The 143,290-nt window shown below is 47.6% G+C and overlaps 2 protein-coding genes and 1 non-coding gene across 4 annotated transcripts; 2 read left to right on the plus strand and 1 right to left on the minus strand.

Annotated features, from left to right (window-relative positions):
- Positions 1-47,164: 47,164 nt before the first annotated feature.
- Positions 47,165-83,525, minus strand: SRD5A1 (steroid 5 alpha-reductase 1). Of its 2 annotated transcripts, XR_008201183.1 has the most exons (6): positions 83,245-83,525; positions 62,219-62,385; positions 57,787-57,888; positions 54,551-54,701; positions 49,260-49,544; positions 47,165-47,545 (listed from the first exon to the last, which is right to left on the minus strand). XR_008201183.1 is itself a non-coding variant. In XM_052659185.1 (5 exons), exons 1-5 carry the CDS (start codon positions 83,523-83,525, stop codon positions 49,478-49,480), a joined length of 768 nt encoding a protein of 255 aa, XP_052515145.1. In that variant the 3' UTR covers positions 47,165-49,477. The 2 variants fall into 2 exon arrangements, 1 of the variants encoding a protein (XP_052515145.1); XM_052659185.1 differs by having other exon boundaries at positions 47,165-49,544.
- A 690-nt stretch (positions 83,526-84,215) lies between these two features.
- On the plus strand, positions 84,216-116,660 carry NSUN2 (NOP2/Sun RNA methyltransferase 2). The gene is made up of 19 exons (XM_052658982.1): positions 84,216-84,341; positions 84,437-84,594; positions 85,888-85,992; positions 91,328-91,433; positions 94,712-94,783; positions 95,551-95,635; positions 97,609-97,801; positions 99,666-99,740; positions 102,665-102,795; positions 105,739-105,812; positions 106,405-106,535; positions 106,865-106,961; positions 110,070-110,254; positions 110,601-110,693; positions 111,393-111,528; positions 112,485-112,565; positions 112,786-112,924; positions 114,038-114,077; positions 115,779-116,660. The coding sequence occupies exons 1-19, from the start codon at positions 84,255-84,257 to the stop codon at positions 116,050-116,052; spliced, it is 2,262 nt and encodes a 753-aa protein (XP_052514942.1). The 5' UTR covers positions 84,216-84,254; the 3' UTR covers positions 116,053-116,660.
- LOC128066308 (small nucleolar RNA SNORA70) lies at positions 100,838-100,972 on the plus strand. Its single transcript, XR_008201209.1, has one exon. It is a non-coding gene; the product is annotated as a small nucleolar RNA SNORA70 (small nucleolar RNA).
- Positions 116,661-143,290: the final 26,630 nt, after the last annotated feature.

Genomic DNA, 143,290 nt, shown 5'->3' on the forward strand with positions numbered 1-143,290 from the left:
ATTGACAAGAGCATAAAAATAAAATATCTAGCTTTACAAATAGCTGAGAAAAGAAGAGAAGCTAAAGGCAAAGGGGAAAAGGAAAAATACACTCTTCTGAATGCAGAGTTCCAAAGAATAGCAAGGAGAGATAAGAAAGCTTTCTTAAGTGAACAATGCAAAGAAATAAAGGAAAACAACAGAATGGGAAAGACTAGAAATCTCTTCAGGAAAATTAGAGATACCAAAGGAATATTTCATGCAAAGGTGGGTACCATAAAGGACAGAAATGGTATGGACCTAACAGAAGCAAAAGATATTAAGAAGAAATGGCAAGACTACACAGAAGAACTATACAAAAAAGATCTTCATGACCCAGAAAACCATGATGATGCGATCACTCACCTAGAGCCAGACACCCTGCAATTTGAAGTCAGGTGGGCCTTAGGAAGCATCACTACGAACAAAGCTAGTGGAGGTAAAGGAATTCCAGTTGAGCTATTTCAAATCCTAAAAGATGATGCTGTTAAAGTGCTGCAGTAAATATGCCAGCAAATTGGAAAACTCAGCAGTGGCCACAGGACTGGAAAAGGTCAGTTTACATTCCAGTCCCAAAGAATGTTCAAACTACCACACGTTTGCACTCATTTGACATGCTACCAAGGTAATGCTCAAAATTCTCCAAGCTAGACTTCAATAGTATTTGAGCCAAAAACTTCAGATATTCAAGCTGGATTTAGAAAAGGCAGAGAAACCAGAGATCAAATTGCAACATTAGTTGGATCATACAAAAAACAAGACAATTCCAGAAGAAAATCTACCTCTGCTTTATTGACTATGCTAAAGCCTTCGACTGTGTTAAGTTCTGTTCAGTTCAGTTGCTCAGTTGTGTCTGACTCTTTGCGATCCCATGGACTGCAGCACGCCAGGCCTCCCTGTCCATCACCAACTCCTGGAGTTTACCCAAACTCATGTCCATTGAGTCAGTGATGCCATCCAACCATCTCATCCTCTGTTGTCTCCTTCTCCTCCCATCTTCAATCTTTCCCAGTATCAGGGTCTTGCAAATGAGTCAGTTCTTCGCGTCAGGTGGCCAAAGCATTGGAGTTTCAGCTTTCGCATCAGTCCTTCCAAGGAATATTCATGACTGATTTCCTTTAGAATGGACTGGTTGGATCTCCTTGCAGTCCAAGGGACTCTCAAGAGTCTTCTCCAACACCACAGTTCAAAAGCATCCTTTCTTCGGCGCTCAGCTTTCTTTATAGTCCAACTCTCACATCCATACATGACTACTGGAAAAACCATAGCTTTGACTAGATGGATCTTTTTTGGCAAAGTAATGTCTATGCTTTTTAATATGCTGTCTAGGGTGGTCATAACTTTTCTTCCAAGGAGCAAGCATCCTTTAATTTCAAGGCTGCACTCACCATCTGCAGTGATTTTGGAGCCCAGAAAAATAAAGTCATCCACTGTTTCCCCATCTATTTGCCATGAAGTGATGGGACCAGATGCCATGATCTTAGTTTTCTGAATGCTGAGTTTTAAGCCGACTTTTTCATTCTCCTCTTTCACTTTCATCAAGAGGCTCTTTAGACCTTTGCTTTCTGCCATAAGAGTGGTGTCATCTGCATATCTGAGGTTATTGATATTTCTCCCAGCAATCTTGATTCCAGCTTGTGCTTCTTCCAGCCCAGCGTTTCTCATGATGTACTCTGCATAGAATTTAAATAAGCAGGGTGACAGTATACACCCTCGACGTACTCCTTTTCCTATTTGGAACCAGTCTGTTGTTCCATGTCCAGTTCTAACTGTTGCTTCCTGACCTGCATATAGGTTTCTCAAGAGACAGGTCAGGTGATCTGGTATTCCCATTTCTTGAAGAATTTTCCACAGTTTATTGTGATCCACACAAAGGCTTTCGCATAGTCAACAAAGCAGAAGTAGATGTTTTTATGGAACTCTCTTGCTTATTCAATGATCCAGTGATTTTCAAAAACCAGCTTGAACATCTGGAAGTTCACGGTTCACATACTGTTGAAGCCTGGCTTGGACTGTGTGGATCACAACACATTGTGGAAAATTCTTCAAGAGATGGGAATACCAGACCACCTTACCTGCCTCCTGAGTAATCTGTATGCAGGTCAAGAAGCAACAATTGTTCCGGACATGGAACAGTGGGCTGGTTCCAAATGGGGGAAGGAGAACATCAAAGCTGTATACTGTCACCCTGCTTATTTAACCTCTATGCAGAGTACATCTTGCTAAATGTCAGGCTGGATGAAGCACAATCTGGAATGAAGATTGCCGGGGGAAATATCAATAACTTCAGATATGCAGATGACACCACCCTAATGGAAGAAAATGAAGAGGAACTAAAGAGCCTCTTGATGAAGGTGAAAGAAGAGAGTGAACAAGCTGACCTAAAACTCAACATTCAGAAATCTAAGATCACGGCATCCGTCCCATCACTTCATGGCAAATAGATGGAGAGTCAATGGAAACAGTGACAAACTTTATTTTCTTAGGCTCCAAAATCACTGCAGATGGTGACTGCAGCCATGAAATAAAAAGACACTTGCTCCTTGTAAGGAAAGCTATGACCAACCTAGACAGCATGATAAAAAGCAGAGACATTACTTTGCCAACAAAGGTCCATATAGTCAAAGCTATGGTTTTTCCAATAGTCAGGTATGGATGTGAGAGTTGGATCATAAAGAAGGCTGAGCCTGAAGAATTGGTGCTTTCAAACTGTGGTGCTGGAGAAGACTCTTGAGAATCTCTTGGACTGCAAGGAGATCAAACCAGTCAATCCTAAAGGAAATCAGTCCTGAATATTCATTGGAAGGACTGATGCTAAAGCTGAAGCTTCCATACTTTGGCCAGCCCTGATGCTGGGAAAGATTGAGGGCAGGAGGAGAAGGGGTAGACAGAGGAAGAGAGTGTTGGATGGTGTCACTGACTCAATGGACATGAGTTTGAGCAAACTCCGGGAGACAGTGAAGTTGAGGGAAGCCTGGTGTGCTGCAGTCCCTGAACATAGAGTTGGACACAATTGAGCAACCGAACAACAAAGTACCCAGAAGCAGACATATCAAAATATGTGCAAGACTTTCACACTGAAAACAGTGAAACATTTTTTAATTCACTTATTTTTATTGGAAGGTTAATTACTTTCAGTCTTGTATTGGTTTCTGCTAGACATCAATATGAATGGATGAAAGGTACCCATATGTCCCCTCCCTCTCAAACCTCCCTTCCACCTCCCACCCTTTCCCACCCCTCTCTTTCGTTACAGAGCCCTGGTTTGAGTTTCCTGAGTCATACAGCAAATGCCCGCTTGCTTACTGTTTTACATATGGTAGTGTATATGTCCATGTTACCCTAGCTGCTAATTCCGCCCTCTCCTTCCTCCCACAACCCCCGTGTCCACCCCGATGTCCCTGTGTTTTATGTCTGCACCTCCACTGCCACCCTGAAAATAGGTTCATCAGTACTGTCTTCAGAGATCCCATATACGTGCTTTAATATGCAATATTTGTGTTTCTCTTTCTGACTTACTTCACTCTGTATAACAGACTCTAGGTTCATCCACCTCATTAGAACTGACTCATATATGTTCCTTTTTATGGCTGAGTAATATTCCATTGTGTCTATGTACCACAGCTTCTTCATTGACTTCACTGATGGACAGCTAGGTTGCTTCCAGGTCCTAGCTATTGTATATAGTGCTGCAATGAACTATACACAGGGTACATGTGTCTTTTTCAGCTTTGGTTTGCAATCACCATCTGCAGTCATTTTGGAGCCCAAAAAAATAAAGTCTGACACTGTTTCCACTGTTTCCCCATCTATTTCCCATGAAGTGATGGGACCGAATGCCATGATCTTCATTTTCTGAATTTTGAACTTTAGGCCAACTTTCTCACTCTCCTCTTTCACTTTCATCAAGAGGCTTTTTAGTTCCTCTTCACTTTCTGCAATAAGGGTGGTGTCATCTGCATATCTGAGGTTATTGATATTTCTCCCGGCAATCTTGATTCCAGCTTGTGTTTCTTCCAGTCCAGCGTTTCTCATGATGTACTCTGCATAGAAGTTAAATAAGCAGGGTGACAATATACAGCCTTGATGTACTCCTTCTCCTATTTGGAACCAGTCTGTTGTTCCATGTCCAGTTCTAACTGTTGCTTCCTGACCTTCATACAGATTTCTCAGGTTACTGAGGTTAAATGAGGTCATATAGATGGGGTTCTAATTATATATAACTGGTGTCCTTATAAAAGGAAGAGATATTAGTGCTCACACTCTCCGCGTGCACAAAGGAAAGGCTGGGTGAGGATACAGGGCAAAGGCAGCTATCTGCAAACCAGAAAAAGAGATCTTGCCAGAAACTAACCCTGCTGGCCCCTTGATCTTAGACTTGAATCTTGTGGAAGTGAGACAATAAATTTCTGTTGTTTAAACTGCCCAGGTGTGGTGTTTTGTTATGGCAGACTAAGATATCACTGAAGGTACTTGTTACTTCTTGATCAGATGTAATCTGTGTAATTCCAGAAATGTACAGGGTCAATGTGACATCCTGCAAGTTATCCACATATCCATTCCACAGACTAGATTATGGCAGAGAAGATGAGTGAATACAACTCTGAGGCAAGATTGCAAAGGTATATTGGTGGCTCTGCCAAGTAAAAGCAAACTTCTCCTGGTTCTTGCAAGTTGGAAAATAATAAATGAAAGCATCTGCCGGATCATAGCTACATACTGAATGCCAGGAGCTGTTTTGATATTTTCCAGTAAAGGTACCATGTCTTAAAGAACAGCTGCTAGTGGAGTCACTGTATAATTAAGTTTATAGTGATCCATAGTCCAGTACCTTCTGTGAAGATTGAAGCTTTCACTGAAGGTACTAGATGTATCAAATCGATGTAGTCAAGCTTGTGCATCCGTCATCCAGCTCAACAAGATCAGCTCCTAAATGTTCAGAATACTGAATCTCGTCCACTTCTCAATCGTTTTCTTGGCTATTTACCTAGCCTCTCCATGTTTGCCCATGTCTCAGCTTCAAGGATAGATCTTGGCTGGACACAATAAGGATTAAAGAAGCACCAGCCCAATCTCTGAGATTCCATTTGAGTCTGGCTTCATGCGCCACGCATGTTCATGGCCATCTCGTCTAAGATCTGAGGTCCTGACTTAATAACCTGATGACGGTTTTATGGCTAGGATTCTACTTACCTCTCACCCTTGTCAGGGACGTTTGTGACAGAACTCACTAACACCCATTTAGATGTTCAACCTGATATTAGGTCCTGAGATGTATTTCCTAATTCTTCTATTTTGCAATAAAATTAGATGATTATAAGATAGTTGCAAAATAGTAGAGCATTCCCGTATATCCTTTGTGCAATTATCAAACCAGGAGATAAACACTGGTTGAGCACTCTTAACTAAACCATATATAGATCTTGTTAGAATGTCACCAGTTTGCCTATGGATTTTTAAAAACTGCTCCAGGATGGAAGTCCAGGCCCCACATCTTGTTTCATTGTGTTGCCTCCTTGGTCCCCTCCTCTCTAGAACAGCTCCTCAGTCATTCTTGCCCTTCATAACCTTGACATATTTGAAGAGAATGTTAGGCATTTCAGAGAGGCTCTCAATTTGTGTCCTGTGGTGTATTTTAAAAGCTGATATTACATCACATTATTTCTGACTTAAAATTTCTGTTTCTACGACGCTTGCAGAATAATACCTTAAACTTCCCTTTTGCCCATGTAGACTCTATCTTTTGATTTTGCTGTCATCCATTGTCTTTCCCATATGACTGAGCTGTGCATCCATCTGGACCTCCTCTGATGAACATGCTCCAGCACCTGGGTCCTCACTGCACTGGAAATACATTTTTTCCTTCCTCTTTATTTACCATGTGAACTCCTAATCATTATTCAAGGCAATATTTCTCAGGCAAGTAATTCTAGAAGCTACAACAACCCCCAAGTCTTAGTGACTTAACACAATAACCAGTCAGTTCTTACTCTCTCAAGTTCTCATGTGGCTGTCCCCGGTTAGATGGCTCTTCTGGGAAGTTCTCCTCCCGTTGGTGGGGAACTGCCATCCTCAAAAAATTAGCCTCTAAGAGCACCATGAAAGGGAAGAAAAAGTACAAGTGATGGAAGGTTTTGGTTGTGATTCATCTAACAGCACAAGCTGCTTCATGCTCTCAACATTCTGACTCAAACTGTTATCAGCTGAAACTAATTGTAAGATAACACCTATTTGCAAAAAGAATAAGGAAATGCCTCCTGGATTCCAGGAGGAAAGTAAAGCCGTGTAATACAGTTTTAGCATCATTTCTGCTGCTGGCCACCCTTCTGGTCACTGAATTGCTTTAAGTTCCAGGTAATACAACTTGCTCTCCTTCCCAAGAACTCAGACACCCACCCAGTTTCAGCATCCAATTCAGAGCTCAGCATCTCGGAATGGTTCCAGCCACTCCCTGAAGAGCAGGGGAAGCTCCTTTAGGTGTGGCCCCTGTGATCTGAGGATTATTTTGCACCCACTTCCCTGATTTGAATCTATAGTGCTGAATCAGAACAGAATTGCATGAAACCCTCCCATTTGTGAAAAGAAGAAAGGAAGGGTCATAGCCATTGCTGACTCGAAGCTGTTGCTTCAGCCCTGCAGGACAGGCATGGCGGTCATGCCTCCCTGCACTCTGGACTCCGGGAAGCTCTGGCCACAACTGCTGGCGACGGAATGAAACACCAACACTGCAGAGTGGTTTAAATCTTTATATTTTAACACTTGCTTCTTACAGCTACTTTATTTTATATCCCTTGCACAACAACCTACAGGGCAAGCTGCCAAGCACTATGATTCAGAGACTATACAGTGTGCGGGCGCAGGGCGAGATAACCTTTACCTGGACTTATTTACTGCAGCTAAGACTTTGTTTTGGGAAACTTCTTTATCAGCTTAGAATCCGTTTTGTCCCAGGGTCTGCTCCTTTTGAGGAATCAGAGAAACATCCTTGTGTGCAAGAAATGTTCTTTTCCCATGGGAACAAACAGGATTCTTAGCTGAACATCTCGTTTGCAAGAATGTTCAGCTCAGGTTGAGAGTCTCGTTTGCAAGCACTTCTCAACCTTCCTTAAACCTAGTTCCCTACACTGGGCAGAACATCTTGTTTGCAAGAATGTTCAGCCCTGGTTGAGAGTCTCGTTTGCAAGCACTTCTCAACCTTCTTTATACCTTGTTCCCTACACACAACTGGCTTTTGGTCTCCAGGACTCCTGGGTTACAGCCCCAGACATCACCCACTCTCTGGGGGTTCCTCTTTCCTCCTACTTCTTTGGCCACATGAGTGGATTTCAGGTGTGTTCTCCTTGGGACAGTACATCTTCAGGAACTGACTTCCTGTTTAGGAAAGATTGGGGGCTCAAAGTTTTCTAAGCCCGCCAATAATCAAAAGATTCTTTGTTCCAGACTCATGGTATTCCTGGGCTTCCCAGGTGGTGCTGGGTGAGGTTAGAAACACACCTGCCGATATAGGAGGCTTAAGAGACACAGGTTCAATCCCTGGGTCAGAAAGATCCCTTGGAGGAGTATATGGCAACCCGCTCCAGTATTCTTGCCTGGAGAACCCGATGGACAGAGGAGCCTGGTGGGCTGCGCTCCACGGGGACATGACTGTAGCGACTTAGCACGCATACACACACAGTATTCCTGGCAGACCAATCATCTCAGAAATTTAGTGATGCTGCTGTACCTGTATCAGTCAATTCCATGTACCTGTAACTGCACCATAAGATCTTTCCTAAACACTGTTCTTGAATCTCCTCTGTTTCCCGGCCTCCTCCCTGTTGTGGCTTTCTCTCCTGCAGCAGCCTCTTAGAGGACATTGGGTTTGAGGGGCAGGCTATACACTTACTCACACCCTGGCCTTGGGTCATGTTATTTCATTCAGAAAGTGTACCAGAACTTGATCAGCTCAAACTATACGTTCCTCCAAATATTTTATTGTTTGGGGACCAGAAACAGTTACCTTTTCAGTTCTTGAATTTCTAGACTCTCTAGTGTTGTTGTTTAGTCGCTAAGTTGTGTTTGACTCTTTGCAACCCCATGGCCTTTAGCCCACCAGGCTCCTCTGTCCATGGGATTCTCCAGGCAAGAATACAAGGGCAGGTTGCCATTTCCTCCTCCAGGGGATCTTCTTGACTCAGGGATTGAACCTGTGTCTCCCACATTGACAGGTGGATTTTTCACCCCTGAGCCACCAGAGAAACTCAATATTACCTTTCAGTTTCTGCTTACAAAACACCCAACTACTTCCTGAGTTCATCTCTTTCTTGGATCACCTTCACAAACAGAGCCAATTCCAGTGAAAGCACATTTCTAACTTTTCATTTTCCAGTGATGCCTGTAGAGCCAACCATGATGGAGTCTGCTCCCCAAGTTTCTGCGGGTGACCCATTTGTCAAATGTTTTGCCATGTAGATGGCCAGCCACCCAGCATGCTGTTTCCTCACCCTCTATTGCCCAACTGTTTGACAAGTTAAAATTTCTCATGCACTTGATACTTGATGCAGGTGTTCCCATCAGGGCACCTCTCTCAGGCAGTGACTCACCATTCCAGGCTTCTTGCATCTCGAGGCGGCTCCAGATTTGGCACAGGAGGAGAGGAGAATGAATCCAGTGTACAAAATATCTTGCAGACCAGCCTGGAAATGTCATCCACCAGAGCTGCCTACCTTCCACCAGCTGGAACGAGTTTCAGGGTCCCCCTCGCATGCATGGAGCTGGTAAATGTTATCCTCCTGGGTGCACAAGAAGAGAAGTAACTGGATGATGAGAATGAGAACTATTTCTGCTGAAGACCAATCTGAAAAGTCACCTGATGTCTTTTGCAGAATCAAGCATGTTCCCCTCCACTTACACGTGTCTTGAACACAATTTGCACCACCTTGCGTTAAACATTGCTTTACTGACTCAATAGGTATTGAGTGTCTCAAGGTTAGGAACTGTCCTGTATTCATCCCTGCAGCACCTGCCTGGCACTCAGAAAGGCTGAATGAATACTTCTCAAGAAGATGTTGAGATGGGAGGAAGGCTAAGCTAAAAGGGGACATTTAGTCATCCTCGTGGCCGGGGAAGATGGGATTTCTCTACTATGTGAACTAAATATGCCATTCCTGGTGGCTCAGATGGTAAAGAAGCTGCCTGCAATGCAGGAGACCTGGCTTTGATCCCTGGGTCAGGAAGATGCCTTGGAGGAGGGCATGGCAACCCACTCCAGTGTTCTTGCCTGGAGAATTCCGTGGACAGAAGAGCCTGGTGGGCTACAGCCCATGAGGTCAGAAAGAACTGGACATGACTGAGTGACTTTCACTAACGTACCAGTAAACAAAGGATGTTGTGGACATCAATCACTGCAGCCACCCTGACAGTGCACCCAAGGAGACTCAGGATGAGGAAACATAGGACACTGGCCTCAGGCAGCTGAGGTGCACACGAACGGAATGATTTCAGTGAGCCCAGACTCCTGCATATTCCCATAGATAGAAAAACACTAAATTCCTTGAGACATCTGCTTTTCTTTAATTAACAGGAATCACTTGATGTTCCCACTCCGTGGTCTTTGTTGCAAAAGTTCGTATATTTGCTGGCTCTCCACCTTGCATTTTCAGGACAGTCTTTCAGTGTGATCTGAGATGCTGCGTCCCGGGCTTGAGTCCTCAGTTTTGTCTACTGAATAAAGCATAACTCTCAGGTTGTGCATTTTTTTCTTCAATCAATAGTTTGAAAGAGAAACATGGGGAGATATTCACCACATGGTCAACACCGAAATCAGATTGATTATATCCATTGCAGCCAAAGATGGAGAAGCTCTATACAGTCAGCAAAAACAAGACTGGAAGCTGACTGTGGCTCAGATCATGTACGCCTTATTGCCAAATTCAGACTTTAAGTGAAGAAAGTAGGGAAAACCGCTAGACCATTCAGGTATGACCTAATGCAAATCCCTTATGATTATACAGTGGAAGTGAGAACTAGATTTAAGGAACTAGATCTGATAGACAGAGTGCCTGATGAACTGTGGATGGAGGTTCATGATGTTGTAAAGGAGACAGGGATCAAGACCATCCCCAAGAAAAAGAAATGCAAAAAAGCAAAATGGCTGGCTGAGGAAGCCTTACAAATAGCTGTGAAAAGAGAAATGAAAAGCAAAGGAGAAAAGGAAAGATATACTCATTTGAATGCAGAGTTCCAAAGAATAGCAAGGAGAGATAAGAAAGCCTTCCTCAGTAATCAATGGAAAGAAATAGAAGACAACAATAGAATGGGAAACACTAGAGACCTCTTCAAGAAAATTACAGATACCAAGGGAACATTTCATGCAAAGATGGGCTCGATAAAGGACAGAAATGGTACGCAGCAAAAGATATTAAGAAGAGGTGGCAAGAATACAGAGAAAAACTGTACAAAAAAGATCTTCATAACCCAAATAATCACGATGGTGTGATCACTCAACTAGAGCCAGACATCCTGGAATGTGAAGTCAAGTGGGCCTTAGGAAGCATCACTACAAACAAAGCTAGTGGAGGTGATGGAATTCCAGTTGAGCTGTTACAAATCCTGAAAGATGATGCTGTGAAAGTGCTGCACTCAATATGTCAGCAAATTTGGAAAACTCAGCAGTGGCCACAGGACTGGAAAAGGTCAGTTTTCATTCCAATCCCAAAGAAAGGCAATGCCAAAGAATGTTCAAACTACCACACAATTGCACTCATCTCACATGCTAGTAAAGTAATGCTCAAAATTCTCCTAGCCAGGCTTCAGCAATACATGAACCATGAACTTCCAGATGTTCAAGCTGGATTTAGAAAAAGCAGAGGAACCAGAGATCAAATTGCCAACATCTGCTGGATCATCAAAAGAGCAAGAGAGTTCCAGAAAAACATCTATTTCTGCTTTATTGACTATGCCAAAGCCTTTGACTGTGTGGATCACAGTAAACTGTGGAAAATCCTGAAAGAGATGGGAATGCCAGACCACCTGACCTGCCTCTGGAGAAACCTGTATGCACGTCAGGAAGCAACAGTTAGAACTGGACATGGAACAACAGACTGGTTTCAAATAGGAAAAGGAGTACGTCAAGGCTGTATACTGTCACCCTGCTTATTTAACTTATATGCAGCGTACATCAAGAGAAATGCTGGGCTGGATGAAGCACAAGCTGGAATCAAGATTGCCAGAAGAAATATCAATATCCTCAGATATGCAGATGACACCACCCTTATGGCAGAAAGTGAAGAGGAGCTAAAAAGCCTCTTGATGAAAGTGAAAGAGGAGAGTGAAAAAGTTGGCTTAAAGCTCAACATTCAGAAAACGAAGATCATGGCATCTGGTCCCATCACTTCATGGGAAATAGATGGGGAAACAGTGGAAACAGTGTCAGACGTTATTTTTGGGGGCTCCCAAAATCATGTGGTAGATGGTGACCACAGCCATGAAATTAAAAGACGCTTACTCCTAGAAGGAATGTTATGATCAACCTAGACAGCATATTAAAAAGCAGAGACATTACTTTGCCAACAAAGGTCCAACTAGTCAAGGTAATAGTTTTTCCAGTTAGTCATGTATGGATGTGAGAGTTGGACTATAAAGAAAGCTGCGCACCAAAGAACTGATGCTTTTGAGCTGTGGTGTTGGAGAGCACTCTTGAGAGTTCCTTGGACTGCAAGGAGATCCAATCAGTCCATCCCAAGGGAGATCAGTCCTGAGTGTTCATTGGAAGGACTGATGTTGAAGCTGAAACTCCAATACTTTGGCCACCTGATGTGAAGAGCAGACTCATTTGCAAAGATCCTGATGCTGGGAAAGATTGAAGGCGGGAAGAGAAGGGGATGACAGAGGATGAGATAGTTGGATGGCATCACCAACTCAATGGACATTAATTTGGGTAAACTCTGTGAGTTGGTGATGGACAGGGAGGCCTGGCGTGCTGCAGTCCATGGGGTCACAAACAGTTCGACACGACTGAGCGTCTGAACTGTACTGATAAGGCATATTTTCTAAGAAAAATGAAAGTAATAGTATGTTCTTTTTCACTGATTCAAGAGGGAAAATTGTCCCCCACCCCCACCATTCTTGGCATTTACTTAGCAAATTTTGCATCTCCCAATGAATTATTTTCAACCCAATGAAAATTCCTAGTAGACACTACTATTTATACATCTCTTGCCCTGAATTAAATTGTTACTTATAATGGGGAAAAAAAGCCTATAAACTATGGGCATTGGATATTCTCTGGGCCCACACTGCACTCAATGCTGTAAGGGTGACGAAAGGGGAGTCTGTTCCTGAAGTTTAGGACGGTGCCCCAAGGCTTCTCTTCTCCAGGAGCCCAAGATAGACAGAAAACCTTCCTATTCAAGTAGAACCGAGTCCAGTTCACTGATGGAAATACACGGAAATGTGGAACAATAGTCCATTTGTGTGCTATTAACCCAGGAAACAAAGGGCTGCTGATGAAGCTGCATACAGGGATTCTGGGTGTCATCTGTGATGTCTCCTGTTCCCCAAGCAGGGGCAACTGAGTGTGGAGGAGGACACTACCCTGGGGTCAGAGGGGGTCAGCCACCAGGAGCTGTTAGGTAGTTAGTGGGACACCATGTCTACGGGGCATCGTCAGAGGTATGGACAGTGCAGGTTTGTATTTATATCGACAGCATTCCAGCAGATGGAACTGTCTTCTAAAATAATCAGGGACTTCCCTAGTAGTTCAGTGGTTTAGACTGCATGCTTTCACTGCAGAGGGTGTGTGAGTTCCATCCCTAATCAGGGAACCAAGATTCTGCATGCTGCAAGGTGTGATCAATACATAAATAAATGTATTAGTAGATAGACTACACTTTAAAAGATAGGTGTCTATGTTTGTGTGTGTTTGTGTGTGTGTGTTCCCTGTCCAGTTGTGGCTGACTCTTTGTAATCCCATGGAATGTAGCCTGCCAGGCTCCTCTGTCCATGGAATTCTCCAGGCAAGGATACTGGAGTGAGTACCCATTTCTTCCTCCAGGGGATCCTCCTGACCCAGGGGTTGAATATGGATCTCCCACATTCCAGATGGACTCTACCGTCTGATCAGTCAGAGCCTTGTGACAATTTTCAGACAGGTAGACCTGAAGCATCTTGAGGAAGCACACCTATTTATAACTTGACCAGCCCTGACCGTGTGGGGCAAGATCCACCCTGCCAGCCCTTAGCCCTCCCTCCCCAGGGCCTGGCATGGAGAGCCTATGTGAACTGTGGGGCAGGGGGTGGGCATATGTGTACAGCTCTGGGGAAGGTGGTCCCTGGAGGTGGTGGCTGGAGGTAGGCGTCTGCCTTTGAGAAATCCCTCCAGCAGGATGGCTCCATGAAGCAGTGCCTGAGTCACCTGTTTCCCCTGGTACCTTCCACAGGAGGGCAGTGGAGCCCAGCCCTGGGAAAATCAGAGCATCGGACATTCAGGTGCCAGCACCTCTCTTACCTTCCGCAGGCTCCACCCCAGCAGATGCCCATCGCACCGGATGAACAGTCTGTTGAAAGAGTTTATTGCCCTCTTTCCACATAGCTATTTTCTTTAAGTAACTGACTTGACCTCTTAGTTTTAGGCTTATCGAGAAATGGAGCAGAAAATCGAGTCCCAGTGTCCCTTTCCCTCGGAGAAGGCAGTGGCCCCCACTCCAGTGCTCCTGCCTGGGAAATCCCAGGGACGGAGGAGCCTGGTGGGCTGCAGTCCACGGGGTCGCTAAGACTCGGACACGACTGAGCGATTCACTTTCACTTTTCACTTTCATGCATTGGAGAAGGCAGTGGCCCCCACTTCAGTGCTCTTGCCTGGAGAATCCCAGGGACGGCAGAGCCTGGCGGGCTGCCGTCTACGGGGTCGCACAGGGTCGGACCCGACTGAAGCGACTTAGCAGCAGCAGCAGAAGTCCCTTTCCCTCTCCACGTAGTCTCCCGTGTTATTAACATCTTGCATTAGTGAGGTGCGGTTGTTACAGTTAATTATGTTAATAATACACTAATGACTTACATAAAGCAAAAACTAGATAGCATTTGAAAGTTAAAGTCACTCAGTCCTGTCTGACTTTGCAACCCTGCTCCTCTGACCATGGGATTCTACAGGCAAAAATACTGGGGTGCATTGCCATTCCCTTCGCCAGGGGATCTTCCTGATCCAGGGATCAAACCCAGGTCTCCTGTATTACAGGAAGATTCTTTACCATCTGAGCCATCATGGAAGCCCTTGATAGCATTTACATTTAACATTTAAATTATTATTCAAATAATAAAATAATAATACTTTACTATTAACTAAAGTCCATAGTTTACACTAGGGTTCACTTGATGTTGTACCTTTCATGGGCTTGAACACGTATAATGACAAGTATCCATTATTATAGTGTCACTCAGAACAGACCCGATTCTATGTTCTGTGCTCTGCCTACTCAAGACTCCCCTGAATCCCAAACCTTGGCAACCACTGATCTTTTTACTGTCTCCATAGTTTGCCTTCTTCAAAATATCACCTAGTTGGAACTTTTCAGGTTGGCTTCACTTAGCAATATGCATTTAAGTTTCCTCCATGTCTTTTTATGGTTGCAGTTCAGTTCAGTCGCTCAGTCGTGTCCGACTCTTTGCGACCCCATGAATTGCAGCACACCAGGCCTGTTCATCACCTTGTTCCGGAGTTCACTCATACTCACGTCCATCGAGTCTGTGATGCCATCCAGCCATCTCATTCTCGGTCGTCCCCTTCTCCTCCTCCCCACAATCCCTCCCAGCATCAGAGTTTTTTCCAATGAGTCAACTCTTCTCATGAGGTGGCCAAATACTGGAGTTTCAGCTTTAGCATCATTCTTTCCAAAGAAATCCCAGGGTTGATCTCCTTCAGAATGGACTGGTTGGATCTCCTTGCAGTCCAAGGGACTCTCAAGAGTCTTCTCCAACACCACAGTTCAAAAGCATCAATTCTTCGGCGCTCAGCCTTCTTCACAGTCCAACTCTCACATCCATGCATGACCACAGGAAAAACCATAGCCTTAACTAGATGGACCTTAGTCGGCAAAGTAATGTCTCTGCTTTTGAATATGCTATCTAGGTTGGTCATAACTTTTCTTCCAAGGAGTAAGCGTCTTTTAATTTCATGGCTGCAGTCACCATCTGCAGTGATTCTGGAGCCCCCAAAAATAAAGGCTGATACTGTTTCCACTATTTCCCCATCAATTTCCCATGAAGTGATGGGACCGGATGCCATGATCTTCGTTTTCTGAATGTTGAGCTTTAAGCCAACTTTTTTGCTCTCCTCTTTCACTTTCATCAAGAGGCTTTTTAGCTCCTCTTCACTTTCTGCAATAAGGGTGGTATCATCTGCATATCTGAGGTTATTGATATTTCTCCCGGCAATCTTGATTCCAGCTTGTGTTTCTTCCAGTCCAGCATTTCTCATGATGTACTCTGCATAGAAGTTAAATAAGCAGGGTGACAATATACAGCCTTGACGTACTCCTTTTCCTATTTGGAACTAGTCTGTTGTTCCATGTCCAGTTCTAACTGTTGCTTCCTGACGTGCATACAGATTTCTCCAGAGGCAGGTCAGGTGGTCTGGGATTCCCATCTCTTTCAGAATTTTCCACAGTTTCCTGTGATCCACACAGTCAAAGGCTTTGGCATAGTCAATAAAGCAGAAATAGATGTTTTTCTGGAACTCTCTTGCTTTTTTGATGATCCAGCTGATGTTGGCAATTTGATCTCTGGTTCCTCTGCCTTTTCTAAAACCAGCTTGAACATCAGGGAGTTCACAGTTCATGTATTGCTGAAGCCTGGCTAGGAGAATTTTGAGCATTACTTTACTAGCATGTGAGATGAGTGCAATTGTGCGGTAGTTTGAACATTCTTTGGCATTGCCTTTCTTTGGGATTGGAATGAAAACTGACCTTTTCCAGTCCTGTGGCCACTGCTGAGTTTTCCAAATTTGCTGACATATTGAGTGCAGCACTTTCACAGCATCATCTTTCAGGATTTGTAACAGCTCAACTGGAATTCCATCACCTCCACTAGCTTTGTTCGTAGTGATGCTTTCTAAGGCCCACTTGACTTCACTTTCCAAGATGTCTGGCTCTAGATGAGTGATCACATCATCATGACTATCTGGGTCATGAAGATCTTTTTTGTACAGTTCTTCTGTGTATTCTTGCCACCTCTTCTTAATATCTTCTGCTTCTGTTAGGTCCATACCATTTCTGTCCTTTATCGAGCCCATCTTTCCATGAAATGTTCCCTTGGTATCTCTAATTTTCTTGAAGAGATCTCTAGTCTTTCCCATTCTGTTGTTTTCCTCTATTTCTTTGCATTGATCACTGAAGAAGGCTTTCTTATCTCTTCTTGCTATTCTTTGGAACTCTGCATTCAGATGCCTATATCTTTCCTTTTCTCCTTTGCTTTTCGCCTCTCTTCTTTTCACAGCTATTTGTAAGGCCTCCCCAGACAGCCATTTTGCTTTTTTGCATTTCTTTTCCATGGGGATGGTCTTGATCCCTGTCTCCTGTACAATGTCACGAACCTCTGTCCATAGTTCATCAGACACCCTATCTATCAGATCTAGACCCTTAAATCTATTTCTCACTTCCACTGTATAATCATAAGGGATTTGATTTAGGTCATACCTGAATGGTCTAGCAGTTTTCCCTACTTTCTTCAATTTAAGTCTGAATTTGGTAATAAAGAGTTCATGATCTGAGCCACAGTCAGCTCCCGGTCTTGTTTTTGTTGACTGTATAGAGCTTCTCCATCTTTGGCTGCATAGAATATAATCAATCTGATTTCGGTGTTGACCATCTGGTGATGTCCAAGTGTAGAGTCTTCTCTTGTGTTGTTGGAAGAGGGTGTTTGCTATGACCAGTCCATTTTCTTGGCAAAACTCTATTAGTCTTTGCCCTGCTTCATTCTGCATTCCAAGGCCAAATTTGCCCATTACTCCGGTGTTTCTTGACTTCCTACTTTTGCATTCCAGTCCCCTATAATGAAAAGGACATCTTTTTTGGGTGTTAGTTCTAGAAGGTCTTGTAGGTCTTCATAGAACCGTTCAACTTCAGCTTCTTCAGCATTACTGGTTGGGGCATAGACTTGGATTACCATGATATTGAATGGTTTGCCTTGGAGATGAACAGAGATCATTCTGTCATTTTTGAGATTGCATCCAAGTACTGCATTTCAGACTCTTTTGTTGACCATGATGGCTACTCCATTTTTTCTGAGGGATTCCTGCCTGCAGTAGTAGATATAATGGTTATCTGAGTTAAATTCACCCATTCCAGTCCATTTTAGTTCACTGATCCCTAGAATGTCGATGTTCACTCTTGCCATCTCTTGTTTGACCACTTCCAATTTGCCTTGATTCATGGACCTGACATTCCAGGTTCCTATGCAATATTGCTCTTTACAGCATCAGATCTTGCTTCTCTCACCAGTCACATCCACAACTGGGTATTGCTTTTGCTTTGGCTCCATCCCTTCGTTCTTTCTGTAGTTATTTCTCCACTGATCTCCAGTAGCATATTGGGCACCTACTGACCTGGGGAGTTCCTCTTTTGGTATCCTATCATATTGCCTTTTCATACTGTTCATGGGGTTTTCAAGGCAAGAATACTGAAGTGGCTTGCCATTCCCTTCTCCAGTGGACCACGCTCTGTCAGACCTCTCCACCATGACCCGCCCATCTTGGGTTGCCCCGCAGGCATGGCTTGGTTTCATTGAGTTAGACAAGGCTGTGATCCTAGTGTGACTAGATTGACTAGTTTTCTGTGAGTATGGTTTCAATCTGTCTGCCCTCTGATGCCCCTCTTACAACACCTACCATCTTACTTGGGTTTCTCTTACCTTGGACGTGGCGGTATCTCTTCACGGCTGCTCCAGCAAAGCACAACCGCTGCTCCTTACCTTGGATGAGGGGTATCTCCTTACTGCCGCCGTTCCTGACCTTCAACGTGGGATAGCTCCTCTAGGCCCTCCTGTGCCTGTGCAGCTACCGCTCCTCCGGTTGCTCCTCCCGGCCCCCGGCTCTGGCCTCGGGCTTGGGGTGGCTTCTCAGGGTCACCACCCCTGGCCTCGGGCGCGAGGTGGCTTCTCCCGGCCACCCCTGACCTCGGACACAGGGTGTCTCCTCCCGGCTGCCCCTGTCCTCGGACACGGGGTGTCTCCTCCCGGTCGCCCTTACTTCAGACGCGGGGTAGCTCCTCTCGGCCGTTCCTGCGCCCTCACAACCTGGCAATCTAGGCTGCTGCCCCTGACCTCAGACGTGGGGTAGCTCCTCTCGGCCACACTCGCAGCCGGCCGTGCTCAGTGCGCTGGCTCTCACAGCCGCCTGCTCTTGGTAGCTTTTAATCTCTGAATAATATTCCATTGTATGGATGTACCACAATTTCTTTATTCATTCCCCTTTTGAAAAGCATCTTGGTTGCTTCCAAGTTTAGATAATCATAAGTAAAGCTGTTATAAGCATTCATGTTCAGAGTTTTGTGGGGACATAAATATTATTTTTAAAAATTTCTGTTATTGGAGTATAGTTGCTCTATAATACTGTTAATTTCCACTGTACAGCAGTGAATCAGCAGTATGTATACATATATATCCTCATTTTGGGGTTTCCTTCCCATTTAGGTTGCACTTCCCAGGTGACATGAGTGATAAAGAACTCCCCTGACAAGGCAGGAGACATAAGAGATACAGGTTCTATCCTTGGGTTGAGAAGATCCCCTGGAAAAGGGAATGGCAACCCACTCCAGTATTCTTGCCTGAAGAATCCCATGGACAGAAGAGCCTGGCAGGCTACAATCCATAGGGTCACAAAGAATCAGACAACTGAGTGAAGCAACTGAGCGTGCCTGTACCCATGTAGGCCACCACAGAGCACTGAGCAGAGTTCCCTGTGCTATACTGTCAGGGAATGTTTAACAGTAGGATTCCTGTGTGCTGTTGTATCGCTTGAGCCCTCTGTTCCTTATCAGTTCCTCATATGAGCTAGCAGAGTGGCAAGCCACTCCCAGGACTGAGAACAGAGAGATGGGATTCTTGCATAGGATTTCCTTCATTAGCTTTTCCATATGGTGAAAGGGATTATTTACGACCCTCTTTTGCTGTGGATTGCCTTTTGGCCTTATGGGCTCTAACGCTCCTTGTTTCCTTGGTAACTTGTAAAGTCTGGTCTTTTGATCTTTATCTGAAGAAGCTACCTTGTAATACTCACACAGAATTCAATAAAGCACCATTGTTCCACCAGAGACTTGGGTCCCCATGTCCTTCTTTCTCTCTCTCTTTTTCTGGCTGATTCCATGGAGTGCAGAGGCCTGCCAAGCTCGTTTTCCTGCCCGGGCTTCCAAAACCTCTCAGGACTTCTTGAGACGGGGCCCTGCACCTATGTGAGCGGTACGAGCTCTGCCCAAGGGCTTTATTGGTTTTCTGCGTAACCCACGGAATATTAGCCTCTTTTTTTCTTTCACTTTCTTATCGTTGACTCCAGACCACCAGGTTCTGGTCCATTAAAGGACCCCAACAAGTGGCCCCCCAGAACAGGGGCCTGGTATATGAGGCACGTAGGACGGAGTGACTCAGGACCTATTGAGGTCAGTAAGTACAAGGACATACGTCAAATGGCTGGAAAGCCCCATCACTTTTCTACTTTATTTCATCATTTTTTTTAAAGTTCAGGGACTTTTTGGTTTTGTGCCAGCAAATAGAGGCTTGCTTTCAAACAATAGTTGAACGTAATCCCTGGTTCCCTGATGAAGGCAGTTTTGATTTAGAAATTTGGCACTGGGTCAAAGAGAATGTTGAACAAGCCACCTGACGGGGAAAAATATTCCAATTGATTTCTGGCCCCTGTGGGCTCTCATTAAAGCTGTAATTCTGCCATTTCAAGGCAATTCTAGCCCTCCCAATATTTGACAACAGACAGAACACTTATTACATGAATATAAATTAGATGATGAAACTTTACAAAAGGCCCAATTAGAACAATGTAAAATATTTCAGAATTTTCCTACAAGCCCTTCCCCAGCTGCTCCAAACGCGCCTCCACTGCCAACAGGCATGAATCCAAAAGTCTCTCCTTTGCTAGAACCTAATGATTCTGACATCTTTTTTGGATGTTAGTTCTAAAAGGTCTTGTAGGTCTTCATAGAACCATTCAACTTCAGCTTCTTCAGCATTACTGGTTGGGGCATAGACTTGGATTACCGTGATATTGAATGGTTTGCCTTGGAGACGAACAGAGATCATTCTGTCGTTTTTGAGATTGCATCCAAGTAATGTATTTTGGACTCTTTTGTTGACCATGATGGCTACTCCATTTTTTCTGAGGGATTCCTGCCCGCAGTAGTAGATATAATGGTCATCTGAGATAAATTCACCCATTCCAGTCGATTTTAGTTCGCTGATTCCTAGAATGTCGACGTTCACTCTTGCCATCTCTCGTTTGACCACTTCCAATTTGCCTGATTCATGGGCCTGACATTCCAGGTTCCTATGCAATATTGCTCTTTACAGCATCGGACCTTGCTTCTATCACCAGTCACATCCACAATTGGGTATTGCTTTTGCTTTTGCTCCATTCCTTCATTCTTTCTGGAGTTATTTCTCCACTGATCTCCAGTAGCATATTGGGCACCTACCGACCTGGGGAGTTCCCCTTTCAGTATCCTGTCATTTTGCACCATGAACTTCCAGATGTTCAAGTTGGTTTTAGAAAAGGCAGAGGAACCAGAGATCAAATTGCCAACATCCACTGGATCATGGAAAAAGCAAGAGTTCCAGAAAAACATCTACTTCTGCTTTATTGACTGTGCCAAAGCCTTTGACTGTGTGGATCACAGTAAACTGTGGAAAATTCTGAAAGAGATGGGAATCCCAGACCACCTGACCTGCCTCTTGAGAAATCTGTATGCAGGTTAGGAAGCAACAGTTAGAACTGGACATGAACAACAGACTGGTTCCAAATAGGAAAAGGAGTACATCAAGGCTGTATATTGTCACCCTGCTTATTTAACTTTTATGCAGAGTACATCATGAGAAACGCTGGGTTGGAAGAAGCACAAACTGGAATTAAGATTGCCAGGAGAAATATCAATAACCTCAGGTATGCAGATGATACCACCCTTATGGCAGAAAGTGAAGAGGAGCTAAAAAGCCTCTTGATGAAAGTGAAAGAGGAGAGTGAAAAAGTTGTCTTACAGCTCAACATTCAGAAAATGAAGATCATGGCATCCGGTCCCATCACTTCATGGCCAAATAGATGGGAAAACAGTGGAAACAGTGTCAGACTTTATTTTGGGGGGCTCCAAAATGACTGCAGATGGTGATTGCAGCCATGAAGTTAAAAGATGCTTACTCCTTGGAAGAAAAGTTATGACCAACTTAGCATATTAAAAAGCAGAGATATTATTTTGTCAACAAAGGTCTGTCTAGTCAAGGCTACAGTTTTTCCAGTAGCCTTTCATGTATGGATGTGAGAGTTGGACTGTGAAGAAGGCTGAGCGCTGAAGAATTGATGCTTTTAAACTGTGGCATTGGAGAAGAGTCTTGAGAGTCTCTTGGACTGCAAGGAGATCCAACCAGTCAATCTAAAGGAAATCAGACCTGGGTGTTCTGTGGAAGGAATGATGCTAAAGCTGAAACTCCAGTACTTTGGCCACCTCACGCGAAGAGTTGACTCATTGGAAAAGACTGATGCTGGGAGGGACTGGGGGCAGGAGGAGAAGGGGACAACAGAGGATGAGATGGCTGGATGGCATCACTGACTCGATGGACATGAGTTTGAGTGATCTCTGGGAGTTGGTGATGGACAGGGAGGCCTGACGTGCTGCAATTCTTGGGGTTGCAAAGAATCGGACACAACTGAGCAACTGAACTGAACTGAATGACATTTATGCTGATTTTTAAACTAGATTAGAAACTGCTATTTCCCATACTGTAATCGGAAAAGAAGCTAAAAGGCAACTAGAGAAATTACTTGCTTATGAAAATGCATATCAGGAGTGTCAAAAGGCTACAGCCCCAATTCGTGAGACAGGGACTATTACTGATTATTTGAAGGCTTGTCGAGATCTAGGATTAGAAACTCAAAAAATGCAAATGCTAGCTGAGACAATGGCTGCTTGCTTTAAAAAAGGAAATGAGGGATGTTTTACATGCCAGGATAAGAACCATTTAAAAAGGGATTGCCCTAAAAAAGCTAATTAAAAAAACCCTCCAAAAATCTGCCCCAGCTGTCATAGGGGAATGCATTGGGCCAGAGTATAAATCTAAATTTGATATTGAAGGAAAACCAATTTCGGGAAACTCCAAGCAGGGGACCCTCCAGGTCCCCTTCAACAAAAACCAGGGGTAAAATTCATCTTTTCCCTCAAACCCTCAACATCTGGCAGTGCTGCCGTTGATATACCAGCCCTAAATGATTTTCTCCTTTACCCTCAAACAGTCCCTTCTAGGATACCTACCGGACTTTTTGGGCCCCTGCCCCCACAAACTTTTGGTCTTTTACTTGGCTGATCTAGTTTGACTTCTAAAGGAATTACTGTTCACCCTGGAATAATTGATTCAGACTATAAAAGAAAAATTCAAATTATGATGTCATCTAAGATTTTATAGCAATTCAAAAGGGGGGACAAAATTGCTCAATTACTTCTTTTACCTGACATTTCTATTAACTCCTCTAATGATATATTGACAGGCAGATTCGGCAGTACAGATGAAAAACAATCTTTATGGACATCATTGGTATCTGAATATGCCTGACCAAATATAAATATCAAAATTAATGGTAAACGATTTTCTGGCCTCCTCGATACTGGATCTGATATTACTATTAAAACTAAACATTCATGGCCCAAATCCTGGCCTATACAAAAAATCTCTTGTCAAATTGCAGGAATTTCTCAAACCAAAGTACAAGAAGTTTACCCAAGTGTTCAAATCTACCATGTGAAGGACCAGAAGGCCAACCTACAACATTAAAACCTTATGTGATAGATACAACCCTTAATTTAATAGGAAGGGATTTACTTATGCAATGGCAAACTCAGATATACATTCCACATTTTTCCTAGGGGCCACTGCTCATTTAACAAATATTGCAATTATTAAAATAATTTGGAAGAATAACAAGCCTATTTGGAACAGCAGTGGCCCCTTACAAAAGGAGAAACTACAGGGTGCTAAAAACTTATAGATACACAATTAGAATGGAAACATATCGAGAAATCTTACTCTCCTTGGAACCCTCTTATTTTTGTTATAAAAAAGAAATCTAACAAATGGCATCTCTTAACAGACCTTAGAAAAGTTAATGCATCTATGAAACCTATGGGTGCATTACAACCAGGAATCCTATTGCCTACCACTATTCTGCAAAATTGGCACATCATTATTGATTTGCAAGACTGCTTTTTAAATATACTTCTACACTCTTTAGACTGAGAGAGATTTGCTTTCTCTCTCTCTTATCCTAATCATATCGGGCCTCATAAATGATACCAATGGACTGTATTGCCTCAAGTAATGATGAATTCTCCCACCATGTGTCAGTACTACCTAGCTGAAGCCCTTGAGCCTGTGAGAAAACAATTTCCTGACTTTCTTGTCATCCATTATATGGATGATATATATTTTTTTGGCTCCATCTGTCTTAGAAACTTAACAGATGTTTGATATAGCTCAACAATGCTTAAAAAACTGGATTAATCATTAGCCCTGAAAAAATTCAAACCTCTACACCTTATCATTACTTAGGATTTGTTGTTAATAGACAATGTATTACTCATTGTATTACTCATTACCAACTAACTCAGATTCGTACTGATAAATTATCAACCTTAAATGATTTTCAGAAACTCTTCAGTTCAATTCAGTTCAGTCACTCAGTTGTGTCCGACGCTTTGCGACCCCATGAATCACAGCACGCCAGGCCTCCCTGTCCATCACCAGCTCCTGGAGTTCACTCAGACTCACGTCCATCCAGTCAGTGATGCCATCCAGCCATCTCATCCTCTGTCGTCCCCTTCTCCTCCTAAATTGGATTAGACCTTCTTTAAGTGAAAGTGAGTGAGTGAAGTCGCTCAGTCGTGTCCAGCTCTTTGCGACTCCATGAACTGTAGCCTACCAGGCTTCTCTGTCCATGGGATTTTCCAGGCAACAGTACTGGAGTGGATTGCCATTTCCTTCTCCAGCGGATCTTCCTGACCCAGGGATAGAACCTGGGTCTCCCGCATTGTAGACAGACGCTTTTACCGTCTGAGCCACACAGGAAGTCCAGACCCTCTTTCAGTTCAGTTCAGTTCAGTTCAGTTCAGTCGCTCAGTCATGTCTGAACGTTTGCGACCCCATGAATCGCAGCACGCCAGGCCTCCCTGTCCATCACCAACTCCCAGAGTTCGCTCAGACTCACATCCATCGAGTCAGTGATGCCATCCAGCCATCTCATCCTCTGTTGTCCCCTTCTCCTCCTGCCCCCAATCCCTCCCAGCATCAAAGTCTTTTCCAATGAGTCAACTCTTCACATGAGGTGGCCAAAGTACTGGAGTTTTAGCTTTAGCATCATTCCTTCCAAAGAAATCCCAGGTCTGATTTCCTTTAGAATGGACTGGTTGGACCTCCTTGCAGTCCAAGGGACTCTCAAGAGTCTTCTCCAACACCACAGCTCAAAAGCATCAATTCTTCGGCACTCAGCCTTCTTCACAGTCCAACTCTCACATCCATACATGACTACTGGAAAAACCAGAGCCTTGACTAGACAGACCTTAATTGGCAAAGTAATGTCTCTGCTTTTGAATATGCTATCTAGGTTGGTCATAACTTTTCTTCCAAGGAGTAAGCACCTTTTAATTTCGTGGCTGCAATCACCATCTGCAGTGATTTTGGAGCCCCCAAAAATAAAGTCTGACACCGTTTCTACTGTTTCCCCATCTATTTGCCATGAAGTGATGGGACCGGATGCCATGATCTTCGTTTTCTGAATGGTGAGCTTTAAGTCAAGTTTTTCACTCTCTTCTTTCACTTTCATCAAGAGGCTTTTTAGTTCCTCTTCACTTTCTGCCATAAGGGTGGTGTCATCTGCATATCTGAGGTTATTGATATTTCTCCCAGCAATCTTGATTCCAGCTTGTGTTTCTTCCAGTCCAATGTTTCTCATGATGTACCTTGATTTAATTGCTCTAATCATTATCAATGAAAGAAATAGGACTAAAATTCTAATTGGCTCCAATCCCCATAAAATTGTGATACCTGTCAATAAATCTCAATTTGAGAATGCCTTACAAACTTCTACTGATTTCCAAATAGCTTTTCTGGAATATTTTGGAGAAATTTCATTTCATTATCCTTCTAACAAGCTATGGAGTTTCTTCAAAAATACTGAATTTATTATTTCCCGCATCGTCAGCTCACAGCCTATACCTCAAGCTAAAGTTTTCTATATAGATGGGACTAAGAACGCTAACTCCAGGAGACGGTAAAGGACAGGGAGGCCTGGCGTTCTGTGATTAATGAGGTCTCAAAGAGTAGGACACCACTCAGCGACTGAACTGAACTGAAGAACGCTAAAGCCTCCTCTGGTCTCTGAAAGAATATAAAGTTTTTTACATTAAATTCTATTCTGCCTCCACCATAAACTTCAATCAACCTATTATTCAACAACTCTTTTTTGAATTACTGTATTGACACAAATTCTTCTTTTATCTGGGCCCCACCTCTTTGCGGTGAAGCTACACAACACGTTATAACTCACCTATTAGCTTGTTTTGCCATAATGGGAACGCCTAGCTCTATTAAAACAGACAATGGCCCTGCCTGTATTTCTAGATACTTTAAACAATTTTTACAATCATTTTCTATTAAACACATCACAGGTATTCCTTACAATCCACAGGCACAAGGCATAATCAAGCGAGCACATCACACACTAAAATTGCAAATAAAAAAGTTTAAAAGGGGGGAATACACTGGAACATTGCTATCTTCCCTTTCTAAAGCAGACTCTACTAGATTCCTACATAAGATATTCTCTAAACCTATAACTATTGTTAATACAGCTTCATATGTTTTAAATTTTTTAAATTTACCACAAGGGGACATCTTGACAAGAGCAGAAAAACATTGTGAGGAATGGAAGGACACTTCTCTTCCTCTGCCTATTTGGTATCAAGATGGGTTCAATAAACAATGGAAATCTGGGAAATTAATCTTACAGGGAAAAAGGTATGCTTGTATTTCCCCAGATGGATCCAACGAACTCACATGGCTTCCTCTTCAAAAGATTCGACCCAAGGGGGCCCCCCACATTCAAAATGGAGACGAAACAACAAAAATCCCAGGAGGAAGAAATTCCAATATGGGTCATGTCGTCTCTAAAGATTTCCAGGAAGCACCGCCCTCGGTGACATCAATCTTATGACCTCCCCTCTTGGGGACAAATAAAAACCCTTACTAAGCAAGCTGAAAATCTGGTTTCTTAACAGGGAATGCCTCAGAGTCCTGAAAACCTTCTTATCGCTATGTTGGCCTGTGGATCCCCTGCTTGAGCCAGATTAACTAACCATACTTACTGGGCTTAGTTACTCAACCCCCTTTATTGCAGGTCTTAGAATGGGTCGGAGAAAGGACCAATCTTATCAACGAATGACCCCACCCTTATGCCCCCTCCCTGGAACATGAAGGGACCCTCACACCCTGGGGAAACTAATTAACATTCTCCTGACTCCAAAAGAAGACTTTCAGACATTGCTTGGATTATTTACTGCCCTATCTTTGTCTGTGAACCATGTTTGTACTACTGAAACTTTAGGGAAAGAGTTAGGGAAAGAACAAAGGAAATTATATAAAGGGTTTACTTATAAGAACTTTAAATATACTCCTGTTCATTGGGACAAATGTCAAGCCAAATCAGAAAAACTAATATTTGTGGCTAGCCACACCATTGTCGACTGGGGACCCCATGGTGTGTGGCTGTCTAACTGCTCAGATGATATTAATAGCATTGTGTGTGATTATGCTGCCCAAGTGGCCTGGAAAGTTACGAACACTGTGATGGAACATCACCATGACAAAGGACTTCTTGGCTGGCTTGATGGTGGAATGGCACCCCCTCGTCCTCGATAAACAAATTGGGCCTGAGCAATGGGACATATGGAAACTCTTTTCGAGCACCGAAGAACTTGGAACTTAGACCAGACATTTCACAGGAACCAGCTGTAGCCATAGTAATTATTTCTTTCGCTATAATCAATCATATTTTATACAAGCCTGTATTCCCTTTCCTTTTGTTTTAGCCATAGGAAACTTATAATTCAATAAGACTTTACGTTCTGTAACTTGTATAAATTGCAAATTATACACCTGTCTTAACTCTTATATTTCCTTAAGAAATGAATCCCTTTTAATTCTTCAATCTCGATGTAATTTGTGGTTACCAGTAAATCTCCACCAGCCCTGGGAAGAAGGTCCCATGGCCTGGCTTACTTCCCAGTTACTTACTAAATTACTCCGATGATCTAAACGATTCATTGTATGGCTGATTCTTGGCATTTTGGGATTAATAGCTATTTGCACTACTGTTGCCGTCGCTGGAGTTGCTTTACAAACCTCAATTCAAACACATAATTTTATCCAAAATTGGACTAGTGAGTGAAGTGAAGTCACTCAGCCATGTCCGACTCTTTGCGATCCCATGTCCCTAGGCTTCTCTGTCCATAGGATTTTCCAGGCAAGAGTACTGGAGTGGGTTGCCATTTCCTTCTCCAGGGGATCTTCCTGACTCAGGGACTGAACCCAGGTCTCCTGCTTTGCAGGCAGACGCTTTACCCTCTGAGCCACCAGGGAGGAAAATTGGACTAAAGATGTTCATACTATGTGGGCCACTCAGGCTCGGATAGATGAGGACATTCAAAATGAAATACAGGAACTAAAAACAGCCATCAAATGGGTTGGAGATCAATTAATAGGTGTACAAAAACAAGTGATACTAAGATGTGATTGAAATTCTACTCAATTTTGAGTTGAAAGTGAAAGTGAATTTGCTCAGTCGTGTCCGACTCTTTGTGACCCCATGGACTGTAGCCCACCAGGCTCCTCTGTCCATGGGATTTTCCAGGCAAGAATACTGGAGTGGGCTGCCATTTCCTTCTCCAGGGGATCTTCCCAACCCAGGGATTGAACCCAGGTCTCCCGCATCACAGGCAGATGCTTTAACCTTGTGTTACTCTTGTTCAATTCAATCCTAGTACCTATAACTGGGAGCAAATCAAATTTCATTTACAAAATATACATGATAATGCCTCTCTGAATGTACAATTATTGCAAAAAGAAATCTCTGAAACCTTCTCCAAAAGTCTGCCCTCATCCGCCAATCTGGAAATTTTAGCTGAACAACTAGCTGATCAATTATCTGGGCTAGACCCAAAAGGACCACAGCGTTGGGTCTGAAACTGTAACTCTGGCTATTGTCTTGGCAATTATATTTGTTGTTTACTGTTGCCTTTCTGCAAAAATTATTAAAACTAAACAAAGTCAAATGGTCAAGACCTTTTTTACAACTATAATAAAATAGGGGGAATTGTCAGGGAATGTTTAACAGTAGGATTCCTGTATGCTGTTTCCTATCTCTCTTGAGCCCTCTGTTCCTTATCAGTTCCTGATAGGAGCCAGCAGAGTGGTAAGCCACTCCCAGGACTGAGAACAAAGAGATGGGATTCTTGCATAGGATTTCCTTCATTCAGTTCAGTTCAATTCAGTGGCTCAGTCGTGTCCAACTCTTTGCAACCCCATGAATCGCAGCACGCCAGGCCTCCCTGTCCATCACCATCTCCCAGAGTTCACTCAGACTCATGTCCATCGAGTCCGTGATGCCATCCAGCCATCTCATCCTCGGTCATCCCCTTCTCCTCCTGCCCCCAATCCCTCCCAGCATCAGAGTCTTTTCCAATGAGTCAACTCTTCGCATGAGGTGGCCAAAGTACTAGAGCTTCAGCTTTAGCATCATTCTTTCCAAAGAAATCCCAGGGTTGATCATTAGCTTTTCCATATGGTGAAAGGGATTACTTACGACCCTCTTTCGCTGTGGATTGCCTTTTGGCCTTATGGGCTCTAACGCTCCTTGTTTCCTTGGTAACTTGTAAAGTCTGGTCTTTTGATCTTTATCTGAAGAAGCTACCTTGTAATATGGTATATAGTACTCACACAGAATTCAATAAAGCACCCTTGTTCCACCAGAGACTTGGGTCCTCGTGCCCTTCTTTCTCTCTCTCTCTTTCTGGCTGATTCCATGGAGCGCAGAGGCCTGCCGAGCTCATTTTCCTGCCCAGGCTTCCAAGACCTCTGAAGACTTCTTGAGAGGGCGCCCTGTGCCTACGTGAGCAGTACAAGCTCTGTCCAAGGCTTTATTGGTTTTCTGTGTAACTCAGGGAATATTAGCCTCTTTTTTTCTTTCTTTCACTTTCTTATCGTCGACTCCAGGTTCTGGTCCATTAAAGGACCCCAACACTATACAGTAAGTTTTCATTAGCTATCTATTTTGTACACACCAGTATATATATATCTGGAGAAGGCAATGGCACCCCACTCCAGTACTCTTGCCTGGAAAATCCCATGGATGGAGGAGACTTGTGGGCTGCAGTCCATGAGGTCATGACTGAGCGACTTCACTTTTACTTTTCCCTTTCATGCACTGGAGAAGGAAATAGCAACCCATTCCAGTGTTCTTGCCTGGAGAATCTCAGGGATGGCGGAGCCTGGTGGGCTGCCGTCTATGGGGCCACACAGAGTCGGACACGACTGAAGTGACTTAGCAGCAGTAGCAGCAGCAGCAGCAGTATATATATGTCAATTTCAATCTCTTAATTCATCCTCCCGACCTTGGTAACCATACATTTGTTCTCTACGCCTGTGTCTCTATTTCCGCTTTGCAAATAAGTTCATCTAAATCATTCTTCTAGATCCCACAGATAAATGATATTATCCAATGTTTGTCTTCCTCCTTCTGACTCACTTCAGCCTTATGACAGTCACTGGTCCATTCATGTCTGTGCAAATGGCAAAATCTCACTCCTGAGATTTTGTCTGAGAATTCCACTGTACAGACATACTGCGCTGTCTTTATCCACTCCTCTGCTGATGGGCCTTCAAGTTGCTTCGATGTCCTGGCTATTATAAATAGTGCTGCAACGCACACTGGAGTGCATGCATCTTTTGCAGTTATGGGTTTCCCTGAGTATATGCCCAGGAATAAGATCGCTGGGTCTATGGTAGTTCTATTTTCAGTTTTTAAAGGAACCTTCATACTGTTCTCAATAGTGGTGAAATCAATTTACATTCTTACCAATAGTGCAGTAGGATTCTCTTTTCTTCACATCCTTTTCAACATTTATTGTTTGTAGGTTTTTTGATGATGGCCATTGTGCCTAGTGTTAGATAATACCTCATCATACTTTTGATTTGCATTTCTGTAATAATTAGTGATACTGAGCAGTTTTTCATGCGTTTGTTGGCCATCTGTATGTCTTCTTTGGAGAAATGTTTATTTAGGTCTTCTGCCCATTTTGGGGGGGGGTTGTTTGTTTTTTGATTTTGAACTGCACAAGCTGTTTCTTTATTTTGGCTATTAATCACTTCTCACTTGTTTTGCTTGCAAATATTTCTTCCCATCCTGAGGGTTGTCTTTTCATCCCGTTTATGATTTCCTTTGCTGTGTAAATTGAAAATGTGGAGGGAATCAACAGCAGAATAGCCAAGGCAGAAGAACTGGGCAAAAATTTTCAGTTGATTTCAGCTAGGTTAGCAGAACTCTAGGCGTGTGATTGCTGGCTGGTATGTAGGTTAGCAACCATCTAGGAGTAAAAATGTTGGCTGGTTTGGTAAGAGTACGTTCAGTTTTGTAAGCAACCACCAAGCTGTCCTCCACAACAGCTGTGTCGTTTTGCGTTCCCATAAGCAATGAATGAGAGCTTTTTGGTGCGACATCCTCTCCAGCGTTTAGCACTATTAGTGTTTTGGATTCCAGGCATTTGAATAGATGTGCAGTGACATGTCATTGTTGTTTTAATTTGCAATTCCCTAATGACATATGTTATCAAGCATTTTTTCATATGCTTGTCCCTCACTTTTTCCCTATGGGCCTAAGGGAGCTATTTCTTATTCAAAGCAGAAATATTTAGCTTGCCATTATGGGAGAAATATTTTTTTTAGACTGATTGGGCCACATATTCCCTTAACACATCTTTCAAAAGTGATGGGGAATGATACTCATGTCAAGTAACATTTTCTGTTTTATGTGCTTTCAAGACAGATAGCACTATCAGTTAGATCAAGATAGACAGCACCATGGAGAAGGAAATGGCAGCCCACTCCAGTGTTCTTGCCTGGAGAATCCCAGGGAAGGGGGAGCCTGGTGGGCTGCCGTCTATGGGGTCGCACAGAGTCGGACACGACTGAAGCGACTTAGCAGCAGACAGCACTATCAGTGTTAGATCAATAGGGAATAATCGAGGGCCTCCAGGGGATCCCCGTTGGGAATGGAGTTTTCTCAGACACGTGGAGCCTTTGAGACCAAATCTTGCTGCTTTGCAATTGTGGGAAGCAACCAATCCAGACTTGAAAACTCTCCAAAGAGCTAGACACTAACTAATTTGTGAACTTCCTACAATACTGCTTCTCACATGCATATTTTTAGGTCAGGCAAGTCAGACTTTTTTTTTTTTTTTAGAGAAAAGCACTCATCTCATTGAGAGAATTGACTGTTTTTTTAAATATATATATATTTATCTTGCTGTGCCGGGCCTTAGCTGCGGCATGTGGTTCCTTGACGAGGGATTGAACCCAGGCCGCCTGCATTAGGAGTTCAGAGTCTTAGCCACTGGACCACCAGGGAAGTCTCTGGCTTGTTTTTAATTCTGTCAAACTGAAGAATTTAATTTAGTTTCTGTGCTTGCTCCAGCAGGTTCTCTATAAGCCAATATTTATTGAGTCCTTGACATCATCTAAGGACAACCTGTCAGCCGCAGTGAGAGATGCAAAGAGTGAAGGGCAGTGGCTCACTCCTCACCTTGATGGGAAGATGGGATTAACATATAGGCAACAGCAGGGACAGCAAACAGCTAAAACAGGAATGCAACCGCCAGGAGTTTCAGCCTCCAGCTTGACCATGACTCTTGAGTTCCTTCTATCTCTAGTTTGACATTGATGATTCGAGCTGTCTGCTCTGAGGCATGTCACCCTGAAGAAGGAACTCTCTCAGTGGGGCCGCGTGACAGTGCCCAGCGGCTGGCTGTCCAGGATCCTCAACAGGTCCTAGCAATGGTCAGTATGTGGGCACCATGGTTCCTAGATGACCCTCTCTCTTCACAGCTTGTTTTTTTCCTCCTGAAGCTTTGGCAAATAATGAACCATCAGTTCTCTGCAATGTCTGAGTCAATATTTCTAGGAATCTGGGTGAGACTCTTCCCAAATGCATCCAAGCTTGGGGAGCTTGTCTGTGAGCTTCCTTCCTCCTCAGCCTCATCCCAGCCGAGCTCTGATGAGCATTACTCTGTGAAACACGATGGCAAGTGAGATGTCCTTAACATCCATGGACTTTGTCTTTAGCCCAAGGACCCTTCAGGTTCGATCCCTGGGTCAGGAAGATCCCCTGGAGAAGGGAATGGCTACCTACTCCAGTATTCTTGTTTGGAGAATCCCATGGTCAGGGGAGCCTGACGGGCTCTAGTCCATGGGGTCGAAAAGAGTCAGACACAATTGAGCAACTAACATACACTTTCACTTTCATTTCTGGGTATTACATAAAACTTTTGCAAATATTCCCTCCAAAAGACAGAGTTTTGACCATCTCATTCATTCTTCCTCAACCAGCTAATTCATAGATATTTTTAAAAAATCTATTCTTCCAATGGGATCTATAAAGCAGCCGGGTTTCCAGCATCTTCCCAGAGGAAATGCAAAGTGAGGGAGATACTCTGGCAAAGGGCGGGTCTCTTTGACCAGGAGGACTGCATATAGAGAATCTTCAGGAGTTCCCACCTCCCCTTTCCCATCTGGAGCAGAAGCAGTGGTCACCACGGGACTTACCACATGGGTGATGCAAACCCGTAATCCTCAGCCTAATGCTAGGACCCCCTCATAACCTCTACATCCCATCAGCTCTCCATGCTCCAGGCCTGTTGAATTCATCCTGTTTCATTTCTGGTGGGATAGAGAGCTCCATCATCCTTCCTGAATGCAGGTGAATAGTGTTCAACCTTTCATGCCCTTCCCTATAGACAGACACCTGTCCACTTGCCAACAGATGTCTAGACAGGCCGCTAAATGCTGAGGGACTTTTACACTGTTTCATTAGACATATCTTCATTTAAGGTAAAAACTGACTGCCTTAGGAGATCTAGGAATTGAAGAAGTTGCTGCCTAATATTTCATTTGTGTTGCATTTGACAAAGATGAGGATAGGATGTCAGTCACACAGTCATGTCTGACTCTTTGAGACTCCATGGACTGTAGCCTACCAGGCTCCCCTGTCCAAGAAATTCTCCAGGCGAGAATACTGGAGTGGATTGCCATTCCCTTCTCTAGGGTATCTTCCAGATCCAGGGATCAAACCTGGGCCTCCTGCATTGCAGGCAGATCTTCTACTGTCCGGGCCAACGAGATGAAGCTTTTATAAATGAAGGTGAACATTCTGAAATATTCCCTTTGAATTCCATTAGTCGGTGGCAATATAAATATGACTTCCCAGTCCCATTTTCTTCAGGGAAAAGTAGAGAATCTCATCTTTAAAAACCTGGGAAAACAGCCTGCTTTCAACAGTTTTTAAACTGGCTCTTAGTTGATTGATAGTATTATTAATAATTACATTCCATCACTCTGTGGGCAAGGTCCTAGAAGTTCAGAAAAAAACTATTTTACTGATTTGCCGTTTCCATGTACTTTCTTCTGACAAGTTATGTTTTGAAATGACTTAAAGCAGCAAGGACATTGTGTCCAACTTGGTGTTAGCGCTGGAGTTAGAACAGACAAAAGGTAGTCTTATAAAATTTGCTGGTTCTTTCTGAGGTTAAGAAGATGTCTTGACACATATATATTTGTCTTAGCTGTTTTGACAAGTTCTTTGTCCCCAGTCAACTGCAGTTTTCAAAAAAACAACATCAAAAAAAGCAAACCATCCTACTCTGTATAATTGCTATCAGTTATCTATTGCTACATAACAATGATACCACAAACTTTAAGGTACAAAACAACACACATTTACGATCTAGTTTCTGAAGGTTGGGACTCTGGGCACAGCTTAGCAGGGTCCTCTGGGCAAGGCCTCATCAGCTGCAATCAAGCTGTCCACTGGGCTGGAGTCCCATCAGAGACTCTACTTTCAAGGCTCTTCTTCCAGACTGGTGTGCTGGGTGGCAGCTTCCAGTTCCTGTGGTTGTAGGGCTGTGGGCTTCCGCTTCCTGCTATGAGTCAGCTAGAGGCCATTTTCAGCTCCCGTCATGTGGGCCTTTCCATAGGGCAGATTCCACCACGGCAACTGGCTTCTTCAAAGCCATCGGGGGAGCATCTCACAAGGTGAGTGTTACAGTCTTATGTGCCCTAATTACTAGTAAAGAAATTGAATCAGTAGCCAAAAGCTTCCCAAGAAACAAAATCGAGGACTAGACAGCTTCACTGATGAATTCTACCAAATATTCAAGAAAGAATTAATACCAATCCTTCTTAAACTCTTTCAAAAAATAGAAGATGGAGGTACTCTTTCAAACTCATTTATGGGGCCAACATCACTCTGATACCAAAACCAGGCAAGGGTGCCACAAAAAAAAAAAAAAAAAAAGAAAATTACAGGCCAATATCACTGATGAATATAGACAGAAAAAATTATCAAAAAATATTAGCAAACCAAATTCACCAATGCATTAAAAGGATTCTCCATCATGAACAAGTGAGGTTTATTCCAGGGGTGCAAAGATGATTCAATATCCTCAAGTCTGGAAATGTGATATACCACATTAAACAAAATGAAGGATAAAAGATCAGCTCAGTAGATGCAGAGAAAGCATTTGATGAAATTAAACATCCATTTGTGATAAAGGCTCTCAACAAAGCAAGTATAGAGGGAATATACCTCAACATAAAACAGCCATAGACGACAAGCCCACAGCTAACATACTCAGTGGTGAAAAACCTTCTCCTCTAAGATCAGGTACAAGATAAGAATGCTCACTCTCACCACTTTTGTTCCACCTACTATTGGAAGTCCTAGACAGACCAGTTAGGCAAGGAAAAGAAATACAAGGAATCAAGTTTGGAAAGGAAGAAGTAGAACTGTCATTATTTGCAGATGACATAATGTTAAATATAGCACAACCCTAAGACTCCATCAAAAAACTATTAGAATTAATAAACAAATTCAGTAACACTGCAGGATAGAAAATCAACACACGAAAGTCTGTTGTGTTTCTGTACACTAATAACAGGCTATCAGAAAGAGAAATTAATCCCATTTAACAACTGTATCAAAAAGAATAGAAAACCTAGGAATAAGCTTAACCAAGGAAATGAAAGACTTGTATATTGAAAATTACAAGACATTAGTGAAAGAAATTGAGGAAGACACAATGGAAATATGTTTTATGCTCATAGATTGGAAAAATCAGTATTATAATGTCCATACTACCAAACGCAATCTACAAATAAATGCAATCCCTGTAAAAACTCCAATGGCGTTTTCACAGAAATTGGGCAAATGATCTTAAAATTTGCATGGCACCCCAAACAGCCAAAGAAATCTTAAGAGCAAGGTTAGAGGCACCACACTTCTTGAGTTTCAACTGTATTACAAAGTTATGGTAATTATGGTACTGACACAAAAACTATGGATTTGACTCTAGATTTTGTGGAAGCTTGACTCAAAGGAGTTGTTTTGTTTTTTTTTTTTTTTTTGAGCTGAAAGTCTTTTTTCCGACTCCCCACAGTAACTGCAAATCACAGAGTATGAGTTGTAAGTATGTACGGGAAGTGGGCTTGATCCGTAGGCACTGTCCCTGACCATGGGCTTACCAGGGAAGGTGTGGAGGCTGACTGGAGAGGGCTTCCCTACCGGGTTGACCTGTTGGGTATCCATCGCCTTTGGCATTTCTCTTCTCTCTGAAGTGTCATGCCCAAAGGGTCCCACCCATAAGACATGTTTCTAGGGATGGAATTAGCGGGCAGAGTGATTCAAACTGCCGTGCCTTGGACCCTGGGGAAGATATTCTCCCCTGAATCTAGCAGAGAGGAAAGGCACAGGAGGAGTCTGAGAAGAGAGGAAACCCAGCCCTGGAGAAGCATCCTTTGAGGTGGGCACAGTATAGTAAGCCCTCTGTCGCTAGATTTCAGATTTAGCCAAGATAGTCACTGGATGGTTTTTCCTCAAAAAGAACTGAGCAGATAGCTGACAACTAAGGCTGTGCAGTCATGGGACAGAGGAAACTGGAACATAGGTGGTTTGGATGCAAAGCAGGTGAAAGGTAGAGAGAGAAGTCCCTGCCAGGGAGAGTGCCAACTGTTGCCAGGTCAAGCCAGGAGAAGCCTGGCATTGCACCCTGGGCGGGTGGGTGCTGGAAGGACTCTGAATCAGTAAAGGAATAGGACCTTCTGTTGGGGCTAAGGGACAGTCTCTTGGGGTTAAAACAAAGAAGGCAGCTGGCAGTCGTGAAAGATGACAGTTTCTGGAATACCATCTGACTTCAGCCCCTTCAAGAGAAACCAGTCCTGAGTTGTGGGCTGTACCCTGCGCAACAGCAGGACTTAGCCACAAGGCTGGAGGGCAGAATGAAAGCAAGCAAGGGCAGCTCGGGAAGCCTGGTCCCTTCCAGCCCTGGGCTTGCGGAGGGGAGGAAGGAAGAAACCTGCAGACCTGCCCCCAGGGGCAGGGGTGGATGAGCAGGAGAGTGCAGTGGGAACAGGCCTGGGCCCCTGTCCCGGCCCCGCAGCAGCTGCAGCAGAGTGATTTTGGCAGAGGGCACCCAGGTGTGGGCGAGCAGGCAGCTGACAGGAGCCTGAGGTCTGCTCACCTGGGTCGCCCAGGGTCCCAAACCAGGAGGGAGGGCTGCCCTCTTCAGAGAGAGAGACAGGCTGCCACAGGGGAGACTGCAGTCCCAGGGCCAGCCTCCTGCTGGGCTGGGTGGACAGCACCGGGGTCCCACACTGACCCTCAACTTAGAGCTGGTCCCAGTGGGGGTGGGGAACTCATGTTCAGTTGGGAAAAACAAAAACAATGGAGTCTCCCCAGGGGCGTTGCAGAAGGCTCAAGGACCCAGGGACTCCTGAATCACACTGGAGCTCTAGACTTCTTTAGCAATCTTGGCATCATAGCCCAGAGACACCCCTAATCTCATTGTTAGTGGCACTAGTTGGGGCTGAGCCAGCGCTTTGAGAATAAGGTCAAGTAACAGATCAAAGAGGCAGATGTGCGAGCCCCGAGCTGGCCCAGGGAGGCGTTGCAGCTTCTGAAAGTTGCTTCTGTCAAAGAGGGACCCCAGGGGACACCCCCATAGGTCGCCGTGTGCACGCCCTCACTTGCTTCCGAGGGTGCAAGGTTCCAAGACTGTTATGGGTCCGAAAATACTCAGGCCAGCTGTGTTTGGCAATAAACTTGAGTGACCTCCAGCCAGAGGCAGCGAAAGGCATAGGGTCCAGTTTGTCCATGTGGAAGCCACAAACCCCCTACAGGACACAAGTTTCAGGTCCTTTGGTCCATGTCATCCCATCCAGGCTTTCTCTTAAGCATGGAGCTTTTCTACCTTGGCTTTCTCGTTGAGTGAGAAGCAATGTGGGAGTTGTTTTGTTCATCTAACAAGTGTGTTTTGAGCCCTGACTCCATCCCAGGTTCCCTACCAGGTCTTCAGGTGGGTCTTGATGGACAAGCCCCTGTGGCAACGCTGTTGGGAGGTGGAGTGGCTATAATGTAAGCCGCGAAGGTCATGCTGTGCACACATCTAACCCTTGGCACCCAGCTCCCAGGGCACTGCTCAGCCTGGGGTGGGTTGAACACTTGAGGTTGACGTCTGTTTATGAGGGCTTCTAGCATGCACTGGAGAAGGAAATGGAAACCCACTCCAGTGTTCTTGCCTTGAGAATCCCAGGGATGGGGGAGCCTGGTGGGCTGCCATCTATGGGGCTGCACAGAGTCGGACACAACTGAAGCGACTTAGCAGCAGCAGCGTGCTTGCAGAAAACACTTGGGAAAATGCCAGAGATTTCTATCCTAGGAAGGCATAAGATTTTATCAGAGGAAGATTGGCCTGCAGAAAGTAGGGAAGAAGAGTTAACCCTCTGGACCTTGAATGAGGTGGCTGGTGAATCGGCCTTCTGTGTAAATAACGAGCAATCACCCATTTGACGTCTGAATAATTTCAGCATGTTAACAATCAGCCTCCTGGTGTTGTTGGATATGTGTCTGACAGCCTCATACACCATCATCCCCATAACACAACCTGCAAATGCTTTTCTGGTGCATCTGAGAGTGATTTTGTGAGGAATTCTAAGGAACATGGTAAAAAATAAAATAGAAAATTTTTTTCCTCTATCTTTCCCTGTGGTTTGGAAGAGATGTGTCTTAACAGGATAAGATCATTTTGGACTAGCTTTTTTAATAAAGAAAAAAAAAGAGGGTTAAATGCTGTTTTCTTTTTAAATACAAGACCTTAAATGTTGTTAATAAAGATTATGTTCTTAGTAAATGTTTGCTTCTCTCTGGTCAAACCAGTTTGCATTGTACTTGGGGAAGCGCCACATTGAGCAGTCCCAGTTTTAAATGATTAGAAGAAAATGTAGCAGTATTTAATGGAGGGAGATAAATAAGTTACGACTTCTGAATCTCACCGAGAAAAATGTTCATTCTTATTTACTACTTGACTACCTTCAAATCTCTAGAAAGAACAGAAGGACACTGTGGATAATGGTGCTTGTGTGTGCATTCTATCCTCTGTGGTGCTGCCAAGCCTTTGAAAATGGAATTATTTTTATTTATCCAAGTTGAAAATTTATTTTCTTTTTAAATACAGGACCTTAAATCTAAAGTATGTTTTGCCTGCCAACTTGGACTGGAGTCTCCTATGGTATTATGGTTGTAGTGCGTGATAAAGGATTTCCAAGTCCTTCAGTATCACGTTTTTAATTCAGCATGCCATGGGATAAAGACTTCTGAGCTTTGACAATGAAGGAAAGCCTTCACTCATTTTAAGTCTTTTAGGAAGGTAAGTATTAGGAATATAACTCCTAAAATGTGCAAGTGTGTGTTCATTAAATTTGCACTGTGAATGGTCTTCACAAAGAACAAGGAAAAATTTTAAGAAATTCAATTACTGTTTATAGTCAACATTTCCTAAAATTCAGTAGAAATTCAGCTTAACTTTCAAACTCAGAATTGAGACTAACGGTATATTACAAGTTTTTTTTTTTTTTAATATTTAGATAGATGGTATGTGGTGGGCCAACAGTGCCTGCTGTTCCTGACCAAATAGTGATTAAAACATAAGACTGGGCTTCTCTGGTGGTCCAGTGGTTAAGAATTCACCCTGCAGTGCAGGGGACATGGGTTTGATCCCTGCTCTGGGAAGATCCCACATGCCAAGGAACAACTAAGCCCATGAGCCACAACCACTGAGCCGGAACTCTAGAGTTGGCGCTTCGCTACAAGAGAAGCGACCGCAGTGGGAGGCCTGCATACCTTAACTAGAGAAAGCCCACATGTAGGAACAAAGACTCAGCACAGCCAAAACTAAAAAAAATCTTTAAAAAAAAGTAAGATGTTTGGTCTTTAGTTAACATTAAATATTTGACAATCCAAAAAGAATAGGAAAAAAAAAATGGAAGGGAAATAGAAAAAGAACATAAGAACAAAAGGAAGAAATGAAAAAAGGGGTAGGGTGAGGAGAGAGAGAGAAACAGTAAAAAGAAAGGAAGGGAATCGCTTTTCCCCTAAAGTGGTCTTGAATTTCCATTCCCACAGGCCACGTGCGTGTGACTCCGAGTTGCTTCAAGTCCTCCCAGACACTTGGCACAGTCAGATTTTAATTAGAGCCTATCACACGTGTGGGGGTGTATTTGTGGTTTCCTTTAAAAATGCAGCCTTTCATGGGAATTCCCTCGCCAGCCAGGGGTTAGGACTTAGTGTGCAGGGACCTGGGTTCCACCCCTGGTCAGGGCACTAAGATTTCTCAAGCCGTGAGCCATGGCCAAAGAAAAAAATTAAAGAAAATTCAAAACCACCCGGCTTTCATCTTCCACTCCTCGATGTTCATCATACTCATCCCCACCCCCACATCTGTCTGGGGCAGATCCTCCTCTCCTCTCCTCCTGACTCCCCAGCCATCTCCAGTTCCTGCCATCTCCTCTGCATCCAGCTCATCACGATCAAGAAACCATGGCAGCCCCCGGGTCCGACGTGGTCCCTCTCCCACTCAGACACCGCCAGTGGGCCCTGAACGACAGGACCTTCCGTCCCTTGGCAGGTGCATGGTGTCCTCTTCACATGCTCCTCTCCTGTGTTATCCTAGCCCTTCCCCACTCCCCCTTTCTCACCTTGTTTCCACCAACTTTGGACTAAATTTGGTGCCAGAAGCTTCCTTGCCCTTCACTCCTCTGGCCTCTATGGGTATGGGGTCGGCCCAGACTTTCTCCCTGAATTGTAAAAAAAAAAAAAAAAAAAAAAAAAGTCTATATTCTCTGAGCAGATTGAGGGCCCTCTGTTCTCCATTTCTGATAATGCAAACATTGCCTTCTATTTTCCTTCTGCACCAGACCTGAGGTCTGGGGTTCACACGAGACCCCAGATCTGCTGGGGGCAAAACTGCATTGTGGGGCTTCCCTGGGGGCACAGTGGAGAACAATCCACCTGCCAGTACAGGAGACACGGGTTCGATCTCTGCTCCGGGAAGATTCCACATCTGCAGAACCACCAAGCCCACATGCCCCAACTATTGAGCCCCTGCTCTACAGACTGAGAGCCACAACCACTGAGCCCAAGTGCAGCAACTCCTGAGACCTAGTGCACAGAGCCCATGCTCGGAAGCAAGAGAAGCCTCCACAATGAAGAGCAGCCCCCACTTGCTGCAACTAGAGAAAGCCCATGCAGAGCATCAAAGACCCGGCGCACCCCAAAATAACAAACAAATAAAACCACTTTAAAACCTGTACTGTGCCTTTTATGTGTGTATTCAGTTGCTGAGTCATGCCCGACTCTTTACAGCCCCATGGACTGTAGCCCACCAGGCTCCTCTGTCCATGGGATTTCCCAGGCAAGAACAGTGGGGTGGGTGGGCACTTTCTATTCTAGGACGTCTTCCCCACCTGGGATCAAATTGCTCGTCTTACGTTTCCTGCATTGGCTGGCAGATTCTTTACCACTGAGCCACCTGGGAAGCCTGTGCCTTTTAATCCCCTTGTCTAATTTAGTGCTTGGCCACAGTGGACCACAGGTTACTCCAGAGATGTACGGAGTCACCTCATCCTGGTTTTTCTCCCTTGGGATACAGCAATAGTGTCTGCCACCCATTAAACTCCTTCCTTCAGTGTGCAAGAACTGTCATCAAATCTCAAAAGCGCTCTCAGCAACCTGTGCTGCCTCTAATCCCCCAACAAAAGAAAGTGGGAGACCCTCTGTCCTAAGAACAGAATGGCTGCCTGCGGGGAGCTCTCCGTGGTCCTGGACGTCTCCTTTTGCATGGGGGCTCCGACTCGACACGCTGCGATTACTGCCCGCCTTCTCCTTTCCTCTTCACAGCATCTTGACTTCACTTTCCTCACCATCCAGACTCCACTGTCCATTTCTGTATTCTTTTCTTGCTTAATGAAAATATAAAAGAACACACAAAACCACAAAGTAAAATATAGCCACCCAGCATGAGTATTAACACTTGAAAAATAGATGTGATGTATTTGCTTTAGATGTTTAAAACAAACAAGAAAAAGTACCCATTCCGGAACACTGAAGTCTTCTCGATTCCTGACTGAGTTCCAGTCTCTCTTGTCTTTGAAAATCAGAGATCTTGCTTTCACACAGTCAAGGACTTCTGGGTATCCAACCCGTTTTTATGCTTTCATTGCCCACTGTTCTCCACAGATACATTGCCTTGTGTTTCCCTCTCAGCTTGAAACTCTGTATCACTCTCTGGTGGTTGTTTTCCCCTTGCTTCCTCCCTTCACCAGAAAGCTAACGCTGGCTTCCTGTCTAGTCTGAGTTCCCCTAGTTTCAAATGTACAGTCAAATGTGGGGCCTCCTACCTGGTACTGTGTTGCCCTGTTCTTGGTCTTCAGTTATATTTTCTAGGACAACCTTGATTTAACCTTCTACCTCTTCTATCAAATTCTCATTTCCTGAGTTACTAGATTCATTGTTCTCTGATAATTTCATTTTCACATATTATTGTCTTGTGAGTGTAATAATGTATTTTTTAAGCTTGAGCTGTAAGGGACATACAATGAACTGCATATACGGTATAATTTGATGCATCCAGCTGTGGACTCACACAACCAAAATAATGACCATCAAACCCAAAGATTTCCTTACGCCCTTCTGTAAGACCCCATCCCCTGCCTGCATTCCCAGGCAAATGTTTATCTGCACACAATGAAGTTGGCACTCATTAACTGGCTTCTTTCAGCCAGCAAGATGATTCTGAGATATATTCATGTTGTTGCGGATATTCATACTTCATTCCTTTTTAGTACAGGGTAGTATTCCATTGTATGGCCACACAACAATATGTCTAAACCACTCATCTGTTGGTGGACAATTGTACTGTTTCTAGTTTTTGCTATTATAAATAAAACTGCTGTGAACACTCACGTAAGTTTTTGTATAGATATATGCTTTTATTTCTTGAGTAAATGCCTAGGAGTGAACTGTTTTGAGTCATGCAGGAAGCATATGTTTAATTTTTTAACAGACTGTAACAGTGCTTCCGAAGGTGGTTAGATTGTCCCCCATTCCCACTAGCAGTTTGTGAGGGTTCCTGGGCCTCCACATCCTTGCCAAGCCTTGGTTGGTCATCCTTTTTAATTTCAGATATTCCAAGAGGTGGGTAGTGGCATCTCATTGCGGCTTGACTGGTGTTTTCCTAGTGACGAAAGATGGTAAGCATCTTTGCATGTGCGTTTTGCCATTTGTATATATTCTTTGGTAAAGTGGCCATTCAAATCTTCTGCCCATTAAAAAATATTTAAAATATTTATTATTGAGATTTGAGAGGTCTTGACATATCTGGATATAAAATGTCCATCGGCTGTGGTTTGTAAGCCTCCATCAGCCACCCACCCCTTCACGTCGCTGAGTCACATTTCAGTGACTCAGTCACATTTCAGTGCATGACAACCGTCCCACACATGTTCACTCATCTGTGTATGCTGAGTTGCCCACATGTCACAATTAAAAAATCTCCTTTTGTTCCTGCAATGAGGTTTTCCCCAGAGCTGTTTCCTTTTCAGTGACAGGGACTTTTCTAAGTATCTGGTGATTCTTGGTCATCAGTTCACACCTTTAAAAAAGCACCAGAAAAGCAGAGCAGGAGCTGTCACTCAGGGGCAATACCACCCCATGAAGGTTCCCATGCAGCCCAAGGCCGACGGTGACACCACCACGCTACATGGGATGGTTCCTGAAGACCCAAGTGTGGAGGCCCTTTTTCCTAGGATGCAAGCATCTATTTGCTCCGGCTTTCCCTGGAGAGGCCTCCCAGCCCTGCTCCCACCATGCTTCTCCCCTGGGGATGGGCACAGAGCTGATTTCTGGGCTTTGCGTCCTCTTTACGCGGAGTGGGGGGAGCAGGCACTGTTACCTGTTCTGTGCAGTTAGCCCTCCACCCTCCCATCAGCTCTGGCGTTTAGGGACGACCACCATCACAGCCCCAGGTGGCGCAAGTGGTAAAGAACCCGCCTGCCAATGCAGGAGACGTGAGAGACATGGGTCCGATCCCCGGGTCAGAAAGATCCCCTGGAGGAGGGCATGGCAACCCGCTCCAGTATTCTTGCCTGGAGAATCCCCATGGACAGAGGAGCCTGGCGGGCTACAGTCCACGGGGTCTCAGGGAGTCGGACACGACTGAAGCGACAGCACGCACACACAGCACCTCTACTCGATTCCGTCTCCACCCCCACACGTGCTGTGGATATGCCGCAATGACTCAACCTCATTCTCCTGACGGGCCAACCCCAACCCATAAACTCCTTCACAGGGACTGTAGTGGGGGTCAAAATGCGGCAGAGGGAAGTAACAGCATACGTTCAGCTTATCATACCTAGCTGGGAACTTCTAAGTGTACTCCTAAGAATATAAAACCATTCCTTGGACGCTTAGTGCTCAGTTGTGCCCAGCTCTCTGTGACCCTTTGGATTGTACCCCTCCAGGCTCCTCTGTCCATGGAACTTCCTAGGCAACCAGAGTGGCTTGCCGTTTCCTCCTCCAGGGGATCTTCTTGACCCAGGGATCGAACCTGAATCTCCTGTGTCTCCTGCAATGCAGGTGGATTCTCTACCTGCTGAGTCACCAGGGAAGTCCCAAACCATTCCTAAGGATGCTTAAAAAAAAAAAGGAACTCTCCTTTCCAGATCACTATAAAAGTAAACAAAAGAAGCTGCAAACAAGTAATAAAAGCATAAAATATGATAAAAGACAGAACATTTCAGTGTAAAAGAACATTTCAGTTAGTAAAAGAATTTGAGCTTGAAGTGGCAAAGTCCATTTGTTAGGTTGGTAAAGATAATTGAAACAAAAGATTTTTAAAACTTGGAATGAGGAGACAGGCAAAGAAATGCCAGATGAACTTATCAACAAAAAGAGCTTTGTGGCCATCTTTTTATCAAAGTAGAGTTAAGGCACGGAGAAGGCAACTTCACTTTCACTTTTAACTTTCATACATTGGAGAAGGAAATGGCAACCCACTCCAGCGTGCTTGCCTGGAGAATCCCAGGGACGGGGGAGCTTGGTGGGCTGCCGTCTATGGGGTCGCACAGAGTCGGAGATGACTGAATTGACTTAGCAGCAGCAGCAGCAGCAGCAGAGTTAAGGCAAAAAGCATTCAGCAGGTAGATTATTTTATACTGATAACAGGTACAGATTACAGAGTGAAAACTATGAGAAACAACAGCCTCAAAACACGGAGCAAGAACTGTTTGAAGTAAAACGAAAATGTGATCTGGAAGAAAAGGTTGCAGAGAACGGTAACAGTATAAATACTGTATCTGAATTAACCACAGAGAAAATGGCACCAATGTTTAAAATGATGTTGTATTTTATAAAAAAAGGTTTGAGGCTACAAGGAAAACTCAGATTCCTCAAAGCAGAAATAGCACAGATAACAATCTCCAGTACGCCCACACGTGGGAAAGGAACAAAAAAACGTTTAAATAAAATCCCCCCAAATGGTTGAAAAGTAAAAAGCACCACTGCAAAAAGACTAGTTTTCCAAAAACATTTAGATAGTCCAGTGGTTAAGAATCCGCCTTGCAATGCGGGGGACACTGGTTCGATCCTGGCCCAGGAAGATTCCACATGCGTGCATCACGGCTCCTGAGGCTGGAGGGCCTAGAGCCTGTGCTCCCGAACAAGAGAGGCCGCAGCAATGAGAAGCCTGAACACTGCAGCTAGGGAAAGACCGCCCGCTGCAACTAGAGGCCCAACACGACCAACAATAAATAAATGCATGAAAAGCTGGAGTAAAACAGACAAACGAAAAAGATAAGCATTGAGAGCGACCAGTGAATAGCTACAAGATCAGAATGTCCGAGTGAACCTAGTCTTAGCCTGTCATCTCCTCTACACCGGCTGGGAAATCCTTGTCTTCCTTTTTCATCTGTGTGGAGTGAATTTGAAAATCTTAGTAAACAGAAAATGAACGAAAACAGCAAAGACATGATCCCAATGGCTAAAGCAGAAAACAGAACAATAACCACACAAGGAAATAAAAGTGATCAAAATAATAATTCTGAGTTAGGCATTCCTGTTGAGATTATGCAAACATCATAGCAATCACCTCTATTATTTAATCCTCCTCTTGAATTTCTTGCTAATATAAGCAGCGGACAATGATAGTACCAACAGCTTCAAATATTGCAAAACAAGAGCTAGTTAAGGTATCTGGGAATGGTATGTTGTAAAGCTGGAGAACCTGAGAATAACAAGAACAAGAAGCGGGAATTCATAAAATAATCTTAGCAGCATGGTTGGATGAGATGGAGCAAACGCCAGGAGACAGTGAAGGACAGGGAAGTTGGCAGTGCTGCCGTCTAATGGGGTCACCAAGAGTCCAACGTGACTTAGCAACTAAACAAAAGCGTGGCTGGGTGTGACAGACACAGAGCATCAGGCGTGTGTGTGCTCGTCATGTTCAGCTCTGTGACCCCACAGACTATAGGTGGGCGTGTGTGCTCAGTCATGTTCAGCTCTTTGTGACCCCATGATAGCTCGCCGGGCTCCTCAGTCCATGAGATTCTCTAGACGCGACTACTGCAGTGGGCAGCCATTCCTGTCTCCAGGGGATCCTCCCGACCCAGGGACTGAAGCTGAGTCTCCCGTGTCTCCTGCACTAGCAGGTGGATTCTTTATCACTGTGAATAGCTTTCATTCATCCTGGTTCTAAAACGTATTTGGGGACATAGTCTCATTCACAAGAGAGAATAAAATATCTAAAAATAACCCTAGCAGAAATGCATAAAATTTATATAAATAATGTTACACAGCTCTACCACGAGACAGAAAATACTGGACACTATGAAATATAAGGGCTTAACTGGTGGCTCAGACTGTCAAGAATCTGCCTGCAATTCAGGAGACTGGAGTTTGATTCCTGGGTCGGGAAGATCCCCTGGAAAGGGAAATGGCAACCCACTCCAGTATTCTTGCCTGGAGAATCCCATGGACAGAGGAGCCTGGCAGGCTACAGTCCATAGTGTCACAGAGTCGGACACAACCAAGCAACTAACACACACACACACACACACACGAAATGCTAATATGAGTGGGAAGGAGATTGCAGGGCTGAAACTTACGTTACTGTCTGAACTTCTAGTGTGAAGAATTATCCACACAGAAGAGTAACAAATGACTGAGCCTTCAACGGTAATTTTATTAATCTCCTTTATTTTTATAATGAACACAATAATGTCATAATTTGCTACGTTACAGTGTCTAGTAATTGGAAGACAGGCAGACGAGACAGACCGAGATCTCTTCCTGTGTCAAACAGTGCATGCCAGTGAAGCAGGGACTGTGCGTGAAATCCCCACTGAACTCCAAATTCTGGATCACTCAAAAAAACGCCAACAGATGCAGAATCCCCAGCAGGCCTCTCTGCCTTTCAGACAAGCCTCTTGTTGGCCAGGTATTCCTTCCAGGACCCAGGGCCCAAATCAGTGAAGGCTTGCTCAGATTTCTGAGTTTTCCAGACGACACTCTAAATATTTACGATTTCATAGTGTCAAGTGGTTATTCAGTCAGAAAAAGGTTCAAAGTTTATTTGATCATAAAGTTTCCCTGCAAGAGTATTCCAGTTTTAGTTAGAATGAAGCACAGATTTTATCTGATCATAAAAGTTCCCTGCAAAAGCATTCCAGTTTTAGTTAAAATGAAGGACAACCACATCAGGAAAAGCTTTTCGAAAACCCCAAGAGACTGTAACAAACTGCTAACACCAAGAATACAGTTTCTACATGAACACTCATGGGGAGGGAGCCCCTAGTGGGGAAGGTGAGCCAGGAGAAGGGGAGAGGGGTGCTGACCCGATGGGGTGCCCAGGGACCCGGAGAGTAGGGGCCAGAGGGCGTGCTTCCTGCCAGGAGGCAGCAGCTGAAGAATGCTTAAGACACCATGTCGTGCGTCTTGGAGTCCCATCACTCAGCACGGTCAGCAATCGTAAGCGAAGAGGAACTCTCTCCACTCACCCCTGTTCCAGTTCCCAGCTCTGCAAATGCAGAAGCAACAGAGGAGAGGAGGGGGTCTTCGCCATGTTCATTACATTTTCACAGCAGAGACTCAGCAGCCTTCCAAAGGGGAGGCTCCTGTGACATATCTGGCAACACCTAGTCAACGTTATTACTGCCACTGATCTCTGTAGAGTTAGGAGCATTGAGAATAAGAAATTCTGCTTCAAGTTGCAGGTGTGCAATCTTGAGAAGTACTTAAAAAAAAAAAAGTTCCTGAAAAAATTCTAATTCTCCCTCAAAGGAGGAAGGAAAGCCATCCCAGGCCATTAGCGCCTGCTGAGGGACGCGACGGGAGGGCTGGCCCAGGTACCTTCATGCCCCCAGCCGAGGGCCACCAGAAGTCCTCCTGGGGGGGATACAGTGGCCTGCTCCTGAAGAATGCCCCTGGCCCCCTGCCTCCCAGCGAGGTCACCTGGTGGACCAGGCTGGAGCCTGGCCCCCTGCCTCCCAGAGAGGTCACCTGGTGGACCAGGCCGGAGCAGGTGCCGGAGGCCTTTGGTACCAGCCTCCACTGGGCCTCTCCAGGCCCAACTTCTCTGCCCGCCCAGCACCCAATTGTGAGAGGCTGTGGGTACACCGTGAGTACCCACAACTGACCTGGCGGGATGAGGGACATGAAGATAGAACATGTCTCCGGTCAGGGGAGGGGGATGTCACCTTTGACCTTAAACTCATGCTGTAGGTTGTGTAAGGGGTACAGAAATGTTTCAGTTCATGGAAAGTGAAAGTGAAAAGTGAAAGTATCAGTTGCTCAGTCACGTCCGACTTTCTGCAACCCCATGGACCGTAGCCCTCCAGGCTCCTCTGTCCATAAGCTTCTCCAGGCAAGAATATTGGAGTGGGTTGCCATGCCCTTGGGAGAAGGCAATGGCACCCCACTCCAGTACTCTTGCCTGGAAAATCCCATGGGCAGAGGAGCCTGGAAAGCTGCAGTCCATGGGGTTGCTGAGGGTCGGACACGACTGAGTGACTTCACTTTCACTTTCATGCATTGGAGAAGGAAATGGCAACCCACTCCAGTGTTCCTGCCTGGAGAATCCCAGGGACGGGGGAGCCTAGTGGGCTGCCGTCTCTGGGGTCGCACAGAGTTGGACACGACTGAAGTGACTTAACGGCCGTAGCCGCCATGCCCTTGCCAGGGGATGTTCCCAACCCAGGGACGGAACCCAGGTCTCCTGCCCTGCAGGCGGATTCTTTCCCATTTGTGCCACCAAGCCCCACTCCATGGAAGCAGACCCCAAATCAGAGGAGTTCAGATTCCTGACCTGGTTGGTGGGCAGCGTCATACTTCAGTCTGTGATTTCAGCTTGATTAGACTGTTATTAGGCAGCTTACACATCTGCTAGGGAAAAAAAACCCTAGAGCAAATCTTAAAACAGATGAAGTACCAGAAAAATTACAGAGACGTCAGTTCATTTACATGGTCCCGAGAGAAACATCATCGAAAAGCTTCAAGTCAAAGATAATTCCACTGACGACAAACTTAAACCAAAAACGGAATCATGATTTTTCTGAATTTTGGATAATCTTCAAATTTCTCATGGTACCACCTGAAACAAGACCAAAAAATAAATTTTAAAAGTTACTTTTCTCACTAAAACGTTTGACAGATGCTAACAAAATGGACAATAGTCTCCTCATAAAGGGCTCCTGACCTTTTCAAAAGTACTAATAAAACAGTAGAAATGAACACAGCATTGATAAGGAAACATACTCCAATCAAAAAACAGTAATAAAAATTCTGGCATCTCAGGTACACAGCTTGATTTTGTCAGTATCATGGATATCTAAACACATCTGATGGCACAGCATGATTTGAGAAGACGTGACACCTATAATTCACCTTTATATTGGCAAGGAAAGTTACAGGCATGTGATAAACACACTGATCCTAGAAGCAGACAGACTGGGGGAGGGGAGGGGAACCAAGCAGGTGTGTCCTGACTATGGTAATAGTGACTCTGAGAGTTTTCTCCAGTCCTCGGAGGAGAACTAGGGCCCAGAGTCTGTGGCAAGAGCACACAGCTATGGGCCGGGCAAGTCTCAAAACAAATCTAGGAACATGCAACAGGGGTCATTCATAACGTGGCCCTCCACTCAAGCAAACAGGCGTTTTCAGTTTTGACTACAAATGAAGTCAACCAAGGCATACTCATTCATTGTGGAAAGGTTTGCAGCTAAGTGGACGGAGTAAAGATGAAAAAACAATCGGACAAAATGGAGAAACAGATGGAAAAAGGGAGCTTCCCTAAGCACAATGAAGGTTAAACAGACTGAAAACAATGATGGAAAATGATTAGCTATTATTTTCAGACATGGCAGAAATATATGAAATATACCTGTTATAAAGATGGCAGAAATATATGAAGACAACAACCTGGAAGTGAGTCAGTAAAACCCTGTTGATTTTAGATAAATTCAACACTGTCATCCGCACGGAGTCGCGACATGGAAGACTGCCATGGTGCTTTCACGCGCGCTCTGTATCCCCAAAAGGCACGTCAAGAGAAGCACCCCGAGAAGGTGGTCAGGGGATCTTGGATGAAGCATGACCTCCCCTGACATGTGTGTGTGCGCGTGCTCAGTCGTGTCCGACTTTTTGGGCCTCTGCGGACTGTAGCCCGCCAGGCTCCTCTGTCCATGGGACTTCCCAGGCAGCAATACTGGAGTGGGTTGCCATTTCCTTCTCCAGGGTATCTTTCCGACCCAGGGATTGAACCCTGGTCTCCTGCATTCCAGGCAAACACTTTAACCTCTGGAGGTGAGGCCGTCGGGAGGTGATGAGGGTGGAGCCTCAAGAGTAGAGTCAGTGGCCTGATTAAAGGGGCCCCAGAGCCCTCCCTCTTCCCGCCTTATGAGTTGGCAGCGAGCAGGCACCACCCGCGACCCAGCTGAGGGCCTCCCCCAGAACTGGCCCCGCTGGTGGCATCCGGATCTCAGATTTGCTGCCTCCAGAGCTGGGAGAAACAGATGTCCCTTGTTTATAAGGCCCTGGTTTATGGCACGTTGGTTACAGCAGCCTGAACGGTTTGAGACATCCTGCTCGGGATCCAGGACATGAACCAGCTGGTTCCTGAGAGCCTCCCATAGCTCAGCAGGGCAGAGACACCAGGCCAGGAGGGCAGGAGGTGAGTCCCTCTCCTGACCCTGCCCGGGGACTGCGGACAGTGGCCTCGGAAGGGCAAGAGTGAAGGTCAGCGGCAGTCCAAAGTCAACAAGGACAGCCTCACCCGCACAGCCCTCGAGACAGCTCCAGGCGCTGTGCGCCCAGGAAGCTGTTCTGCTTTGTTCAACCACTGAGACCTCAAATCCATCTCAAGAAAAGACTTCAAAGCAGAGGTCGCCAACCTTTTTGGTACTAGGGGCTGGTTTTGTGGAAGACGGTCTGTCCACAGACCAGGTCAGGGGAATGGTTTCAGGACGCTTCAAGCACATTATATGCACTGTGTACTTTATTTTCTTTTATTATTACATCAGCGCCACCTCAGATCATCAGGCATCAGATCCCAGAGGCTGGGGCCCTGCTTACAAGGAGTCTTCCAGTGGTCCAATGCTTAACACTCTGCGCTTCTGCTGCAGGTGGCACAGGTTTGACCCCTGGTCAGAGAACTGAGATCACCTAAGATGACTCATGCTGTACAGCGCGCGCGCGCGCGCGCACACACACACACACACACACACACACACACACACACACACTTTATGTATGTGTCTTCTTGTTGTTCAGTCGCTCAGTTGTGTCTGATTCTTTGTGATCCCAGGCATGGCAGCATACCAGGCTTCCCCGGCCTACACTACCTCCTGGCGTTTGCTCAACTCGTATCCATTGAGTCGGTGATGTCATCCAACCATCTCATTCTCAATCACCTCCTTTACCTCTTGCCCTTAATCTTTCCTAGTATCAGGGTCTTTTCCAAAGAGTTGGCTCTTTGCATCAGGAGGCCAAATATTGGAGCTGCAGCTTCATCATCAGTTCTCCCAATGAATACTCAGGACTGACTTCCTTTCGCATGGACTGGTTGGATCTCCTTGCAGTCCAAGGGACTTTCAAGAGTCTTCTCCAATACCACAGTTCAAAAGCATCAGTTCTTCAGCATTTAGCCTTCTTTATGGTCCAACTCCCACATCCAGTTCATGACTACTGGAAAAATCACAGCTTTGACGATGCAGACCTCTGTCAGCAAAGTGATACTTCTGCTTTTAATACACTGTCCAGGTTTGTCACAGCTGTCCTTCCAAGGAGCAGGGGTCTTTGAATTTCATGGCTGCAGTCCCTGTCCACAGTGATTTTGGAGCTCGAGGAAATGAAGTCTGTCACTGCTCCCACTTTCCCCCTTCTATTTGCCATGAACTGACGGGACAGGCTGCCACAATCTTACTTTTCTGAATGCTGAGTTTTAAGCCAGCTTTTTCACTCTCCTCTTTCACCCTCATCAAAAGGCTCTTTAGTTCCTCTTCACTTCCTTCCATTAGAATGGTAACATCTGCCTATCTGAGGCTGTTGATATTTCTCCTAGCAATTTTGATTCCAGCTTGTGATTCATCCAGCCATAGACACTTTTAAAAGGACAAGCAGCATATTTCTATTACTTTTCACGTTCATTTTTCTACCCCTAGAATCAAAACTTATGCGACACTTATATCACTTCTTTGTCTTGAATTTACTACTGTCGAGGCTGAGCTGACATCTCTTTATTGCCTTTCTGCTGAACGCAGAATAACCCTGTAACCCTTTTTCGTGTCTGTGTGTTTCTAGCTCATGAAAAGCTTCATGTTCCCAATCTCTCTTCCAGAAGCCTTCCTCTGCCAGGGACGGGTCACTGATGGGTGAGCAAACACTTTCCAAGTATAAACAAATCACAGATCTTTATCAAAGTCTTACAAAATACACTGTTGTTCCATGAATCTAATTTTTTTTTAAATTTATTTTCTAAGACGTTTGATATTTTTAGTCTAAAGAGATAATAAATGGTTTCAGCCAGGCCTGTGGAGAGCATGGGTCTTTCTGGTTGTGGGCAACATGTTTCGTAGGCCTGAGACAGCAGGGATCAACCAGCAGAGGAGAAAACTGAGCATCTCAGACCCCCTGCCTGTGCCCACGGCCCCGTGGGCGCTGCATCCCAGAAGGGCTGGCGTGTCAGCTTCCCGGGGCTGCTGCAACATAGAGCCACGAACCTGGGGCCTAAAATGACAGCATGCCCGCTCTCACTGCCTGGGCGCCAGAAGCCCACCACCCGGGTGTAGGCAGGAGTATGCTCCCTCTCAGGCCCCAGGGGACAGTCCATGCTGCCTTTCCCAGCTTCTGGCTACCTCTGGGTGACTCGCAGCAATGAATATTCAGGACTGACTTCGTTTGACATGGACTGGTTGGATCTCCTTGAAGTCCAAGGGACTCTCAAGAGTCTCCTCCAACACCACAGTTCAAAAGCCCACATTGCTGCAGTCTCAGCCTCCAGCTTCCCTGTGTCTGTCTGCTGGTGGCCCTCTTTTCTCTGCGTGCCCGTCTGTGTCCAGGTTTCCCTTCTTCATCAGGACACCAGTCCTCGGGCCCGACTCCAGCGCCACCTCATCCACACAGGCTCCACTCCCAGGGTCAGGACACAATCCGACACACACCAAACTCCCAGCATCGCTGTGGCATCAGGGGGGCTGTCCCGATGCTGAGCCGGTCTGGGAGCCCTCCCGTCGCAGGACACGTGACTTCCAACCTGCCTGAGTCTTTGTTCCCCGAGCCTCGGTTTCCCACCTGTTAGACTGAGCAGATGGCCTTCAAGATCACTTCACCTTTAGCACCCTTTGTTTTTCATGCTGATGGTCCAATGCATCACAGGCCTTTTCGGGGATCTGATAAAGGCCGAGGCCCCACACTCTGGAAAATGATGTGAGATGATGTGGTTTCGGGGCATGGTAACCTGGAGCCCACTGGGGACCCCAGGCCCGGGTGGTGGGGCACACCTGTGGGACGGGACTCTTGCCAGGGCACGATGCCGACTCTCCCAAACACTGCTGCCTGGTCAGCATCGCCCACTGTCATGGGCAAGTCCACAGCAGACCCTGAATCCCCTGCTAGACATTTAACTTGACCATGGAACCCAGCCATGGAATATCAAAAATGCTCGGAACAGGGTGGAGCAAACAAGGAGGCTGACACATGCCGGACGATTCTAGCTAGGCATTTCTTCGGACATTTGTGCTTTTCTGTTTTAACGTAGCTAAAAGTGTTACTCACTCAGTCGTGTCTGACTCTTTGTGACCCCATGCACTGTAGCCTGCCACGCTTCTCTGTCCATGGAATTCTCCAGGCGAGAATACTGGAGTGGGTTGCCACTTTCTCCTTCGGGGGATCTTCCTGACCCAGGGATCAAAGCCGGCTTTCTCGAATTGCAGGCAGATTCTCTAATGTATGAACCACCAGGAGAGCCCTTTAGTCTAGCTAACGCTTGGTATAGACTGGGATTTGACAAATTAGTATGAACGCTTCTAAAATCTAACCTGAGGATTGCTCTACAGAGATCAGAGAACAAATTAAAAATGCCGAACATGTTTCTGAACGTACTTGTGATGTTGCTGAGCCCTGGTGAACAGGACACAGAAGGTGAACACAGCGAAAGCCCAGCCCTGAATGGACCAGCTGGCGAGGGCGTAGCCGCACCACTCCACGACTTCTCCGAAGTAGTTGGCTGCAGATATGTATTCAAACAAGCCCCCTAGGAGAAAACAGAGCCAGCAGTACATTTACTAAAAAGCAATGCCTAAGGAAACCTTGACTGCAGAGAGGCCTGTAGATACCTGCAGGGAGAACATAAAAACCAACTCTGGAAAAAGACGACCTTTACAGAACTTGCATCGACGAGACACCTCCACTAAGACCAGCTTTACTATTTCATACTGCACCTTCTGGTAGTACCTGCATGCCTGTATCAATATTCACCTGTTTATCTGACTATAAAAATGCTACGGCTTTAACATACTTCAATGTTGCTTTACTAGCTAACGAGTCAAGCTGACAAAACTTAAACAAGGCTGGGAAGCACAGACTAACGTGTTAGTCTGGCTAAGATGGACTTCTACGAACCCCTAGACAAAAAAGGGAAGGAAATACTAATTTTCAAGGACAGATTCACTTGTGCGTTCACTCATCAAGTCTCCCCAGATACACCAAGTCTACACGACAGGCCAGACCTTCTTTTAAGGATGTGGGGTGCTCCATGGATGAGACCGCTTTCTCCACACCTGGGCTATTACACCCCAGGGAGGGTGCAGGGGACTCAAGGGGCAGAGCAGGGTGAGGGGGCTGGGAGTGGGGCTGGGGTGGAAGGAGCTCGGGCCAGAGACCACAGCAGCGGACTGCAAGGATAACCCCAGGGCCACAGCTTAAGTAATTTGAGGTCCATGGGGTTTTCTGGTTATTTGTTCCGCTGTTCTTTCTGTATGGTTTCCAGGAAGATAAACACAAGGATTCCAACCTGAGTGCGGCCGTTTGTGCTGTTTACCTCCGCTCTTTGAGTTCTTAGCTTTACCGACTGATTAAAAATATTTTTTCTCAGAAGCTCTATTGTTTTTTTAACTTCTATATCTGTTTAGTTCTTTTTATAGTATGCTACTCCTTTACTCATACCTTCAATCCCTTTATGGTTGAAACATTTAAGTTTTAAATTTGAAAGTTTATAACCTGTATCTGAATTCTAAGCTCTGAGGTCACTCACATCAATGAAGCCCTTGCTCATGGGGCTCTGTTCCTCAGGGGCTCTGCAAGGACTGTGGCCCTTCTCCCGCGGTGTAGGGTCTGCGGGGCTCTCGAGGCCTGAGTGGAAGGCAGGTTCTCTGGGAATCTGGGTTTGCCTCGATCATGGGTGTGAGCCCACCACCCCCAGGACCTCAAGGATCCTATTCATGGCTGGATGGCTTCTCAGATCAGACGAGTGGCACGTATTTGGGCTACAAGCCAGCCTGAGGGTCAGCGGGCAGTCACCGATCCAACCAAGATGCACTTGGGCTTTAGCCCTCATGTAGATTTTGCCCTCTGATGACCACGTCTGCTCTTGATACCATACTGATGTGCTGGGAGCCAGCATGGGGAATCCCACCGGTGGCAAAGGTCATGAGGAAGGGGGCCTGACAAAACACAAAGGCGGGATCAAGCCTCAGGGGTCCCCCTAGATTTTCGCAAGCATCTACCCCCAGAACCAAAATCTGTCTGCCTTACTATATTATGCCTTTCACCAACTCCTCTGACATTAACAGGGGGCTATCCCCCACCACCTTTTTCTGGAAAAAGTTAATTTAGAGCTTTCAGATAACAAATCTCCTGGGCATAATAAGAGTGTTTCAATCCAGAAACCCCTCTGATGGCTTTCTAGCCTGCCTGACAGGTCTGTCCGGACCTTTTACAAGTGCGCATGTGATTGCTCACAGCCTCCCCACTGCAAGAGGCACAGGAAGCTTAAAACATCCTAGGAATTTAGGGGCTTCCAAAGAGTCAAAATCATTAGAATAGGACTGATTGGGGGTTTCATTGTTGAGCCAATACTTGCTGCCAAGTTTTCATATCTTTTATTTGTTGATATAGTTGGTATATAGAAAAAACAAGTAGCAACATAGATCTTTGAGTTAAGTACCTTCTTTCTTATAACCCACTGCACCTTTGTTCTATAGGGATGTAACTTTATTTAGTGCTTTGAGGGTGATGCAGATTAAAGAAAAACACTTCAGGGGAAATGAGATTAACATTGATTAAGGAAGAGAGCCATAAAGTGTTAACAGGCCTCGTGGCCAGAAGGTAATGTAAATCACCTGAGACCTTCTGTATACAGAAAGATATGCAGAAAGAAAGCCTGGTATCATAAGGGTCAGGACTGCTGCCCCTGCTTGACTCTGTATCTTCCATTATGTAAAACATAGGGTATATAAGCACCTTTAAGTTATGGGGGTTTTTGCACAAGCTTGGCCTCCCCCATGTCGACTCTCTCTCTTTCTCCCTCTCCCTCCCTTTTTCAGGCTGATCCCTTGGAACGAAGAGGCTCTCCGTGTCTACTTATTTGCCCGGGCTTCTAAGACCCACGCGAGAGGGAGCCCAAGGCGGGGCACCCTCCGCTATTCAAGTGGGTGCCTGTGGCCTAACATAGATGGTGCAAGTTTCTTGTCTTGAGACTTTATTAGCTTTCCATGTAAACCAAGGAATATCAGCCTCTTTTCTTCTCTATTTTTTCACTACATTATTCTTCCCTAATCTCTCTTTAAATTTCTAATTAATCTCTCTTTAATCACCGACTCTGTCCCTGCTTCAAATTCCCTGGATCCACTGGGGCTGGTCCCCGGCACTGACGCATTTAAAAATTTTACTCAACATTTTAAAATGTTTTGGAAAGAGGGTCAGTCAAGGAATCAATTCTATTCTATGGCAAGAAGGGAAGTGCTGGACACCCCTTGTAGACCATAAATTCCTACTCATATGCTCTTTCCAAACACAGATATAACTAGAGTTTCCTTTCTGCTTCCATTAGTCAGAACTGGTTCTTTTATCATTTTAATAAAACAATGATTAGTCACTGCTCCTACTAGTAGTAGCGACACACTGAAAACCTGCAGCTAATGAACAGTGTACTTCAGCTATGAGCTCTGGCAAAACCAAAGCAGCACGGCATCACGCCATACAATCTTGGAATGCATGCTAAGTCGCTTCAGTCGTGCCCGACTCTGCAGCCCGATGGACCGTAGCCCACCAGGCTTCTCTGTCCATGGAATTCTCCAGGCAGTCAATTTTAGAAGAAATTCCCCATTTTCAGTACATACCTCTTGGTATTTTATAGCCAGTCTCCCCTGGTTTCCTGAGGTTCCTCAGGACATGATCTGAGTGGATGTTAATCAGCATGCCTATCAACCATAAGGCAGAACCTAAACAAGATAAAACATCCAAGGGTATTATGGTAACTAAGCCACAGAATTCACAAGCCCAAGTGTGAATGAACAGTATTATTGTAATCCTTCACAATATCATTAGTGGCATAACATATAAGCCATGACTGACAGCAAAAACCATGGAAATAAATACTGTGCTTTATTTAGAAAGATGACTTAAAGGTGTTGCGAGATAGGGCTTTGTGTTTCTAAAAACACTACTGAATTACGCATTTAAAACAGCTTGATCTGATGGTCACCATCTATGTTTTTAGGATGACTGGGATGACTAAAAATCTGACTAAGACACAAGCCTCTTTAGGAAAAGGTATTGTCATCGCCCGTGGGTCAGCCCACCAAGTTTATGTGGCATCACAGACACTGTCTGAAGCACAGCATCCCCCCCGACCCCCTCCCATGGGCAGACGTGGAGCAGGGAGTCCCCAGCGTGCGCTTTACCAGGGTGGGCTGTACTCAGGCCCCTTGAGGGAGTGGTTCCCAGGAGCTGAGACCTGGTCCTCATTTCTCTATAATTTTATGTAGCGATTTAATGTAGATCCACACCCCTCCCCTACTTATTTCCTGCTCGCTCATCATTTGGCATTTGTGGGTCTGTTTGTGTCCTCAACTCTCAACAAAACTGTCAACTGCCAGCTGCCCGGCTCTGGCTAGATATTCCACAGCATCTGAACGCTTTCTCTCCCATTGTTAAACGATTTCAGAGGTTTTTCATCAGTTAAGGGAGACTTAGTATCACACTGATGAATGTCAACAAGAAAAGGCAAAATGTCAAAACAGTGTTTGATAAAAGGAATGACTTGATTTCATAGAACGTTCGCTTGACTGTTCTGAGATATGAAAAGAAAAGTGGAAAGCACATGGTGCTCAACTGTGGCATTTGACTCAAAGTCAAAGAGAGGAACACTTGGAGCAACATTATTAACTATTCATCAGTTAGTCCAGGGGCATTAAACAGTTCTCCCGGGTGAGAACAGGGACGTAAATCACGCTCAAGTCTACAGTAAGGCTTTCAGGCTTTCTTTCCTAGGCAGCTTTCTTTCTAAACAGTTTGTACCAAATTTTGTTAGTAGCTTTTGTAAGTCATTTATTTCGTTTGTTGTTTAGCCACCCAGTTGTGTTCAACTCTTTGCAACCCCGTGGGCTGCAGCCTGCTAGGCTCCTCTGTCCATGGGATTTCCCAGGCAAGAATACTAGAGCGGGTTGCTATTTCTTTCTCCAGGGGATCTTTCCGACTCAGGGATTGAACCCACGTCTCCTGCTTTGGCAGGCAGGTTCTTTACCACTGAGCCACCTGGGAAGCAAAAGTACTTTCTAAAGCCATCGATTTATAGTTGACTTGCTACTCTTTTTGTATTTCACTGTATCACTTTTGAAGCTCCAGAAAGCGTCACATTCACAAAATTCCATGAGACAAGTTTCCTTTATCACCAAGGTCAGTGATAAAACTAATATTTGTGTTCATCTGAATTAAACATTTAATTTCGTGGCTAGAGATCTTAAAATCTTTGTACAAACTCTTTTAGATGAACTACATGTACTCCTCTGGAAAACTTTTTGTTGGGATTTTATTATTATTCACTTATCTTTTCATGGTAACTATTGTAAATATAATCATTTATGCTATTTCAAAACTTCATATAATTACAAAAGCTATGTGCATGTGTACTTTATGAAATGAACAGGATACCAAAAAAGTAACCCAGCTTGTTTCTCAATGACATATGCTCTCATTTTCAATTCTTCCTATTCAATCATGGAGAAGTTAAGAAGTCTATATATAATTTACTGAATGTCTTAAACTTTAGACCAGCTTCAAAGGGTTTGCAGGGGACAAGGCCTACCTGCAGAACTACTTCAAATGACATTTAAATGCACAGGCCAAATAATTCTTTTGTTTTATTGCTGTTCATCAAAAATTTTCAAACAATCCATCCCAGAAGCAATTCCCATGAGAACCTCAAGTAGCAGCAGTGTTAGTTGCTCAACTGTCTCTGACTCTTTGCTGACCCATGGACTGCAGCCTACCACGCTCCTCCATCCACAGGATTCCCGAGGCACGAATACTGGAGTGGGTAGCCATGCCCTCCTCCAGGGGATCTTCTTGACTCCAGGGATCGAACCCAGGTCTCTTGAACTGCAGGCAGTGTCTTCACCATCCAAGCCACCCAAACGAACATTTAAAACTGTTATCTTTTAGTTGAAAAAAATTCCCTTTCTCTGTCCTTGGTTGCCTACTTGTAGGGGCTGGTGAAACCACCTACTCTGCTGCGACTCGGGCTAGGTCTGGGGCTGCCTGATTCACTCTCTGACCTTTCCTTCCTCGAGTGATGAGGACCTAACTGCAGTCCTCTGAACCTCAGAAGGCAGAGGCGTGGGTGCAGTTCCTGGCAATGGGCCAAGCCTGTTCTTTTTCCTTCCTCCTTCTGATAACTGGGGCAGAAGAAAATCAGATAGAGAGCAGGTAAATCAAGATCGTGTTTGGGGGCAGGGAGCAAACACAACAGCTCAGTCTGGCATTTCATGGAGGCACAGATTGTGGAGCTAGCGTGGGTGTGTGCTGGGTCGCTCAGTCGTGTCCAACTCTGTGCAACCCCGCGGACTGCAGCCCACCAGGCTCCCTGTTCATGGAGCTTCCCAAGCAAGAACACTGGAGTGGGTTGCCAGGCCCTCCTCCGGGGGATCTTCCCTTCTCTGGGATTGAGCCAGCGTCTCTTGAGTCTCCGGCACCGGCAGGCGGGGTTCTGTACCACCCGTGCCATCCGGGAGTTTAAACGTTAACTCCTCTCTGTTATGACCAATTCACAGATGTGGAGAAAAACACACAAACAAGAGAAATGGAGGGTTGCTCTGTTTTTTAATTTGTTTCTGGCTGTGCTAGGCCTTCACTCCTGCACGTGGCTTTCCCGAGTCGTGAGGAGCGGGGCCAACTCTCTAGGTGCGGGGCTCCGGCTCCTCACTGTGACGGCTTCTCCTGGTGCAGACCACAGGCTCTAGGACACACCAGCTTAGCTGGTCTCAGGCAAGTGAAATCTTCCCAGATTAGGGATCAAACTTATGTCCCCTGCGTTGCCAGGTGGATTCCTAACCACTGGACCACCAGGGAAGTCCTAAGGTTACTTTATATAGTTTAAAGGGCTTAGGGCAAGCTGAAAAGCTGATGGACTCTTAGTAGCTACCTGTGTGCATGTGTGTGCGCTCAGGGGCTCATTGTGTCCAACTCACTGCAACTCCCTGAATGGGACTCTCCCCCCCCCCCCCCACCCCCAACCCTAGGCTCCTCTCTCCATGGAATTTTCCAGGCAAGAATACTGGAGCAGGTTGCCATTTCCCTCTCCAGGGGATCTTCCTGACCCAGGGATCGAACCCACGTCTCTTCCATTGGTAGGCAGATTCTTTACCACTGTACCACCTGGGAAGCCCACTAGCTATAACTGAATGTGCTAGAATTTCTAAACATTAGGAGGGTAAACATATAGAAATTTCCTTATAAACAAGAGCCCCCAAATTACATATTTTTAACATCCTTGCAAATATTTTTGATGACTAATTTTTTTTTTTTTTACCATTTTTGTTTAGAAATTGTAAGGTTATAATTAGAACTGGAAAATGTACTAGGAAAGTGAAAGTGTTAGTCGCTCAGCTGTGTCTGACTCTGTGACCCCAAGTACTGTGGTCTGCCAGGCTCCTCTGTCCATGGGATTCTCCAGGAAAGAATGCTGGAACAGATTGCCATTCCCTCCTCCAGGGAATCTTCCTGACTCTGGGATGGAACCCGGGTCTCCTGCATTGTGGGAAGATTCTTTACCGTCTGAGCCACCACCAGGGAAGCCTGGAAAATGTGCTACTTTATATTAATTGATAAAGATAAAAAAAATTTCAAAAACCTCATAAACCTCAGAGTTTAAAGTCTAACTGCCTCACTGAAGATGACCGACTTTCTCTCGCTTTCCAGAAGAAACTGTAGGAGGTTTGATGACATTCTTAGATTACATGGCCCATTAGTGCCCAAGCATCCTCATTCTTGGCCCCTTGCTTAGTCTGCTGCAGCTCGTTGCTATTTTTAGGTCATCTTAAGAACAGGTATTTGTGCGTTTGGCGCTTGAGTGGGCAAGGGAGCTGGGCGCCTGCGTCATGTGGACAGCCTGACCTTCCATCCCGCCAGCGCTCAGTCCCCCGGCCTAGGTCAAGGGGCCTCCGCAGACTCTCTGTTCTCTCAAGACGAGTGTGCTTTCTAACTGGACCCTACCGGAAGGTGAACACCGAGCTGAATGTTACAGGGATGGGATGCGTCACTGAGGACACTCACCTGTTAGAAACCGGGGGTCGCTGAGCCAGTCATCCGCGTACACTGCGTACTGACTCAGATACCTGCTCTGCAGGTAGCCATTATAGGTGCAGAAGATGAATGCCAACAGGAAGGCGTACAACGGCGTGGGCTTCCCTCCTCGGATCAGAAATGGGAAAACCAAGGTCCTTCAGAGACAAGAAATATATATTTTTTAAAGCAACAATGATAAAGAATCTAATGTCTGCAATTTCTCCTTTAATGTCTCACATTTCTTTTTTTCTTTTTAAGCATGAAGATTTTCTTTATTTTCTTCCTCCAGCAATGCTTAGATGTTTCCTTAAACTGGTTCTTGGGCTTCCCTGGCGGCTCAGACGATAAAGAATCTACCTGCAATGCAGGAGACCAGGGTTTGCTCCCTGGGTCAGGAAGATCCCCTGGAGGACGGCATAGCGACCCACTCCAGTACTCTTGCCTGGAGAATCCCATGGACAGAGGAGCCTGGCAGGCTACAGTCCATGGGGTCACAAACAGTGGGACATGACTGAGCGCCTTTCACTTCACTACTGGCTATTCTATTACTATTATCTCTAATTGTCCCAGATGTCTTGCAGAGCTTTCCAACTAGAGGAGCTCAGCACTGAATTACAGGTGTGCCAGAGCGGTGCTGCCTTAGCCCCCCAGCTGACAGGGCAGGACCTGGGGGGGCCAGAGCTCCAGAACAGCTATGTCTTCCCAGGGAGTCTTCTTGTCAGATTATCCCACTACATGCTAAAGATACGTCATGTACATTGTGTGCTATAATGAGAAACAGATTGAGAAGCTCTGCTCTCAGTGTCTTGGATTTTTAATCTTGATTTTTATATAAAAGTCATTCTTAGGAATACTTGCCCAGATGTACTGTATCTGTTGAAAGCAGAATTTCTAGTTAAATAATTAACTGTGTTTCAAAAAAGGACACCACTGTGCAAAAATTCAGGGTTCTAGTTATACAGAGTGTGAAACAGATGCACGGAATGAGAGAAAACCGAAGGTTTCATCCCCCTAACACCAGTGACTCAGTCTGGTCCAAGGCGTTTGAGTTCGGGGCCCACCGTTACATTATCTGTCGCCATGGCGATGGCTGTCATCTCCCCGGTGTCCACCGCGGGCAAGGCCTCCCAGCTACCTGCACAGAGTCACTGTCACCACAGTTGACAGAGGACACGGTTAAGACTCACAGTGCTCCAGTCTGCTTAAGGTCATGGGCTAGAGAGTGGCTGAGTTTAAGTATATTTTGGCCACCTGATGCGAAGAGCTGACTCACTGGAAACGACCCTGATGGTGGGAAAGATTGAGGGCGGGAGGAGAAGGGGATGGCAGAGGATGAGATGGTTCGATGGTATCACTGACTCAGTGGACGTGAGTCTGAGCAAACTCAGGGAGATAGTGAAGGACAGGGGAGCCTGGCGGGCTGCAGTCCACGGGGTCATAAAGAGTCAGACACGACTTAATGCCTGAACAACAATGTTAGGGTTGCTCAGTTGTGTCTGACTCTCTGTGACGCCATGGGCTGCAGCCTGCCAGGCTCCTCTGTCCGTGGGATTCTCCAGGAAGGAATACTGGAGTGGGTTGCCATTACCTCCTCCAGGGGATCTTCCCTGCCCAGGGATCGAACCCTTGTCTTCTGTGCCTCCTGCATTGGCAAGAGGATTCTTTACCACTGTGCCACCACCTGGGAAGCCCTTAGTGCACATCAGTAGAAGTTTAAAGACAGAAATTAAAAGGATAAGAAGCTAGAACTGTACGAAAAAAACAGGATGTAGAACTTTATGTTGTGTTTTAATTTTCTCTTTAAAATCAATACGTCATATATTTAAAAGGGGGTCATCACTACATACCCTATAGCCCTTAAGAGGATAATAAGCAATTTCAACAGCTTTATGCCAACAAATTTGACAACACGGATGAAGCAGACAAAATTTTTAAAAGACAAAGGTGACCAAAACTGAGCAGAGAAGAAAGTGACAACTTTAATCCCTCTATCAAGGAAAAAGAATTCAGATGCAAGGAATTCTAGAAAAGCCAAAACTAGAGTCAGGGGAAGGGATCAGCAGCAAAGAAGCATAAAGGACATATATGGGGACACAACGCCCTATATCTCTGGACTGTGGTGATGACCACACAGCCTGATCCAATCACCAAAACTGATCAAGTGAAAATTTATTTACGTAAATGATAGCTTAAAACGGGAAAACGTGCACACTTATAGTTTCCATTTTGGCCATCTGCTCCAGGACATAAACGACTGTTAACAGTAACAGCACAATAACAGCACTGCGATGTCACATCCGCAAGGCATTCTCTCCCCAACAGTTTCACTCAGCATCTCGGAGAACTTTCCCAGGAATCACAAGCAGGTTCTCATCTTGTTCAGCCACTTCCCCCAAAGACCTTGTGTAAGTTTAGGGCAAAGCACGAGCTGGACGGGAAGCATCCATCAGGCGATGACACCACTGGCGGAGCAGCGATTTGCCTGGAAACCACAGTGCTGACAGCTCAGCTCAGCTCAGCCGCTGAGTCGTGTCCGACCCTTTGCGACTCCACGGACCGCAGCACGCCAGGCCTCCCTATCCATCACCAACTCCCAGAGTTTACTCAAACTCATGTCCCCTGAGTCGGTGATGCCATCCAGCCTCTGTCGCCCCCTGCACAAGCCCCTCAAAAAGAACAGGGAGGGACTTCCTGGTGGCCCAGTGGTAACAACTCCACGTTTCCAACATAGGGGGGTGCAGGATCACTCCCTGGGTGGGTAGTAAGAATCCACACTCTGTGTCCCAAGGTTCATGTGTGCTCAACTGTGCCCAACTCTTTCTGACGCTCTCTGCAGGCTCCCCTGTCCACGGAAGTCTCCAGGTAAGAACGCTGGAGCGGGCTGCCATTTCCTCCTCAGGGAATCTTCCCATCCCAGCGCTCAAACCCACATCTCCTGCGTTTGCAGGCAGACTGTTTACTGCTGAGCCACGGGGGAAGCCCACGTGCTGTGTGGTACACAAAAAGAACGGCCATTTCTCTCTGCATCGGGGAACCATGGCTGCTACCTGGGCAGACAGTTGGTACAAGTTGACTGGCACTGGGACGCAGGCTAACTGCAGACACTGACGCTGCAAGGGCAGGGCTTGCTCTTGACTGGGGGTACTGGCACAGGCTCCCTTAGAAACAGGGAGGGGTTCTGAGGTGTCGCGATCGGGCACTGTTGCCACGGCGCCTTTCTGCTGCTCCCGGATTCTCAGCCAGGGCAGAGGGCCCCGTGTTACAGCCTGAGGAGGCGGCTGATGACAGACCGGTTCTCAGCCTGTCCCCGAGTGCCCAGACTTGAGAAGCACTGGGAATAAGCGAGCTCATTTCCCAAGTCAGCTCAGGGGATTCCCGAGCCTTGCGAAAGCAGGAAGGGGACAGTATGGTGAGAAAGTTGGGGGGAGGGGGGGAACTTCTCGGGAAGCCATGGTCTCAAGGAATTTTCCAGGAGGGAAACTGCAGGACCCAACTGAGAAAGCGTTAGAATTCCAAGTTTGGAGGAACACGGAGGGAAGAAAAGTGAGCAGGAAATAAGACTGCTGGGGGACGCAGGGGGTGTGGGCTTGGTTTAGAAACATGCCTGAGGAAATGCACAGTGCTCTGGTCCTGAGAGTCTCGGATGGATGACCTGAGCAGAATCCACGCCAAGTTCAACACAGGCTAACAGGGATGCACGATCCGAAAGTGGAGGAAAAAAAACCCAGAGAGCTCAGAGTAGAAAAACCAGGTCCTAAAAAGTGGTTGAGAAGAAAATGGCAACTCACTACAGTGTTCTTGCCTGGAGAATCTCAGGGATGGCAGAGCCTGCTGGGCTGTCGTCTATGGGGTCGTACAGAGTCAGACACGACTGAAGCGACTTAGCAGCAGCAGCAAAAAGTGGTTGAAGGGGCCTTCCCTGGCAGTCCAATGGTTAAGACTTCACCTTCCACTGCAGGGGCCACGGGTTCGATCCCTGGGTGGGGGACTAAAATCTCGCATACAGCGAGGTCAGGCCAAAAAAATAAAAAATAAAAACTGCAGTTGAAGGCAAATTTCTAGGCTAGTCATCACACATCTCTAGGTTATAGTTATATGCAGTGCTGAAGGCTTAAGTCTGAGGAAACGCTGCAGAGGTGGAAGACCTCTGTAACTTCTGACAGATTTCTCCCCCTCTGGTTTCCACTTCTGCATAGGCAAACACTGGCTGGGTGTGTGTTAGTTGCTCAGTCGTGTCTGACTCTTTCCGATCCCACGGACTAGAGCCCACCGGGCTCCTCTGTCCATGGGATCCTCCAGGTAAGAATACTAGAGTAGGTGGCTATTTCCTTCTCCAGGGGATCTCCCCGACTCAGGGATTGAACCCTGGTCTCCTGCATTGCAGGCGGACGCTTTATCTGGCTGGCACCCCGTAAAGGTGGAACCCAAAGCTGCCTCTTGTTTTGCCTTCCTGACCGTTCCTCCTGGGTCACTAACGTTCTCTGACACCAGTGTGAGTGTGGATCAGGTGTCGGCAAACACAGCCGCCGGGCCAAGTCCAGACCACCACCTGCTTTCTGCAGCCTGGGAGCTAAGAACGCTTTTTACATTTTAAAATAGTGTGTGTGTTGGGCAGCCGGGGTGGGGTGTGGGGTATCAAAAGACTATTCCATGACACATGACAATTGTACGAAATTCAGATTTCAGTGTCCGTAAATAAAGCTGTACTGGAGCGCGGCCATGGGCCTCTGTTAGCGTCTCGGCTGGAAGGAGTTCCGTGGGCGGGGCAGGTCCTGCGTGTGGCGCTCTCGTCTCTTGGCACAGGGCTCGCTGCGCTTGGTGTTCTGTCGCGTGGCGCAGGGATCTGCGTGCCCGCCCACTGTGTCAGAATGAGGAAAGCTGCTGGACTCTTTGTGCTTTGACGGTAAGTGGAGCGTGGGATATTCTGTTACTGCGTGCTCCTGCGTGCTCAGCTGTGTCCGACTCTGTGCGACCCCACGGACTGTGTAGCCCTGCCAGGCTCCTCTGGCCGTGGGATTCTCCAGGCGAGAGTACTGGAGTAGGTTGCCACGACCTCCTCCAGGGGACCTTCCTGGCCCGGGGATTGAGCCCTGACTCTGCATCTTCTGCGTTGGAAGGTGGATTCTTTACCACTGAGCCACCTGGGAAGCCCCTTTGAGAACTCCACCAGCTGGCAAAGCATCCCTGGGGCTCCCTGCCAGCAGAGCTGTGGCAGACTCTAACAGAGGCCCCCACTGCCAGGCTCGGTGGTCATCGCAGTATCCCCAACTCATGGGAAAGCAGCGGTCAGAAAAATCAGAGTTTAAACCAGCACCCCAATACAGAACTTCTTTTAAAAAATGGATCAAAATGAGGCTACAGCCTTAGGAAGCTACCAAGCAGTTCATTTTGCTAGCCCAGCAAGGAAAACCATGTAGACCGATGGTGACTCAATTAATTGTAGGGGCCAAAGAAACACATCCAGGGAATATAACCTTGTGTAACATGGTTAGCTTTTTGGGAAGAAGAGTGGCTTGGGGAGTGAGGACACCAGGAGTGACACTTGACAAGTTAAAAATGGAGGCAGAAGGCGGCGCAGGCGGGCATCCTCGGTGCCTGTAAGTCCAAGGGCGTCATTGCAATGGCTCAGCTGTTCACTCCAGGGGTTGGTGCTGAGGCTGGAGTGGCCGAGGGCTCAGGCTCTCTAAACCTGGGGCCCTCAACCCCCAGGGAATGGACCGGTGCTGGTCCACGGCCTGTTAGGAACTGGGCTGCAGAGCAGGAGGTGAACGAGTGCCGCTCCATCTGTATTTACAGCTGCTCCCCCATTAACTCACTTTACAGTCTGAGCTCTACCTCCTGTTATCAGTGGTGCCTTTGTTGCTGCTGCTGCTGCTAAGTCGCTTCAGTCGTGTCCGACTCTGTGCGACCCCTAGACGGCAGCCCACCAGGCTCTGCTGTCCCTGGGATTCTCCAGGCAAGAACACTGGAGTGGGCTGCCAATTCCTTCTCCAATACATGAAAGTGAAAAGTGAAAGTGAAGTCATGCCCGACTCTTCGTGATCCCATGGACTGCAGCCTTCCAGGCTCCTCCATCCATGGGATTTCCCAGGCAAGAGCATTGGAGTGGGGTGCCATCGCCTTCTCCACAGTGGTGCCTTTAGATTCTCATAATAGCTTGACCCCTACTGTGCTTGAATCATCCCCAAACCATTCCCACGCTACCATCTCGGTCTGCCAAGAAACCGTCCTTCATGAAACTGGTCCGTGATGCTGAAAAGGCTGGGGTAGGCTGCTGTATACAGTCTGTGGGGAACAACTAAAGGTGAGGCTACCTCCAAAGAAGTTGAGCAACCAACTAGCTCAGTACAGTGGAGTCTACAGTGGAATCTGCTGAGATGTTGTAAATCATGGTGGTAAATATGCGTGCGACAGACAAAATACAAATTCACAAAGCTTGTGAAAATTTAAGGCCTTTAAAGCCATCTCTTATACCAGCTTCCCTGGTGGCTCAGACAGTAAAGAATCTGTCTGCAATGCGGGAGACCCAGATTTGATCCCTGGCTTGGGAAGATCCCCCGAAGAAGGGAATGACAACCCATTCCAGTATTCCTGCCTGGAGAATTCCATGGATGGAGGAGCCTGGTGGGCTACAGTCCATGGGGTCGCAAAGAGTCGGACACAGTTGGGCAACTAACACTTCCACTTTCCTAGACCAGCAACTTGTTGTTGCTATTGTCGTTTAGTCACTAAGTCATGTCTGACTGTTCATGGCCCCACGGACTGCAGCCTGCCAGGCTCCTCTGTCCGTGGGATTTCCCAGGCAAGAATACTGGAGTGGGTGGCCATTTCCTTCTCTGGGGGACCTTCCCCACCCAGGGATCGATCCCTCACCTGCATTGCTAGTGGATTCTTTACCACTGAGCCTCCAGGGAAGCCTCAAGTTAAATTTTATTCCCCAGCAACAACAAAAAAGAATCCCATTCTTCTCATTACACGTCTATTACCAAAACTGCATTGAGGTGTTATTATATTTTGAATTCTCTCGACACAATTTCTGTGAATATCTGTTTCCTCTTCAGTTATCAGTTGCGACACCAAGGATCTTCCTTTGCCCTTTGGGCCGGAAAGCTGGGCAGACACACCCGGCCCTTTCCAGGGAAGTTCACAGTCCTTAGTCCAGATCACAACAGCAGATCTAATCTGGACATATCACCTGGGTTTTCTTCGAAAGCACTCTTGCCTGTGGCCCCAGCACTTGGGTTTCGGACAGCCACTGTGGTCTGGGGCTGGCCGGTGGCCGGTGGGGACTACACACACCTGTCCTGTTCCCCAGATGACCAGGAAGGGTGCCCTGACCTCTGTGCCTGTGGGAGCCGGTCACAAACAACCTGGGGAGAGGATTTCTCTCTCTTTGGTCTCACGTGAGATGTCAGGAAAGGGGCCAGGACTGGAGACAGGGCCTTAGGCTGACACAGGTCTCTTCTGTTGCTCTCTGTCCTTGGAGGGCTCAGCAGGGACCCTGATGTCCACAAAACGAGGAGGTTGGAACAAACGGTCCCAAGCAATGCCACCCAGGCCCACAGACCTCCAGCAGGGAGCTGAGATCGTTTTCCCCACCCTCTCCTTCCCCAGAGGCTGAGCATGTCCCCGGGGACCAGCCACCCTGGCTCACAGACCGGGTCTTCAGCGGCTGGACACTCAGATGCGACACACCTTCCAGAGGGGAGCGCTGTGCCCCCTCCTGGCATCTTCTGGGTGGTCTTCATCCTTCTGGGTTGTTCCATTTTCCTTGGAAAGCCATGCAGCTGCTACCAGCAGCGTTTCCCTTTGCCTTGGGCCAAGAGGAACCAGAAAGGGTGGGGAGGAGCCTGTGGGCTACAGTCCATAGGGTCACAAAGACTCAGACATGACTGAGTGACTAAGCGCACATGCAAGGACAAGGCATGTATAATGTGGAAACACACCAGAAAACTGGAGAACGAGAAGGGCACACCAAATCCTCGCCTGAGCCTTGTGGAAAACTTTTATGCCAAAGATCAGAATGACCGACAGTAAAGTATTCTTTGTGTTTGCAGCCTCACCTTGAAAGGGCAAAATCCTTGTTTAAATACATAGCTTTATCGCAGTTTAATTACTATAATCACTAAATTCCTTTCTTTTTACAGAAGGAAGGATAAGAAGAAGGAACTGATCCAAATCTGGAAGGGCTGTAGATTACAGTGATGCTAAATTGTTGAGAAAGAAGTGAAGCAATTAATTGTTAAAATTAACAACAATTCTCATTTAAACATTTGAAAATGATTACATCTACCATTTCCTAGTAAGTGGATAAATAGATGCATGCTTAGTCATGTCTGACTTTATGGCGCCACGGACTGTAGCCCAGCAGGCTCCTCTGTTCGTGGGATCCTCTAGGCAAGAATACTGGAGTGGGTTGCCATCTACTCCTCCAGGGTATCTTCCTGAAGGAATTGAACCTGCATCCCCAATACTGCAGGTGGATTTCCCGCCACTGAGCCACTGAGGAAGCCCACCATTACCTAAGTTACTGCCAGATCACCCAAGTTGGCTACTTAAGTGTTCCCAAAATTGGGTTGGTGACCTTATAGGCTGCCCTGGGAGATGATGTCCAACTGCTTCTATTTCGAGGGTCAAATCATTTGCTGAATGATTGCATTATTTCTTATAGCAAGAAAACAAAACAAGAGTCTTCTCCAACACCACAGTCCAAAAGCATCAATTCTTCAGCGCTCAGCTTCCTTTACAGTCCAACTCTCACATCCATACATGACTACTGGAAAAACCATAGCTTTGACTAGATGGACCTTTGTTGGCAAAGTAAAGTCTCTGCTTTTTAACATGCTGTCTAGGTTGATCATAACTTTTCTTTCAAGGAACAAGCATCTTTTAATTTCATGGCTGCAGTCACCATCTGCAGTGATTTTGGAGCCCGGAAAAATAAAGTCTCTCACTGTTTCCCCATCTATTTGCCATGAAGTAATGGGATCAGATGCCATAATCTTAGTTTCTGAATGTTGAGTTTTATGCCAACTTTTTCACTCTCCTCAAGAGGCTCTTTAGTTCTTCTTCACTTTCTGCCATAAGTGTGGTGTCATCTGCATTTCTGAGGTTATTGCTATTTCTCCCAGCAATCTTGATTGCAGTTTGTGCTTCATCCAGCCCAGCATTTCTCATGATGTATTCTGCATATAAGTTAAATAAGCAGGGTGACAATATACAGCCTTGACGTACTCCTTTTCCTATCTGGAACCAGTCTGTTGTTCCATGTCCAGTTCTAACTGTTGCTTCCTGACCTGGGTATAGATTCCTCAGGAGGTAGGTCAGGTATCTGGTATTCCCATCGCTTTAAGAATTTTCCACAGTTTGTTGTGATCCACACAATCAGTTGTGATCCACACTGACTGCTTTAGCGCAGTCAGTAGGGCAGTAGATGTTCTTCTGGTATTCTCTTGCTTTTTCGATGATCCAGTGGATGTTGGCAATTTGATCTCTGGTTCCTCTGACTTTTCTAAATCCAGCTTGAACATCTGGAAGTTCACAGTTCATGTACTATTGAAGCCTTGCTTGGACAATTTTGAGCATTACTTTGCTAGTGTGTAAGAGGAGTGCAGTTGTGCGGTAGTGTGAGCATTCTTTGGCATTGCCTTTCTTTGGGACTGGAATGAAAATTGACCTTTTCCAGTCCTGTGGCCACTGCTGAGTTTTCCAAATTTGCTGGCATATTGACTGCAGCACTTTCACAGCATCATCTTTTAGGATTTGAAATAGCTCAACTGTAATTCTATCACCTCCACTAGCTTTGTTCATAGTGATGTTTCCTAAGGCCCACTTGACTTCACATTCCAGGATGTCTGGCTCTGGGTGAGTGATCATACCATTGTGGTTATCTGGGTCATGAAGATCTTTTTTGTATAGTTCTTCTGGGTATTCTTGCCCCCTTTTCTTAATATCTTCTGCTTCTGTTTAGGTTTATACCATTTCTGTCCTTTATTGTGCCCATCTTTGCACGAAATGTTCCCTTGGTATCCCTAATTTTCTTGAAGAGGTCTCTAGTCTTTCCCATTCTATTGCTTTCCTCTACTTCTTTGCATTGTTTGCTGAGGAAGGCGTTCTCATCTCTCCTTGCTATTCTTTGGAACTCTGCATTCAGATGGGTGTATCTTTCCTTCTCTCTTTTGCCTTTTGCTTCTCTTCTTTTCATAGCTGTTCGTAAGGCCTCCTGAGGCAACCATTTTGCCTCTTTCCATTTCTTTTTCTTGGGAATGGTCTTGATCACTTCCTTTTGTACAATGTCATGAACCTCTGTCCATAGTTCCTCAGGTGCTCTGTCTATCAGACCTAATCCTTTGAATCTATTTGTCACTTCCACTGCATAATTGTAAGGGGAAAGCTTGTGCACAATAAGACCCAAGAGAGAGGAACAGTGACCCCACAAGAGACTGACCCAGACTTTCCAGGAGTCTCTGGCGGAGGCGTGGGTCAGCGGGGGCCTGCTGCAGGGTTGGGGGCACTGAGTGCTGCACTGCATCATGAGACCTTTTGAAAGAGGTCACCATTATCTTCATTACCTCCGCCATAGTTTGGCTTCAGGTCAAAGAACAGGGAGGGAACACAGCGCCTCCCATCCACAGAAAATTGGATTAAAGATTTACTGAGCATGGCCCTGCCCATCAGAACAAGATCCAGTTTCCCCCTCAGTCCCTCTCTCCCATCAGGAAGCTTCCATCAGCCTCTTACCCTTCTCCATCAGAGGGCAGACAGACTGAAAACCACAATCACGGAAAACTAACGAATCTGATCACATGGACCACAGCCTTGTCTAACTCAGTGAAACTAAGCCAGGCCGTGTGGGGCCACCCAAGGGGGGACAGGTCATGGTGGAGAGTTCTGACAAAACGTGGTCCACTGGAGAAGGGAATGGCAAACCATGAACAGTATGAAAAGGCAAAAAGACAGGACACTGAACGAGGAGCTCCCCAGGTCGGCAGGTGCCCAATGTGCTACTGGAGATCAGTGGAGAAATAACTCCAGAAAGAATGAAGAGACAGAGCCAAAGCAAAAACAATACCCAGTTGTGGATGTGACTGGTGACAGAAGCAAGGTCCGATGCTGTAAAGAGCAATATTGCATAGGAACCTGGAATGTCAGATCCATGAATCAAGGCAAATTGGAAGTGGTCAAACAGGAGATGGCAAGAGTGAATGTCAACATTTTAGGAATCAGCAAATTAAAATGGACTGGAATGGGTGAATTTAACTCAGATGACCATTATATCTACTACTGTGGGCAGGAATCCCTTAGAAGAAATGGAGTAGCCATCACAGTCAACAAGAGTCGGAAATGCAGTATTTGGATGCAATCTCAAAAATGATAGAATGATCTCTGTTCATTTCCAAAGCAAACCATTCAATATCACAGTAATCCAAATCTATGCCCTGACCAGTAATGCTGAAGAAGTTCAAGTTGAATGGTTCTGAAGACCTACAAAACCTTCTAGAACTAACACCCAAAAAAGATGTCCTTTTCATTATAGGGGACTGGAATGGAAAAGTAGGAAGTCAAGAAATACCTGGAGTAACAGGCAAATTTGGCCTTGGAGTACAGAAGGAAGCAGGGCTAAGGCTAATAGTTTTGCCAAGAGAACGCACTGATCATAGCAAACACCCTCTTCCAACAACACAAGAGAAGACTCTACACATGGACATCACCAGATGGCCAATACTGAAATTGGACTAACTATATTCTTTGCAGCCAAAGATGGAAAAGCTCTATACAGTCAGCAAAAACAAGACCGGGAGCTGACTGGGGCCCAGATCATGAACTCCTTATTGCCAAATTCAGACTTAAATTGAAGAAAGTAGGGAAAACCACTAGACCATTCAGGTATGACCTAATTCAAATCCCTTATGATTGTACAGTGGAAGCTGAGCCACAAGGGAAGCCCAAGAATATTGGAGTGGGTAGCCTATCCCTTCTCCAGGAGTTCTTCCCAATCTGGGAATCAAACCCAAGTGGCCTGGGTTGCAGGCAGATTCTTTACCAACTGAGCTATCAGAGAAGTTCATGGGATTATCCAGGTGAGAATCCTAGAACTGGTTGTCATTTCCTTCTCCAAGGGATCTTCCAGACGCAGGGATCAAACGCTTGTCTCCTACATTGGCAGGCGAGTTCTTTACCACTAGCACCATCTGGGAAGCCCCTTGTGTGTTGAGTGTTAGCTGCTCAGTGTCCGACTCTTTGCAGCCCCATGGACTGTAGCTCAACAGGCTCCTCTGTCCATGGGATTTCCAAGGCCAGAATACTGGATTGGGTTGCCATTTCCTTCTCCAGCAGATCTTCCCGACCCAGGGAGTGAACCCAGGTCGTCTGCACTGCAAGTGGATTCTTAACCGTCTGAGCCATCAGGGAATCCCTGGAAGTCCCTTATGACACATTTTAAAGAGCAGCTGACCAAGGCTCTCCCCAGGTCATTGATGGATTCCAGCAGGAGGGAAGCTGAACCTCAAGCTGGTGATAAGCTTTGAGGTGCTACCATGAGGGATGACAACAGAACCAGGATCCCACAGGGTCACAGACCAGGATCCCACAGGGTCACAGACCTGGCTGAGCACAGGCCTTGCGGTGGGCGTTTCAGAGTCCGCACTCTGGGACTTGGGGGCGGGGCGGGGCGTGTTTGGCCCCCTTCCTCTGTGGCCTCAGGGCAAAGGTGGTAACTGGGGGCCCCAGTGGCAAATAAACAGCTTTGTGCTCCAGTGGGATTTGGGTTTGTGACTACCGTTACACAGAGGGGCTGATGAAGAAATGACGCAGTGAGTCGTTCACTGACTGCCCAGTGGGAATCAGTGACTCAGGCGCCCTGGGTTCAGGTCACACTGAGTCCCTGCTTGGCTTGACAGAAAGCAGAACATGAGCTGAGACAGGGTTGAGGGCGCCACCCCAAGACCCCGGCGTGGAGAGGCTCTGAGCAGACCTGATAACTGAAAGTTGCTCATTTCCAGCACACACGTGCCTGGGGTGAGCAGGTGAAAGGTCACACTCTGCACACAAACAAAGCCCAGGGTGATGTGACAAGGTATGGACAGTGCCCTCGGGACTCAGAGGCCTGAGATCAACAGCTGACCTCCACGCTGACCCCATGCAAAGGCGACCGGCACAACAACGTGGTTTGCCATGGATTAAAAAAAAAAATGCCTACAAACATCCTTGTCCATCCCCAGGGGTCAGGGCCTCTGTCTGACAGCTGGCCCTACCCGCTTCCTAGGCAGGCCTGCCCCGCCGTCCCCGGCTCTCCTCCAGAGGTCCTGTTGATTCTACCCTTGTACTTAGCAAAAGTACAAGCGTTTCTCTCATCCTCAGCAATGTCTTCAGAGAACCTCTTGCCTCACACGCCCACCGTGAGCAGGGCGTCAGTGGATCCTCAGACAAGGTGTGCTAAAGGACGATTATCCAACATGCAGGCAGACACCCCTCCCACAGACCACGGGAAGCCCTTGCACCCGGCTCTGGTTCTTCACGATGCTATCGCTCCCCTAGGGCAGGACCCTGTCCCCCCGCCAGGGTCAGCCCACAACCCAGCCCAGGGCCTCGGCAGACGGCCACCAAGTTCTGGAAGTTGCTGCCCACTCGGGCTCGCATCTCCCAAGCACATGTCCCGAGCCCCGTGGTTGGTGTCTCTCCCGCCACCAGTCTGACCAGGTTGGGATTCACACAGCCCTTCTTCCTCAGTCTGGGCTGGCACAGCAAAGCAGGGGTGACAGACGTCTCCCGACTGGTGGGAGGCTTTGGGACGAGCTCTCAGTCCATTGTGCACTCCTGTTCTTGTCCACTTCCTTCCGTAATTAGCAGCCTGGGGCTGATCAAACGGAGGCCCCCACTTCCCCAGAGGCACAGTCCCTGCTGGGACCAATCGGCCCTTGTTATCAGGGCCAAGCTGAGCATACCTGGTCTAAAACTTAGCTATAAAACTATGATCACAGAAAAACAATTTTTGACAATATGGTCACAATATTCTTTAGACTCCAGAGAAAGCTTGATGAACAAAGTTATCTCTTTAAGAATTCTTGCCCTGAGGAGGTAATCCCTCCCATACCTTTAGACCTGAGCTCTCTGGACCACTTACCCAGACCATCTCTAATTCATGAAACCAAAAGAAAAAAAGTGGAACAAAGCCTTTTCAAATCTTACTCCAACCATTTTTACAGTTAGTGTGTTTTGTATTGCGATACCTGATTCATAACTAAGTTTGGAAAACATAACTTTGTTATCCACTTATTTGGATAAATGTATGTCTCAGTGCGCATCTTTGTATTGCGGGTAATAATGCCGATTGCCGAGATCAGTGTGTAAATGATGTTTAATCTTATTGGCTTAAAAAAAAAAAAAGTGGGCGCGTACAATTCAAATAATTCTAAATACAAGACAAATTAACCTAAATGAATTTCAGGTTCATGTAAACTGGGAAATATTCAGTATTAAATACCTGGTATTAATGTTTGTTTGTTGATCTAAATAATGTAGACATGTCTAAGAGTAATTAACATTAAGCAGAATATTTTCATTGTACCTAGGTTTAACAGAAGTTAAATATTATTACATGTGTTACAAGTTTGTCAGCAAGGAAATTCTCTCAAGTGAAAAAACTTCTTAAAAATGCAAATGAGATATGAGCCTTTAGATAGACTCTATTAAGAATAATTATGCTTTAGGAATGTCCGTCTAAAATAGTCTCTGCAGACTGGGGTAACTTGAACTTCTAAGGGTTGTACTTAACTAAGTGTTGGAAGTCTACTGAATAGCTAAGTCATTTTCCAAATAAAATACGATTTTGAAACATTTATTACTGAACACCAATCTCCTCTTACAGAGAAACTAAAGTGATTTGGAATTAAAAATGAATGATGTTTGGTGTCATCCTAAAATGTTCTAAGAAAGCAAAGGGTTTAGAAATTAGTGGTATCTATGCTCACTGATCTATATATAAAATGCTAATATAAAAGTCAGTTCTTAGTTGCTTGAGGGAAGTAAGTAGTATGTTTTCAGTAAAGAAGGAGTGAGAAAGGGAATGGCATTTTGTGACAGGAACAAGAAGTAAGCCTGGCTCACAGATGGCTTTTTAGGATGGAAGAACACAGTGACAGGTACGGAAAGGGATGAGGCTTGCAACAAGGGAACCACGAGAGAAGGGTCCTGTACATGGTTAGGACTAAGTTTAAGATAAAGTTAATTTTAAGTTTACCTTTCAAATAAAGTAAGCTGGTACAAAAACTTGAATTTAGCTTTTCTCTCTGTCTAGAGGACACCATTTCTTCAGATGTTGAACTGCCTATGATAATAGATTTAAATTTTAGTTTCTTTATCTCTTAAATGATTCTGAAATCCCTTATTGTTGCTTTCGCTAAGTGAATAGTATTGTTTCACAGTGAACTATAATCCCATTTGACTGAGTGCTCTAAACCTTTTCGATATTTGTTGACAAAGCTTCCTAAATCATTCTAATGAAGAAGATTTCTAGCTAACCTCGGGGTGCTTCAGAGGGCCCCTGAAACATCCCCAAAAGAGATATTACATTAACTAGGTTCACTTTGTATACAGAATTACATGGGGGAGTATTGTCAAGTGAATAAGTCTCGGGTTATATTGTACAGTAAATGTTGCTAATTTAGATGTCCTAGGAACTGTGTGGAGTTCCTAAAATTCTGATATGTTTGGGTGTAATGTTATCAGGCATAATTCTAGTTACTATCTCAAAATATTGTCACAGCACTAACCAAGTTTCTCAAAAATGCTTCCTCTTCAAGAAGATTTATAGAAAGGGGTTTTGGATAAATACTAGTTTCTGAACTGGTAAGGATTCTAGTGGAAAACCTGATGACTTCACAAAGGTTCACAAAAGGACTGAATGGTGAATATGCTTATGGTTTCTATCTGAAAAATTACTGATTTGAATCTGTGTTTTCCAGGTATAAGAAAAAAAATTAAAACTTTCTTCTCTAAGTAATTATGACAGTTATTTGGTAAAATTATATTTTATAAACAAATCGACATTTATCTTTTCTATCTGAACTCTCCAGATACTGGAAGCTCTTAGTTTCCAGCAGCTTTATCAGGTAAGTTAGGAAGGTTATCTCAGTAACAGGTATGGAAATCTCAAAGGCATTCTGGAGACTTTGAGAAGGGAGGAATTTACTTAGATCTATTAGGCAAGAATACACAGAAGAACTGTACAAAAAAGATCTTCACGACCCGGATAATCACGATGGTGTGATCACTCATCTAGAGCCAAACATCCTGGAATGTGAAGTCAAGTGGGCCTTAGAAAGCATCACTACGAACAAAGCGAGTGGAGGTGATGGCATTCCAGTGGAGCCGTTTCAAATCCTGAAAGATGATGCTGTCAAAGTGCTGCACTCAATATGCCAGCAAATTTGGAAAACTCAGCAGTGGCCACAGGACTGGAAAAGGTCAATTTTCATTCCAATCCCAAAGAAAGGCAATGCCCCAAATGCTCAAAATACTGTACAATTGCACTCATCTCACACGCTAGTAAAGTAATGCTCAAAATTGTCCAAGCCAGGCTTCAGCAATACTTGAACCGTGAACTTCCTGATATTCAAGCTGGTTTTAGAAAAGGCAGAAGAACCCAGATCAAATTGCCAATATCTGCTGGATCATGGAAAAAGCAAGAGAGTTCCAGAAAAGCATCTATTTCTGCTTTATTGACTATGCCAAAGCATTTGACTGTGTGAATCACAACAAACTGTGGAAAATTCTGAAAGAGATGGGAATACCAGATCACCTGACCTGCCTCTTGAGAAATCTACATGCAGGTCAGGAAGCAACAGTTAGAACTGGACATGGAACAACAGACTGCTTCCAAGTAGGAAAAGGAGTACGTCAAGGCTGTATATTGTCACCCTGCTTATTTAACTTCTATGCAGAGTACATCATGAGAAACGCTGGACTGGAAGAAGCACAAACTGGAATCAGGATTGCCGGGAGGAGTATCGATAACCTCGGACATGCCGACGACACCACCCTTATGGCAGAAAGTGAAGAGGAACTAAAAAGCATCTTGATGAAAGTGAAAGAGGAGAGTGAAAAAGTTGGCTTAAAGCTCAACATTCAGAAAACGAAGATCACGGCATCTGGTCCCATCACTTCATGGGAAATAGATGGGGAAACAGTGGAAACAGTGTCAGACTTTATTTTGGGGGGCTTCAAAATCACTGTAGATAGTGATTGCAACCATGAAATTAAAAGACACTTACTCCTTGGAAGGAAAGTTATGACCAACCTAGATAGCATATTCAAAAGCAGAGATATTACTTTGCCAACAAAAGTCTGTCTCGTCAAGGCTACGGTTTTTTCAGTGGTCATGTATGGATGTGAGAGTTGGACTGTGAAGAAAGCTGAGGGCTGAAGAATTGATGCTTTTGAACTGTGGTGTTGGAGAAGACTCTTGAGAGTCCCTTGGACTGCAAGGAGGTCCAGCCAGTCCATCCTAAAGGAGATCAGTCCTGGGTGTTCATTGGAAGGACTGATGCTAAAGCTGAAACTCCAATATTTTGGCCACCTCATGTGAAGAGTTGACTCATTGGAAGAGACCCTGTTGATGGGAGGGATTGGGGGCAGGAAGAGAAGGGGATGACAGAGGATGAGATGGCTGGATGGCATCACCGACTCGATAGACATGAGTCTCAGTGAACTCCGGGAGTTGGTGATGGACAGGGAGGCCTGGCGTACTGCAATTCATGGGGTCACAAAGAGTCGGACACGACTGAGCGACTAAACTGAACTGAACTGAAGCCTTAACAACTTTCATAAGCTTTAAATGATAGTAATCGGGCTATTAGCCTGCTGAATTCTGAGATCTCTATGATGAAAAAGGCAGTGCTACACAACTGCATGGCCCTTGACATCCTTACAGCATTTCAGGGAAGCACCTGCGCCATAATTCAAACTGAATCCTACGTTTTTATACCTGATGAATTCTCTAATATAACACATTTGACGAACCATATGAAAAGTCAGATTTCTGCTTTAAGTGACCCATTCCCTAGTCTTGACGATCTTTAAAAAAAAAAAAAAACTGGTTTGCTGTGGGAGGCTCATGGTTAAACTATTTACTTTTAATTCCACTAATGTTATTAACTTCACCATTTGCATTTTGCTTGTTTCACAAGATTATTATTTCTTGTATTACCAGGTGTATGATGGAGCCTCCAATGAAAATGATGATTAGACTTGGAGCAGCTGATCAAATGTATAGCTCAATATATGATCAATGATTGTAATAGTGTAACTCTAGGCATTTTCATGCAACAAGAGGGAATACTTGCCTGGACCATAACTAGAAGACAGGTGTCCCAACATCTCTGACTGTTAAGATCTAGTCCCGTAATAGCACACTGGGTGGCTTATCAGCAAAAACCTTCTTCAGAACTGGGAACGAGCTTTCCCAGCAAGGAGGGACAAAATGGTTATGAAATGCCCCTCAATGTATGGCTGGATTTATGACCACAAGGGGGCTGTGTCAACTACAAATTGGCAATTAGCAAGATCACTGCCGTCTGCTTGCGGGGAAATTGAACCCCAGGCTGCTATAGCTGTTGACCTTCAACAACCCCTGAGGGAGTTCGTGGTGGAGTGAGGCACTCTGTGCTCCAGAGAATCTAGACGGACAGGTCTTTAAATAGTTGGATGTTTTTAGGAACAGATTTTATGATCTCAATCTTTGCATCTTCTCTTATCTACAGAAAGCACTAAATCCCTTCATGGTGACATCAGATCCTCAAGACTAACAAAAACCTTTTGTAAAATGAGTGCTTCATGGCATTGAACTTCCCCTTCACCAAAACCTTATATATTGACCTTCCCCCACTGCCGCTTTGGAGCAGTCTCTCAGAGGTATCAGAGATGCTGCCTCCCGGGCCACAGTCTTCATTACTACTACTACTACTACTACTACTACTACTACTAAGTCGCTTCAGTCGTGTCCGACTCTGTGCGACCCCATAGACGGCAGCCTACCAGGCTCCCCCATCCCTGGGATTCTCCAGGCAAGAACACTGGAGTGGGTTGCCATTTCCTTCTCCAATGCATGAAAATGAAAAGTGAAAGTGAAGTCGCTCAGTTTTGTCAGACTCTTAGCGACCCCATGGACTACAGCCTACCAGGCTCCTCCATCCACGGGATTTTCCAGGCCAAGAATACTGGAGTGGGGTGCCATTGCCTTCTCCGACAGTCTTCATTTTGCCCCCAATAAAACTTAACTCACAACTCTCAAGTTGTACATCTTTTTTAATCGACAGTGCTCACTGACTTAGGTCAAATGACCGTTGAATAAATTAGCTGCTTGGGTAGAATGGAAGATGTTTATCTCTTCTATTTGGAAAACTTCTCGTTTAGTTGCTCAGTCAAGTCTGACTCTTTGCAACCAATGGACTGCCGAACACCAGGCATGCCTGTCATTCACCATCTCCTGGAGTTTGCTCAAGCTGGAAAGTTTGGAAAACTTAAATGTCCCCAAACCACACGGGCTATGTGTACAGTAATATGAACACATAAGGCTGTGGGTGGCAGCCTTGCTGTAGAGGTTTCCTCTCTTCATGAATGAAACTACTGGCCAGGTTTAGGTGCTGCAAGTCATCGGTCGGCTCCCTGCTTTGGTATGGATTTATGGCAAACTTGGGCTTCCCTGGTGGCTCAGACAGTAAAGAATCTGCCCGCAATGCCGGAGACCTGAGTTCAGCCCCTGGGTCGGGAAGATCTCCTGGAGATGGGAATGGCTACCCACTCCAGTATCCTTGCCTGGAGACCTTCATGGACAGAGGAGCCTTGCAGGCTGCAGTCCATGGGGTCGGTTGCAAAGAGTCAGATGTGACTGGGAAACGCACTGGTGAGTCTGTTACTGAGTTTGCTTACAGGAATTCTCTAGGACTGTCAGGTACAGAGCACTCAGAGAGACTTCATGGAACACCGACTGCACATTTCCAGTGTCTGCTTAAAACTTAAAAGCAGACTGGGATGCAGCTGCCCAGGGGTTCAAGAGAGGCTCAGAGACGCCGGCACTGACTTCTACTGCTCTGTGAAGTGGGTGTCCTAAGGTGGGACCCACAACCAGAGAGGTCAAGTAACCTGCCCACATTCCCAAAGCAGTTGAGCTAAGGTCCCTGACGGGCAGAGAACACCCCTTTTAACTGGGCAGCCTTTCGAAGTCTGAATACAAATTTTCAAATTTTGATTTTAAGCTTTCGAGCAGCCATTTGGTTTAGCTATGCAAAAGTGTGAAAATATTAGTCGCTCAGTTGTGTCCGACCCTCTGCGACCCTATGGACTATAGCCCGCCAGGCTCCTCTGTCCGCATGGATTCTCCAGGCAAGAATACTGGAGTGGGTTGCCATTCCCTTCTCCAAGGGGTCTTCCCCATCCAAGAATCGAACCCAGGTCTCCTGCGATGCAGGCAGATTCTTTACCAGATGAGCCACCAGGGAAGCTGTGCAAAAGCCAAAGCCTAAGACCCAGAGAGAGTCCCAACTTGTTACAGACCTGAAAGGTACAGACACAGCCAATGAGCCTTCTTCACAAAACCCAAACATCTGTAAGTTAGCTTAAAGACCTTAGGTGTGTTTACCGCTTATTTCTTGGAAGGCTACTTCCACAGTGCTGGAGGCACCTGCCTATATTGTAGAGGAGAAAGTCCCTGAACGTGACCCATTCAGTAACTGGAAACCAGACCCCCAAGGTGCATCTGACCGGGGGAAACAATCCTCCCCTCAACAGAGTCCACGATGGAACTAGAAAAGCAGGAAGACGGCGCTGGGGGAGAGAGAGCAGGGGCGCACGGAGAGGGCGCCAGGACCTGGTGCACAGGTGCAGGGAGCCGGCCCGTGGTGGCACGAGGGTGGTGCACCAGGGGCGGCGGGGAGAAGGGGGCGCACCAACCAGGGGCGGCGGGGAGAAGGGGGCGCAACAGGGGCGGCTGGGGGAAGCGCGGGGCCGCCCGCTCTTACCGTTGCGCATAGTGGACGAGGAACATGGCCAGGAGGATGCAGTTGGGCCAGCGGTTGAGGCGCTCGGCCGGCGCGCCCGCGCACGCGAGGAGCGGCAGGGCCAACGAGGGCAGCTCCTGCACGGCCCAGGCGGCCCGCGCCGGCAGCTCGAAGGCAGAGCCGGGCGACGCGTAGCGCCCGTAGGGCGAGCCCACCAGCTTCAGCAGCACGTAGCACACGACGCCCAGGGCGCATTCCAGGTAGGCGAGCGCGTCCAGCAGGAACCGCTCGGCCAGCTCCATGGTGGGTGACGGCAGGCGTGCTCCATGGCCCGGCGGCTGCGTCGGGCCACATATAGGGCGGCGGCGGCGGCGGGCGGGGTGAGGTGAGCGGGCGGGAGGCGCGGTTACCTGAGGCCGGCGACCGCGGTCAAAGCCGTCGGCCCGGACCCGCCCCCTGCGGGCGGCCCCGGAGCCACGCGCCACCCGTCTCCCTAGGCCAGGCTGCGCGCCGGGGACCGGGTGGGAGGCCCAGGGCGCCCGCTCGCCACAACCGCACGGCCAGAACCCCGCCCATTCCAGGCCCTCCCCGACCGTCTCACCAATCCTGGGTGCGCGCCGCGGACCCGCCCCGCCCACGCGCCTAGCGTCCCCCCAGGCCCCGCCCTCTAGACCCCGCCCACTCCGGGCACTCCCGGACCGTCTACCTTAGTGCGCGCCGGGGACGGGGCACGACGCCCGCCCGCCCGCCCCTCCCACGCTGCTAGAGCCCCGCCTACTAGGCCCCCGCCCACTTCGGACCCTCCCCGACCGAGCGTCATTTCCGCGGTGCGCACGCGCGACCTCGGGCTGCCCGCATCGGTGCCTGAGCCGACGCGGAAATCCTTGCGCTCCTGCAGGTCCCTCCCTCCCTGCAGGTCCCGGGGAGGCGCATGTGCGGACCAGCGGGGTCCTCGAGCTGCAGCCCGGAAGTGCTAGCGGCCGACGGTGGCGGGTCGCGCAGTGCGGGCGGCGTGCGCGGCCGCGTGGGCCATGGGGCGGCGGTCGCGGGGCCGGCGGCTCCAGCAGCAGCAGCAGCGTTCCGAGAGCGCGGAGGACGGCGGAAAGCGCAATGGGGCGGTAGGACCCGGGGGAGGGCGGGCCGGGGCCCCGAGGCCTGCGGGGCGGCGAGGGGCGGCTTTGCGGCCCCGGGTGCCAAGTTTCTCACTCCTCAGGGCTGGGAAGGCGGCTATCCCGAGATCGTCAAGGAGAACAAGCTGTTCGAGCACTACTACCAGGAGCTCAAGATCGTGCCGGAGGGCGAGTGGGACCAGTTCATGGGAGCGCTCAGGGAGCCTCTCCCGGCCACTTTAAGAATTACCGGTTACAAGAGGTAAGGGGGTCGTGCCTTTCACGTTTCTCGGAGAGTTGGGGTTTAGAATGCCCCGGGTTTAAAACGGACATGTATTTCTCCCAAGAAGCACACGTCAGCGGTGTGGATGCCAGAGCCTGGAGGCTTTGAGAGGAGGGAGCACGGGTGTCCCAACAGAGTACGGGGAGGAGGACCTGGCAAGTTGGGAGGTTAGAATCAGACACGAGTGTGCAAGATGAGAAGCAGTTGACTCTTGGGGGCCCGTTGACGATGCCCCACCCTTTGGAACACATGAGAACCTGTGACATTAGTGAGTGTGAAGTGAAGCTTATGGTGGTGGTTTTTTTTTTTTTTGAGTCGTGTAACCGAGCACGTGGGCTTATTGCTAGCTGCAGAATGAAAAGACCAAATAAAGAGGCAACAGTCTTGGAGAAAGCGAAAAGGCTTAAGATAGTCAAGCAAGGAGACAGGAGGCAGTGATCAGCTCCTTCCCGTCAGCTGTTGAGCAGGGTATTTATCCATGGAAGTAGGGAGTAAGTGGAGCAGGGGGCCCGGGAATGATGGGTGGAAATTAAAGGTAAGTTTCCAGCGTCCCCTGCAGGTGCAGCTGTGCTTCATCCCTTTTTATGTGCAAGTTTGGGGTGGGGAGCCTGTTACATGTGGTGGCTTTTCACTTTGTGATGTCTGAAGTTTACTGTGGGTTATTTAACTTATTAAAAACGTTCATTACGAATATTTTGGCCTCAGCCCATGGCATGTGGGATTTTAGTTCCCAGACCAGGGATCAAACCTGCACTCCCTGCATTGGAAAAAAATAGTCTTAACAACTGGACCGCCAGGGACTGTTCCTGCTGTGGGCTGTGTTAGTCCTTTGATGTGCCTCTGCTGGGCAAAATGGCCTTTAGGACTGTTGTGGTCAGATCCTGTTTCGGCGGTCTCCTTCGAAACAAACTTAGAGATGTCATTTAATCAAGTTGTTTCTTCCTTATGAACCTTTAGTGTGTAAGTTTCAGGATACGGTTGCAGTTGTACCTTTTGAAGATGACCTGAAAGTGAAAATGGAACTCGAGGGATGTTCAGGAGAGAAGGAGTAGAATAGTATTGTATGTAGTTTTCACCTTTTAGAGATTAAAGGACAAGGATTGTTTAAGCTTTGAAAGAATACAGTAAAATGGTAGTAATTAAAGAATGTCTTCACTTGGCACACAAGGATGGCTTTTGTTACAAAACACAATCTTGGGTTTATAAAGAGATAAGATGTCTTGAATTAGCTTTCCAGATTGATTTGAAACTTCAAAAAATTTTTTTTGATAGCCATGCAAAAGAGATTCTCCACTGCTTAAAGAACAAGTATTTCAAGGAACTGGAGGACCTGGAGGTGGATGGGCAGAAAGTTGAAGTTCCACAGCCCTTGAGTTGGTAGGTGTAACACAGCTTCATTCTGTTGGATATTTCTCTGGGATTTTAATCTTTGTCGCTTGAATTTATTTCTTGGTAACCCGTTTGATTTTGGCACGAAAGAACCTATATATACTTTTGAGACATTTTCCTGTTCTTATTCCCAGAGCTTTTTTTCACTGTTACTGCACACTCGTGTGCAAGTTTCCCTTTGTGACTTGCAGCGCTGTGTATTGAAGTCTTGATTTCCGTCAATTTTTCCAAGTCAGTCCAGCTTCTTTTCTTCCTCGATGTCACCATTTCCACCATTTCTACTTAAACCCTTGTCTTCATGTCAGAACTGTTGCAGATTTAATGTTGTTTTGCAGGGCCTAGCATAAGACCAGGTAAGAGTCAGAGGCTGGGAGACATATGGAGTGTAGCCAACATTTGATTTTGCTAATGGCTTGGTTTATTGCATACGAACACACTACACAACAGAAGTTAGTCACGCAGAGAAGGAAAGGAAAGGGGGTGATGGAGGAGGCGTCTCGGCATGAGTGTCGGCCCCCTGCCTGCAGCTGGGCCTTGGGACAGGTGTGAGCTGGAAGTCCCCGTCTGTCTGCCAGCGCCTCCAGTGGCATCTGTCTGTCTGCAGCAGTTTCTTCATCTTGCAGCATCAGGTCCTTTGACAATGAGCCTTCAAGCCCCCGTCTCAGTGTCTTAAAGTGTCCGTCAGTGGGTGTCTTAACAGTGATAATCTGAGACCTCCTCTTCATCAGTCGCCGCTTCTGTTCCCATGATGTCTTTCTGAGGCATGACTAAACAGCGGATGTTTCCGAATAGTCCTCACAGAGGTTCACGTTGGGCACTGTGCCTCCATTTCGAACTCCTCGACATCGCCCAAAGTCGCACAAGATGAGTGGGATTCCCGTGACTGTAAATCGCATCATAGCTCCTCGCCCGGTAAAGGCCCAGCAGGACTGCGTTAGCTGTCCTGTCTGTCTCTGTCTCCAGGGCCCGTGCTCACCCTCCTTTTATCCTCGCTGTCCTGTCGGAGTCTCATGGCTCATTTGTGTGTCTTGATCCAGCTCAGGCGTGTGAAAGCGGTCCCGTCTGTCTTGTGAATGGCCCAGAGAGTCAGGCACAAACCACGGTGGTGCCAAGGCCGGGGCCATCAGTTCAGCTCAGCCGCTCAGTCGTGTCTGACCCTTTGCGACTCCATGGACTGCAGCACGCCAGGCTTCCCTGTCCATCACCCACTCCTGGAGCTTACTCAGACTTGTCCATTGAGTCAGAGATGCCATCCAACCATCTCATCCTCTGTCGTCCCCTTTTCCTCCCGCCTTCAGTCTTTCTCAGCATCAGGGTCTTTTCCAGTGAGTCCATTCTTTGCATCAGGTGACCAAAGGATTGGAGTTTCAGCTTCAACATCAGTCCTTCCAATGAACATTCAGGACTGATTTCTTTTAGGATGGATTGGTTGGATCTGCTTGCAGTCCAAGGAACTCTGAATAGTCTCACAGCCTGGGCTATGGAAGTCACGAAGTGGTTAACAGTTACACATTGCAGATTATCAACTTTCAGGTACTGAGAATTCTCACAAAAGGACGACAATACATTTTATTTATTTATTTATTTTTTTCAACAACACATTTTAAATGATTACTATAAAAAGGTGAATTTAACCATCATTGCCTGGCAGTTTGTTGTTCAGTAGCATCTGACTCTTTGTGACCCCATGAACTACGTCACACCAGGCTTCCCTGTTCTTTGCCATCTCCTGGAATTTGCTCAGATTCTTGTCCAATGAGTTAGTGATACTGTTTGAAAGCATTGGTTCTTTGGACCCCAGCCTTCTTTATGGTCCAACTCTCAGAGCCATACTGACTACTGGCAAAACCATAGCCTTGACTAGGTGGACCTTTGTTGGCAAAGTGATGTCTCTGCTTTTTAATAGACTGTCTAGGTTGGTCATAGCTTTTCTTCCAAGGAGCAAGCGTCTTTGAATTTCATGGCTGCAGTCACTGTCTGCAGTGATTTTGGAGCCCAGGAAAATAAAATCTGTCACTGTTTTCACATTTTCCCCTTCTGTTTGCCGCGGAGTGATGGGACTTTGATCTTTGTTTTTTGAATGTTGGGTTTTAAGCCAGCTTTTTCACTCTCCTTTCACCCTCATCAAGGCACTCTAGTTCCTCTTCACTTTCTGCTTGAGAAGATGAATTTAACCAGCGTTTCCTGACAGCTTTTGAAGTTTTAACTGTACAAGTGTTTGATGTATCTTTTTTCTTTGGCTAACTTTTGTTCATCACAAGCCAAAATGAGGTTTTCATTGTTCCTGGTCTGTGCGTTTGCTTGCTTTTCATTCTTTTGTTGGCCGTTTGGATGTTCAGTGTCCATATCACAGATGTGCACAGCATCCACGGTGGAATGAGTACTGAGTGGCCAGATGCTTAAATCAGATCAAAACCAAATGTTACCATTACAGAGCGCATTTCTGGGATCCAGGAGTAAGCCTGCAGTATTACACCAAAAAATTCCATGATGGCTTTTTTGTTAAACAGTTTTAATCAGAGTTTAGAAGCTTGACTGTTAGAGAACAGGAAAAGGACTCTGATGCCAGGTGCTGAGGCCAGCAGATAAGGAAGGTGCCTCCCTCTGCTGTGTCTGCAGCATCAGCGAGTGTGGTGGCCGTCACATGACGAGCGGGTCCCCCTCTCAGTCACTGGGGTGTGCACTGAGCTCTTGGACTGTGCCATGGTTTGGAGATTTGATGGATGGCCCCAATGCTCCAAGTTGGGGTGTCTAATGTTTTCAAAAGCAGATTTAGGATTGTCTTTGCACATTTCTATGCATAATAATCTTTCCTGCTTTTGCTGCCTCAAACAGTCACCTGGAAACATTTATTCCTTCTACCCTGTGTCCAGAAGTGCAGCATTCCGATGCAACGGCCTCTGCCTGTTCTCTGCTTCTGGGCAGAAAGTGGAGCTGGAGAGCCAGCCCCCTGGGAAAGGGTGTCTTTCTGGGCTGTCCTGGTGGAGTTTTCTTCCACAGTCCCAACCTGTCCAGAATTAGTCTTGCTATTTTTATTGTTCTCTGCAAACTACAGTCGGACTTTGGTTTAATTGGCCCATTGAATGTTTAATGGCTTTTTTTCACTCTTGATTGTTGAACTTTGGATCTTGGGGGCAGGACCATTCAATTCCAGACCTCTTGGAAGGCCCTGCAGGTATTCTGTGGGTGAAGAATGCAAGGAGTCACCCCACTAATAGCCAGGCGTAATAGCCGGGCCTTCTCTTCATGATTCTGTTTGATCCAGTTTTCTGAACACAGCTGACGGGTCTGAGCAAAATGTTGAAAGATATGAGTTCCTAATACTCACCCTTTTTTCATTATCAGTGACAACTGTGAGACAGTTTTATTGTATAAACATTAAATCAAATTCACTTGTAAGGTGTGGGATATCTATAAATCAGTAAATAAAGCAGAAACATAAAATACTTTCTGGTGGTTCTTTATATTGTGGAAATTGCAGAAATAGATCTTAATAGTCTTTTAACCTTTTGAGACATAGCGGGATGTAATGTAGGAGAAGTATTTTGGGGGACCAGGTTTTCTAGAAGGAATGTTATGTATAGGACTTACAGCGTGGGCAGGTTTCATTTTTTTTCTTCCCTTTCATAGACTGGGAACTGTGAGGGATTAAAGCATTTTTTAGAAGGCCTTGTTTTGACAATGAGTTGTTGCAAATGTACCTTATTGTCATTCTGTTTATGTTCTTTTTAACTGAGTTGATGATGAGTTATCCTAGATGTTATATATAGAGGGAGACTTTTCTTTTTAACTCAGTCTGTCTTTGTAGTTAACTGTTTGAAAGTTAAGTAATTTTCTCATAAGATGGAAAGCTTTTGTAATTATAACTTACTGTCAGATTTTATTCTTGTAATAATAAATTTACATTTTTAACTACTGGAAACTTAGCTAATAAAGCACATAAAGAAATACTCCCTCGAGTTATACCTAGAGTCTGCTCTCTATTAGAAAATGAAAATCCAGCTCTGTACAATAAGTAACGGGAGGCACCATTCAGATGAGTGACGTGTGGTGGTTTGATAAGGTAGTTACTGGCACGTGTGCTGCCGTTGATCACAGACAGCTCCATTTGCCAGGAATCTTACGAAAGCAGATGTTTGGCTATCACCAAAGGCCCGTAGTCTTGCCTGGGAAATCCTATGGACAGAGGAGCCTGGCGGGCTGCAGTCCATAAGGCCGCAAAGAGCTGGACATGATTGAGTGCAAGCACATAAATACACACAGAGTTGCAGAGGAGCGGCAGGTTCCATTCAGTTCCACAGCTGGAGCCAACCCACTTGAATCCCGGCCGCTCACCTCTGGGGAGGCCACAGGGAGTATTTATAGCTAAACGCTTTTTAAAATTGCCTAATAAGTATGATTGCATTTTGGTTTTGTATTTTTGAAACAGGTTAAATATTGAAGAGGGAAGCAAGTATAAGAAATAGAAACAAAAGTTCCAGGACATTTTGAGGGTGGCCATGAACAGGTTCAGCCAGTTTAATCTTCATAATTTGGTGGAAAGCACTCATCAGATACAACTCGTGATAAAAATGACAGTTGAGCAGTTTCTTCACATCTTAAGCCTCAGTTTGTCTCTGTCAGGTAGTCACTCCGATTTTCAAAGCAAACGTGTTTTTCAAACATTCCGTTCCATTTCCACGGCCGTCACCTTAGCTGCGGTTTGACCCATGGTGACATTGTGACCCCGCGTTGTTAAATTGAGCTCAGCATTATAGCTCAGGGTTAACGCTCAGTGCGGTAAGGTTTGCCACCGAGTGCCGCGCGACGCTGAGCGTGGCCCCACGTGTCCTGTCCATGTACTGACCGTGCTGCCGGACCTAAGTCAGTGGACAGGTGCACCGGCCGATGAAACCACACACTTCCTCATCTGTGGTGGCAGCGTTTATACACCGTTCAAGTACGTTTACATAGATGGCAGGAAAGGCTTTGTTCTTCGGTCTGTATAAACATCAGATTAAGGCGTTTTTTATTTCCGAGGTTTGGGGGTATATAGAACATTTCACGATATTATTGGACTGCTTGGTTTGAGAAATAGTGAAAAAATAAACAATTACTGTAATCAAATGCCGGACATTCTGATAGCTGCCCCGCGGCATTATTTCTGTTCTGTGTGAGCCACGGCCCGTCTCGGGGAGCTGTGTCTGCTGCGCGTCCTCGGGGTGTGAGCAGCCAGCACGCGGCTGGGCGTCTCACTTGGCCCGTGAGCTGTGTAATGAAGGCGCTGTGAAGGGCCCGCTTCAGTATGTGTAACCGTTACGTGTTTTACTTTCCTTTCGGTCAGGTATCCTGAAGAACTTGCCTGGCACACAAATTTAAGTCGAAAAATCTTGAGAAAGTCTCCACAGCTGGAAAAGTTTCACCAGTTTCTGGTCAGCGAAACTGAATCTGTGAGTAGATGACTTCAGGCTTGCTGGTTTCCTTGAAGCCTTAGTATCGCAGTTTTATCTCAACCACGCTTGCCACTGGCAGTGATTAGGTAGATAAGGCACGTAGAAAAGCACCCTGAACTCATTGTGAGCACCCCTGTAACATCTGGTAACGTAGGCATTAGTAGCGCCTCTGATCACGCAGAGTCCCGGGGGCACCGGCACGGTTGTCGGGGTGGCTTCTGGTGTGGGGTGGCTTCCGGCGTCAGGTGGCTTCTGGTGCCATGGTGGCTTCCGGCGTCAGGTGGCTTCTGGCGTCGGGTGGCTTCTGGTGTGGCTTCCGGCGTCGGGTGTCTTCTGGTGTCGGGTGGCTTCCGGCGTCCGGTGGCTTCTGGTGTCGGATGGCTTCCGGTGTCCGGTGGCTTCTGGTGTCGGGTGGCTTCTGGCATTGGGTGGCTTCTGGGGTGGCTTCTGGTTTCGGGGTGGCTTCTGGTGTCGGTGGCTGCAGCCACGGCTGGGCCTGGCACTCTGTCCCCGGCCCCCCACGTTGGAGCGTGTTCTGTCTGCTTTCGTGTCCTTTTGGGCTGCACATGCCGGGTGCCTTTCTTGCAGAGAAGGTGATGGCTTTTATGGCCATCTTTATATTTTATTACAAGTGCTATACTACACCTTCGCCAAACAGAACAGCATCTAAATGTGATAGGTTTGGTTCTCGTAAAATGACACGGTCTTTGCCCCCTGGTTCCTCAGCCGCCGCCTGATTGCCGTTCAGTCACTAAGCTTCTTACCTTTAGCTCCACATGTTCCCCAGCGAAACAACCGTCCCCGCGCGCAGTGCGTGGCTGAGTGAGCGCCGTGCGCGACGGGCGTCGGCAGCGTGGCAGCTCCCTTTCACTCTCTTGTGCGGCATCGGGAGCGCCCCTTCCTGTATTCTAGCCTCCTTTGCCGGGCCCGGACCCCCGAGTGCCACCAGATGGTTTTGTTTCCTTGTTGCCCTGAGCTTCTCTGTCCGCTTGGCGGGATTATTTGCTTCCCATGATTCTTGCCTTGAAGCCACGGCCAGTTTAGAAGCGCTTCACTTCACTCGGTTCTGATCTGCTCAGTGCACAGCTGCGTGCTCTCCTGCTTCCTGTCCACTCGGGTGAGCTGGCAGGCAGGCTCCTGTTGGCCTCCTTTCCCACTCCCACCGTGTTGAGGAGCACAGGGTGCTGGGCAGCGCCTGTGCCCCCTTGTTTGCACAGAATTGTGCAGAAAGGGCTTCTCTGGCTTGGCATTTAACCTCCGGGGGTGTGTGAACTGTCGGAGAAAGTGCAGGTTTGCACTTCGGCAGAGCGTTGGTAATCCTGGGTCCATGTGAGGTGAGTGACGAGCACGGGGTGGCTGTTCAGACAGGAAGCGCAGGTTGTGAAGGAGCAGAAGCCTCCTGGTAGCTGACAGTTTTTGGCTTTTTGTTGGGCGTTCAGTCCTAAGCTGTTAAAATAGAGTTGTGAGTGTCACAGGTGCTGGATTTTTCAAAGAATCTTTGAACAGTCGAACATGTGAACAGATGTCTTGACCCAAGGGTGAAGGTGTGGAGGATGGCTGATTAGTGCGGAGGTTTAGTTGTCTGCCTTCGCTGAGGCAAGGAAGCAGTGGTTGATGGGGCGGTGTCCAGGAATACAGAGCAGGTGTGGGCTGCTCCTGGAAACAGGAGAACCAGGAAATAGAAGGCACAGTTTCAGCTGTGAGGGGACACTTCTAGGGGGACTTTCTGTCCTGTGTGCGTGTTGTACTTGAGTTTCTAACGAGCTAATGTCATTCTGACAGTAATGCCAAAGAATGCTCAAAGTACCACACAATTGCACTCATCTCACATGCTAGTAAAGCAGTGCTCAAAATTCTCCAAGCCAGGCTTCAACAATACGAGAACGGTGAACTTCCAGATGTTCAAGCTGGTTTTAGAAAAGGCAGAGGAACCAGAGATCAAATTGCCAACATCTGCTGGATCATGGAAAAAGCAAGAGAGTTCCAGAAAAACATCTATTTCTGCTTTATTGACTATGCCAAAGCCTTTGACTGTGTGAATCACAACAAACTGGAAAATTCTGAAAGAGATGGGAATACCGGACCTCTTGAGAAACCTGTATGCAGGTCAGGAAGCAACAGTTAGAAGAACAACAGACTGGTTCCAAATAGGAAAAGGAGTACGTCAAGGCTGTATATTGTCACCCTGCTTATTTAACTTCTATGCAGAGTACATCATGAGAAACGCTGGGCTGGATGAAGCACAAGCTGGAATCCAGATTGCTGGGAGAAATATCAATAACCTTAGATATGCAGATGACACCACCCTTATGGCAGAAAGCAAAGAAGAACTAAAGAGCCTCTTGATGAAAGTGAAAGAAGAGAGTGAAAAAGTTGGCTTTAAAACTCAACATTCAGAAAACTAAGATCATGGCATCTGGTCCCATCACTTCATGGCAAATAGTTGGGGAAATAGTGGAAACAGTGGCAGACTTTATTTTTTGGGGTCTCCAAAATCACTGCAGATGGTGATTGCAGCCATGAAATTAAAAGGCGCTTACTCCTTGGACGGAAAGTTATGACCAACTTAGCATATTAAAAAGCAGAGACATTACTTTGCCCAAAAAAGTCCATCTAGTCCAGGCTATGGTTTTTCCATTAGTCATGTATGGATGTGAGAGTTGGACTATAAAGAAAGCTGAGTGCCGGAAATTTGATGCTTTTGTACTGTGGTGTTGGAGAAGACTCTTAAGAGTCCCTTGGACTGCAAGGAAATCCAACCAGTCCATCCTAAACGAAATCAGTCCTGAATATTCATTGGAAGGACTGATGCTGAAGCCAAAACTCCAATACTTTGGCCACCTGATGCGAAGAGCTGACATTTGAAAAGACCCTGATGCTGGGAAAGATTGGGGGCAGGAGGAGAAGGGGATGACAGAGGTTGAGATGGTTGGATGGCATCACCAACTCAATGGACATGAGTTTGGGTAAACTCTGGGAGTTGGTGCTGGACAGGGAGGCCTGGTGTGCTGTAGTCCATGGGGTTGCAAAGAATTGGACACCACTGAACTGACAGTCGTGATTCTGATGGACAGGGATTACTGTCTTTTGATAGTGGCCATTTATCCACTAGTAGAAAAATTGGTCTTACTTGCTGTATACCCGATAGTACTAACTTTGTTGTTCTGTGTATGGTTATACAGTATTTTCTTAATGCATTGGAAATAATGCCCAATATTAATTTTTTCTGCTGTTTTTAATGCCGTTGCTGACTTTTAACAATTTCATTTTCCAAGGGAAACATCAGCCGTCAGGAAGCCGTCAGCATGATCCCACCGCTATTGCTGAATGCCCACCCTCACCATAAGGTACTCTGAGCCTTACGTGGAAAATGCTGGTGTTCATCTCTCTGTTTTGTTGAGACCTTTTATCTTAATGTGGTTCCTCATTTATTTTCCCTTTTCACTTTGGGTGAAGTGGAAAATGATATGTATTTTACATTAGGTTCTTATTGTGATTTTTACCACTCAATTTTTTTACTTAGTGTTGAGATTATCTTCATTCTTTCTGATTGACTCAATCAGGTTGAAATCACAGTGAACCCATACCGAGGGCGAATTCCGACCATGGTTCTGTGTTCTTTTTGTGAATTAATTTTTTATTGCACACACATCCCTGTGAGGGCAGATGCTATCACTGTCCCTGTTTTTCCAGATGAGAAAAAGGAAGCAAAGAGAATGGAGGTAATTGGCTTAAAGTTAGAAGCTAGTTGTCAGGGGCCAAACTGAGATTGGACCCAGTGACCTCTGCCCCATAGCGTTCTGTTACAAGGCTTTTTGCATTTAGTATCTTTACTCATCATCCCTGAATGTATTTTTCTGCTGGTTTCTAGTGCTGTTTTTGTTCCTGTTTCTTGTGGAGCAAGTATCTTTCTCCTTCTGTGGTTTGGGGTCAATATATATTAGGGCATCCCAGTAAATTAAATAGAACATATGCCGTAGGTTTATCTTATAAATAAATGTGCTTAGGTCCTAAAGTAGAAATGAAAAATAATTTTTTAAATTGTTCTAAGTTTGATGTAGGATAGTTGGTTTATATAAAGAAAAACATCAAATGTTTTCTTGCTTTTCACTAGATCTTAGACATGTGTGCAGCTCCCGGGTCAAAGACCACACAGTTGATTGAAATGCTGCATGCGGACATGAACGTCCCCTTCCCAGGTATGTATGGGGGTGGGGGGTGTGCTTCTTTGGTGGGTGGTGGATGAGGAAAAGAGCAAACACAGTGACAGCTTACGGTGAATGGTGTGATCTCCGAAGAAGATTGAGCTTCGGGACCAGGGACCAGGCTTGATTGCTCAAGAGCTTTTGTGTAGCAGAGTTTTATTAAAGTATGAAAGGGACAGGGGAAGCTTCTGACATAGACATCAGAAGAGGGGCGGAGAGTGCCCCCCTCGCTAGTGTTAGCAAGAGAGTTATATCCTTTTTTAATTAGTTATTACAGTAAATCAAAAGAATGTCTCAGGTTTGTAAAAATTTTACCAGACCCGCTCCCACAATTCACGTTTTAGGAGAACAGGATTAGAACTCCACAGTAGAAAGGTCCTACGAGACCCACTTCCATCATGTGCATTCTGAGATACCAGGATTAGTCAGGTTTCAGGAAGGAGAAACTGTCCTCAAGCAGGATTGCTGTTACATAATTCCTAAAGTGAAGTCGCTCAGTCGTGTCCGACCCTTTGCGATCCCATGGACTGTAGTCCACCAGGCTCCTCCGTCCATTGGATTTTCCAGGCAAGAGTACTGGAGTGGGTTGCCGTTTCCTTCTCCAGGGGATCTTCCTGACCCAGGGATCGCACCCAGGTCTCCTGCATTGCAGGCAGACGCTTTACCCTCTGAGCCACCGGGGAAGCCCGGCATGTAATTCCCAGGACAGAGTTTAAACTGGGTTATTTGTTGTGTAATCATCAGTTCCAGGCTTAAAGGAGGAAAAACAAACAAACAAACAAACAAACTTAGTTGTGTGTGACTAAGACTAAGGAATGTAGAGAAAAAAGAAAAGATGTTTGTCCTTTCCGCCTCCTTGAGAGTTCCAGGCCCCTTTTTCCTCCTTGGGTACCCAGGACTTCTTATCAACCTGCCTAGGAATTGACTGTCTCTACAGGAGGCGTCAGGCAGCTGGGCTTCCTGTCTCTGAAAGTAGAGCTGGGTGCTGTGCACGACCCCGTCACTCGTGCCCTCGCACGCCCCGTGGAGAGGGGCCTTCAGTTTAGCATTATGCGTGGTCTCTGTAAAAGCACATGGTGTTTCTTTTTGAAGCCACAGTAGGTAGATTTTTTTATCTGCCTGCTGAAAATCTCTCGCTGCTTCGCACCCTGGTTGCATTACGCGGGATCTCTCATTGCAGCACGCCTGCCCTCGCCGTAGGGCTTGGCCCAGGAGTTGACCCCCAGCATGTGGGATCTCAGGTCTCCCACCAGGGTTCGGACCCACGTTCCCTGCATGGCGAGGCAGAGTCTTAACCACCAGACCCCAAGGGGGGCCCCAGTAGGTTGATTTCAGTTTGCATTTTCCGGAGTCCCTGTCTCACACTGGGGTTTTGGTTCTCTTCTGACAGTTAGTACCTGTGTGAGAGGCGGGAGGATGTAGTTTAGAGCCAGTGTCAGACTCCCCAGGTTCAAATCCCACTGGCGTCTGGTAGGTGACGTTTCCAGACTCCACATGGGAAATGAGGCTTCAGTCTTGACCTTGAAGGACATTAGGTCGATGGCAAAGGTCTGAGCCTCCCCGGCAAGTGGACCCTCAGTCCCCACCTCACTCTGGGAGCTGACGCTCAGGGTCTGGAGTGGAGCCCCAGCACGTGTGGCCTATTTTAAACACTTGTCGGGAGACTCTCTTAGTTTCCACGTCTTTCTCTCCTCACCCTCCCTTTTTTTGTTAATAGTCAATGGTAGAAAAGCTAGTTTGGGCAAAATAAGCCATCCAAAGTGAGGAACTGTTGGCGAGATAAATTTTGAAGGTTTGACATTTTAAGGGACTTGAAACCCCTGCCAAGCCACCTGCTTCCTTCTCCTGGACGCGGCCCCAGTTCCTGCCAGTCTGAGGCTGGGTTGCGGGTCTCGCCTGCCAGCCTGGGGGCGAGCGCTGCCCCCTGTCTGCCAGCTTTGCCCGACGCCGCGCCTCTGCGTTCACAGAGGGCTTCGTCATCGCCAACGACGTGGACAACAAGCGCTGCTACCTGCTGGTGCACCAGGCCAAGCGGCTGGGCAGCCCCTGCATCATGGTGGTCAACCACGACGCGTCCTGCATCCCGCGCCTGCAGGTGGACGTCAACGGCAGGAAGGAGGTCCTCTTCTATGACCGCATCCTCTGTGACGTCCCTTGCAGGTACCTTCAGGAGGCCGGGAAGCCCAGCGTTCCGCGAGAAAGCAAGTCAGAGTCCAAAGTGAAGCTGCACATGGGAGCGTGTGTGGCGAATCTGGTCACAGCTGGTTTGAGAGAGGCAGTGTGAGCCTCAATCAGAAAGCAGAAACAGTTTTAGTGATAAACTGGAAGAGATCAGAGAGGGGTGGTCTAATGGCCTTGAAAGGGAACGTGAAGAGCAGTGGAGAGCAGTGACATCACATAGAGCCTTGTTGCGGGCATTGTGCCAGGAGTGAGGTGCGAGTGTTCACTCTCGCCTGCTTGTGGTGAGTGTAGATACAGTGTCACAGCGCAATAATCTGTGTTGACACTGGGTGAGTCCTGAGTAGGACATCCAGGGGTTCCATGAAGGTTGGCGAACTCATGCATTTGTACACGTATCTTTCTTTGAAATTTATTATGTTAGATTTTTATAGTTTATTAATAAAAGAACTTCAAGGCATAGCTGAATTACTGAGTTTTTCCAAAAAGGAAAGGGTAAAACTAAAGTGGGTCAGTTCCCAGAGGCAGTGCCGTAGATGTGGATGTCAAACGTGTCTCTCTGAGCTCATGACTTGGTGAGACTGTTATACAGAACCCTCCGTTGTACTTTGTTAGCCCTGAACGCAGCATTTAAGGGGATGCATTGTTATCAAGTCCTGTCTTATTTAAATACATGGTAGTTTTACTGCTGGTGGCAGAGCTCAGTGGTGGTATGACTGCGTGTCAAACACCCGGAAGAATTCTCCTTCAGAAAAGTTGAAATAGGTCATGAGCTGCAATCGTTTTTTTTATCTCGGATTGCAGGTTTTTAGTTTTCTTTGGGATTAGATGTTTTCCCACTCCTGTGGTTTTTTATCCTCTTTTTTTTTTTTAAATTGGAGGATAATTGCTTTACCATGCTGCGCTGGCCTCTGCCATGCATTCCCGTGACTCAGCCTCGGCGGGTGTACATCCGTCCCCTCCCTCCACCTCCCCCCACCGCCCCTCCCCTCTAGGCAGTCTCAGAGCACTGGGTTGAGCTCCCTGTGTTCTTGTGATCAGAGATGCCACACTGTGACCATGATGTCACCTCGTGGGCTCTGAGTTGTAAGCCGAGGCAATCAGAATTTTAGTCCCCACAGTACAAGCAGGGGATAGCATTTGAAAGCCATTATATCTTACAGGACATTTCCACCCTGCGGAGCCTTCACCCGAAGGACGTGTGGCTAGACCCACAGTGAAAGTCACATTTTACAGGGAAAGCCAGCGGACACAGAAACTCCTCCAAAAACCTGGGGCTCAAAATTAGACCCGGACAGAAAGACTGATTGATCAACTGTATTATAAAATTTACATGGGAGTGATTTCTGTTAAACAAAGGTAGAAATTTAAAAAAATGTTTAATACAGAGAACATTCGTGGTAAAGAAATAGGCTTACTGAATTTGCTGAGGAAGTCCTTTATAAGTTTATTGTTATTCATGTAATTCTGGTTAAAATGCTACTGTTGATCAGCAAGTTTCTAAGTAGCAGGATCAGATTGTTATCTGTGTTCAGAGTTCTGTCCTAGGTCTGGAGATGGTGTTTTGCTGATATTTCTCTTAAATGGAAGCAAATTACTGTCTCTTTGTTGAGTGAAGTTTCCTACTCAGATCTTTTATTTTCTTGTTGAATTGAAATTAAAATATAATTAGAAAGCTTAATGCATTGTAGTGTCCTCCAAACAGAAATAGGAAGTTTATTGGTTTATGAAATAAGTTTACCACTTACTTTCTCCGTGGCACTCGTAATACCCTTTAGCTTGGAGTATTAAGCTCCAGTCATCCTCTGGTACAGAGTTTTAAGTTCTTCAATATCTTTCTTTGCAGTGGAGATGGCACAATGAGAAAAAACATTGATGTCTGGAAGAAGTGGAGCACCTTAAACAGCTTGCAACTACATGGGTAAGTCAACTGTACCTGGTGGCCCTGGGTGACTAGGAGGTGAGTGAAGGTTTATAGTCGAATCCCTGAATGTGCAGAGCTTCAGCTGGATGACTGCAAGCCTCAGAGCTGCCTTCCTGAGTATGCCTATTTGTCAGGAGTTGTTTCTGAAACCTTTCAAGAGTAGGACACTGAAATTGTATACGTTTCAGGTACACATTTATCAAAAATGCCTTTTATAAAAATTTCCTGTGATATTTCAGACATGTTGTCTGTGAAAAGACTGTTTTGTACTAATATTTATCCTTTCTGTTTTCAGTTCTTGTGAATTATTTTGCCTTTTAACATCTGATCTCAGAAATATTTATGGCTATATTAAAAAAATTTTTGGAAAGTTCTTAAAACTGAAAGGAAAAAGGAAATCTTATAACTCATGTATTTTTGTAATTCTTCGAGTATTATAGTGTTTTCCTGTGCATAGGGATTTTTAAAAATTGTACTGTCTCTGGAGCTTTGGTTTCTTCCTTTCATTTAACATCGGAATTATAAACGCAGAGCTGTGGTGACCTAGAGTGTGCAGGCGTGTGACCTAGAGTGTGCAAGTGTGTACTCGGTTGCCCAGTCGTGTCCAGCTCTTTGCGACTCTGTGGACTATAGGCCAGCAGGCTGCTGCGTCCATGGGATTTTTCCAGGCAAGAATACTGAAGTGGGTTGCCGTTTCCTTCTCTGGGATATCTTCCCCACCCAGGGATCAAACCTGAGTCTCCTTCATTGACGGGCGGATCTGTACCACTGAACCACCACCTGGGGAGCCCTGATTAGAGTATCCTAATGAATATTTTTGTAATCCCGATACTAATCTGTATTATTTAAATTTATTGCTTAACTACTCTGATAATTGCGGCGGGGGGGGGGGGGCGCTGTGGGAAGCAAATTTCACTGGTACAGAAAAAAAATATTAATGAAAGTTAAAAAAAAGTATCTGTAAACAATGTTGATACTAATCTACATTATCCAAATTTATTACTTAACTATTCTGATAATTGAGAAAAAACCAAAATCCACTGGTGCAGAAAAAAATAATGAAAGTGAAAAAGTATCTGTAAGCAATGTTGGTTTTGCAGCCAATTAAGCCGACTGTGCTCTTTTCCTCATGGGGGCCCAGTGTGCAGTGGCTGCAGACAGCAGCCTCCTTGGTAGTGTATGCAGCCTGTTGCCTGTACAGGTTGCCCTAAGCGACCTTGGAGACACTCTTTCTAGTGGGCATTCATGACTGGCCTGCTGTCCCCAGTCTGTCCCTGGGTTGGGAGGATCCCCTGGAGAAGGAAATGACAACCCACTCCAGCACCCTTGCCTAGAGAATCCCATGGATAGAGGAGCCTGGTAGGCTACAGTCCATGGGGTCACAGAGAGTCGGACACAACTGAGAAACTTCACTTTCACTTTCATAAGCAATGTTATTACTGTTCTGTTAACCTTTCCCAACATGTGAACAAGCAAAGCATAAAGCTAACAACTGAATTCAATGTATAAGGAAAATTTCACTATTAAAAAGGCCATACAGATACATGATTTTTCTTTCTATTAGCAGTTGGTATATTCTAAACCTAAATTCCTGTTTCATGTGAAGCATTGAATTGATATAGTTAAGTAATAAATTTAGACAGTATAGATTAGTATCTACACTGTTTATAGATACTTCGTTTGTTTTTCAGTTATCAGAATAGTTAAGTAATAGATTTAGATAATATAGATTAGTATCAGGATTACAGAGGTCATCTGGAATAATCATAGTCAACACTTCGAGGATGCCATCTGCATTCACATGTACACACCGAACGTAGGTTATGCATATTAATCGCATCACATTGGACTTCCCTGGTGGCCCAGTGATGAAGAATCTGCCTGCCTGTGCAGGGGACGTGGGCTTGACCCCTGGTCCAGGGAGACCCCGTGTGCCTTGGGGCAGCTGAGCCTGTGTGCCGCAGCCGCTGGAGGCCTTGTGCGGAGAGGCTGTGCTCTGCAGTGGAGACCCAGCGCAGCCAAAAATAGAGCAAAAATGAGTGAGTGAATGCGCCGAATTCACTTTAAAATGAGGCGTGTCACATAGACTTAGAAGATGAGATTTACTTTCACAGAGGAACATGAAATGGAGTTATGTAGAAAAACTTTTTAAAAATGGAGTTACGTTGAAAATCTTGATATTCAAAAAGGTATTTCTTCTGTGGAGAGCCTTATGAAGAAAAGGAAGGTCTTTTAAAAGATTGGAGACACTATTTTTGTGAGCGGCACGTTCTGGATTCATGGGCATCGGTTGCCCCGCCCATGGGAGGTGAAGGATTCCTGCAGATGCGTTCCTGGCGTCTCCTGTCTCCTCAGCCTGCCGGGTTATTACTCTCACTGTCATTTTGAAAAGGGCAAGTTTTGTAATAATTCAGTTGGTTTCCCAAATTCTCTCCATAATTTTACCTCGGAACTATATTGGGATGCGTTAAAAATAATGAAATAGTGCCATTTGCAGCAACGTGGATGGACTTGGTGATGATCATTCTGGGTGAAGTAGGCCAGACAGATAAAATGCCACATGATACCACTTATATGTGGAATTAAAAAACACAGCAAACTAGTGACTGTTACAGGCGAAAATCAGGCTCACAGATACAGGGAGCAAACTGGTGGTTACCAGTGGCAAGGGGAGGAGGGACAGTATAGGGCTTGGGGATTCTTGTTTTTAATCAGCACAGAGCACCGTAACTAGGTTTACACTAACTTCGTTTAGAACCTTAAAAGGTACGATAATGAGCGTTGTTTATTTTACAGAGTGTTTTGTATTTTGCTGTAAGTTTGTCCTAAACTCTAATGAATACCTGCTCTAGTAGGTGCCTGTAATGTGTGTGCCATGTAGTCGTGCTTGGTCTTAAAGTAACCTAGTATCCGGCCCTTAGTTTACAGCTACGGATCACAACGCGGGGCGCTGAGCAGCTAGTGGAGGGGGGCAGGATGGTGTACTCTACGTGCTCGCTGAATCCCATCGAGGATGAAGCTGTCATAGCGTCTCTACTGGAAAAGAGTGAAGGTAAGTGTGCAATGAATCTCTAAGAAAATGTATTTCAGAACCTCTGTTGCTGTAGTGCGTTTTCCTGTAGACTTTTTCTAACTTTGTTCATGGACATCAGCTTGTATGATTAGTCCATAAACCCTACAGTGAGGTGTGTGCATGCTTGTCAAGTCGCTTCAGTCGTGTCCGACTCTTTTCAAGCCTGTGGACTGTAGTCCCCAGGCTCCTCTGTCCATGGGATTCTCCAGGCACGAATACTGGAGCGGGTTGCAGTGCCCTCCTCCAGGGGATCTTCCCAAACAAGCCCACCTGTCTTAACGTCTCCAGCATTGACGGGCAGGTTCTTTGCCACTAGCTTCACTTGGGAATCCCCAAAATGAGGTAGCCCTGATTAAAAACATGCTTCTATAATGAATTTGTCATTTTTCATGAGAAATGTATTTTGCCTGTTTTCTTTCTGTAAGTTTGAAAGGTGGTATCAGATCCTTTACCACACCGTTGCATTTGTTAAGTTTTAGTTGTGGTAAAACACATAATTTGAAATTATGCAGTTAATTTAAAACATGCAGTTCCCTGGCGTAACTGCGTTCACTCTGTTGTGTAGCCAGTCTCCCGAGCTCTTGCAAATGAACTTCTAGGTCCGCTGAGTGGCTCCCCCATGTCCTCCGCCCCCCTCCCCCGGCTGTGTTTTCTGTCTCTGTGTGACTGCTCTAGGTATCTCCTCGGAGCGCAGTCATGCAGCATTTTTGTGTGTGACTGACCGGCTTATTTAGGATCATGTCCCCAGGCTTTATTCATGTTAGATTATATACTCTCAGAATATCCCTCGTTTTTAAGGCTGAAAATATTCATTGTATGTTTAGACCGTGCTTTGTTCATCCATTGATCTGTCCGTGGACGCTTGGGTTGCTTCCACATTTTAGTTGCTGTGAATAACGCTGCTTTGCACATAGCTATACCAGCAACTCTTGGAAGAAGACCCTGCTCTCAGTTCTTTTGGGTGTATCAGTTCAGTTCAGTCCAGTCACTCAGTCGTGTCCGACTCTCTGCGACCCCATGAATCGCAGCACGCCAGGCCTGTGTATGCAAGTGAAATTGCTGCAGCCTGTGGTAGTTCTGTGTTTATTTGTTGAGGGCCTGCAATACTTTTTCCCACAGCAGCCACACCGTTTTATGTTTCTGCCAACAGTGCACAGGTTTTCCAGCTCCTCTGCATCCTCAGCAGCACTTGCTATTTTCTGCTCTCTTGAATATTAACAATCCTAATGGGAATGAGGCCTTACCACACTGTTTTACACTGAGGGACCAGACTATAAGAACGTTTCATGTGTTCATGTCAAATATTTCTCCTTTCATGTTTTTGCTGAAATGTTAACCTTTTCCATCAAATTCTCCTTAAAGCAAATAGTGGGAAATTTAAAACTAATTACATCTCCTGAATAGAATGCTGCTTGTGTATGAAGCAGGTTGAAATGTAGATCCTGAAGCTGGTGTGCCTTTCCTGAGATGGTGTCCACGACTGTCTCAGCTCCTGTTACATTCTTATAAGTGGCTGAAAGGCCTGTGCTGTGAGGTCAGCCCTCCTGTTCTCACCTCTGCGGTCCTTTGCATTTGAATTTACTGTGTCATATTTTGTTCCGCTGTACTTATCTGAACCCTTGATTTCTGTATCATGTTTTCCGTATGGAAAAGCTCCACACTTTTGGTGGTGCTCTATTTCAGAAGGCCTGTGAAGAGAAAGGCCGTGGGTAGTGTAATTTGACAGTAACGAGAGTCCTGCTCTCCAAGCATTTTCTCACTGGGCAGGTGGGTTTCTGTCTGCGTTTTGCTGTCACAGCTGTCTCTTTGCACGTGGTTGCTCCAGACCACACCGTGGCTGTCTCAGTCCCGTGCTCCGTCACAGGCATGTGTGTAGACGTGGCTTCCTCAGACCATGACTCTTGCCGGGTCTTGTCCTCTGCATCTGCTGGGGATTTTAACTGCAGGAGTGGGGCTCCCACCTGAACATTCTCAGACCCAGCAGGGGGGAAAGGTGGCCAGTAAGCGTTCAGTCTGTGCTCGCCTCTGACCCAGATGCTGGCAGAGTCAGTGCCGAGCCCAGGCAGCATTGGATTGAGAAAACCAGTTTCCGTGTTGGTGCTGTTACCTGGTGCTTGTATTTAGAAGCCAGAATATTTGGATGTACCATGGAGGCCAGCGTGACGCTTTTGTCGAAGGTTTCTCACTGTTGGACCTCCGCCTTGGGGATTCTTCTGCTTCGTTTTCATGAGTCCTGCATTTTTCACAGCTTCCATGGAGCTCTGTTGGATTTTCCTTTTCGGGAGGTTGTCCATGGATCTGTCTGCAGGTTGTGGTGGGTGGTTCATCTGAGAGGTCTCCTGTAACGCCCCGGAGCAGAGCTTCTTGCAACGGCACGCCTGTGAACACTGCTTTAGACGGGGGCTGGCGTCCTGATGGCCGCTTTAGAAAACCAGCTTGGGCCTGAAGCTGAATGTTTAAAACTGTCCACAGTTTCATCGTGTTGCTTTTTGGACCTGATATGTTTGTTCGAGATAAAGGCATGCAGATGCAGATCATCTCCTTGGCTCCCAGGAGCCAGCCGAGCACGGGGTCCAGCCCTGTGTGCATTGCTGGGCCGCCTGCCGCCACTGTGTCTTGGGTGCAGCGTGGACTCTGCAGCTGCTTCCTGCAGCGGCTCCTCTGCTGCCCTTTACCCACGTGGCGGCACTTGCTCTAAGTGTGCAGTTCCGTGGTCTTGAGTGACTCTTGATACTCCACCGTGGAGAAGAGCTCATTTACGGTCAATCCCTGACCTACCCCAGAAGTCTCTGATCTGCTCTGTCTGGGTGGGTCTGCCCTCCCTGGACAGCCTCTGTAAACAGGATCTTGACAGTGTGATCTTTTACAGCTGTTTCCTTTCACTGGGATAACGGGAGTTTTTGTTTTGCTGTTGACCTGCAGGTGCTTTGGAGCTCGCCGATGTGTCCTCGGAGTTGCCAGGACTGAAGTGGGTGCCTGGGCTCTCGCAGTGGAAGGTAGTCTCCCTTAGGACTCTGGCTCAAAAGGGCGGGTCAACTTACTAGGCCTCTCAGAGTCGTGAGAATTCTAAAGCACCCACTCTAGGATAACTTGAAGAAATGGTTTATTTGATTATGCAACTTAGGATCAGTTGCAGAATTACGTTTAATGACAAACGGTATGTTTATACAAATATTTCTGGCAGTGGAAGTTTTCCTGCCTTTATTCTGCAATTACAAATCAGCTTTGTTTATATACAAGTGAAGCTTTGCTTTTTTCCCTTTTAGTTGGCTGGGATTCCAAGCTTTGTTTCCAGTATGAAGCAGTTCCCTTCTCAGTGTTAGCCCAGGAACAGTCAGAGGCTTGTTTTATAAAAGAAAGAAAGAAAAAGTAATAACTCACTTGGAAAATGAAAATGCCACCTCACAGAATGAGTGTACTGGTTCATGGAATAAAAGATGGTCTCATTTCTTTCCTTGCAAACCGTCCTCCTCTCTTTGGGGAGAAATGAGACGTGACATCTCTTGAGAGCTTCCCCACCCCCTCCTCTGGCATTCCCTGCTCTCAGATGGGCTGGTCATTCAGAGTCCCAACCCTCTGGCCCTGCAGGTGATGACAAAAGATGGGCAGTGGTTTGCATCCTGGGACGATGTCCCCCACAACAGACACACCCAGATCCGGCCGACCATGTTCCCCCCAAAGGACCCTGAGAAGCTGCAGGCCATGCACCTGGAGCGGTGGTGAGTTTCTGGGGAGATGCGTCTCGGGCATTTCCTGCATGGGCCATGCTGCGCCCTTGGCTGAACTCTTGGACGTGAACTTTTCAGCAAGTGAGGTTCTCAGTGTCTCTTAGCTGCTGGCAGTAAGCAGTTGTATTGTAAACTTAAAAAAGCAAGCTGGTTCGAACATAAATGGTGATGTTTTAGACATTGCGTTATTAACTCTTTACAGATTACACACTGACCATTCTCTTAGTGAGGGTTGTGTATTATATTGAGTAATATATTATGTTGTGAGATATTTTGGATCAGTTAAAAAGGGTAAATTGTGTATGTGTGTGCTTTTCCAGTCTTAGAATATTACCGCATCATCAGAACACTGGAGGGTTCTTTGTGGCGGTGTTGGTGAAGAAGTCTTCAATGCCATGGAATAAACGTCCCCCAAAGGTAAACGTCTTCCAGAACAGCAGAACGTGCTGTGTGGCCTTTCTGTGCAGTTGAGGCCGAAGCTGCCTGCGGAGTGTGTTTGAAGGGTGGAGTGCAGTGGGGTGTACTTGTGTGTGTGGTAGTGATGGTGTCCTTACACTTTTGAGTTTTCCAAAAAGCAGCAATTTCTTAAAACTTTTAATTAAAGTCGCTCAGTTGTGTCTGACTTTGTGACCCCATGGACTGTACCATCCATGAAATTCTCCAGGCCAAAATACTGGAGTTGGTAGCCTTTCCCTTCTCCAGGGAATTTTCCCAACCCAGGGATCGAAGTCAGGTCTGCCGCATTGCAGGCAGATTCTTTACCAGCTGAGCCACAGGGAAGCCCAAGAATACTGGAGTGGGTGGCCTTTCCTTTCTCCAGGGGATCTTCTCCACCCAGGAATGGAACCCAGGTCTCTACTGCATTGCAGGCGGATTCTTTCCCAGCTGAGCCATCTTATAAGGGAAGTGGAAGAGGCGGAGTTTGGGAATTGCATGGGCTATTGTCCTTGGCGTAGACATGGACGGCAGAGTCGGACACGACTGAGCGGCTTAACACACACACACCTTCCTTCTGCAGCTTCAACCCGCTTCTTTAATAAAACTTGAAGAGGCGTGAGGACTGCTCTGTGGCTCAGCCAGAACCCCTGCTGGTGGCGTCTGAGCCCTGCGCTCTCACCGGTGGTTTTCAGCTGGGACAGTTCTGCCAGCCGCAGGCTGGCAGCCTTCCCCTTGGCCGTGAGGGGCAATGCCAGGCTGTCCAGGCCTGGCTCAGGTGGACATGGGCAGGGCTGACCCTCATAACGAACATCAGCCGCTCCCGGGGTTGTGTGAGGGAGGCCGTGAGGCAGAGAGGTGGGGAGAGGGCAGCTGCCTCTTTGTTTTGTTTTGTAATAATTTTATTTATTTTTTTGTTTTTGGCTGTGCTGAGCCGTCTTTGCTGTGATGGCTTTTCTCTAGTCACAGTGTGGGGGCGTCTCTTTGCGGCGGGTTCTCTTGTTGAGGAGCACAGGCTCCAGGAAGTGCGCGTGGGCTCGTGAGTTGTGGCTCCTGGGCTCCTGAGCGCAGGCTCAGTAATCATGGCCCGTGGGCTCAGTTGCTCGGAGGCCTATGGGGTCTGCCCAAACCTGGGATCAGGCCTGGGTCCCCGGCACTGGCGGGTAGATTCTTTCCCCCTAGCCACCAGGGAACCCCGAGGACAGCCTCTGAGTCTTAACTTGGGGTTGCGGTGTGAAGCGCAGTCCTCCCCTTTGTTAGCGTGTGGTGGGACTTGATAGCTCGTCCATCAGCATGCCTCCTATTGCCGTGGACCGGGGCCTGGGGTCACTGTCTGCGGGGCTCTAATTCCTTCGGCTCTGTGCCGGAAAATGAGGACCGATGGTGCTTATAGCCTTTGGAGAAGCAGAAGCCAACCATTCTCTAGGGTATGGCGGCTCATCCAGGCAGATGTCTGCGGGCACAGCCTCATGGGGAGGTGATGCGGCGCTTCCGAGTGGTCGTCCTGGAGAGGGTCCCCTGGAGGCAGGGCTCCTGCCTCTCGCAGCCCCTCGCCCCCGTCAGGAGAGCAGGCGTGGAGCTCAGAGCCGTGTGCTCAGCATGTGACCGCCGACCTGGTCTGCAACTGAAATCATCTTGCAGCCTTTGCCGTACATTATATGTGATTTTCATGCAGTCACAATGTTATTAATGAAGTAGTTTGTATGCTTTCGTTCTGAGACTTAAAAACTGAATTTTGCACTCTGAGATCCATCTTACTTTGCACCGGTCACGTTTGACCTGGTCAGAGCACACGTGAGCCCACCTAGCCTGGTGGTGCTGGGGCCACGTGGTAAGACTGGGGGCCTCGGTCTTCAGGACGCCGTTGTCCCGTTGAAGCGATGCAGACTGTGAACGCTGCTGGAGCTGGGGCCGGGGAGAGGCGTGCGGACAGAGTGCTGTTGGTGTCATTGTGAGGGCGCGGGATCAGATCTCATTGCGCCTGACAGAAGGAGCTTTCCGGGCCAAGGGGCGCAGGAGGGGGCCTGTGAAAAGCAGGCGATTTCCAGAAGCACAGACGTGGGGGGCGGGATAGAAAGGACACACAGCCTTGCTAACCTTGGCAGAGGATTTGGGGGTTCGTTCTTTGTTTGCCTTTTTCTTTTACAATTAAACCACGTTTTTGGGGAGGCAGTGTGGCAACAGCATTATAGAACCTTACCAGCCTGTCTGCTTAATAGCTTTGTGAACTTGACGGACGTGTTGGACTTCCTGTGTACATAACCTAATTTGTAAACTCAGTTCATAAGGGTTGGAAAACACTACTTTTACCAATCTGGTGACTTGTTAGAAAGGACATGTGGTTTTAAAGAAGTTTACCAAGTTGAGGTGTAATGGACACAGGCCATCGTGTCGGTTCAGGGGCGCGCCATGGTGATTCTGTGTAAATATACCTGGTTGTGGTATGTCTTTTTCTCAAGGTGAGAGCTTTTAAGGTCTCTCTTGGCAAGTTTGAAATACACAAGCAGTGTTGTTACCTGTAGTCCCGGTGCTATGTGTCACGCGATCATTTACTGTCTAAGATCTTATGTAAATACAGGTTTACATAAAAAGTTAGTGGCAGTAAGACACTTTGCTCATTCTTAAAGCTGAATTTATCTACAGTTGTCCCAGATCAGAAGTCAGCTCATTTTTCGACAACTGGTCCCTCTGTCAAAGTGCGCTTCATCTTTCTTCAGTTGATCCCTGGGCCGTGGAGCATTTCCACTCTCCTCTCTTCGAGTCCTTGTCTTTCTTCTCGGCCTGGTGTAGCGTGTCTGGAAGTGTGTGACTCACTGCACAGAGCAGAAGCCTGGCAGGATTTCTGGGTGAAGACAGGCCGGTGTTGCTGGCCTCTGCTAAGAAACAGAAAGTTAAAACTAGACTCTGTGCCCATGAATTCTGCTTATAATAGCAGATTTAAAATACTTTTTAAAAGAATCCTGTAGTCTGTCTTTTGCATGTGAACTGCTGTATTCGTTCGGGCGGGTTGTATGGCCCTGGAATCTTCCTTCTCTGCGTCAGGACAGAGGCGGTTGCTGTCTGGGTGTTAACGAGCGTGTCCCTGTCCAGCCACAGGGTGAACCAGCAGAGCCACGGGCCCCCGTCCCCCCGAGCCCTGCGGAGCCCACGGCGGGCTGCGCCTCCACCCCCTCGGAGCTGGAGAGCAAGCTGGCCCCTGGAATCAGTGACACAGGAGCAACGGAGAGCGCGGAGGACACGGACGGCAGTGGGAGTAGGAGGGGCGGCGTGTGTGGGTGAGGACCGCCACGGCGTGGCCCTCGCGCCCCTCGCACCCCTCGCGCCCCTCGCGCCCCTCGCGCCCCTCGCGCCCCTCGCACCCCTCGCGCCCCTCGCACCCCTCGTCCGCCCAGCCCTCGGGCTTCAGCAGGGCCTGGGTGGAGGCTTCGCGGGTCAAGCAGGTCCTGGCTGTGTGGGCCCTGGAGCTGGTAACTGCCGGGGATGGACGCCTTAGACCGGCCTCCGCAAGGAAGAGACCCGCGTCCCTGCAGGCTGGGGTGGGGCCACGGGGGGGAAGGCGTGGGCTGGTGGGACTACAGCGACCCCTCGCTGACTGATGCCCACATGCTGTCCCCTCCTCAGCCCTCCTCCGTCCAAGAAAATGAAGCTGTTTGGGTTTAAGGAAGATCCTTTTGTGTTCATTCCCGAAGACGATCCGCTGTTTCCACCTATCCAGTAAGGGTTCATTCGGCCTGTCACCGCTCCTCATTTGTGCTTACCACGGGGTTAAATGCACGCGGGGCCACATGGACCCGTAGCTGTTCATGTAGCTCCTTTTTAACTGCCTGTGAGAGCTGGGTGAAGCTCTAGAGGGCGTTTACCAGACCCTTCAGTTTAAGGTGAGCAGTCATCAGAGAATGCTGGACCCCTGAAGGCAGAGATGACGGAGGTGGGGACTCTGGACTGCGGGCCTGGGTGGGGCACCCCACCTTGCTGCCTGTGAGGGAGGGTCGGTCTGCTGGGGTTTCTGGGTCGATCCCAGGGGAAAGGTGCTCAGGATACCTGCCAGGTTCACCTCTTCCTCGTCAGGTAAATTTAGCATCTGTGAGCCAGAGTGCTTGCGTGTGCTGTCCTATAGATGGCTGGTTCTTTGCCTGTGTTTGTGAAAATTCCTCCTAAAATGTCCGTGAAGGGGGAGTGTTCTCAGTGTTGTTGGAATTCGGGGGAGACACTGTGCCTGTGAACGCACGTCCTGGATCCAGGAGGTGCAGGCCAAGCGGGGGACGTTAGGGTTAGACAGTGGGCGTCCAGGGCAGAGCCCCTGGCCCTGAACCACATGACCGTGAGAAGTTAGACCATGGAGGGGGCAGGACGCCACAAGGCCCGCGTCACGTTTGAGCTGAACCCTCTTAACTAGCTGTGTCTCTTTCACAGGAAATTTTATGCTTTGGATCCCTCGTTCCCAAAGGCGAATCTGTTAACTCGTACCACGGAAGGAAAGAAGAGGCAACTGTACATGGTGTCCAAGGAGCTGCGAAACGTGCTGCTAAACAACAGCGAGAGGATGAAGGTGGGGTCCCGGCCACGGAGGGTCATCCTTTCTCACTGCTCCCGCTTTGTCAGAGGGGCTGAGGCCAGCCGCCCGCCCGGGGGTCTCAGAGCCGCCATGGGCACGGGCCGCCTGCCCAGGGGTCTCAGAGATGCCAGTGGGCGCGGGCCACCTGACCGTGTCCTTCCCGCCATCTGTGTCATGGGGCACAGGGGCCTGCCTGCTGCTCTGTGGGCCCTTGGTTTCGTTTGTCCTTAACGGTAACCTTTAAGGCCTGCATCTTACTTGCTTTACTGTGTTCCCAGCTCATTTCCCTCTCGCCTGTTTGTTTCACACGGCCCAGCTCCATGTGGTCTGGAGGTCCCGGGCGTCACGTACTCTCAGGACAGGGCTTGGACACTGTCCTCTCCTGGGCGCCCACCGGGGTTTCCAGGGTGACGGCAGCCTTGCTCCTGACGGCCTGTGGACCGCATGCTGATATTTCTTGTGTTCTCAGAGTTTCCTAGTTTTAGTGTCTTATTTGAGTGCTAATTATTGGGCTTCCCTGGTGGCTCAGTGGTTAAAAAAAATCTACCTGCCATTGTGGGAGACATGGCTTCGATCCCTGGGTCAGAAAGATCCTCTGGAGAAGGAAATGGCAACCCACTCCAGGATTCTTGGCTGGGGAATCCATGGTCAGGGGAGGCTGGCAGACTACAGTCCATGGGGTCGCAAAAAGTCGGGCAGGACTTAGCAACTGAGCGCATACGCACGCGTGTGCTAAGTGTTAGTATAAGCCACGTAAAGCAAAACCGCTTGAGGATTTCAGTCAGGCTGAGAGTGTCTGTTTTGGTCAGAGGACCGTGTTGGGCACTTCTTCCCTTCTTTCAGCAGCTGCTGACAGCTTTGTCTCGTGGTGCTGACGGAAGGGAGTATTCCCGGCAATTTTCCTGACTTCCGCTTTTGTGTGTGTGTTTCATCTGTATTTTCCATCACAGGTCATTAACACTGGGATTAAAGTCTGGTGTCGAAATAACAGCGGTGAAGAGTTCGACTGTGCTTTCCGGTTGGCGCAGGAGGTGAGGGCATGGATGGGTGTTTCTGAGCCGGCATGGTTTCTGCCTCCAGCGGGAGCTCCTGTGGTTTCTGAGCTCTCCTGGGCTGGGGGGTATGTCTGCCTGTGCGACCCCCATGTCACTGGGGTCCCCCCACCCCGGGGTAGGGGCCACGGTGAGGGGGTGGACCCCAGGTACCGCCTCACACTGGTCGTGACCGTGATGTCTCTCTGTATCCCCACAGGGAATATATACGTTGTATCCATTTATTAACTCAAGAATCATCACCGTATCCATAGAAGACGTCCAAGTTCTGTTAACCCAGGAAAACCCGTTCTTCAGGAAGCTCAGCAGCGAGGCCTACAGCCAGGTCAAAGACATGGGTAAGCGGCCTGACCCGGAGAAGCAGCCCGCCCTCACCCAGGGCCGCTCGTTGCTCCCGCCTGCCGGGCCTTTCTAGCCTCGGTGTTCCGCCCGCTGAGGCTCGGTTCTCAGGGCCTGCATCCACCCGCCGAGGGGTCTGAGGGAGGGGGCGGTAGTCCGATGGGCGGGGACGTGCCTGGGGCCACGCCCCTCCTGGGGCGCTCTCCCCGGCCCGCCCCCGCGCCCGCCTGTGCAGGTGTGGGGCTCAGTGGCCGTCGGGGAAGCCGAGGCCCAGGAGGGCGGCCAGCGCAGGACGCGGTTCCAGCGCAGGACGCTGTTCGTTTGGCGTCTTGGCCAGCCCCCTGCCCTGCAGGGCGCGTCCTTGCCCGAGGCTCCCGCCTCTCCTTGGAGGGGCTCAGCCGGGCTTTCCTGTCTCTTAACCTTCCACCCACATCCCTCTAGTGAGATTTTCAGCTCAGAATGAAAATAGGGCCACCGGGGATTCTAATCGCGTTTGCTTTCTGTTCTCGCTTCCTTCTTTATCGCTGAACCGGCGTTTCTGGCTCGGTTTGAGGGAAAAGGTACAGATTGGGTATTACAGTCGCGCAGGCTGAAGTTTGGAGCCACGGCCCAAGGCCCCGGCGCCTCCGGCCAGGCTCGACTCCTCGGGTGGAACCACGTTCACCTTGGGGTTTGTCGTCAAGGATAAGGGAACTGCTTGGTGGTGTTTTGGTTTTGTTTTTTCCTTTTAATCCTGCCTTTACATGATTGTGGTATGATTTTGACAATTTTTATATGTTGTTTCACGCTGTTTCTGGGAGTTGGACCAATTATCTCTTTAATCTTGCATTTTGAGAATTAAGCAGTGGTTAATCCCCACCTCCCTGCGCCTGAGAGAGCCTTGCAGAGCAGCTGAATCCCTGCACGTTCTGACTCACGCCGCGTCCACTGTCTCTGCGGCCCTACTTGGTGCCTGGCGTGGGGAGGCCTGGTGGGCTTAGAAAGAAAGGCCTCTGGCCTTCTCCAAGACCCCTGAGACCTAGCTTCTAGGTTCTCCTCTGGGCCTGTGAACGAGGGCAGCAGAGGCGTCCGGACCTGGAGGGCTCAGCCAGCACTATCTGTTTCTCTTCCAGCCAAGGGCAGCGTTGTCCTGAAGTACGAGCCGGACCCCACGTAAGTGAGATGCTCTGCCCTCGGAGCCTCCGTGTTCTGGGCGGGAGGGCGGGGTTGTGTTAGAAGCCTTTCAGGATGCTCCCCTCAGACAGTACCGCGGAGCCCTCAGAACTGCAGTGCTCCCGGGTGTCACCGTGACGATCCTCTTTATGAAACATGTATGCATGTTTATTCAGAGGATAAAGCGCAGGGTCAGTGTGAAGACGGGGCCATTAAGAGAGGCTGCGTTCTCCCACGCCTGCTGGCCGTGTCTGGCGCTGTTGCCCTGCCCGTGGGGGCGGCCCTGCCAGCTGCTGTGGCCCCCGGGACCCCTGCTCGGTGACGCCCCTCACAGGAGGGCCTGGTTCCGGGTGGTCCGCCCTTGCCAGAAACGGGACAGGGCACTTGAGTGCCGGCCCGGGGCCCTCAGCGGGGTGGGGGGTGGCCGAGTCAGCATCTGCACCGCAGATGGTCCCCACTCAATAGCTGCCTCTGACAACAAAATGCCGCCTCCCGAGGAGGAGAGAGAACAGGCCCTGGGCTGGAGAGCAGTTTGGGCAGCTCCTCCCGAGGCGGGCCTTGGCCTGAGTCTGGGTGGTGGAAGGGAAGCTGGGGGCCCAGCCCCTGAGGTGGGGCCTGGCCTGGGGGGGCTCTGCACTGCCCACGGGGGAGGGGCCAGGTCAGTTTTAAGATATTAGTACTTAGGCGGCTCACAGAAAATTTAAAATAGGCAGTTTTAAGATGTGGGTTCAGTGTTCCACATAGGCTGGTTTCTACCAGTTGAAGTACACAGGTGAAAAGAGCTTCAGGAATTAGATTTTTTTTTTTTTTTAAGGAAGAAAATTGGAGTATGGGCATTGTCTTAGATTTTTCTCTCATTTTTTTTAATCAACTAAAATTGTTCTTAAAAAATGGAAAGGTCCGATAGATTTCTGTCTTTCTCTCTTAGTGGTTTTTCTTACTGGTTCAGGCCTTTCTCATCTTTTTCTGTTTGTTTTTTCTTAATTATTACTTAAACCCTTGTTTGGTCCTTGCTCAGCCTGCCTCACTAATGCCTGTCGCCAGTGGGCTTGGGACACGTGTTTACTTAACGAGGCCTTTAGGAGCTCAAAAACTAGACCAGAGTCTCCTGTGAAAGGAGCTAAACAGCAGTGTGTGGCCCACAGTGACACGCACGGTGCTGGGTAAGGGCACGTGAGTGGCACCGACTGTCAGCGCCCTCCTCCTTAGGACGGGCGGCGCGGCAGGGCTGTGTGGTCAGGGGTGGGGACCCAGACCGGGTTGTCGGGAGCCTCGAGTCCTGGTCCCTGACCCTGTGCCCCTGCCATCCTAGGCCGTGTCATCCAGCCTCTGGGGGCCTCGGTGTGCTCGCGTGTCTGGATGGGCCGTGAGGAGGACCCCATGAGGGACAGGGCCGCGTGCCTGTGCGTCAGTAGGCAAGGAGGCGTAGGGCTAGGCCTTCAGACTTGAGAGGGCGCACGTGTCTGCACATGCTCACGCTGAGAGTGCTGGACGTCTGCAGCCCTGGGGGCTCGCCCGCGAGTTTGTAGAGGGGGGGCCCTGGCCAGCCTGAGGGCCTTGGCGATATTCGAGTCGGGAGGAGGGACGCCCGTAGGACGGCAGACCGGCTGGGGCGTGGCTGTGGGCGCGGTCGTCTGCGCTGGCCTCTGAAGCTGCCGTGAGCAGACGAGGACCGCTGACCCGGAGCCGCTCTGTGCGCAGGAAGCCGGACGCGCTGCAGTGCCCCATCGTGCTGTGCGGCTGGCGCGGCAAGGCCTCCGTGCGGACTTTCGTGCCCAGGAACGAGCGGCTGCACTACCTGCGCATGGTGGGGCTGGACGTGCCGGTGGGAAAGAAGCGAGAGGGCGGCGCTGGGGCGCCCGGGGCCGGTGCGGGCAGCCCCGCGGAGCCGGAAGACGGGGCCGGTGCTGAGCAAGAGGCCGTCCCGGACGCCGCCTCAGGCGGGGACCCGGCGGAGGCTGGCCTGCCCCGGTGAGCCGCGGGGGCCCTGAACACCAGATCTAGGACGTGCCTGTGAAGACGGAGCTGACAGGAGGCCTGGTCTCCGAGTGATCCCAGGACTCCCTTCACGTGGGGCTGACGGAAAGTTCCTTTTTAGCTTCTTAGTAAGTGCTCACTTTGTTTCTTCGGCAAAGTTGATCCGCTGTGCCTGTGGCTGGAAACAGACTTGGATCGTTAGAAGTCTTACTCTGCCTCGAAATGTAACTGCCCTGGCGGGAAGTTTCAGGTCCTGTTTGTTATGCCTGTATTGGTCTTAAGGCCCAGAACCTCTTTTTAAGTGTTATTTATAGAGAGAACCTGTCACTACTTCCAGATCATTGGAAGACTGTGCTGTCAGTGTTAATAATTGTATTGAGTTGCACGTGAGTGTGACTTGTATGCGGTGGGGTTAACATCTGAGGTGTCAGATGACTTTCTGTGCCTTTGTAATAAAGGGTAAAACAAACTTTATCTCACAGTAAGAGCTTATTGTGAGTTGTGATACTAGTTATGAGGGTTTCGTGTGCTTTTATTGGAATGCTCTGCAATTAAATAATTTTTAAATGGGGTTTGGGATCCTTGGAAAGTTTAAATAAAGAAATATTAATGAAAACGTGTGTGTGTGACTCAAGTTGTACTCCACTTCGTGAGGTAGAAGGAACAGGCTTATTTTGGGGCAAATGGAGGTGTTAGAATTAAAAGCTTCTTAGCTGGTGGAGGGAATGTTAACGTGAAGACATGAAGTTAAAGTCACTCAGTCGTGACTGCAGCCCTCCGGGCTCCCCCGTCCATGGGATTCTCCAGGCAAGAACACTGGCGTGGGTGGCCATTCCCTTCTGCAGGGGATCTTCCCGACCCAGGGATCAAACCTGTGTCTCTTGCGTTGCAGGCAGATTCTTTACCATCTGAGCTGCAGGGGACGTCCAGCTCTTGAATGAATGAAGTCCAAGGTTGGGCCTGACAGCAGTTGAGAGGACTTGCTTACGTTGACCTTTTATCCTCTAGAGGGCGGTGTTGACGCTGCAGCCGCGGTGGGTCTGGCTCAGCTGAGAAGGGCCTCTTAGCAACCTGGGGACTGACCGCTCTGCTGGCCTGCTCCTTGGGGCACTGCGCTCACCTGGCAGGTGCCGCCTGGCCGTGTCAGTTAATCCGTTAACCGAGTCCCTGCCGGGTGCCAGGCGGGGCTCTGGGTGCTGGGGATGCCACTTTTCAAGGCAGTCAATTTTAAGAAGATGATGGTACAGTGAACTCTCACGTCCCCTGACGGCTTCCACGGCGCACGCAGTCGTCTTAGTACCTCTGCTTATTTCCACCTTTTTCTGTTGTTTTGAAGTAGATCGTTTCTAACAATTCAAAAGATAAGGACCGTTTTTCTCTTTAAGAAATAACCTCAGTAACTAGATACCAAAAGCAGTAACAGTTCCTTAATGTGAGATACCTTACATGAAAATTCTGTGCATTAAGACGTGGATGAGAGAAATTGAAGACGCAAATAAACGGAAAGATTACCCCATGCTCCTGGGTTGGAAGAATTAATGTTAAAAATGTCCATACTGCCTGAAGTGATCTTACAGATTTTCCTAGTTAAGTTTTACTGAGGTTAAAGCTGCCTGCACATTTCTTCCCTTAACTTGGTAGATATTTTGCAGGGCAACACGTAAAGACTATGTTCCTCTTCATTATCAGACTTTAATTACTCTTGGTAGCTTTTCCTGAACCAGTTTTTTTTTACCATTAGTTCAGTTCAGTTGCTCAGTCATGTCTGACTCTTGGCGACCCCATGGGCTGCAGCAAGCTAGGCCTCCCTGTCCATCACCAACTCCCAGAGTTCACTCAAACTCATGTCCATCGAGTCGGTGATTCCATCCAACCGTCTCATCCTCTGTAGTCCCCTTCTCCTCCCGCCTTCAATATTTCCCACTATCAGGACCTTTTCCAATGAATCAGTTCTTCATATCAGGTGGCCAAAGTTTGGAGCTTCAGCTTCAGCATCAGTCGTTCCGATGTATATTCAGGACTGATCTCCTTTAGGATGAACTGGTTGGATCTCCTTGCAATCCAGGGGACTCTGAAGAGTCTTCTCCAACACCACAGTTCAAAAGCATCAATTCTTCGGCGGTTAGCCTTCTCTGGAGTCCAATTCTCACATCCGTACATTACTGAAAAAACCATAGCTTGGACTAGAGCTATTAAACACTTTCTCTTGTCCCCTGTTTGCCTCCTTATTCATTTATTGTGTCATGAACGCAAGGGTTCCTGTGTGTTACTGTCATCGTCCCAGTTTTGGCTGACGGGACCTGCTTCTAGTTGGTTCTGATGTCCCTCATGTATCTCTGTTGTTTGGAGTCTCCCCCGGGTCCCTGGATCCTTGCAGTGAAATCTGGTCGTTAGAAACCAAGGTCTGGTATTAGGAGTGCTCACTGCTGCTGGGGTGCTGTTTCTTATAAACCCTCTCAGCAGAGAGAACTAAGAAATCACTGTGACTGTGCGTGCACACACTGTGTTATGAGTTACCTGTACATTGTTTAAAACCCTGTCACACCAATACCTCTAGTTTCAACCTGACTCTGGGTTCTCCTGTAGCCCCCCTTCCATGTTTATCCTCTCTCCTCTCCCACGTAGGCCCCAGAGCCCTGCATTTCCTCACTGTTTGTGTGTGTTCAACATTTGAAGGTAGTGATTCCCTCTTAGGAGCTGAAAGCCTCACACGGTGGCCCTTCCAGTTCCCACTGACTGTGCCAAGGCCACAGTCACCATCCTCCGACTCTCTCCCCCGAAGGTTCCTGCTGGCCAGCGCCAGCATGAACGTCAGCACCAACCACAGGGAGCAGGGAGCTCCTAGTTTCGAATGTTTCTCCTCCAGAGCTGCTTTGAAAAACAGCTAGAGGGTGGGAGAGAGGCTTAAGACGGGGGTGTCACACGGCAGAAACCAACACAGCATTGTAAAGCAATTATCCTCAGAAATAAATTTTAAAAATGCAAAACTCTGGCCCTACTTCTCAGAGGCTATTTCTCATGGCTGGGCTAGAATCTACACCCACTGTGGTCTGACAGGTAGCCAGGTGGAGGACCAATGGTTTATATAACCTTAGCTGGTACAGGGCTGATCTTGTAAAGGCAAGTTAGAACTCTTACTGTTTTCTTTGCAGTAAAGAATCCCAGCATTTGTTCAGTTGAGGTACTTTACATTTTGTGTAGTTATGATCTATAGAGGCCTGGGTTTGAGGTACAAAACCCAGGTATGTTCACACTGCATCATAGTTAACCATGGGCTCATTCGGTCAGCAAAGCACCCTTGAGTATTTAGATCTATTTCCAATTTGACACATAAGCAAACCAGTTCAGTTCAGTTCAGTCGCTCAGTCGTGTCTGACTCTTCGTGACCCATGGACTGCAGCACGCCAGGCCTCCCTGTGCGTCACCAACTCCCAGAGTTTACTCAAACTCATGTCCATCGAGTCGGTGATGCCATCCAACCATCTCATCCTCTGTCATCCCCTTCTCCTCCCGCCTTTAATCTTTCCCAGCATCAGAGTCTTTTCCGATGAGTCAGTTCCTGGCACCAGGTGGCCACAGTATCGGCACACCAGGCCTAGGTAATTGCAGTTATCTAGCAGGGCAGTGACCGGCCTTTGCCAGTGATATTTAAGTGACTCAGTCATACTGACCCCTGTCAGTCAGATATAACCAGGAGAAACCACATAGTCACGTGAGCTAGAAAACGGAAGAGCTGCCGACTGTAGCGGGGTTGGAGTAATGAGGGGCCGGCTGGTAAAACGGGAGAAGGCTGCTGGGAGCCAGAGCACCTCAGGAAGAATTTACCATTCCTCACCCGGGGGTTTGCTGGGGAGGGGGTGACCACAGCTCACTGAATGGCAGGATTGTAGCTGTGTCTTTGCACTCGTGGAACTTGCTGGAAGCCTGCCTCCTGGGCTGCTGGGGATGGCTGGTGGCCTCGGGAGGTCGCTGGCCGCTACACTGCAGGAGCCTGGCGCCAGTCCGCTGGGTCTCCCCGGCTCCAGAATCTTGGAAGTAAGACCCCTCCTTCCAGCAGTGCCTCTCTGGTGCCCTCTACTGGCAGAACTGTCTGAAGGGCCCAGGTGAGGACAATGATTGGATGAGTTTGGAGCCCTGAGATGAGCAATCGATAACTGATACGTGACTCATTCAATACAGCAACCGAAGGGAGGGGGGTTTATTATTTCCCCACTTACAGGTAAGGAAACTGCAGCAAAAGATTAAGTAATTACCAGATGCCACACAGAGTGAGCGACAAAGCTGGGATTCCAGTTTTTCAAGTATTTGTTGGCTGCATCCGATCATAATGGTGGCCTGCGAGGCCTTTGCTGCAGCAGGTGGGTCTCCTGTGCCCTGCGGGCTCCAGAGCAGTGGGCTCAGTAGGCGTAGCACACGGCCTCAGTTGCCCCATGGCCTGTGGAGTCTTACTTCCTTGACCAGGGACTGAACTTGTGTCCCCTGCATTGGAAGGCAGATCCTTAACCCCCGGACCACAAGGGAAGTCCCCAGGATTCCAATTTTTAAAAACGCGTGGGCCCCACAGGAAAAGCATCTCAGGACACCTCCCCTTTCAAGGGCTGGCTGCACTGGCTGCTTTTCAGTGACCACGTTTTCATGATTTCAGATGCTTTTCAAAGCTGCCAGAGAAGAGTGGACCTCCGGAGGTACAAATGTGATACCTGAGTGTGTGTTTTCTGGCTTCTTTTAAACTGAAGCCTATTTAAAACCTCTGAGCTGCTTTTGTCAGATGTAAACGTGAGCACTTTTCTCAAAGCACAGGAAATTAGGAGAGTTTGCCTAGTTTGAGACGTGGGTTGAGTCCAGACATCTAATTTCAACCCCCCACCCCCACCCCCAGCAAAACGCTAGTAAAAACTACAGTAACCGTATTTTAACAAGCAAAAAAGAGGGCAGTGCAGAAGCAACACGGTTTCAGAAGCTGGAAAGCAGGCGGACAGGTAGGAAGACGAGAACCCAGAGGGAAGCGCTAAGCCCACGATGAGAAGAACCGGGAAGACAGCCACATGCGGCCCTTCCCTCAGCTCCGGATGTTCGGGGCAGCCAGTCTCCCCGTGGAAGATCTTCTCTGGAACCTGTCCAGCTCCAGAGGAGAGATCTAGGGTTCCTGGCCTCAGGGTTCCCCAGAGCTGGCCCCCCTGGAGTCGCCCTTAGAACTGGCATGTCTCCCCAGCCGTGTAGCTGATAGGTCTTGGAGCCCTCGAGTAGCCCACAGGAGGCAACCTGGGAGTGCCAGGCCTCAGAAACCGCCTCCAGCATCCGACACAGAGATCAAAGCAAGCAGATGAAAAAAAAAAAAAAAAAAGGAAGCAGCACAGACTTTCCAGGGAGGAGAAAGCTTCTTTAAAAGAAGTTGGGGACAACCCCTGGTGGTCCAGTGGGTTAAGACTTTGCATTCCAATCAGTGCAGGGCTGCGGATTCGATCCCTGGTTGGGGAGCGAAGATCCCACAAGCCTCGCAGCCAAGAAACAGAAAACAAGCAGTATTGTAACAAAATCAATAAAAACTTTTAAAAAAAGGTTCGATGATGACAATGTATGACTAAGCCTAATGAGACCCCTTAAAACCAAAAATAAAAGTTAACAAGGGTGTTTTTCACATGAACGCTCCACTGAAGGTTTCTTTCCGATTCTAATCAACATTTTGGTGAGGAGTTTCTGCTCTGTAAGAATAGTGTTGAAGGAGAAAAGACAGCTGGCCTAAGACAGGTTTCTCTTCCAGACACAAACCCTCCCTTGAGTATGTAGCGGGTGTGGCTGAATGAGACCCACACATCCAGAAACAGTGGCTGCTTGGCTGCTGCTGAGACAGCAAGGTTTAAAAGCTTTAAAGCATCTGTTTCCTTTGAACGGTGGAATCCGTCTTTGAGAAGACGGGTAAAATAAATTTCCTAAAAAGAAAATGACAATACACATAACTTCGACCCAGCAAGTCCACTTCCTGCACTTGCAAATGAGGAAAACGATGTGTCTACGTCATTTGATGTCCCACTGTTTATAACAGAAAACCAGAAAGCCCGCAACGCCCTTGGCCAGGGCACCAGTGAAATGGATGATACCTGGCCACTGAGCAAAGTCTGGGAGATGGTGACAGGCGGGCAAGGCTGGCGTGCTGCCGTCCATGGAGTCACAAAGAGTCCGACGTGGCTGAGCCACTGCACAACAGAGGCACGCTTGATGCCACTGAAATGGTGGGAGGAAGTCAAGGGTCCTCTCCTGTGAAGGAGCACAGGGCGCCCCCGAATCATCAGCCAGTTGTGATACACGTGTCACCAGGAAGGTCATCAGATACCCCATGCCCAGGGTTTGTACCAGGGCACCCCCCCCCCGGTTTTTCCAGTGGTCATCTATGGATGTGAGAGTTGGACCATGAAGAAGGCTGAGTGCAAAAGAATTGATGCGTTTGAAGTGTGGTGTTGGAGAAGACCCTTGAGAGTCCCTTGGACTGCAAGGAGATCCAACCATTCCATCCTAAAGGAGATCAGTCCTGGGTGTTCATTGGAGGGACTGATGCTGAAGCTGAAACTCCAATACTTTGGCCACCTGATGTGGAGAGCTGACTCATTTGAAAAGACCCTGATGCTGGGAAAGGCTGAGGGCAGGAGAAGAAGGGGACGACAGAGGATGAGATGGTTGGATGGCATCACCGACTCAATGGACATGAGTTTGGGTAAACCCTGGGAGTTGGTGCTGGACAGGGAGGCCTGGTGTGCTGCAGTTTATGGGGTCGAAAAGAGTCGGACACGACTGAGTGACTGAACTGAACTGAACTGAACTGAACGCCTGCCTGGCTCTTTCAAAATCACAGCCCTCCACAAGGAAAGCAGGTGTTCAAGACATCATCTGCATACACAGTTGAGATGCAGAAACCCTCCCCGTCAGCTCAAGCAGGGCAGGAGGGGACACTCCTGAAATCCAAGTTCCCGGGGTCCAGCCCAGAGTGCAGGTCTTGCCGAGGTCAGCAGTCTCAGCCCTGCTGGGTCAGGTCTTCCCCGCACACCTCCACCCTGGCAGCCACTCACCTGGCAGTGAATGCTGCCAGCAGCTGTGCAGGGTGGGGTGGGGGGGGGGGCCTGGATGCAGGGCCTTCCAGAGTCAAGTCTTGAGATGATAAGAGCCTTCTGGCACACTTTGCAGCTGGAGACCCAGTCCAGATCCAGCATCCTGACCCACAGAAGCCATGAGACAGTAAATGTAAATAAATTCTGGGGTGACTTGTTACACAGTGGTAGATAACTGATACAGTCACTTAGAGACAACTGACTGTGACCTTGGGCCAGCTTCTTAACATCTCTCAGCCTCCATTTCCTCATCTGTGAAATGGACGGAGTGGCGGCACCCACCTACCTGGTAAGACTGAAGCTGAAACAGTGGGGCAGCAAGTGTTTCAAGGTGGAGGCTGATTTTTTTTTTCACTTTTTAGGCATTCACTGCTAAGTCAGTGTTTCTTTTCGCTCTTGGATAAAACCTTCAATCAAAGCAGACAGGGGCTTTCCAGGTGACTCAGTGGTGCAAAATCTGCCTGCAGTGCAGGAAACGATTTGTTCTCTGCGTCGGGAAGATCCCCTTGGAGAAGGAAACGGCAACCCACTCCAGTATTCTTGCCTGGAAAATCCCACAGACAGAGGAGCCTGGCGGGCTACAGCCCATGGGGTCGCAGAAGAGTCGGACGTGACTGAGTAACTCCGTACACATGCACAAGGCAGACAGATCACCTGGGAGACGTGCAGGCAGCTTAAACTGCGGCCTTGCTTACAGGCTTTGTCACGAGAGTGAGTAATGCTGTCAGATGTGGAGGCAAAGCAAGGGGACCACCCAACACCCATTGCCTGGCTCCCGCGATCCTGCTCTCGCCTCTTTTTGCAGGCTCGGGGAGGGGGTGTTTCATGTCAAGGGGAGCAGCTCAGGAACTAGGCAGGAAATAGGGATGGTGTGATGGACCCCACTTAAAAATTTTTTTACTTACTTGGCTACACAGGGTCTTAGGTGCAGCATGTGGGATCCTGTTCCCTGACCAGGGGTCGAACCTGGGTCCCCCACACTGGGGGCGTGGAGGCTTAGCCATTGGACCACCAAGGAAGCCCCACTAACCCCACTCTGGTTTCAAACTGGTTTCCATTACCAGCTCCTTCCACTCTCAAAGTCAAACTTCATTTACCATCCAAGACTGTTTGAAGGTCGTGAATGAAAGACTCCTAAAGCCTGAAAAATATCAGCCTTGCATTAAAAGTATCTGAGCACCTGTGAAATTATGCAAATTTGTGTTCTGATTAGAATATTGTTGAGATTGTTGTTGGTGTCAGGAGAACGACTATACTTTTTAAAATAAAATTAAATATCTGTGGTTTGTTTCTCCAGGTGGATTTTTGTTGCAATAAATAGTATTTTCCAATAACAACGTGTCTAAATATTTCAGCCAGTTTTAAACAGACAAGTGCAAACAGTATGAAGTGTTCAGAACCTGCACTAATGGGACACAGTCAGCACCGACATTCAGATATGCCTCTTTAAAAAAAATTAAACTGGTTTTATGATACTATGATGATATAATTTTTTTAAGAAATAAAATTTATTTTTTTATTTGCAAAAGCGTACTTAATCATATACATAGAAAACTTTAAGTAATCTTCAAAAAGCCAAAGTAACAACTGTAGAGCTAAGTTAATTCAATAAAGTAACAATACTATGACCAATGTGGAAAATTTTATCGTATTTCTGTAAGCAAGCAATAGTTTTTTGAAACCAATGGCAGCCCACTCCAGTACTCTTGCCTGGAGAATCCCATGGATGGAGGAGCCTGGTGGGCTGCAGTCCATGGGGTCGCTAAGAGTCGGACACGACTGAGCGACTTCACTTTCACTTTTCACTTTCATGCATTGGAGAAGGAAATGGCAACCCACTCCAGTGTTCTTGCCTGGAGAATCCCAGGGACTGGGGAGCCTGATGGGCTGCTGTCTATGGGGTCGCACAGTCGGACACGACTGAAGCAACTTAGCAGCAACAGCAGCACCAAGCTATAGTATAATTTGCAATTTTGTATTTATTTACAACAGCATCCAAAGAAGGGAAAGGAATGGGGATAAGTTTAACAAAAGATATTCGGGTCCAGTCTGATATACCTGTTAATAACCGATCATCCTTCATCATTAGCATTGAGCCATTTGCATGACCCAGTCTTTGGCGAGGCAAAGCCATAAGTACATATAAATGCAGGCGCACACAGGACTCTGCTTCTGAATGATTTCAGCAAAGCAAGTCCTGCGAGGGAGGAAGGTCGGGGCGTCCTGAGGACCTGTCCTGCTTGGGAGAGAGGTCACAGTTTCCATCAGCTCTAAGGCCAATTCGGCAAATGCGTGGTGTAGTCAGGTCCCCTGGGATACAGCGCCCGGGGGGAGATTTTCACACAGGGAAGTTTGGATCAGCACCCAAGGCGCAGGGAAGGAAGCAGGGCTGGACTGTCTGCCTGAGCAGAGCAGGGCGCGTCCCCGACACCCCTAAACCGTCTTTGTCAACACGCTAGAGAAGCACAGATGGGAACTGACTTCCCATCCGCTAAGGGGAAAAGGTAACAAAATTCTGCCCATCTAAGGAAGGAGGGGAAAGGGAAAAAGGAATAGCAATAACAAGGAATCACAAGAAACAGAAAACACGAAACAGCTCCAAAACCTGAAAGGGACGGACACAGGCGAGCTCTCATGAAAGACGGAGGTGTGGGCGTTTTGTTTTAGTGTTGCTTGAAAGAGCCTGATACTCGGAATTTGATGTGTGGGAGGTTCTCTCCCGGCCCCGTTCTCCTCTGTGGCAGCCACGAGCATCGGCAATTTTCTGTATATCCTTCCAGAGAGATTCCAGGTGGGTACTGGGTTGGGCAAAAGGTTCATTCGGGTTTTCTGTACGATGTTATGGAAAAACCTGAATTTTTTTGCCAATCCAGTGTTTTCTCCCTTCTGTACAAATAAGGCTTCCCTGGTGGCTCAGTGATAAAGAATCTGCCTGCCAAGCAGGAAATGTGGGTTCAATCCCTGGGTCAGGAAGATTCCCTGGAGGGGTGATGAATGGCTACCCACACCAGTATTCTGGCCTGGAAAATCCCATGAACAGAGGAGTCTGGCAGGCTTTAGTCCATGGGGTTGCAAGAAGCTGGACATGACTTAGCTTTCCAAGGAGGCTTATACAAGTAATAATATGACTTATAGACAGAAAGTTCTGCTCCTAGCATTTGTTTTTATTTAATAGCACAGCTTGGAAATTATTTCCTACCGGTACATCAGAGCTTTGTTTCTTTCTTAAAGGGCAGAGGATCCACCTCCCGTTTAGCCAAACCCATCTAGACAGCAGACATCTTACTTTGTGAACAAAGCTGTGTCTAATCGAAGCTATGGTTTTTCCAGTGGTCATGTATGGATGTGAGAGTTGGATCATAAAGAAAGCTGAGCGCCAAAGAATTGATGCTTTGGAACTGTGGTGTTGGAGAAGACTCTTGGAGAGTCGCTTGTACTGCGAGGAGATCCAACCAGTCCATCCTAAAGGAAGTCAGTCCTGAATATTCATTGGAAGGACCAGTGCTGAAGCTGAAACTCCAATACTTTGGCCACCTGATGCAAAGAGCTGACTCATTGGAAAAGACCCTGATGCTGGGAAAGATTGAAGGCGGGAGGAGAAAGGATCGACAGGATGAGATGGTTGGGTGGCATCATCGACTCAAGGGGCATGAGTTTGAGCAAGCTCTGGGAGTTGGTGACGGACAGGGAAGCCTGGTGTGCTGCAGTCCAGGGGGCTGCAAAGAGTCGGGCACGACTGAGCAACTAAACTGAGCATATAAATAGATGCGTGCATTGTTTCTGGTCCTTCATTACCAAGCCATGTCCAACTCTATCGCGAGCCCATGTATCTTGATATTAATATCAAAGCAATTCATTGGAAGACACATTAAATGGGAAAACAGTAATACTTTATATATTTTGTATTTATGAAAGGCATAATGTACCAAGGACATATAGCAGCCTTTAACCTTACAACAAAATACTGAAAATGCAAAAAATATGACAAATAGGAGAAGAAACTGACAAACCCACAGTCATATTAAAACATTTTAATAACAGCATCTATCGGAAATTGACAGTAGCATCTATTGGAAGTGAAACACGGGGATGTGAGTATCAGTTAACACACCTGAGCAAACACAAAGTAATGAAACAGAACACATGCTCATGGGTGGCGATCGGCCACTCAGAAGCCTTTGGAAAGACCAGTAAAACAGGCACCTCTTTAGTCACCGCTCACGGAAGAAAGAGACAGTGAGTGAAGCCAGTAGCACGATGGGACAGACTCGAAAGTGTACAGGGACACACCCAGCTCCTTTGTGCCTGAGATTTGAAGACACAGGTGAATGAAAGCGTGCAGGAATAAAAACACCAGCACTGTTCCAAGAAAAGGAGAGAGACAGAAGCAGGAGTAACAGCCACAGGCAAAGGGGAAGAGCTGTGGAGGCGCACCCACCTCCTCGCCCCAAGGAGAGGCCCAGGGAGACCGCCAGGCGGGCTTTGCAAGGCTTCAGGAGTCGCCCATGTTCCGTGCTAAACTCATTTCGTAGAAAAAGCCAGAACGTTGCCCCAGTCAAATGGTCAAATAGAAAACAGAATGGAAAACCCAGCTGCCGATACATGGCTACAGTGAATGGGAAGAGACAAGACAAGCAGGGAATTAAAATAAGAGGCCTGCTGAGATGTAGTCACAGGGCACAAGGATTTTATTCTCTATATGATTACATATATATTATAAATACTGCAGATTTTAGTTATTACAAATCTACATGTTATATATTTATATACACATATAGTATGTGTATCTATATTATATACACACATATATAATATACATATTCTATATAATATAGTGCATACGTGTGTATATGTATAGTTATATATACCTATTTACATTTATTTTTATATATTTATAAAATTATACATGAATGTGTACATTTAAGTATACATGAATGTATACATAGTTACATAGGAATCAAAAGGAATATTAAGTGTTTAAAGGAGAAGAATTAAAAATGAAAATAAGTTTTAATGAAAGTCAAGACTGATTTCTTCAAAAATGGCAATAAACTAAGAATAGAAGTGAATTTATTTAACTTGATAAAAGGATATTTATCAGAAATCATAAATCAAACATTATACTTAATGGTAAAAATATTAGGAGCCAGAATCAATGAACATATTGCTCACTATTGTCTCAGTTAGTTCACATCAACAGTCCTGGTTGGTACAGTGAGACGAAGAGAAGAATTGACCTGCCTTTATTGCAGGTCAGATAATTATCTATGTATGAAAATTCAAAAGGATGAACTAGAAAGATATTAAAAACTCAATTAAGTAGCTTACTGATTTAATAAAGATGAAAGACATCATTAAGATTTTTACAAAATTACACATTGGGAGCAAATATTTGCCATATATATAATGGCCAGCACATCACATCCATGCTATGCAAATAGCGTGTTCAAATCAGTAAGAAAAAGAACAATTTGAGAGAAAAGTAGAGAAAGGAGAGACACAGGCCATTTGCAGAAAAAGACATACAAGTGACCCCTGGACAGTCCCACTCAGACTTGAAAAATGAGAGGTGAGAGTGACAATGAGGTCTTCCCAGGTGGCTCAGATGCTAACGAATCTGCCTGCAATGCGGGAGACCCAGATGCCTGGGTCGGGAAGATCCCCTGGAGAAGGGAAGGGCAATCCACCCCGGTATTCTTGCCTGGAGAAGCCTGTGGACAGAGGAGCCTCGAGGGGAGTCCATGGCGTCGCAGAGAGTCAGACACAGCTGTGCAACTGAGCACAAACAAGCACGCGGTATCGGGAAATTCCAGTCTTTCACTCACTGAAGGCACCGGAGCTGGAGGAGTAATTACGTCTAGGGGTGAGGGCAGTGGGAAACGAGTGCGTGCAGGCGGGCGTCCCCTGGGCTCCGCTCCGACTCCAGGGGAGGCCGTGTTGCGGGCACCGCACTGTGGCTTGGGCTGAGTCAGGTGCGTGGATCTCGGGGGATTCGACGGCTCCAGGACTTGGCCCTGGGAGTCAGATGGACAAGGGTCTTCCACAACCTCTCACAGTTCTGGATGGTGGCCAGGTGTGTCTGTGGGGAGCGGGGAGGAGTTCAGCCTCTCCCTGGCTGGCTGTGACCCCCCCAGAGGTGGCTGTCTCGATAGAGGTCTTCAGTAGGATCATGTGTGCGCGCACTCCATCGCTTCAACCATGTCTGACCCTCTGCAACCCGTGGGCAGTAGCCTGCCAGGCTCCTCTGTCCATGGGATTCTCCAGGCATGATAACGCACGAGGAATCAGAGCAAAACCCACAGCGATGCCGGCAGGTGTCAGCCAGCATCCCAGCCCTCTGCTGAGCCCTCCCACCTGCTGAAGCCTCAAGGTCCCGCCCACACACTCACTGTAACCCCCCCAGGTGGCTCTGACACCTGTCCTGCCATTTGCCCTCTGGCGGCTCACTTGCTTGGCTCCCTGTCCGCCTCCCTCCGTCTGGGCCTCTGGACAGAGGCTTCACCAGGACCGGGACCCCCCTCCCTCCCCAGGGCCTGGTGGACGTACGGGGTGGGGAGGAACTGAGGCTGGCCCTCTGCTCATCTATGTGTGTTGGGGGGGGGGGGGGGTGTCTCTGCCCAATTGGTCACAGGACTCAGGGAAGGGCTAGGCAAGCCCCCAGCCCCCTGCCCTGGGGCACCAGCCTATCATGAGATTCAAGGAGCCTGAACCAGGCAGTGCTTGGGAAGTGTCTACCTGGCAGGCAGCCTCCACGCGGTCCCCCATCCATCTGAGCTGACACCGGCTGAGTGTCTGTACGTCTTTCACATGGAGATAGGTTGTACTAAATCACTCAGTCGTGTCCGACTCTTTGCGACCCCATGGACTGAAGTTCACCAAGCTTCCCTGTCCATGGGATTCTCCAGGCAAGGGTCCTGAAGTGGGTTGCCATTTCCTCCTCCAGGGGGTCTTCCTGACCCAGGGATCAAACCCGTGTCTCATGTCTCCTGCACTGGTAGGCAGGTTCTTTATCACTAGTGCCCCCTGGGAAGCCCTAGAGACAGGCTGCCAGGGGGTGTCCCTGCCTGACATGTTCAGGATGAGCTTACAGAGGGAGCTCTCAGAGGGTTCTACCCAGAGTCAGAGCTGGGGTTCCTCTCCCGACTCGCCAGCGCAACGCACGGAGGGGGAGAGACTCCCTGTGGACTCACGCGGGGATGTAGTTATCTGTTCAGCCTACAGGAGTTGGACCATAAAGAAGGCTGAGCACTGAAGAACTGATGCTTTTGGACTGTGGTGCTGGAGAAGATTCTTGAGAGTCCTTTGGACTCTGCAACCAGTCCATCCTAAAGGAGATCAGTCCTGAGTGTTCATTGGAAGGACTGATGCCGAAGCTGAAGCTCCAATACTTTGGCCACCTGATGCGAAGAACGGACTCATTGGAAAAGACCCTGATGCTGGGAAAGATTGCAGGCGGGAGGAGAAGGGGACGACAGGATGAGACGGTTGGGTGGGATCGCCGACTCGATGGACACGAGTTAGAGCAAACTCTGGGAGACACAGGGAAGCCTGGCGTGCTGCCGTCCAGGGGGTCACAGAGAGCTGGGCCCGACTGAGAGGCTGAAAATGACGAAAATTCAGCGTTATGAATATGCACTTACATTTGGAACACAATGCAAAGAACATGAAAAAAATCATGAATTGCAGAAAATGAAGCCCATCTGAATCTTGGCAGGTGGAGCTATGTAGAAGACCCTTCTTTCTAGCCTGCGCTCCCCACCCTGTCACCCCACCCCGTCACTGCACCCCCATCTCCGGAACAGGCAGAGTATCAATACTTCCAGGAGGGGGAGTGAGGGGAGAGCTGTCAAGTTTCAGCCAGAGGGCTTTAAAACTCCCCCTGGAGTTGCAGGACCTGAGTCTGGGTAGGTTTCAGGCTTCCCTGAGCCCTTGACCACCTCTCCCCCTTTGCTGTTGATAGCTTTCGGTGAAAAGTGTTGGATTCGCGATCTCCGAAGAAGAAGATTTAGCTTCGGAAGCAGGGACCAGTCTTGATCACTCAAGAGCTTTTGTGTAGCCGAGTTTTATGAAAAGGGACAGGGAAAGCTTCTGACACAGACATCAGAAGGGGGCCGGAGAGTGCCCACCTCGCTAGTGTTAGCAAGGGAGTTATATACTTTTTAAATTAGTTATTACAATAAGTCAAAAGGATGTCTCAAGGTTGTAAAGATCTTACTAGACCCACTCCTATAATATACATTTTAAGGTAGCAAGATTAGTCAGAAGGTTTTCAGGAGGGAGAAACATGTCCTCAAGCAGGATACATTATTGTTATATAATCCTTACTAAGGAAAGTAGAAAAAAAAATTTGTCCTTTCCTCCTCCTTGGGAGCCCCAGACCCCTTTCTCCTCCTTGGGGATCCTGGACTTCTTATCAACCTGCCTAGGGATTGAGTCTCTCACCATCTGGAAGGGGCAGCAGGAGGCGCCTACAGGAAGGGCGAAGGCTTCTCTGGAATGTGCTGCCTGGGGGTCCCTGCTGTGCCTGACTTGCAGAGACCTCCTCCTGTCAGCCTGTTGGTGCAGCTGTAATGTAACTGCTGCTGCTTCCGTGCACCATGTCTCCAGGAGCAAGCGACGCTCTGGCCCGGGGGCTGCCCTGATGCCCACGCAGCATGGGCGAGCGTGCCCTGTGGCCCACGGTGACCTGCCGGCTGGCACAGCTCCCAGGCTCTCAGCCAGGGCACAGCAGGGGGCACCTCTGAGTCATCGCAAATTGGAGCCAGGACCCCTATGTCTGGATGCTGTTAGTGGCCCCTGGGGCGTGCCAGGAGTGGGTTAATGACCTTTGCACCAGGGAGGGGTGGGTGGGGGCATCCTGAGGCTCTTTCCATAATGGACCAGCGTCTGTTGTCTGGGACTGGCCTAGCTCTGGTTTAGAAGGACACCAGTTCTTGTATGGGCTAAAACTCCTGCAGAACAGGGCCAGCCTCCAGGCTACAGGGCACCCTGATGCCGTGACTAATAAAAGATCGGGCCAGTGGTTGATGCTGGCCTCTGAACAAACCTTCCCTCCCCCACTTCCAGTCTCCCATCCCAGTTTCCTCTTTGCCTCGTGGAAGCAGGGCCAGGGAGGGTCATTAGAGTCCTGAGCTCCCTGTGGGGGTGTCTCTGCCCTCCCTTCATGGAGTTGGGGTGCCCTCTGAGTCCTGAGCCACCAGGAGTTGAAGTGGAGCTGAAGGGCACAGGGACCTATTTGAGATCATGTTTCAGGTGATAAAGAATCTACCTGCCAATGCAGGAGACCCCAGAGACATGGGTTCCATCCCTGAGTCATGGGGAAGATCCCCTGGAGGAGGAAATGGCACCCCACTCCAATATTCTTGCCTGGAGAATCCCCCTGGACAGAGGAGCCTGGCAGCTACAGTCCATGGGGCTGCAGAGTCGGACATGATTGAGCACACCCACGTTAGACAGTTAGAGAGCACCGCTCTTTGATTTAGAGGCATTAGGACGTAGGCCCCTGGGGATGGGTAATGAATAACTCTTATTTTATAGACAAAGCTGGGGCTTCGCTTAGGTGAGAAGAGTTACTGGGTTACTTTGCCAACGAAGGTCCGTCTAGTCAAGACTATGGTTTTTCCAGTAGTCATGTATGGATGTGAGAGTTGGATTATAAAGAAAGCTGAGCACTGAAGAATTGATGCTTTTGAACTGTAGTGTTGGAGAAGACTCTTGACAGTCCCTTGGACTGAAAGGAGATCCAACCAGTCCATCCTAAAGGAGATCAGCCCTGAATATTCATTGGAAGGACTGATGTTGAGCCTGAAACTCCAATATTTTGGCCACCTGATGCGAACTGCTGACTCATTGGAAAAGACCCTGATGCTGGGAAAGACTGAAGGCAGGAGGAGAAGGGGATGACAGAGGATGAGATGGTTGGATGGCATCACAGACTCAATGGACATAGGTTTAGGTAAACTCCGGGAGTTGGTGATGGACAGGGAGGCCTGGCATGCTGCAGTCCATGGGGTCGCAAAGAGTCAGACTGAGTGACTTAACTGAACTGAACTGGGCTGGGTCCCAGCGTCCAAAAGAGCTTTCAGGTCCATGCTCCCCCCTTCTACCAGCCCCCTCCCAGATCTGCAGATGAGCAGACTGGTTCTCTTCTGAGCTCCTCACCCTGTCCTGGCCTATGCGTCTTTCTTCCAGGGAAACATACGGCAGGATCGGCGTTTCAAGAACGCGTATTTCTATCCTCCAGAAAAAGGGTTGGCAGGAAAAGCATGTCTCCTCTTTGTTTCCTGGGATTTTATCTGTATCTTGAAACTTCTGCCAAAGTCCCCAGTCCAGGCACTGCATGATTTAAGTATCAATTGAATTTCACCCAGAAACTGAATTGAAGTGTATAAACGGAAGCCACACCCCAGGTCTTTTCCTGCTTCCCCAGAGAGACGGGCCTGGCGGTCTGGGCAGGATCCTGGGGAGACTGAGGGTGGTTTCCCTGTGGCCTCTGCTTACCCAGCCGCGTGGCCAGCTGCCCGTGACTACAGATGGTGACCGTTACCCCATGGGCCTCAGTTCCCTCACTATGGAAACAGGGGGACAGACCTGTTGACCTTTGATCTGCCTTCCGTCTAACGATCGGTGATTCCATTGCTGGATCTTAAGCAATGTGACTGCGGTAGACTTACATTGAATACAGTGTGAATGTGTGTGTGTGAGTGTCTGTGTGTGTATGTGTGTATGCAGGGGGCATTTAAAGCTCAGTTGATTTTTACAGACTTGGGGGTTTAAAAAAATACAATCCCATACTCATAAACATGAAAGCAAAGATTCAGAAATCCAGCTACATAAAGGTCCCCTGTGTGGGGAAAAAAACAAAAAAACCTGTAAAATAGTCAAGACAAAAGATGAATTGGCATACCCAATCAAAGGGCTAGTTTCGTTAGTAAATTGCCTCCAAATCAAAAGGAAAAGATGACCAAGCAGAGAAATAAGCAGAAATCTATAGATACTAGTAGCCAGCAAGCATGTGGAATACGCCCAGTCTTGGAATGTGAGCTGAAGCAATGGGGTAGCTTGTCTTTCCCCCTAATACTGTTGGCAAGGCGCCCTGACGTCTTGCTGAAGGGGTGCACATTCAGTCCTCTGGATGGCCGCTGGACCGCCCCTGTCAAATTTAAAATTCCTGTACCCTTTTAAAAAGATCTATTTACTTTCGACTCTGCTGGGTCTCCGTGGCTGCCCAGGCTTCCTCTAGTTGCCGCAAGCAAGGGGCTGGCTGCTCTTGGTTGCGGCGTGAGGCTTCTCTTTGTGCTGGCTTCTCCTCTTGCTATGAAGCCTGGGCTCAGCGGTTGTGGTGCAGGAGCTTAGTTGCTCTGTGGCATGTGGGATCTTCCCTGGACCAGGGATCAAACCTCTGTCCCCTGAACAGGCAGGCAGATTCCTAACCACTAGACCACCAGGGAAGTCCAAAATCCCTATACCCTTTGACTTGGAAATTATCCTCCCAGGAACTTATCCAATAAAATATTTTGGTAAGTGGGGAAAAAGGTGTGTATTCAGATTAATTACCATGGCATTAATTACCATTAATTACCATACCATTCATTACTACGGTCAGAGCAAAGGATTGGAAACCAGCTGCTAAGTAGGGGGATCGGTTAAATAGATTGCTGTGTGTCCACCATGGAATAAGACTTGTTCAAGGAATAAGGCAGCTCTATATTTACTGCTGTGTGTCTCTAACATGCGGAGAAGGTGATGGCAGCCCACTCCAGTACTCTTGCCTGGAAAACCCCATGGATGAAGGAGCCTGGTAGGCTGCAGTCCATGGGGTAGCTAACAGTTGGACACGACTGAGCAACTTCCCTTTCACTTTTCACTTTCTTGCATTGGAGAAGGAAATGGCAACCCACTCCAGTGTTCTTGCCTGGATAATCCCAGGGATGGGGGAGCCTGATGGGCTGCCGTCTATGGGGCCGCACAGAGTCGGACACGACTGAAACGACTTAGCAGCAGCAGCAGCAGCATCTCTAATGCGAGGCTTCCCTGATGGCTCAGGTGGTAAAGAATCTGCCTCCACGGCGGGAGACTTGGGCTCCCCAGGTGGCACTAGCGGTAAAGAACCCGCCTGCCAAGGTAGGAGACACAAGAGATGCGGGTTTGAGCTCTGGGTCGAAATCCCCTGGAGGAGGGCATGGTGACCCAACTCCAGTCTTCTTGCCCGGAGAATCCCATGGACAGGGGAGCCTGGTGGGCTTCAGTTCTTGGGGCCACAAAGAGTCAGATAAGACTGAGCAACTGAACACACACACACACACACACACACACACACACGCATCTCTAACATACCTCACTAAGTGCAGAAAATAAGGCGCACAGTGGCCCCTAGGACCTGCCAGCTCTTCCCCTTTTACGTGGATATCTCAGGAGGATGACCACGGAACTTGCCACTGTGCTTGTGTCCAGAATGACGAGTGTGTGGGGGGATAGCAATCAGAAGGGTATGCATTGAATACTTTGAAATTTTGTCCTGTGTGTATTACTTGCTAAAAATGGGTAGAACACAAAAGTAATACAATTGCTTTGGGCTGAATGTTTGTGTACTCCCGGAACTTATGTGTTGAAACCCTCATCCCTAAAATGATGGTATTTGGAGGTGGGGCCTTTGGGAGGTGATTAGATCGTGAGAGTAGAGCTCCCAGCATGGGGTTAGGGTCCTGCCTAAGGGGATGACAGAGGATGAGGTGGTTGGATGGCATCACCGACTCGATGGACACGAGTCTGAGCAAGCTTCGGGAGTTGGTGATGGACGGGGAGGCCTGGCGTGCTGCAGTCCATGCGGTTGCAAAGAGTCGGACACGACTGAGTGACTGAACTGAACTGAACTGATAGACTAATTTAGCTTCAGACCTTTGCTGTATGGTTTTTTTTTTTTTTTTTGAAACATGGCTTGATTTGCTACATACAAAACCTTGGTAGGCACAAGCACACCATCATGGGGTCCATCCAGGTGTAATTTCAAAAACTTCAAAGCGTGATTCTGAGACAAGTGTGGAGTGGCCACGCGGGGAACCACTGCTGATCACATCATTCACTGATGATCCTTAGAACTTGGCAGCGAGGAGAGCGACCGGGAGGTGAAGCTGGCTTAATGGGCATTTGAGGATCAGAGATAGACAGTCGGCTGGGAAGCAGGTGCCGGAGGAAGCCTGAGATGAGATGCAAAACTGGGCAACAGCCTTGCATAAGCTCTGGGATATCCCTTCTACCCAGCACTTGGGGGTCCTAAGTCACTCGCCTGCATCTCCGAGTGTGGTTCTAATCAAAGCATGTGTGTTCCGGGCGCAGAGGTAACTGTTGGCAGATGAGCTGAAGGATGAACCTGCATTTCAGAGCATCTCTTCTCGGAGAGTCTTCTCATCAGGGTCCTCCCTCCTCCCCTTTTCCCAGCTCACAGCCGCGATGTCAGGGGCCAGCAGTGAGCTGTGTGTGCCGCCTGCCGTCACCTGGATGAGATGGGCACCCAGCCATATGAGGAGGCCGCTAGAGCAAGGGTCCAGCCCTGCTATGAGGCCAGCATCCTCATCTGAATCGTGTGGAAATACGACCACACGGTGTCAACTGGAGCATCATTCATGACACGTGTGTGAGTGTGTGGCTCCAGCAGCCAGCAGGACCCTCTCCAGGCTTGCGGGGGTGGGCGGGCGGGTGGGTGCAGAGATGGTGCGATTCCTGTGGCTTCTGGCACAGGGCTCACCTCCCCCACCTTCCTCTGTGTAGTCAGAGCCCAAAGTCTCTGCTTCCTTGTTTGAAACACTGGGGGGCAGAGGCCCTGCTGCCAGAGGCCTTTTCATTCTTGACCCAAGTCATCACCGGGCTGGGGGAGGGATGGGTAAATGGCCAGCAAGGGGAGCACAAGGCGGGCTCACCAGCGTCAGGAAATAAGAATATAGGACCCCTGGTGAAATCTGACCATCAGACAAACCACATGCATACAGGCAGACTTCAGAGACATTGGGGTTCTGTTCCAGACCACTGCGATAAGGCAAGCTTGGCAATAACGTGAGTCACACACATTTTTTGGTTTCCCAGTGCATGTACATTTATATTTACATTATACTGTGGTCTAAGTGTGCAATCGCAGTTATGCCTAAAAAATGCACATCCCTTAATTTAAAAATAATGCGGTGGGAAAAATGGTGCCAATAGACTTTCTCAACTCAGGGCTATAAGCCTTCAGTTAGTTAAAAATGCAACATCTAAGGAGTGCAATAAAATGAGGCATGACTGTCTATTTTTAAGCATAAGTTTGTCCCATGCAATATTTAGGATATATGTATATTAAAAAATTATTTGTGGTTTCTCTGAAATCCAAAGTTGACTCTCATCCATATTATATCTAGTAACTTTGGTCCAGGGACCAGCAAGGGGGAAAAAGGAACTGGACTGGGTAGTCAGGGAGGCAGAGAAGCGGGGAGACAGAGGGGCTTTGAGGGGGCGCCCCAGAGGTCGGAGCGAGGGGCAGACAGTTTGTGACCTGCAGAGCAGCAACAGAGGAGGACAGGGGCATGGGGCCAGCGGGGCAGGGCTGGGAGGGGGAGTCTGGGGGAGGGCTGCAGAAATGTGTGAGCAAAGCACAGGCTGCTGCTCAGAGCCGGAGGCAGGGGCTGGTGTGACTGCTCAGGGGAGCACGGCTGGCTTTCTGTGGCTGGGCTTAAGTAGGAAAGGGCGAAAAAGAAAAAACCCAGGGCAGCCGCCAGTTACTCGTCAGCTGCTGTCCATGTGGGGCTGAGGGTCACAAGGATTATGTTTGCTCCCCGGATGGTCCGTGTGGACCCTGCAGGCAGCTTCTGGGACAGCTCACTGCAGATGAGGGCTTGGTTCCGGGGCTGGTTGCAGCGGGCTGTGGGCCAGAGTTCTATTTTTATTATAAGTTCTGAGTGATTCCTCCACCCCCTTCAAGGTTCACTTATCCTGGACTGGCTTGAGTCCTGCATTTTCAAGACTGCAATCCAGCTGTCCAAATCCTGAATGGTCTGTCTTCTATAGAAGGTCTCCAGCGTGGAATATGCCTGACTTCCTCTAAGGAGCCCTGCTCCCCTGCTCCCTTCCCGTCCCCCTCCTCTGTCTCCCTCCTTCCATCCATCCATCCTTCTTCCCTTCCTTCTTTCCCTCCACCACATACCCTCACGTGCCTGGTGCCACGCGGTGTGCTCAGAACGGCTGGTGAGGGAACAGCCGTGACCTCCCCCCCGGGGGATGACCGCCCAGAGACCCCTTCAGCACCCCTAACATGACTCACGCCTGGTCCACAGAGGTGCCTCCTGGAGAGACAGCCGGCCGCCCTGGCCAGTCGCAGACCCGGGCCGATCTGCAGGTGGCCTCAGCTCCCCTGCTGCGGTCCCGCTGTCTCAACGTCTCCACCCTGTTCAGCCTTTACATCCTCGGGAAGTGGGGATCCCCAGGGGGACATGTCTCCTGTGAGGGCCTGACCAGGCCTGGAAGCAGCAGAAGAGATCGGCTGGCTGGGTTTTGGTTCTGTGAAGGCCCAGCGCTTCTCCAGGCACGTCTCAGTGCCTCTTACTTCGGCGCCGGGGCGGAAGCGCCGCAGGCCGGGCCCTACCGTCTGAGCTCTGGGCGGGCGGCCCTCCGCAGACGCAGTCTCCCATCGGGAGCCCAGGCAGCAGTGCCCAGCCCTGCGCGGGCTCCCACGTGGTGACAGGTCACCAGGCACGGGTCTCCAAGATCAGGGCTCCGGGGCCTTCTCACTCAGCCGCAGGGCTCTGCTGCTTCTTCCTAACATACTTTGGAAGTTCTAATTGGTATGTTATTCTTCTGTCGTTTGGTTCATCAGTTAAGCTTAATTTTGTTAACTTTTTCTGGGAAGTTTCAAATATACAGAAGTGGGGCAAGTGGAATGATGAGCCTTCTGCGTGCGACCATCGCTCAACTCCGAGGTCACTTTGGGGCTCGTCTTGCTTTGTCTACAGATCACACACACACACACACACACACACCCCTCTACACCTGCCCAGATACACACACACCCCTACACCCGCCCAGACAGACACACACACACCCCTACACCTGCCCAGACAGACACACACACACCCCTTTACACCCGCCCAGACAGACACACACACACACCCCTACACCCGCCCAGACAGACACACATACCCCTACACCCGCCCAGACAGACACATACACACCCCTACACCCGCCCAGACAGACACACACATACCCCTCTACACCCGCCCAGACAGACACACACACACCCCTACACCCGCCCAGACAGACACACACACACCCCTACACCCGCCCAGACAGACACACACATACCCCTCTACACCCGCCCAGACAGACACACACACACCCCTACACCCGCCCAGACAGACACACACACACCCCTACACCCGCCCAGACAGACAGACACACACCCCTCTACACCCGCCCAGACAGACACACACACACCCCTACACCCGCCCAGACAGACACACACACACCCTTCTACACCCGCCCAGACAGACACACACACACCCCTCTACACCTGCCCAGACAGACACACACACACCCCTACACCCGCCCAGACAGACACACACACACCCCTACACCCGCCCAGACAGACACACACACACGCCTCTACACCTGCCCAGACAGACACACACACACCCCTACACCTGCCCCAGATGATTTTAAAGCAACCCCGAGACAGTCTATGGTTTTATCCATTAATTCCCGGAGAAAGAGGCGTGTCCTCCCTAATGCGCCATGATACGGTTTTCTCAGCTGAACAGCAGAAGACCACAGCAAGGAGTCCTGTTGTGTTCTAGATTTTTTTAAAAAACAAGGAAAACGCAGCCAGGATCCGAGCCCTTTCCGGACCCGTCCTGTGGCTGCCGGACGCGCCCAGGAGCCCGCGGCTCCCGACGGCTCTGCTGCTGGTCTCTGGCCCGTGAACCCTCCTCTGACCCTGGACGTCCCGGAAACAAGCTGCCGCTCCCCCACGGCACATAGCCAGTTCAGCTGCTTCCCCACGCGCTGCGTGGTGCCAGTTCTGCTCTAACAGGCCAAATCCCCTTCCAACGAGAGCAGTTTGAATGCTAATTGTTGTCTTATTAGGACCTGTTCCCCAAGTGATTCCCCAGTCTAGTGGTTCTCCCCGCAGGCTGCCCATTAGCACCCGCCGAGCAGCGCTGAGATCACACAGAACGTGCTGTGATCCATCCGGGTAGAGGGGGCCCAGGCCCCAGTTTCTTAGCTGTCCACCGTGGCTCTCACTGACAGCCTGGGTGAAGACCACCGTCCACCCCCTCCTAGCTCTGACAGCATCCAGAGCACAGACAGGCTGGCTCACAGAGATAATTGTTCCGTGGGCCCGAAATCATTTCCTGTGACCCAGTTTTGTACCTTCAAGTCTAGGCAGCAGACTGGGGAGCCAGCAAGCACAGCTAACTGAGACCCACGAGGGGCTCCCTTTCGTGGGGTGACGGGGCAGCCCCCACGCTCCAGCGGCCTGTGTGTTGCAGATGATGCCCCCGAGGTCTTCAAAGCCGGCCGGGCACGGCAGAAGGGTGAAGACCCACTTCTTCATTCCTCCTATGTCTCACAGTAAAACCTTCTTCCCCAGGAGGCTCCTCAAGCCAAGCGGAGAGCTGCGAGGGAACCACCTGGGTATCAGGCTAAATCTGATTTTAGTGGGCCTTCTGATACATGTGGGCACGTGCCACAGCAGAACTCTAAAATTACCCCAAGAGTCCCATCCCCTGGTGGTCTTGTGCTTTATAATCCATCCCCCCGCCCAAGATTGCAGGCAGAAACTGTGACTATGATGGAATATTGTGCCTGTGAAAAGGTTACTGAGCACTTGACCTTGAGTTAATCAAAAGGCAGGGGAGCCCGGTGGGCCTGGCCTAATCAGGTGAGCACTCCAAGGGACTGAGCCCGTCCTGGAGCGAGAGGTTGGAAGTCTGATGGGCCAGCGGAGGGGGCATGTGGCAAGGGCCTGATGGTGTGAGCAGAGGTGGCCCTGGTTCTTCCACAGCAGCCCACCCATCCGCCCTCCCGGGAGCCATCCTTCCAGCCACACCCTCCCCTCTGCACAGCAGCCTCCCTCTCCGGCCCTTCTGATGCTGAGGCGGGTCCCTGCTGCTGTCCTCCAGAATGTGCTTGCTGTCCTCTGCCTCCTGGGAGAGGCTGAGGTTTAGTCTTGCATCATCAACAAATATTGTAATAAGGTGCTTAGTCATTCGGTTGTGTACAACTCATTGTGACCCCATGGACTGTAGCCCGCCAGGCTCCTCTGTCCATGGGATTCTCCAGGCAAGAATGCTGGAGTGAGGTGCCATTTCCTAATCCAGGGGATCTTCTCAACCCAGGGATCAAACCCCCGTCTCTTGCGTCTCCTGCAGTGGCAGGTAGATTCTTTACCCCTAGCGCCACCTGGGAAGCCCCATTGTAATAACACTTGACATTTTGTAGAACATTCAGTTCAGTTCAGTTCAGTTCAGTCGCTCAGTCGTGTCAGACTCTTTGTGACCCCATGGACTGCAGCACGCCAGGCTTCCCTGTCCATCACCAACTCCCAGAGTTTACTCAAACTCATGTCCATTGAGTCGGTGATGCCATCCAGCCATCTCATCCTCTGTCATCCCCTTCTCCTCCTGCCTTCAATCTTTCCCAGCATCAGGGTCTTTTCAAATTGGCAGAATGTTTTTGATCCAACAGGGACTTTGCTAGAAACATTTGAGTTTGTCCCATTGTGTGTCTGTGTGCAAATGACAAACTAAGCCTTGAGAAGGTTTAGCAATTTGCCCAAGGGGCTGGCCCTGGATTCAAAGATTGTGTGGCCATGATGAAGTCTGAATCCCCCCAATGGCTACTTGGCAAGGACTTGGGCCAACACGACATCCGGGGATTCTGAAGCAGCAGCAGGTCCTCAGGGAGACAGGAGCCGAGAGAAGGGGCTGCACTTGAACTCGGGGGTCGTGGTTTTATGCCAGCTTGATGTCACTCACTTCCTGAGGGTGTGTGCACCACGCACAGAAGCTGGAGCTAGTAATAACAGGGGTGGATTTGTCGCTGGAGGAAAGTGACTTCAGTAAAATAAGCTACTATGTAACTGTCTCATCTTTTGCATTTATTTTTTTTTCCTTTTGCCTAAGAACATCTGATGCATTTCAGACTGGCTCCGGTGAAAAAAGAAACAAACCCATAAAAGCAAGCTGAAACAATTCCTACTCTCAACACAGTAGCAATTAATGAGGTTATTTGTTGCTTATCCACACAACTTTTTCTTATCTCTAAATATGTTATGCAATGTCACGGTCAGTACCTCCTATTTTATAATCAGCCTGAACTCTAGATCACTAACATCTCTGTAGAACTTTCTTTGGATGGCCTCACTGAGTGAAAGAACCATAGTTTATTCATCACGAGTTGGCGAGTGTCTGTGTTGTTTATGCTGTGATCAACACTAATGTCACCACTCAGAAAATGCCAGCAAACTCTCACTGGTTGATAAATTAATGGACTCATCTCTTAATAAGATGAAGATCTGTGAGGCTGCCTCACAGAAAGGAAAATTCAGATTCTTAAGTGTCAGTATTTCCAGTCCGGGCCACCGCTAGACTTATTTGAAAGGGCTTTTAATGAATACAATGGGCTCAACCCCAGAGATTCGAGTCTAATTGGCGAGGGTGTGCCTGTCATAGGCATTGTTTTAAAGCTCTCCAGGTGATCCTAATTTGCAGCCAAGGTTGAGAAACTCTGAAAAAAGCTGTCTTTATAAAAAGTGTGCTTGTTTATATCTTAATAGCTTGTTCCTCTCACCTCTTTTTGAACGCCTTCCCATCTTGCTTACTGAGCTGGCCACGTTAGCCTGAGAATGTCAAACAGGGGAGACAGAAAATTAATTTATTTGCGAGAACTGGCCATTGTTCATTGTATAAGCCAGGTGCAACCTTGAAACCAAGGATAGCATACGAAAGCCAAATTGCTGGGCCATCGCACTCAGGAAGAGGGATCCCTAAAAGATTATCAGCAAGTTGAATCCCTAAAGGTATGGAAATGATAATAACCAATACCTAGAAATTGCCTACAAATATAAGGAAGATTTAATGTTAGATAATCTGAAAATGTCATTGTTTTGAG

This window comes from Budorcas taxicolor, chromosome 20, assembly GCF_023091745.1.
Source record: "Budorcas taxicolor isolate Tak-1 chromosome 20, Takin1.1, whole genome shotgun sequence".
Classification (NCBI taxonomy): Eukaryota; Metazoa; Chordata; class Mammalia; order Artiodactyla; family Bovidae; genus Budorcas; species Budorcas taxicolor.

Coding starts and splice junctions, on each gene's coding strand:
- SRD5A1 (XM_052659185.1), bottom strand. CDS start 83,525: ATGGAGCTGGCCGAGCGGTTCCTGCTGGACGCGCTCGCCTACCTGGAA. Junction 57,889..62,218: donor CGACCCCCGGTTTCTAACAG/GTGAGTGTCCTC, acceptor TATCTTGTTTAG/GTTCTGCCTTATGGTTGATA. Junction 54,702..57,786: donor TGGCTATAAAATACCAAGAG/GTATGTACTGAA, acceptor GTTTTCTCCTAG/GGGGCTTGTTTGAATACATA.
- NSUN2 (XM_052658982.1), top strand. CDS start 84,255: ATGGGGCGGCGGTCGCGGGGCCGGCGGCTCCAGCAGCAGCAGCAGCGT. Junction 85,993..91,327: donor GTTCCACAGCCCTTGAGTTG/GTAGGTGTAACA, acceptor CCTTTCGGTCAG/GTATCCTGAAGAACTTGCCT. Junction 105,813..106,404: donor CTGGGCTCTCGCAGTGGAAG/GTAGTCTCCCTT, acceptor CTGGCCCTGCAG/GTGATGACAAAAGATGGGCA.